This window comes from Sparus aurata, chromosome 15 (assembly GCF_900880675.1).
Source record: "Sparus aurata chromosome 15, fSpaAur1.1, whole genome shotgun sequence".
NCBI lineage: Eukaryota > Metazoa > Chordata > Actinopteri > Spariformes > Sparidae > Sparus > Sparus aurata.
The window spans coordinates 18566483-18710661 of record NC_044201.1 but is presented as its reverse complement, the minus strand read 5'-3'; the positions used below and the strand labels follow the sequence as shown (position 1 = coordinate 18710661).

The following is a 144179-nucleotide window of genomic DNA, read 5'->3' as shown; positions in this document are numbered from 1 at the left end:
CCTCTGTGCCTTGCCCTCCCTCCGCCTGCCTCCCCTCTACTCTCCTCCCCGGAATTCAATAATATATTATTTTACACAGTTTAAAGCCGGACAACAAATAGCTGCACAGCACAAGGTGAGGAATTACTGGCAAATTTTTCATGGCTATTTGCCTGTAGGAATTTGGCAAGGGTGTGTGAGGGGTGATTAAAATCAAGAACTTCAGTCAAGGCTTGATTATGAGTTGCCATTCAGCAGACGGCATGGCAAGGAAAGAATGAGAGGGGTAGAAAGAGGAAGAAAAAGGTTACTGGGAATAAAGGAGAAACCAGAGGCTATGTGTTCCTTCCTCTGCTCGGCATAAATCAGATAATGACCTTGAAGTCTTTGCAGGAGAGAGGCAGCGGTAACTACATCCAAGCTCTGTCCCCTGGTTTATTCACAAGGTCAGAGGAGGGAAACAATGGCCATTGATTTGGCCCTGAAGAGGCAGGGAGAAAAGGCGTGGGTGATTGTCACATTGCACTCTTAAAAAACAGACTTTACAACAAGTAAAACAACACTGCTTTCAAAACGGCTGTAGTTTGGAGGCTCTTTCCTTGGATACGTTGTCAATATACGTGATATTTCAATTATAGTCTTTGTTTGGAGCTAAAAACCAGAAAAAGTGGGATTAGAATGAACAGCGTTAGCCGTCTCTTATGCTAATCAGAATGCAGTTTAAATGATATTTCCAAACTATGTACCCAGGTCAGTACAGCATCTGTTATTTGATCACATCATTTTTTAAGAGTGTTAACACAATGGCTAGCAGCTTTGTTTAGGCGAGACGCGGCTGATGTGAAAATACAGATGATTGCTGGGGGGACACCAGCAGATTGATTGTCTCGTGGGATAACCATGTCAACACACCAGGCAGGTGAGAAGAGGTGACCTTTGGCTGTTCACCTTGACTCTAACTGGTTATCAGAGCCAGTTGCTCCAATGAATCTAGGGGCAAGGAGTCAATTTTGATAAGTAACTTTTTATGAATTCAGTGTAAAGATTCATTCCATATCTAATGGGCACACGTGTGGTGAATATTCCACACACAAAGTTCCCTTTATCGGCTGTTCCAGAGCTTTCAGCTGTATCCCTTGGCTTTCTTGGCCTTCTTCAATTGTAGCAAATGCAAACACAGATTTATACACTACATCTGCAAACTTCGCATGTATTCATAATGTGAGTGAGTGCTGAAAAACCCAAAAGGTATCATATAGAGAAAAAAAGATTGATGTAATGATTTCCTAAATTCACAATGTGTTTTTACCTAAAGAAATGTTCTTCTTCAGTTCATGTTGACTCAGTTTGAACTGTGTGTTCACAAACATCCCCTGCTTATCTTGGGAGGTGAGAGAGAGCCCAAACACATTATCATTACAGTGTATCTTTTTGTTCTTACTTAATGGGTAATGGCCATCCTAACAGGTCTCCTAGGCCCCACACTGTCACAGAGAGTAAGGGCAGTAAAAGGCTTCTGATGCAAGCCTTCAACACATTAAGGTGCAGGGGTGAAAGCAGATTTAAACTCTTGCTGGTTCATTGCTCAGTGCTGTGCTTCTCCCGCCCCTCAGCTTCATGCATGCCCGAACACAGTTATTTTTTTAGCGCATGTATGGTGTGGAAAGAAATAAGAAACACTTGACATCGTGTATAGCAAATTGTTTATTAAAATGGTGTAGCATCAGCGCCGCAGAATCATTTGTGAATGTCGACAAATCCTTCTAAAAGATCTCAAGAGGGAGAGCCGCCGCACAAACAAAAGATTGTGTTCTTGCCATATTTTTGATGTACTGTTCACAAAGAAGCTCCAACTAAACTGTACAATAAGTCGCTATGATGACGTATTTCTCTTATACTGGAGATAGTCTCTGATATTGGATGTTAGTGTCCTCTTTGATCTGCGCCAGCTGAGTCAGTGGACTTTGCATTTGAAGTATCAACCACAAATGTTCTGATTTGACTGGAAGCTGAAGTAAGGAGCTGCGATCATCAGCCGCGTTAAGCTGTTGCCAAGTAAAACTCAACACAACACTAAATTGTCGGATAAGTCACTCCATGTGTCAACCGTCTTATTTCTCCTTCGAGAGTTAAGTCATCACAGTGGTCTGAGAGGTCAGTAAACAAGCGTGGTACTTGTTCGGCTGGCACTGGTTGCTGAGCATATTCTGCGTTGGAGTGAGGTATTCCCCTTTGACTGCAGAGTCCCAACATATCTTGCATGTCTTGAGCTGACTGTATAATAACACTGCTGGAATGCGTCCACTCTCAGTTTGCTGGGGAGGTTCTGTGAGGGCGAGAGATGCTAACAAGCTGGACAGGCCAGCTCAGCGATTGGAGGGAGAGTTGGGCTGGTCTCTCTGGAGCCCAAGAGAATGCTGTCCAAGTTGGTTTGCATCCTGAACAATGTCTCATACCCTCTCCACAACATGCTGGTGGAGAAAAGGAGCATTTTTTAGCCAAAGACTTGTACCCCCAGATTGTTCCGCTGAGCTGAACAAGAGATGATTCCTGCCAATTGCCATCAGACTGTTTCCTGCTCTGTTGCAGTATGGACATCGTGGATTGAGAAACTGTGATGTCTACTGGACTTTGTTATCTGACTATGCACATCAGTAGAATACTTTAGGAGGAATAAAGAGATGAAAGAGTTCTAACCTTTTTTTGAATGCTTCCATCCATTCACCTCATAACTCCCATCTGCAACAAAAACTGCATTTGAAGCTGGCTCTTTCACAGTATAGCAATCCAATAATGCTCCCTGCATTTGAATTTGTCTTAGCAGAAAACATTTTATTAACACACAAAATCCCAGTTCTAGTTGTAAAAGTCTTTGTAGTATTTTCCTTCATATTCGTAGGAATGGTATTTAGGAATAGTAAGGATCAGGCGAGAGTTATCAGTTCACAAACGAGGAGCAGTTTGATGCCTAGTGCACACATTCATGGGTATTTTTGGGAAAAGGATTTAAGAAAAAAATATCTCTGTCCTGGCAACAGTTTTAGCACCGTTTAAGAAATATCTCTGTCCATGCAAAACACCTGAAAGCACATATCCTGTGGCCATCCTGTACACTGGGCATATGCATGCCATCATAAACAGGAAGCAGATTACATTTTACGTTTGCTAATGATGCCATCAACACTGTGTTTTGTTTAACCCTAACCCAACCTAATTTAGGTTGAATATTTTGTTTAAAATCTTCTTTTGCGTTTTCTTTTTTCGCGAAACACAATTTGAAGTTAACTGCATTTGAAAACACACAAGACATTAAGAGGAATCAATGACGGTTCAGCAGTGTTGGGAATAATGGCGTTACTAACGGCGTTACTTTTTTCAGTAACGGGTAATCTAACTAATTACTATTTCCATCGTTACAACGCTGTTACCGTTACCGACTATTAAATGTGGCGCGTTACAAACTGAAGCTGCTCATTGAAGCTGTTGTCATCCGACTTAGCTCTCAGCCGGAGCTGCAGAGCTGTTTTATTTTATTATTTTTTTTAGCTTGGCGAGGGGGGAGGGAGGGGCGGGACAACCGCATAAGTGATGGTGATTGGCTCTCTAAGGTAGAGTGAGAGTTCGTAAGCCAATCAGAGGCAGTGTTCAGTTTACACACAAACCACACACGCACACAGCAGCCTTGCACACACAAACTAGCAGAGGTGAGCTGCGGCAATGAAGAGTCCGGAGGGAAAGTTGGCGTTTTCAAAGTGGAATTACAGACACTACTTTAATCTCTTTTGTCTACGTCCATCATAAGCAACTCTAATCTAATGAATCATCTCTCAACAGCACACGCTTCAACAACACTAGTGGCCAAAAACACCGTTGTTGACAGTGTTGATGATGACAGCAGGCCAGGTGTGGCTAACGTGAGCTCCGCTAACAAAGAAGGACACGGAGCTGTCCAAGCAGCTACAGCTGGATTTCTCTGCTCCAGCTTCACAAAAACTTGACACAGAGCGAACTGAATGCAATGATAGGCAGTTATGTTGTTGAGAACATGCTCCTGTTATCAACAGCTGACTCAGACTCCTTCAGAGCACTCACTGGCAAAAATATTGGGGAGAGCAGAAGCCGGTCCACCATGCAGGAAGACATTTTCTAAATACATGTATGCTGAGTAGCTAAAATGAATGCCAAGCTCAAAAGGGGGAATAATTAAAAGTAACGCAATAGTTACTTTTCCTGGTAACTAGTTTCTTTAATAGTGGAGTAATTCCGTTACTAACTCAGTTACTTTTTGAAAGAAGTAACTAGTAACTATAACTAATTACTTTTTTAAAGTAACGTGCCCAACACTGCCGTTCAGTGACACTGACAACCATTACCATTAAATTTGATTTCCTTACATTTGAAGAGTCAGTTTTTCATTTCACACAAGCACACAGCAGCATCTGCTCCCATTGGTGCTACTTTGTTCCAGCATTCACACAAAGACAACTCATGGTGATTTGTTAGGGAGAATAAAAGTTTGACATAGAGAAGAGTGAATTCAATCCTGACCTTTATCAAGGTTTCCTTTTTTTTGTTATTGTGAAAAAAAAGAACCATGACTTCTCTCAGAAGATATTGAAGACAAGCAGCAAGTTTCCATAACATATATTTTCTTCAAACGGGGTCTCAGGAGACTTTTACCTCTCAGACAATGCATGCTGGGAAGTCTGCCAATATGCTGATCCTATTTCTTTAGAAACTTATTTCTATGAGTTGATTGAACGCTGTACATTACATTCATCCAACATTTTAATGTCAAAAGACTTCAAGTTCAAAGAACTCGTGTTTATAAATTCAGAGGTTGTCTGAAAATTAAAAAAACTATGAACTTTATGAAGTTTAATCTACTTGAAACAAACTTGTGCATGTATGTTGAACCGTTCTTCCTGTTCTTATACTTGCCTTTACCCAGAATGATTATGTATCAAAAATCTTGTCGTGTTAATATTTCGCTAGGGTACCAATAGTCACCCCTACAATATTGTCCTAATATGGATATCAAGGAATTTGGTCAAAAAGACTGTGAATTTGAATCAAGCTAGCATAACTTCAGCTGTCTGGCTTACACCTGAGCCGAATGGAGCACACTAGTTTTTTCTCCCCTTGCTAAGTTGTATTCAAGGTTCGTCCTATTTAATAGAGTAGTCACAGCCTACAGCGGCTCCTGGGTATCTACTCAGTGTCTGTAGAATATTTTTCTCCTGTGTCATATCTGTTGAAAGGTTGCAGCAAAGTGTGCCTGGCCAGCTTCATGTCAGCAAGCTTTTCAAAAAGTTACAACTGTCCTGTGGTCCATGCAGGTGTGCTTTGAGTACTTTGAGTTTTTTCACTAGAAGATTTAACTTGTATCAGATAAATTATTCTGTCATGGAGAAAGATATTATTGCCTCATTCTTGCAACATTCTGGGGTTTGTGTTGACTCTGGTGTCTAAACCAACCATGATCCTTTGATGCAGTGTTTTTTTGTTTTTACAATCATATTCTATCGATATTTGAAGACCACCTTGTTCTTGAGATGGCTCACTGCCTTGACCTCCTGGTCTTCTTTCTCTCTCATCTGCTGTTCTTAAGAGTTGATTCCCCTTATAAAAGTGGTGTTTATTTGTGAGGATTATCTCGCTGAACAAAACGTGCAAGTATCATGAACTTGGCCACAGAGCTTATTTTCTGCAATAATCTAAAATCCAATTAAAAAGTCCCGCAGGCCTTGATTCACTTTTTTTTTGTCAAGGGAATCAGGGCTCTCCCCGGCCAACCCGATGACAACGAAGGCTCACTTTCTGTTAGATTTATTTTTTGATTTATGTTATTTGGTAAACAAACTACTTTTTCTTAGCTGCCCACTTGTCTCGTCTCCCATTTTTGTCAAAGTCTTGTGACAAATGTGTCCATATCAGAACTCGGGGCTTAAACTGGAATTGTGCTGGACCAGTCGGAAAGCTGTTCATTACTCTCTGAAATTGATCTATGGTGATGCTAAAGTTGCAGTATTTATTATTTATTACACAACTTTTTACAGAACAGCCTCAAAATTGAGCTTTAGATCAATGTTTCTTTTTGTTGTTTTTTTCACAAGAGAAATATTTGGAGAACATGCCTTTCACAAACTTGACTGAATAAACGTCAGTATGAGGATTTTCCATCATCACAAGTTGGATATTGAAATGTTTTATTTTAATGACTACACTCACTCTTATAAAGAATCTGTACTTGGTACTCATTTTAGCAGAGTACTTGCACAAGTAAGTAATATGTTATTAATTATATTTTTGAAGTACTTTGCCCAACACTGATTATGACACAAATACAGCACAGGCCTTCTCTATTAGGATTACACAGAGCAGTTGAAGGAAAGCCTGATTAACGGTAGCAGAGAGAGTGAGAAATCAAAAAGAAAAGGGAGGGAGCATCAGCTCACCGGTAAAGCGCACTATCACCCTCACCTCACTTATCCTGTGTGAACATGATCTTCTTGTTCGTTTGCATGTCAGAGATGCTGATGGAGAAAGAGATGGCAGTTATGCTCAGTAAAATATTCATTCTGCTCGCAGGCCAGCCAAGTGAAACATCCAGCTACTTGGCAGATATGGAATCTGAAAAAAAAAAAGAAAGAAAGAAATAGGGTGCGGGTGCGAGGGTGCATCCATTATTGAAGTGCCAGGATGTTATCAATTCATACAAGGTCAATATGGAGGATTTCAATTTGTGCTTGTGTCAAGACAAAGATTTCCCCGTGTTTGGCTCGCGCTCTCCGTCTCTCTACCTCTCTACCTTTCTCGCACTGTCACAGGTATTAATGTGCTCGCAGCTCTGCGACACGCCGTGTGTTACATTGTCTTCGGTTTTGTTCTTAACTGCATGGCAATTCTTCTAAAGCTTGGGTGCATGATGCTACAAGATATGACTTTACCTCTGGCAACTTAAAATTCAGCCCACAAGTCTATTTCCCCTTGCAACACACACACAGAGAGAGAGAGAGAGAGAGAAGGACAGATTTGCACAGTGTTTGCCGTGGGAGAGCTCCTCATTTACATCAATTATGGATAGTCAACTTCCATCCTCGTGGCCCGGCGCTGCATATTTCATGGAGAGGGGGGTATTTTATGAGTTAATGTGTCCAGTTGACATGCCTCTGAAAGCAGTGGCCTGTCCCTTACACCGTGTGCAGGGCTGGCGAGAGCACGCAAACACAAATCATGTGTGTGTGTGCGTGTGTGTGCGTGCCCACTCAACCTCTTCCCTAGCCACATCATGCATCGAGCACAAATGTGTTTTGCAGCCTCGGTTTCTCCTACAGGGAAGGGAGCAACACTACGTCAGTCTCCACAGGCTTTTGGGAGCGACTCTCAAGTATTGCGAGCATTTGTAAGTTGATGAATTCACGAAGAGAGAAGTAGGTACGCGACCTTTTCTCAATGTGTGTGGGCGACTTAAATGTGGAATCAGAAGCCCAATGGCACAGACAAGTAACATCCAGAGCAACTTTTCAACCCCTTTTTTTCAGAGAGGCCTGTAAACAAAGCTGATAACAGCACTCATTATGCCTGCTCTCCCCTCCACCGCTTTTCACTCCTTCTCACTTTTTCATCACCCACCACCCCCACCCACCCTCCAACCCATCCAACCAACCATGATCTCCCCCACCACCCTCTCCACCACTATTTCTCTCCTCGCCCTCTTGCCAGCCTGTTGGGGAGGTGTTACCAGCAGCTGGTGCCTTTGCATAATGTGCGGGGTGTTTATGTGCGTTTTTCATCTCTCTCCGTGTCTGTGTGTGTGTGTGTGTGTGTCAGAGAGACACGGAGAGAGAATGTGGGAAAGAACGGAGGCTGTTCTCGGATGGTACAAATTGCTTTTTTGACCCGGTAATTAGTGGCAGAAGACACTCTGAAGGAGCCGGTGATGAAGCTCCCGTGGCCGGATTTCAACATGGACGCATAAATTATCATTTATGGAGCACTAATGGCCTGTTGAGTTGTCCTCTCAGACCTCGCTCGTCCACAGCCGGGCCCGGTCATCTTTTATGCGTTATCTCCATGGCATGAACGCTAACTATGACATGAAAGAATGCCATCGCTCCTCCCATCCCCTCTGTTCTCTCCTCTCCTCTCTTCTTCTGTCTTCTACTTTTTCCGACTACCTCACCCCATCATCCTTTCTTCTCTTCCCTACCATCTTCTCTTTTGCTCTCCTCTCTTCTCTGGCAAGGAATCCCTTAAGAAGCACCATAAAATGTATTGATGATTCATAAGCCTCAAACAGGGCACCAAAAATATGCATTGAATGCGTTGGTACAAAGTGTTGAGAGACTTTCCTCAGTCGCTTGCAAGCGATGGTCAATTTAAAAGATGTGGTATATTCACATTCCTCTAGTTGCCACTGCAAAGGAAGGTCTCGCCGTCCAATTGTTTGTCAGCAGAATTACCAAAAACTACTGAATGCAACTTCCCCAAAACTTGGATGGAGGACGGGTTTTAGCCTGGATTGACCCCATTAACTTTTGGATGGAATGCGGGTCGGAATTAAAATCTGGATCCATCCGATATAATTATGTTTTATTTGATATTGGATGAGGCTTGATTGGCTTAAAGATAACTGTTTGGTCTTGGCAGAGGTATGCGTTCTACCGAGTGCACTTCTTGTTTGCATTACCTCTGCCAAGGAAGTCGTGTTTTCACCCGCGTCTTTTTGTTGGTTGGTTGGTTGGTTTGACAGCCTGATTCCCGCAAAAACTAGTGAATGGATGGAACATTTTTATTTCCTTTCTCAGGGTGCATGGATCACAATGAAAACACACATCTGACATGTGTTGCTGTGACTTGTCGTGTAACTGCAATCAAACACACAGCTGATATATTTTCGAAATGTGTAACCTGTTGCTATAGTTTCTACTGATCAAAAAATCAGCATGTTTAATCAGAACTTCACACTTTTCATATCTTGTCACATCCCATATCAATAAATGACCATTATATTTTGCAATACAATCGCAGTTCTTTTGTTCCTTTGTTCCCCGTATATGGGTGCAGTGGTCCAGGGATCATCCTGAGTTAGAGATACGTGCCCTTACGAGTTGAAAAATGAGTAGAGGGCAGGGGGTTCAAACATAAGCAGTAAGGGAAACATTTATGTTCTCATGTTTTCTTTCCTGTCCCATTAAACATTATTCTACTCCCGATTTCTCTTTCCTTTTGCATCACTTTCGGCCCTTTGCGGCTCTTTCCTTTCTCATCCCAAATTCATTCCTCTCTTCCTGTCTTTACTGATTGTAGCAACACTTTCCCCTTTAGAAGCTGTTGTTTCAAATGCAGGGTTAAATTCTCACATGCTCCTGCGAGCTCAAGCTCTGCATAAACATATTCTTCTTTTTTTAGCTTTTTATAAAGCATATTTATTGCATTGCATGCATGCCTATGTGGGTTAACAGAGACAAATTGTGCGCGCGTGTCTTTTAATGTATTTATGTGTGTGTGTATGTTTCCTGTGTGCTTGTACAGTGTTTGACACTCACAGTGGCTGAGGTTTGCCCTTAAAACAGCTGTCATTACAGAACTGAGTGGAAGGGAATGCAATTAGACACGTCAGCTCTGCGATCCATCACTGGCTATTATGGCTTCCACAAGGTGAGGAAAGGAGAGAATGGCCCATAGATACTGCAAGGAACACACACACACACACACACACACATACATAAGTGGGCCTCTGTGTCCGACAGCTTTGTGACCAAAAATGAAAACACAGATGTGCTCATAAGGGGGAAAACAAGTAAGCAAGTCTGCTTATACTCACTGACAGCGTCCAACAATCCGACGCTGGGGAAACTATCTTCCATCTCTTTGGCTAGCGTGAAGTCTCGACCAGCTAATATGACGCCAACGGAGGAGGTAGACACTATTTATTTTGCTCAAGGACATTTGGAAATGTTGTATGGAAAAATGACACTTAAATCATACTATTAGGGAAGAATCATCAGTTCTTACAGATCTAATGGATAGTCAGATCTGGGAAAGTCTCCCACTAATTCTTTAGTTCTAAATAAGTGTGTCAGATCAGTGGTTTCCAACCTGAGGTTCAAAAGCAGGCTTCAGCCATCATGAAATCAATAGCATGATTATGTCATATCAAGACTTGTTTTTATTAATCTTTGCTTTTTGCTTGTAATAGCTGAATGATTGCTTTAGAAAGTACTCAAATAAAACAATCTAGGCAAGAAAATCTTCCTTGAATGAAATGGCCACAACCTATAGACACACAGGAGTGCCTATACTTTTTCCCATGGAGGGTTGAAACTGAAATTTATTAGAGGGGCACAAGAAAGCACCTTTTTTTGTATTGTTATTATTATTATTCTGCCCTTTTTCTTGACTTTGTTGAATAGAATGGCTGAAGAGTGACAAAAAACGGGGTGGGAGGGAGAGACAGGGGGAAATGACATGAAGCATAAGGCCACAGGTCGAGTTGAGGACACAGTTTCTGTACATGGGACGCGCTCCCTTAATTGACTGACTTCATTCTGGCCTCAGCATTCAGATCGTGAAAAATAATTAAGCGGTTGCAGTACGTGGCCAAGAGAGTCTTCCTGCTGCCTGCTGCATGACTGCTTGTCTCCCTGTGCAGACACCCTATGCAGCATTAGCCCATTACAAATTGCATAGCAAAAATATGTTTTGAAGGAAATGTAATGCTGACTGTATTACATTCTCGATGTAACATGCCTGAGAAATCACAAGAATGGTGACAACATATCTTGTTTCCTGTCAAAATATTTTCCAGTTCGTGGTTTCAGCATTATTCAAATGTTCTACTTATGTTTAGGCGCTGGCAGCACTTGGTTAATGTGAGGGAATGGACGGCAAACCCTATGCTCGTGTGTGACAGTCCTGCACTTTGTAAGCCTACAATCCACCTAACCACCTCCATGCAACTACATTTTAACAACTTAAAGAAACATTGTCCCGGAACTTAATCCTGGCAGCAGTTGCATTGTTCAGCACAAAGTCATAATGAAAACAATTGAGTAATACACAAAGCTAATTTCTAGAATACATCACTGGTGATATAAACACGCTGTCAACAGTTTTTTCACTGTATCTGCACCTTGCAACTAAATTTGGATAGGTACAATGTAGTAATCATTTTACCCTCTAATTCCCACTGTAACACAAATCACAATGATTAAATGGAATGGTAAATGGAGTTGCATTTCTATTGCACTTTTCCAGTCTACTGACCGCTCAAAGTGCTTTACAAAACTTGTCAGACACACATTCATACACTTACGGCGGAGGCTGCCAATCGAGGTGCCAACTGCTCATCAGGAACAATTTGGGGGTTCAGTATCTTGGACACTCAAGGACACTTTGAAATGCAGCTAGGGGGAGCCGGCGTTTGAACCAGCGACCTTGCTGTGAACTGTGACTCACTCTGACCATGAGTGTATCTTGCTTTTTCAGGATTTAGGATGTCAAAAGAAGGCCACAGAACAAGGTTTCCCCTCTAAATATCGGAAAGGCCAAACATGGACCCAATAACTAGGCCACGATTGGCCAACTAGCAAGTAAGGTATCAAATAAAGAGAGGGAAAACTGAGGAAAGCACAGGGATTCAGAGAGGCCTAATAGAAGTCTATAGCACTTCCTGGACTGTTAAACTGTCAGTTAGGGGAGCGCACCACTTCCTCAGACACGCTGCCTTAGCGTGATGAGTTCTCTGAAAAGGTCTGCGGCTACTCTGCCTTGAAAGCGCCCAGATTTTTGCCAGTGTGTGCACTTTTAATTGCGCTCCCATCGCTTGCCCCCCAGCCCCTGAAACCCTTTGCTCTCTCACACACAAACTGCCCCTCGCTCACCATTTCTCCGCGAGGCCCCCCACTGCTCACTCCTCCCCCTTGTCTTCTTCTCATTCTGTCGTTTTAGCCCTTTCTCTCTATCTGTCCATTCTTCAAAGGAGCACTTCATTCACTTTATTTTAATTTCATAGATGAACCCTGAGGGGAGGAATGAGAGATGGCAGTGTGAGAGGGAGGAGGAAATAAGAAACTCTGCTGTATTTTAGTGATGGCTCTGTGGTATTGGGGCAAAGCCTTTGATGGTTGGTTACTGGCCACCATGGGCACTGGCTAATAAATGAATAACCCCTAACAGAATGGTATTACTAGCTGATGTCTGTGCAGCCATGGAGTGGAAAGATAATTGTAGTTTATTAAAACCTAGGTCCTTTTTTTATTCTGTTGGCCTCGTTTCTGTTGGTTCTGATCACATCGTACTTATCAAAGCAATTGCTGAGACCTGGGAAAATGGTGACATTGCATTAATGAAGTAGGATGGAGCAAGGAAAGACCAGCCAGGCAATCAGAAGGGTGCTAAGCTGGCCAATAGTTTAGCAAAGTTATCTAGATGACTTTAAAAAAGTGAGCCACATAAAAAAGTGGATATTAATTCCACAGGACAGGAAAACCGTGTGTGCAAACAAGCATGGTTCCAAGAGGACTTTTATTTATGAGCTTTAACAAACAAAAAACGTGTCATACATTACTGCCGTCAGCTTTGTAACCAATGGAGGAAAAAGAAACTTCAGCAAAAGACAGATCAAGAACCTGTTTGAGTGCTGTGTGGTACATTAGGAATTACTTCCTCAAGCTCCAAGATCATACCGAAGTGGGTGAAGATGGTTTTAAGCAGTATGATGGAATTTCTTCTCTTGATGCTATGTTGAGTAAGATCGTCACATGATTGGAGGACCTAGTGAAGTTTCAGATGTTCATATTTAGGTATATCTCCACAGTGCTGGAGAAAGGTCCGGCTGCACCAGTTCTCATTCTGGTAGTTCTTTAAAATAATTACAATGGTCTTGGTAAGCCGGCAAATCCAGGGTGCTGCGACGATGCTCCTGCAAGATAGCGTCGGGGGGTAACTTGTTTGCACGTGGGCAGGTGAGCTCCGGGATTAAAAGTGATTAAATCCACACAAAAGAAAAGTTAAGGATTGCTAGGTTGCGTTCATCCAGTTAGATAGATAACTTGTCATTTTCAGAGCGTATGTTGCTTGCCTAAAATGCAGTTAGCTGAAAGGGAGGAGAATGCCACCAGAGAATTGGTGCCCAATGGCAGGTTTATGCCAACATCCAGGCTAAAGTTGAAATAACTTTATGTGCCATTTTCCGTCACAGGTACGGAGAACGGAAGTTGTTACACTGTTCTCTTCTCTCTTTAAAAAAGGCAAAACAAGAGAAGAACTTAAGAAAAAGATATCACATTTGGGCAGAAATCTGAATAAAAAAATAAATAAAAAGGTTAAAAGTATGTGTGGAGGTGTGCTCAAGTGAGCACTTGTGCAGGTTTCACCAGCAGGCCTGAACACTGGCGGCCATGGTCATGCTGGAAAGACATTTTTATTTCACCTTTATTTTACCAGAGAGGTTTATTGACATCAAAATCCCATTGACTCCTATTGAGATCAAAGTCTCCTTTAAGTCAATATAAAGGGCACGGATGCCTTAGGTTATTCAAAGCAATTCTCTCCAATGTGTTGCGTGAATTAGAGGGTCGAGTGAAGTACTTTGAGTGGGCTGTAGCCTTGGAAGGTTTTTCTCCAGCCTGAATACCCTCCTCGATTAGTCTAATTGGGAAGAAGTTTTGCTGAACCTGCACGCAGGTCAGATACCTGTGTGTGTCCCTTTAATCAACTAAACTCAAGTGAAACCTCATATCTCCAAAAAGTCAGCATTGATCTCATCCAGAGTAGTTTGAAAGCTTTTCGGAAGTTTGAACTTGTTCATGAGGTTTTTACACACGACAGCAGCTACTGTATGCACGTGCATGTGAGTAATGTAAATGCATGTCCCTGTGATGGCTTACAACCCTGTACGTGATGCATGTTTGTGTTTGTGTGTGTGAGTGTGTGTGTGTGTGTGTGTGTGTGTGTGTGCGCATGTGTGTCAGCATGCAGGTGTACAGTCTGTGTGAAAGATGAGACCTGACTACGGGCCGTCCACCTTGCCCTTTGGCTATTTCTGTACCGTGCCTTCCCCAGCGTCGGTTGCGTAATGATCTGGGAGATAGCGATCGCTCTTTGTTTGTTGTCTCTATCAGCCATAACTGGGCCTTGGTGCCAGAAGGTCAAGTGTACAGAATAAGAACAGGCTTACACAACGCGGAAAACACAGACACCCCTTTGATGTGAAACGAGGGATGTGTGTGTGTCTCTCTCAGATTGAGGGCGGTGATTGATTTCAGACAACAGAAATCTAGCTGTGCAGAAGTGGACCGGTAGTATGCCGTTTCAGTAGCAAGCAATGTGGGGATGTTGGACTGAGAGCTGGTGGCCGATCACGATTCAGAATTTCCATGTATTCATTCTGTTCTGAACAAGAGCTGCATGAAGGATCATTGATACACAGATATATTGAGAGACTCACGAAAAGAGAACAAGATGAAAACGCTCGTACAAAAATTCACAGCAAAATCAAGCACATTTTTTTTAAAATCCTAAAACGATTTTCTTGTCACTAAAAGTACTGAATCTGTGTAGAAGTATTGAGCTGAGGAAGGTTGCCATGCCAAAATGCACTCAATCACATCTCTCGGTCTTCTTCAGCAGATGGGGTTTTAACTGCTGAGAGCGTCAGTGGCTGAAGCAAACTTTCACGGAGATGTCAGTAATGTCATGGGACATTGCTGATTTGTTTTGTTTTGTCTTTCAAGTTAATTTTTCCAAGGTCAAAAATAACCTGTCACCCATAAGTGAAAGAAGCTGATTTGCAATAGAAAAAGATTGGCATACAATCCATGCATTGACATAATGATGACATGATCTGTTTTCTTTTTAGAAAAATAAAACTCACAGTTACAAACTCATAATTTCAGCCAGATGTTTCAGTGAAATCAAAAACAGTACATGTTGATGTACTGCCATCATAATAATCACTATTCGGATAGACATCAGTGCAAAAGTAAAGTACACAAGAAACAGTCCACATTAAACTATTTTTATGCATATGTTAACTCATTAGCAAAGTCAATGGACTCTTAGGCACTGTACAGCAAACTCAGCTTCTACTGATGGCTTTGGTTCATCGAGTCCCTGGAGACCCTCAAACAGTTCCACAAGTTAATGTTCCAAGTCAATGTTCCGAGTTCACTGGTTTGTTCGGGAGAGAAAACGTTTGGACACTGGACACTTCAGACTGGTAAAACCTGCAGAGGCCACGGCTATTTACATACAGGATTTTTGCACCGCCTCTAAATGGACAAACCATCTTTAAATGCTGTTTTAAACAGACTTTTTAGAGTACGCTTTTTGTCCTTGGCATAATTCATAGCTAGTGTTGGCATATCAGTATTCACACCTGTTAAAGGAGTTTGACAGAGGTACATTTTAACACTTAAAACAGTGGAAAAGAACAAACCTGTGTGGGATTTTGTGTAGAATGCTGCGGGGATCTAGGAGGACATAAATAAACATCAAACAAAAATGAGATTTACCTGTTTGATCATTAACTTTCTCCAAGTCCTTACCTTCCAACGAGGACCAGTGCTGGAGAGGAGGAAAAGAGGGAGAGAGATGGAGAGGGGAAAAAGAACATGAGGAAGGAGAGCTGAAGGCAGAATGTCCGCTAGGAATACAAGCAGTGCCTTGCCAAATACAAAAACAGGCCTCTCTCGTCTTTCTTTATCCTCCTATTTTATTCCCTTTGTTACAGGAACTCGTACAGGACTTCAGAGGAGGCTGCAATGAGCACATCAAAGCACTCCGACAGATTGTGGCCCAACGGACATACTCGAAGTGGGCATTAATTTCTTTGTTGAAAATGTAGAAAAGGCAACCGCAAAGTGGGGAAATGAAAGCAGTTTATTTTTTCTTTTGTTATTTTTTGCCTCCTTCCTCTTGTTTCGCTGGTGTTTCAGTATCTTTTTTTTTCCTCTCAAAGCCTTCACATGTCGAAGGAGGTGAGGGTCAGGCCGGCACCTTGTTTTTGTCAGATGCTCGTTTGGGGAGGTTTCCGTCCTCCTTTCTGTCTTTTCTTTCTTCCTTTCCTTCGCTCTTTCGCACTCCCCTCTCGCCGACTCTTCTGACAAGCTCTCCTCGAGTTCAGCCCACATGGCTCTGGGCGAAAATCAATGCCCATATGTGTCTTCAGCTGCTCTTCACTGTACTGATGAAGGTTAGGAGAGAGAAAGAAAGACAGATGAGTAAAATCCAGAGACTCGTCCGCTGATTACAGACAAAATATTCATCAAACCGTGCATCTGTTTACCAAAATAATGGATGAATAATTAAATGAGAAATGCTCTCTTGACTCTTTTTTCGTTTCTCATTGCTGTCTGCCCCAGGTGCCTTTTTTTGGCCGGTGATGGATGGGGCGAGGGGCAGACTAATTGTGGAAAGTGTTGGTGCAGGAATTAAAGATTATTACCAGAGGATTCAGCCAGGGATTCATTCAGACAAGCATTCAATGACCATTAGCCTACATAGTGTGCTGCTAAGTTCACTGACCTTGAATGGTGAATCGCAGACGCGCTATTGATTGCCATCGCAGTGCTTCATTGTTTCTGTGTCATGGCTAAGGCTACTCACTTGTTTAATTGTTTCTCGTTGAATTGTAAAGTAGTGAGTGGGAGGCAATTGAAAGAGGCTTTTTAACAGTTTGAGCTTTAACAAGATACTTTAGGCAAAGGCCAAGGCAAGTGAGAGGGACAGAGTCTTCGTCTTTATTTCACTTCATTGTTACACCTTGCATGAAAGCCGTGGCAGGTTTGAACAAATAATGAGGTCAAACTGCTTATAAACCTTCACCATGACTCAAACGTGGCTCCGAAATACAAATGAACCCATTTTGAAAGTTGCCTCGCAGTGTTGCTCGTGACGACCCGAGTTCAGGATTCAGGAATTCAACAGGCATCGGAAAACATTTCAAGCGTGATATCTTTCAGAGGATCCCCACCATCACAGGAACTGGGTGCCATTGGGCCTGGCATAGCCCCTCAGGGCGATGTTTCAGGCCGTTCTTCTTCTAAAGTAGCCGGCGTTTCATAGCAGCATACTCTTCCTGGTTTTGATGCCTTTTTTGCTCACTGCGCTGACCCTTTTAGAAATTCTGCAGAGACCACAGATACTTCCTTGGACTGTAGATGCTGCCCGGATCTTTCGCTTCACGTCGACCTCTTGGCCTCGTCTCTCTGGTTTTGATCTCCCTTCCCTAGCTCCTCGGCCCCTGGAGGGTGTCAGCACTGGCTGAAGGGGCTTCCAGGGGGCTTCAAGGGGCCTTTCAATCCTTCATCCAGGTCTTAGTGTTCAAAGACCTTGGCCAGTCATCCAGCTGCACACACACATGCTCTTACACACTCACGCACAAGCTCGCGCTCACACACATTAGTGTAGAAACTCACGCAAGCTGCAATGATGATATAAAGAATGAAAGGAAGACAGAAAAGGAGCCATAAGAGAGAGGAGGAAGTGGTAAAGAGAAAGACTAAGAGCTGCTTTGAATTTCAGAATAAGATCAAAAAGAACTCCTGTGAGATATGGCCTTAGCACCATCAAAATGAGATTAAAAATGTCAAGTGAGTCCAATCTACAGTGTGCGAGTGGAATATAGTCGATATTCTCCTTCTTACAAACAGAAATAGAGAGACCCACACATTCATTCACATTCTCTGCCCACCCCTCCTTCTCCCTTCCTCTGCAGGGTCTCAGGGTCACGTCAGAGCAAGATAATAGTCGGTTCATAACGTTATATAAAGCTGCAGTGTTCGCTAATTTAACACTGCCTTCTGGGACCCAAACGGCTGGAGTCTGGATGGAGAAAGCAGATGTGCCTTCCACCAGAGGAAATAGTCGGTGGCCGATCAAGCGTAAAACACCACAGCTTACCGACAAATTTCACGGCGAAGTGATGGGCACGGCGGGAGGAGTTGCAGCAGACGCTACTCCAAGATCTATCAGAAATGTGTATCTAGACCTGTGGACTGCTGGGAGGGCTATTTAGGAGGCAACAGATTGCTGAGTAGACTAAAAAACCTGAAGTGTGAATGCAAGTGCGTACACGGTGCGTTTGAGTGTGTCTTTGTTGTCTACGAAGCAGTGCGTGTGTTTGAGTTTTCCGTGCAAGCAGTCTGAAGTCTATGAAGCCCCATTTGTGAGTTTGTGTGTGTGTGTGTGTGTGTCCTTCAGTGGTTCAGTGGGATAACTGTGTGTGCACAAGGCTTGCGAGGGCCTTATCTAGATGTCCTAGTTATCGATTGGGCGACATGGCAGATAAGAAAGGATGAGTACCCCCTCCCACCCATCCACAACCCCCAACTTCCCCCTACCCCTCATCCACATACCTTCCCCCATCTCACTGCATCTGAATCACACCGAGCAGGGGTTGGCGCTGCTCTGTGTGACACAAATGGGGCGATCTGAAGTACTTTAACCTGTTTACATCGGTCCAATCTAAACTTCGATCAACGTCACATTTTACATTTGGTGCTCATATGGACCTGATATTGGTGAAGAATCTGGAGATTACTTTTTCTTTATTGTTCTTGCAACACATGAATGCTTCAAAAGTAAAGTTGTTTCCAATTACTACAACCTTCTGACATCAGTATTAATATAAAGCTATAATTTCCCCCTATACCACATTCACATATAACCAATTAAAGTCCATTGAACACTTCATTTGTACACTTGGTGTTATACATAACAAGCCAAAAGTCCCGAAATGAACGTGGTAGTTGTGTTTGGGGGTTTTAACAGGCATAAGATGTTGTTGTTATCCTATATTACATTGTTTATTAAAGTGGGATGGTGAAAGGTCCTGTAGGTAGGATTTAGTGGCATCCAGTGGCATAGTTGCATAGTTGATTTCTCGTCCCATCCTCACCTCTTTCGGCGACTGAAGTGCAAAAAGACTGAAAGGTCCTCTCTAGAGCCAGTTTCTGGTTGGTCCTGCTACTGTAGAAACATGGCCGAGATTCTGTGGGGGAGGACCCGCTCTCTCCAAGGTAACAAAAACAGAATAACTCTTATTTTATATTCAGAAATTAGAACATAAATATAAATATTAGAGTCAATTTCTGTCAAGGCGTTCTAACAAAATCCTAAACACCTGAGATGCAACTGCATAATGCAATGAGATGAAATAAAAGATAAACACAATAATGTGACGATTTGTGATTGTGATGGTCATCAGGCACCGAAACATTGCTGTTTTGATTCTCTCCCACTGCTTTCATCAACCTCATTCACAGACACAGGTGGCATCTGCCTTCAATAAAAAACTGCTCTGATAAACTCCAGAGCTCTACCTGCTCAGCTCACCAAACAGCTGCCAGAAAAAAAGGTAGCGTTTACCTGGTGAACATAGGGGAGCATTTAGCGGCTAAAGAGCCAGATGTAACCCCTCAAAAAACAGAATCAATAAAGGTTTACCATAAAGGTGTGAATAAACCACTCAGTCACCAGTTCTATGATTAGTCAGGTTGGAAACTGACACATTGTCACAGAACAGAGATGGACTTTACTAGTAGAACATGAAAGGTAATGATGTTAGTGACACCTGGAGTCCCCATCACACAGTACCAGTCAGAGTAATAGGTGTCACTTTTGACAAACTCCATTTTCTTTGAGAATGCTTTTACACACAGACCAGACTCTCTTACTCATCTGTTATGTTGTTAAGGATAGTTGGACATCCAGAAGTGTCTTTAGGTTTAGGTATGGTGGATTGTAAGTGTAGAGCTGTTAGTGAAGCCATAAGTTACAGGGTGAATACAGGCAGCAGGACTGTACAGAGAAAAGGCAGAGAGCAGGTTGGATTATTGCCAAAGCAACTTTGAGATTGACAGACTTCCCAGTCGCGGAGAAAATGTAGTTGTCAGGGCTAATTCCAAGTCCTGAATGGGAGGTTTAAAGAGCAAATCACTAAGAAAAGGAGCTATAGATTGGCAGCGGTGGCCTGTGGGAATGAATGTGAATTGTGAAAATGCATAGTATGGACAGTTTGGAAGAGATTTCGGGGACTGCTCACTCTGACGGTGTTAAGATACAGCTTTTGTCTTGTGAAAGATGTGCTGAGTGCAGAATCTGCATGTGTCTGTGTGCAAACACATTTGTGACCATCAGTCAAAGACAGGACCAGGCAGGACTTAATGAATGCTTTAACCATACTTATTTACTTTTTTACTATATGTAACTCTTAGGGTTGAGGGAATACATACCTGAAAAGAGTATATAGTGCAGAAAATATACTAATATGCAAGTATTATCTGAGTACATTGTGTTAATGTCCGTACCCGTGATGTAGCTGACTGAGGTTTATTCATTCAAGTTTATAAAAATGTGTAAATAGTTCTCTCACAGATTGCATACAGATGATTGTGTACTCAACTCAAGTACTGTGAAAGGTGTCACTCATAGTGATCAACCCACAAAATATACTTTCCATCTCTGTTGTCACCCTCATGTCCAGTCTATCTTGTCTAATTTTTTTTTTTCTGCTAAGACAGCAATTTTTGGCTAAAAACCTTCACTGAAGTCACTGTACACTACACGCTCAGCACCAAACAGCAGACAGATGAAGTTAGTGACTAGCCAGATGCTGTGGAGTAGCGTCAAAAGTATCTGTTTATTTAAAGCAACTTTAATACTAATTTTCAGCAGTATCAATACACAGGGACCAGCTGTGGCCTCTCATTATTTAGTTCTCTCTTCTCTCCGACACTCACCCCCTTCGCCACAGTTAGTCGTGCTGTTTGGAAACACTTCACATTTGAGGCAAATGAAAGGGGAAAAGGATATAAGCGTGTCCATGCGCAAGCGATGATACAAAGCAGTGCTAACGAAAGGTGCTACGGCACCCACATTTTGGCAGAGCACCTGAAGGACCAACAACCTCTTTTCCCTCTATTCAACCTCTATTTTTAAGGTTGGTAACAGCTCGTAGTTCAACATCACTAATTCACTAACCAAAACGGCCTTGTGATAATTGTGTTGTCCTGTTGTCAGCCAAACAGCCATTTGTCATTCTCTAAGCTAAGTGAATCCACTTGGAGCTATCAGGCCCAGTAAAATATTTTGACTATGGACATAAATCAGATGTTGTAGGGCTTAACACAATAAAAAAAATTAATTCAATTTTTAAATAAATCTTGATCTTAAGAAAAAAAAAAAATCTTTATTAAAAAAAGTGTGCAATTGAATGTTTCCCACAATCACTCTCTTCACCACTACTGCAGAGCATTTAGCTGGGTTTGCAGAAACGAAAACAGCACTCAAAGGAGAGTGGATATTTGACTTCAGGTGCTCAGAAGCAAATCTTCAGATCAATTATCAATAATTATAATAATAATAATATACAACGTTTTGTGTTTGCGTATTATTATGCTGCCCCCAACTGGCAAAGAAATCAGTGGCTGCGGCTCTACATTTGTCTATGTAATCAAAGTTCATTGCTCGTAATATGAAGGCACGTGTGGCTTCATGTGTATCTGGGTGTCCAACGTCTGTGATGTAAAGGACGGATTTGCTTTTCTCCTCCGGCAGCAGTTTCACTCTGGCAGTTCAAAAGGTCAAAAGATTAGTTTGATTAATTTATTCATCATACACATCCAGTACACACGAGGAGCCGTAATTTCCTTATTTTTTTTTCCCCTTCTTCACGCCTGCTCGGGCTCATAACAGGAAAACCTGTTTGTGTTTTGTAGCCTCACGCTCGATTTCATCGTCCTCCTCCTCCTCCTCCTCCTCCTCCTCCTCCTCCTCACTAACTGCTGTCTTGTTGCTTCTGCCCGAGTGGCTTCCTCTGAATAAGCCACTTGGTTGAACAATTAATTATTCTAATGATAGACCACTACTCAGTGGTGCTTTAAACAGGGACACAGAGAAAGAGAGGGAGAGAAAAAAAACGGTACATATACAGATCACTGCCGTAAACGTTGGACACCTCAGAAGTAGGTGAGCTGCTGTCCACGTCGGTGTGTTGCCACGTTTTGATTAGTGTCTGGATAGTGTTACGGGATGCTCGTTACAGTGCAGTGATGAGGGTTAGTTAGTCCAAATCCCCAAGCAGAATCGACTCTGCAGAAGCCTTGACCACTTGACCAGACATCAGCTCCTCGACACTGCCCCCAGGCCTCACACACACACACACACACACACACACAGCATCGAGGCATGCAGACGGGCGAACACACAAATTTGCACACTTCCACACAAATAAAACACACCTTTCCTTATCTGAGGAATGTGCGTTTTTAAAATGAACTGGGTCAAATACAACTCAGTCTTAAACACACACGCACACACACAGATATACACACTCCTTCAAAGCCCCTTCAGATGTCTTACTAGGGCGTTTGGTACTCCCAACCACACCCTCCAAACAACCACCGTCCAACCCATTTCCTTGTTCCATGCAAGCCCCCCCAGCCCCCCGCCTCCCCCCACCTCCCCATCTCACCAGCTCAGCTTGCCCTCCAGCTCCGTGCGAACAAAAAACGGTGTAACACTTCCACCACAACCACGTATCTCCGCAAGGGTCATTCTCCCGGCTGCAGCTCGTATCGCCGGCGCGAGCCCATCCCGCTCCCTCTCTCCTCTTTATCCTTTCCCATGCAGCTTTTATTGTTTACCACTTTGAGAACTCATGTAAGTCCCTATAAAAAATGGATGCCCGCTCCCCTATCCCTTCTCCATCTCCTCCTCCTCCTTTTCCCTGAATCTGCCCCTTCATTTTTATGAAAAGAGGGATATAATCTGCATTCCTTCTATTTGTCCCCTTTTTTCTTCTGCCCCTCTCCTTGCTGACTGTTGCTCTATGGGCGACAGCGAATCCCTCACAGACGAGAGGAAGGAACGTAAAGAGGAAGGAGGACGAGGAAGGGAAGGATGGAAACAGAGGACAAAGGAAGAAAGCGGAAAAAGGGAAGAGGCCAGAAATAGCGTGGAAAAAAGGTGTCGCCGCAAAGCGTGTTGTCATTGTTAAGGCAGTGCCAGTGTGCCAGGCAGTCCGTCAGTCAGTCCCCTTGACTTCAACAAGATAGATGCCCAGGGTTTGATTTGCATATGCTATTCAGGGCATGGTTGCACCATCTCTCTCTCTCTCTCTTTTTTTTATTGTTTTTAATCAGAGGCGAATGTCAACAGAATAAATGAAGTTGCGCGGCGAAGTGAAATTTTTATCACATCAGTGGTGGTTGGGTGGGTGTGGGTGTGGGTGTGGAGGGGGGGGGGGGGGGGGGTATGATGATGATGCCTCTACACATACCTCACACTCCACACCCCTTCACACACTCCACCACCACCTCCACCACCACCACCACACATATCCTCCACCTCGATTCATCACAGGCCATATTGAGGGAGTGAAATTCAGTGGCGGTGCCGGTAATCAATGGAAGGGCTCCATATGGCGGGGATCAAAGGTGTCACATAGTGTGTGGTTCTGCTTTATTGCCAGCCAGCACTGTTAATTGGACAACAAGATCAGAGGCAATATTAAAATCCAATTAAATTGATATGAACAGATTGCCAAGTGATGTACACTAATGTATAATTGAGTATCAAGCAAATGCGAGTGGCCCGTCTCGAGCGCCGAGCTGCTGAATAAATGATGGGCGAGCCGTAGAGGACGGAAACAAGTTTGCACATTAGCCCCCCCACCCCTCCCTCCTCCTCTCTCCTTCCCCTTCCCTCCCTCCGCCCTCTGGGCCCTCAGATGTAGAGGGACACAGGATTTTTTTTATTTTTTCTCTCCGTGCCTCCTCTTTTTTTTTTTTTTTTTGGAACTGGCTGACATTCTTCGAGGGACATTTTTGTCCTGCATAATAAGGGCGGAGAAGTGTAGGGGTTGTCCGCGTGTGCGTCTGATGAGGGCAAGAGGAGGAGGAGAAGGTGTGTATGTCTGTGTGTGTGTCTATCCAGAAGGGAGGGGCGGGGCCGACGTGTAACATTTTAAACGGCGTAATTCCATCACACGCACACGGCTTTAATTTGAGTTTAATAAAATCTAAATGATTTATTGCCTTTTTTTGCTGGAGCAAAAGCAAGTGCATGTTGTGGTACTTTGGCTAATCAGGCATAAACACGGACAGCCCCCCCCCCCGTCTCAGCGGAGAGGCTCCACGATATGGAGTGCTCTTTAAGAAAAAGAAATAAATAAGGAGATAAAGAAGGATGCTCCGACGCTATTTAACAGACCAACGAGGCCTAGTCCAAGGTGACATTCCCTGATAAGGTGCACTTGGACGGTAGCCCAAAATAATCAAAAGTTCATCACCACTCATTCATTTATTAATTGAATATTTTTAGCCTTGATTTAATGCGTTGAGCTGTAGTGCTAATTCGTGACATTGGGAGGCCGATAAGGAGATTTACATTTCAAATTTTAATGATATTTTGGCTCTAGCGATCACTCCCTTTTTTCGGGGGGCTAATTATTTATTTCTGTTGTTTTGGTTGCAGTCCAGCATATGCTGCGTTTTTTTTAATGTGCCCCCCGCCTCCCCTCTTTCTTGCATTAAGCTGGTTTCCTTAATTAAGCGGGCACGGGACTCATTAGCTGCCATGGCGATGGGGTGGCATGATGTGCCCGTCTCAGCTCCCGCCGGCGATGCCCGGACAAAGTGCCTGGGGAGCAGGTGCTGACAAGGTCGCGGTGGCAGCGTGCCATCTGGACCGAGGCTCGGGCCCCAACGCCGCCTGGCTCTTTGTGGCTGTAGCTGTGGCTAATGCCATCCACCAACAACCCTGACTCAAAGACATCAAAACAGCACCCCAGCTCTTAGGAGATCTGTGGACTTAACAACCGCTAAAACAAAGGCGCAATAATTGGTTTTGGCGCAATCTGTCCTTCGTTTGCCACTCAAGGAGCTTTTGTGGTTAACTGAGCCTGGAACAGAAGGCACATTGAAGGTTTTCTTCATTTAAGCGTGATGCACCTTCATTTGCATAACATAGATGTCCATGGCAAACATTGCGCGCATACATTTATGCATAGCATAAGGCAATACATAGCTCAGAAATAATACACATCTCTTAGGGGACTATGAAAAATAATAAGGGGCTGTCAGGATAATAATTTCTTTGGCCTACAGGCTGAAGTCTTGAGTTTTTTGGGGAGGGCAGAAAAAGACCTTTTTTCGTTTATGTTCATAATGTTAATGTGTCTGTTTCTTAAATCTGTGTCTTCATGTATTGTTTTTGTTTCTCTAAAAGTTTATTTTGTGTTTTTTTTTCTTTCCTCACCCTAGGTTTATATTTTATATTGAATACATTGTTATACATAAATATATATATACTGTATATGTATATATATATATATATATCGCAATTGTCAGTTTCCTTGCTGCATTATAATGATAAGCAGAATTAGTACATTACATTTATTGAGGACATAATGTAAAACAGTGCATGGTGCATTTAAATGTATCTTTAAATTACCCTATAATATAATCCAAGTTCAGCATGACTGCCAACTTGTTTTATGAATAGATGAAGTTTTAAATGTTGAGATGTTACAGTTCAAGTTTGGATTATTAGTTTGGAACTTTGTTGATATGATCATTTAATTTGTGCATTTTCTTCACAGGTTGCTGTAGAGGTAGCAGAACTTTTACCAGGACTTGTAAGCAGCACTACATCAGCTGTGTATAAAAACCACATATTACCAGCATGAGGGCAAGCACAGCCACATCCTGTCCCACAATAAGCAGTCGGCTTTAATAATTTTGTCCACTGGTAATTAACTTGTGTTTTGTCTTTCTGCATGTTTTCTTCTCGGGTGCCAGGAGGAAACCCTCCTACTCTCATGCTCCAGCTCCAAAGAACATCCTGTGATGTGATGCTAAAGCCCCTCAGCACCTGTAAAAGGTGGGGGCTCAAGCCGCCACTGTAATACACTTTCAAACAGCAGGGGGGGAAAAATGGGATAGATCCCACAAAATGTTTGCATTAAGTTGTGTATTTGCAATCTGAAATTCTTGGAGTTATATAAGTTGTTATTGCAGGGCAGGGCTGGAACATCATTCAGTCGGTGCTGAGTTTAAAAGAGAGACTTGCCAGATTGCTACTGAGCATGTGCAACTCTCAACAGAGATGAGAAAAAAGCGAGATCTCTCATTCCATAGCAACTTCCATCATCCTCCAGAAAAAGAACAATATGTCTAATTCAGAATGTTATCAAGACATTTTTCACTAGTTACTGCTTATTTTGTCAATGGGAAAGGAGCCAATCACTATTTTAACCCTTGTTTAAAAAAACTGAAATTGAATTAAATCTGGTGTGAAATGGTGTGAAATTATATTGAAAGAACGCCTAATCAAAAAGCAACCATGTCTTTTCCAGATGGTATCAACGCATTTTTAGTCTCTGTGAAACATCTTGTCCCCAGATGCCAGCAACATTATAGCCGTGTTGTCATGTCATGATATACATATCAACAACACTCATCTATGAACCCACAACGCTTTTTTTGTTTCCTGTCATATTCATTTGGAGGAAACCGGGTTATAAATGTCATGGAGCGCCACACAGGATTGTCTAAACTTCGACCGCGAGCACTAATCACAAATTACCAGACCCTGCTATTGGATGTCATTCAAAAACCTCTCCTAAAATTAAGTGAATGTCACAGAGCAAATGTTTACCGCAGAGGGTATGAAGAGCTTGCAATTTCGTCCTTTGCTTTAACCTGCTGTACAATTTGTCATGAGAACGTTGGTCGGGGTGGTTTAGATATACGGAGGAGGATCCCGGTTTCCTCCCTGACACCGGTGCGGTATCACCTCCCTTCCACTCCAAGCTGCAGATTGTCACACGGTTCTCAGGCTCTGACTTATGAAGCCGCTTGTTGCACTCTATTTGAGGCGACCATTCCACTCTGAGGCTCGCTGATCACAAGGCCTGCACACACATAAAGACATGTATAACCCAGAAGGAAACCCATACTTAAGCACTGGTCATTCCCCACTCCATCCTTCCCCACATTATTTTACAACCTCTGTGGCCTCTTTGCCAGAGGCCTTGGCTGTCATTATGCGGTCCAGTGTTTGGCTTTGCAAGCGCTCACCCTCTGATTTGGTGGACGGATGCTTTCTTTAAAAAACGAAAGGTATAAAACATGGCTTAATCCTCTTCACTTAAATATAAGATGTCAGGGTCATTAAGGGTCCCGGGTCCCTCAGTAAAACATGGGGCCGAGCGCCACATATGGATGCCGAGCCGTGCTCAAAGAGAGCGCAGATGTTTATTTTAGAGATTTCTTGGAGGCTGGTTTGTGGTCAGCCATGTGGTGCAAGGCCTCACATGAAAGGAAACGTTGGATTTGAATGCAGGAGTACTAACAGGCCTGTCGCACACAAGCTCTCCAGAAAAAATGCACGCACGCTGTGAAAAGGCTGAAACATGCAGGGGGTGAAGTGTAAATATGATGTGGATCATGGTGTTGTAATTTTGTGATCATTGCCCGGGGAACAATTGAATTTTTCTTCTTTTTGATGCATTTTTTTTTTTTTTATTCTAATGTGAACGTTACAAACTAACTGACTGCACTAGGAGAGTATTCGCCTGGAACCTTCTAAATGTCCACTAGACTTGTGCATGCTAGTTTAAGACTAAATAAATCAATAATCCTCCATGAATTCATTAATTTTCTGACAGTCTGCCAACTTGAACAAGTTAGAGGGATGAATACACTGTAACTAGAGCCCAGAGAGGATGCAATACTCACTATTTTTGCAATACTGTTGAAAAAGAAGAGCATGCCAGTGGTCCAGGAATCAAGAAAAACAGAATTTTCTCTTTCTCTCTTCTCTGTTTGCGGCATCGTTTGATCAAAATATCCTTTTTCCGGTAATTAAATGCGCTTAAGTACTTAATGTACTTTGGCCAGTGATACATTCGACAGTATTTATGGCGAAGTTAAACTGGTGTTTGCCTACACAGGGATAAACAGAGCACAGTCCGAGGGATTTTCTTGAAGTCTCCTAATTTAATCCTCCAGTCCCTAATCTGGTGTGAACCCCTAAACCCTTCCGCACACAAAAGCTGACCGACATAATCCTCGGTGTAGAGAGATGGCCACTCATTCCCTCGCTCTTAGGACGGAAAGCGGAGAAAATAACCGCTGCGTTCCTTTAGTGTGCGCATTTTTACATATTTATCATCAATGTCTCTTTTTACATTCTGTTGTCAGTCAGCCTCCCCGACTGCTGTCCATCGTCCCTTTGCTACAGATGTCTCCATTTGCGAGCAGGAGGAATAAAGGACTACAAGACTTGACTTACAGGCCAGATGTACAAAAACCAAACAAGTCTTGTGCAAAGGAGCAGAATGTGAAGAGAGACACTTGACCACAAATTATTGGCATTTCCTCTGCCTTGCTGCAGTCCCATCGAGACCGGTATTTTCCTGTCACATCACTTCACTGCAGTGCATACAGTAAGAATTAAAATGGCAGAAACGGACAGCCTTTGACGAGCTTGACTCCTACCGCCCTGTTACTAAAATAAACCATATTATTTGGAGAATTCCATGATTAGGGCCGAAGGAAAAAGAAGGCCCCTCAGTTAGGGGGCGAATGGGTGGAAGAATGAGCGGTGAGGGGAGGGAATGCTGATGGGTGGAGATGGACGGGCGGGGTGTGGGGGGGCACAGCAGGGGGCTAATTCTCCCCATGCCCTGCTGCAGCTGTGCCCCTGAAACTGACTGACAGATCTCTGTGCGTAGGGGGTTTCTGCATATGTCAGAACAGTGAGGGGCCTGCCAACTTCCTGTTACAGTTTTCACACTTTATATAGCAGTCCATCTTAAACTTTCTCTCTGGGGAGCGGCAGCATTGTCCCAAATGTTTGTTCCACAGGCCGACGGGTCATTTTTGGTGGAGGCTTTTTGTGAGCTGTTTATTAAGATTGTCTCAGGGGTGTACAGTTATGTATTTAAAGTTAAATTAACAATGTTAAAGTACCAACGCATTGTGTGTCAGGATATGTGAACAACAGCATTTCGAACTCAAGAATTAGAGTGGGTGTTTCCCAAGGTATTGGTTGAATTACAACCGGGAGCACTTCCTCGGAGACTATAGATTGAAACCCGATTAGACCGTATAAGCTATGAGCGTGTCTGCAAGCTGTTTTTGCCGCTTTTCAACACAACATTGCAATCACTTGGATCTCTTGGTGGCTTTGGGGGTAAGATGCTGATCCCAGACTGCAACTTCTTGGTTGAATCCATCAAGGAGCTCTGTTGTGTCTTTTCTTTTCATCTTCATCTTTTGTCTGTTTCTCTCTGTCATTGTCTGTCATCTCTGTACATTCAGAGAAAAGGCATAACATGTGCATCAAGACAAAAAAAAGCATCACCAATTAAGAAAGCTAAGCTACCCGTCCTTTAACAAGATTTGGGAGGGTCAAGCAACCTGGTAAGTGTCTATGCCATTTGGATAATGAAGCTACTTAGACTAGCTTGCTAACGGTAACCCTGATTCCCACAAGCCTCTATGTTACTTTTTCTCCATGTCACTTCTACAACTGCTACCCACTGGTGTGACCAAATCGCAGTCAAGTGTGCCTTGCTCAGTGTTTCGGGGGTGTATAAAAACATACTTTTGGCCAGGTTTCCTTGGCACACCCGTGGCACACTTGGGTGCAGGGTGGGACTAGAAAGCATACAGTATTGTACCTTATACATGTGTGTTAGAAGCTGTGACAGTCCTGAGTAATCGGAGTCACTAGAGGTGACATTGCCCAGAGTGGTAGATGATGATTCTTCAGCCAAATTCACTTTGCTGGACATTGTACCATCACAGTGATTTGGAAACTGTTATTTTCAAGTAAAAAAAAGTTACATAATGTTGCTTCAAGTGTACAAATATGTCATTTTGTGTTGTTTTCTTAAACATTATGTTACTCCAAACTTTAAGCTGAGGTTAAGACAGGCAGATAGTCAGGATATCAAAGTAGGAAACCATTTCAGTCTTTCAAATTATCATATTTAGATAGTTAAGCCCAAGTGGTGCTTTTTCATGAAACATCACACAGGCCTCTGTTGTTCTGAGCTGACATACTGGCCAAGGTAATCTATCTATCCCTATAATAATGTAACAATGTCATTCATTCATAATAGTTACAGACTCAACTCAAATACATGTTGCTAATTCTGAATTCTACTGTCTAATTTGTGCCACAGCGTATATCTGTCTCTGACTCACCTCACACCTTTGTTTTAGACTTTCCGAAACTGTAGCAGCTTTACATTAACTGTCTCATTACTAATGATGTGCTTAGTTTTCTTTTCTTCTTTCCGCTCTGACCTCCTCCTACAGTTTACAAACTCAAGCAATCTGCCAAAACTGCACACCATTAGCAGCAAGTCTCGGCGTAAACGACCCAAAAAAGCTTCCAATTATATCTAACATTAAGTAAAGGAAATGCTGACTCCAACTAAGAAAAAGATTACTCCCGCGACCTTGATTGGGACCTGCACATATGAGGACACCAAGGGGCCAAACTGGAGAGGGAGCCTTTATGGGCATTTTTAAATAGGAAGACATGAAACGCTGAGCCGTTAGAGCAGCCGACCCTCCTGTGGCGGGACTCTAAGCGCAGCAACCTTATATCAAAGCTTGGCATGTAGCAGAACATCCAGGGAGGAGCACATTAATTATTGAGGAGCATACGGTAACAAGCTGTGAGAGCCAGCAACGGCCTATTGTAAGGAAGAGTAGCACCCCATGTCCGATTATCTGTTGTTAACTTCATTTTTCCCTGTCTCAGTAAGCACGCCGGCTACGAGAGGGAGAGCGAGATACCCACCGTCATTCTCTTCCTCTTTTACACTCATACAAACACATGTTAGGGGGGTTTAATCAGGAGGGGGCTGTTTTTCTTTGGCTTTCTATTATGCTCACACAAACACAATGTACAACACGCTCTCTATTGCAAACACATGGCTCAAAGGGTGAGTTATTGTCTGAAACGGGAATAACGTGTCAGCCTCGGGGGATTTTGACGGAGATACCTGCCCGTGCAAAAGAGGCTGTTCGCAACCTTCGTTCCTGGTCTGTTCACTACATTTACTGAGACTCTGAAGGAGGGAAAAAAGCTGAGATTGTGGTCTGACACCCAGACCATAGATGGACAATGTATGACTAACAAAAACATGTCAATCATCAGTTAATACTTGGAAAAGAGTTACTTCATCGATCAGCTCTAGAGTTGTCATGCCCTGCTCGTTTTTTTCAATACATATTTGTTTAAAATAAGAGAGAAATGTACCTCACAGGCAGTATGATCAATAAAAGACACACGTAAGGAAAATATAATAAAAGAAATATACTGAAAAATATTCTCTTAAAGGGCAACTCCACCAATTTTACACATTAAAGGGTGTTTACAGGTCTTGGGGGTACCACTGCATAATGTATGTGAAAAGTACTTGTTTCAAGTATTTTGTGGCTTCCAGAGAAAGCTGCATGTAATTGGATACCTCCAGCAATGTCACACAGTTGCATTGTGGGTAATGTAGGCGCCAGGTTTTGGAATAAAAAAAGGTCATATCTCTGGTTCCGATGTTGATCAGTTGTTTTCAGATTGTCCATAAAGAGTCCAACAGTATTATAGGAGTGCAGTGCCAGAACAAAATAAACCTTTTGCCTAGATTACCCATAATGCAACCTTGTTACCTCACTGGATGAAAAGGAAGACAACACAAAAAGGAAGAAAAAGAAAGGATAGGTGTGAGAGGATGGGTTAGGATGTGCAGGCAGCGACGAAACATTTATCTGTAAATTGTGTGTGTAAAGTCACTTCAATGTGTCGGTAATTTAAAATAACTCCCTGCTTACCTCTGGTTTCACACTGAACATGAACAGATGTCTCCTGAATGAAAGTCCTGTGATTGTCAAACCCGTATACAAACTTTCTTCATATTATTATTACCTCTTACTTCCTCTTTTGCAGCCGTAACAATAACTACAGCCGCTAAATGTCACCACCTGACAACAAGTGTTAATATGGGTTGAAATAAGCTGCCTTCATCTCGACCTATTTGGTCATTTTTTCTAATGGGGACAGGATCTACTGATGACAGCAGAGGAGAGGAGGAGAGAGGGGAAAAAGGGAGAGGACCGTCTGCTCTAATTGGCTGTAGCTCGTTTCTGGCTCGCTGACCCGTCTGCAGTCTCAGGCAGATATTTAGCCTGCTAGATATCCAGATATACACGGGGCCATCAGGGAGCTGTCTGCAAGCTCTCGGATCACGTCTTCGAATGGTTCACACGCGGCGATCATCTCACACGGGAGCGAGTGCCGACTTGCTTCTTATCTGAGGGGGGTTTTTTTCCCTGCGGTCTCCAAACATGTCGGCCACTTGAAAATCAGAGCTGTAGCGTGAACTAAGCTTAAGGAGTCAAATTTTGTCTTTGTAAATGCACACAATGCTAATCTCTGTCAGAATTGTGTCCATTGAGCTCATTCTATGTATATATATATATATATATATATATATATATATATATATATATATATATATATATACAGGAGAGAAAGTGTAAAAGTGAAGAGAATGGCTCCAGTGATCATATAACTACAAGTACAATAACAATGTGATTTCTGATAGTTCTATCAAGGCTGAGAAGCGAGTCATTTGCTGAATTAGCTGCTTTGCTGGTCTCATTGAGAATTTGAAGCGTTCGCCCTCACCGCTCAGTGTTCACGATCAAACAGAATGAGGCCTTTGAATTGTGTCTTGGAGGCTCGGCAGCCACATCATCGAGATACAGCGAGAACAACAATGTGCGGGTCAAACAGAGAGAAATAGAAAGATACAACTTCAGTGGATAATCTTATTCTCTTGTATTAATATTTAACCGCGATTCGTTGTTGTTTTTTACAAGCCATAATTAACAACGATAAGTTATTGCCAGGAAGAGTTTGAACAGAGAGAGAAAGTTTAAATGAGTCAGAAAACTGTAAATTCGAGGGTTTGATTGCCAAGTTAAAGATTGTCTGGCTTAAAAATCTGTTTTTTAAAATGTGTTCTCTCAGCACACACACACGCACGCACACACACGCACGCACACACACACACACACACACACACAGTTGAATGTGTAAAGTGAATGAACTCAGCGGGGCTGACCAGTGTCGACCGCCCTTTGATCACAGAGTGGTTTGTTTCCTCAGGCCCATGACCTCTGACTCCTGCTGAAGAAAGGTCGAGTGCCTCTTCAGCTGAGTGCTAATGATCCATTTAACACCCTTCAGCTGTGTTAGTGTGTGGCATGCCCTCTGTGTGTGTGTGTGTGTGTGTGCGTGTGTGTGTGTGTGTGTGTGTGAGAGAGAGAGAGAGAGACAGACAGACAGTGTGCGCTGCCGTTAAGTACTTCAACCAACACTTTAACAACATGTAACCTTAGTCTTAGCGGCACAAAAATGACAGCTGACACGGGGCCCGGCTCTCACTTTTATGAATTTTTCAGAGTCAAATTTGACAGCCGCTGAACGCGAACATGACGACAAGTATCGAGGGGAGTCACACGCGTCTGATAATGTCATGTCGCACGGCAGCCACCATCTCGTACGTGGGAAAAGGAAAAAGAAAAAAAAGTCAGACAAACCACAACTTTTTCCAAGGCTTCCAACTTTTGCACGAAACCAATTTATATACCCTCCGCCAGGCCGCTTCCTTTTTTTATTTTTAATGCCACATTAAAGGGGGATTTTATTAATTAGATCGAGGAAGCCAGAGTGCCACACATTCAGCCCCGCGCTCGCATTTGATGTGAATTCTGCTTAAAAAGGAGCATTCCCACATGTCGCAAATCCCCGCTGCCGCTGCGCCAAAAAAACAACGGCGGAACAACAAAACAACAAAAACAGCGACTGAGTCTCAGTAGGGGCCGGGGCCAGAGTCCCCTTTCAAGTACAGTTGCAACAATTATCTTCAAAGCCAAGCGAGCGGGAACCTTTGTTTTCCTCCCAATCCGCATGGCTTGAACCTGACCCTGTTTCTTCAAGCCTGGTGGAGGATAACATGTTCCTACAGTTTGATAGCAAGAGTACGTTTTTCTTATAACTTATTCATCTTTTTTTTTCCCTCCCTCTCCCCTCTCCTTAATTTATAATTCATTTGATCTAAAATTTCATTAATTTTCTAAAATGTTCCAATTGGGGCCTTGCTGGGCCCGGGCGAAGGGTTTTTTTTTCTTTGTCCAACCCTCTTTTGTAGTCGGCTATTATTCTTTTATGTAGCAGCCTTGTAGAGGTTATCGTCTTCTGAGGGCAAACAGCGCTCTCTGGAAAAGTTTTAATCAGCTTTAATGAGTGGGGTCAGTGGTGGAAGCAGAGAGGGAGAGAGACACAGACAAGAAGCCGGGAGAGAAAGCAAGAGGGAAAGATAGCCGGCCTCGGAAACATATGGGCATTTTTATCTTTTTCACATTTTATATTTCTCTCGCTTTTTTTTTTTTTTGCCCGTCCTTCTTCTGACAGCCAGATTTAGCTCAAATTGCACTGGCATCTTATGCATGGGAACAGATTATAGATAATGAAGGGAGAAATTCATTTTTTGGGGCCCTTTATCTTCAAAGTATCATCCCAATCGGACACTAAAAGACCGCAATTACAAGGTGAAAGCACATTTTTTATACCTTTTTTTTTAAAGTCGTCCGTCAAGCCATCAAAATGTTTCCAACGCCGTCCGTGACGAGGAACAAATCGCGTGAGAGATTCCTCAACCTCATCAGCTTTTAAAAATTCCTCCACAATGATAAAGCTAGTTTAGTCTTCTTACCTCTACAGTCCCCGGCTTTTTATCGTTCCCTGAAATCCTCTGATATCCCTCTCTTACCCTCTCCTCTAAAGTTACCTTGCCTTTCTCCACTCTGTCTTTATCAAATGTTAGCGGCCTTTCTCCTGGCTTTAGCCTTGGGCTCTAATCTTCTTCCAGATGATAGTCTAAGCTATTCCATTATTAGCATTTTTACAACCAAGGCCGACTTGCTCATCGTGACACGGTCTGTGTCTTCTTTTAGGCGGCATGAAAGATATGTCAAACCTTATTTGCAGACAAGACATGACCTCCGAAAGGTTGGATTCTCATGGCAGTTCATCCGTCCTTAAAAAAAAAGAAGCCGCACTGTATCCATTTCTTTAACAAATAGTATTTTACATCAGTCTGCAGGCTAAAGGAAAGACAAACTTAGGAGTTGACATACAGAGATATTGCTATGTTAACAGTAACATGGTTGCTTATATGTACATGGATTTGTTATGTGACAAATAAAAGAAAAAAACCTGTATAGAATCTTTATCAGGCATTGTTCAACCACAAGGCTCCAGAAAAAAAGCTTCACTGCTCCCCGGCATTGTTTCTGGAACTCTACAGATGTGTGGTCATCTTCGCTTCATCTCTGTGCTTAAATGGTGACCTATCGAGGGATTTACGCTCCCCTCTGTGACCACTGACTTCAAAATACAGTAGACAAAGCCACCATGATTTCACTCACAGGCAGTTTGAAGCTGAAATTAGATGTCTTCCAGCCATCCAGTCATCTTGGCAGTTTTGACTCTACCTAACTCTGGAAATGGGCAAAGAGGTGGAGCTGAGCAGAGCCCAAAGAAGCCTGGTTAGAGAAATGTGCTGCACCAAGCTGGCCAGTGCTAAAATCTACCTGTGTTCAAACAGGAAGAGAGGAGAATTTCGCCTTGCATTAACCATTTGACTAAGATCACGTGTCAGTTTGCCCCAGACAGCCAAAATACCTTACTTTTATGTAAGCCATAGCTAGCAACAACAGCCATGGTTTGTGTTTTTGCGTGTTTTTGTTCGGTTTAGCCGCTGATTGAAGGGTTGCAGGTGCTGCACTTAATCATGGACATGGACCAATGTCTGTGCATCATTTCTTCCGATTATTCCGATGTCCTTATTGCTTTCTTTTTTGTTCCTCATTTACATTATATATATTCTCTGCAGAGCTATGTATGAGGACCTCGGGAACTACAATTCTGAATTGTATTTTGTATCTGTACTTCCAAAAAAAAAAGCACAAGGGGGCTCTACTTGATGTCATTCAGAGATTCAGTTAGCCTTGTGCGCCTGACACAATGCAAATGTTTTTTTTTATCTTTTCAAAAATAGTCAGAGCTGAGATCTTGACCATGGTTGTATTGTAATGCAACTATAAACTGATAAAAGAGCCAAGTGAACTAAAACTTTTCTTTGGTTGAACGAGGATACAGCAGGTTGAGGTTCACGGCCACAACAGGGAAATGTTTCTCTGTCTGTTGAATCCGAGGTGCAGAGTGAAGCAGTGGTCTATTCTTCACAATAGACGTTAGATCCCAATATGAAATTCCACCTTCCTCAGCTCACCTCTTTCACACCATGAGGCCACAAAGCCTCATTGATCTTCCTCTTGCAAGCATTTCTATGTTTTCCTCCCTTGTATGCCAAGGGAAAAGGTTAGAGTGTGTGTGTGTGTGTGTGTGTGTGTGTGTGTGTGTGTAGGTGTGCGTGCGTGTGTATGCGTGTGTGTGTGTGTGTGAGAGAGTGTATGCATATGCTTCTGCCCATATCTCCATCATCCCTATTATCTCTTTCCCCACACATCCAAATGTCACAACATCTTTCTTGCAAATGTCTTCCTGTGTGCGTGATTTGCAGACGCATGTGTGTCTTCTTTACATGCATATGTCTGGTCGCGCGCCTGCTTTTCATTATTTGGTTACACATGTATGTACTGAATTTATTACAGGTTTGGCGTGTGAGAATCGTACAATGGATCTGTGTGTGTGTGTGTGTGTGTGTGTGTGTGTGTGTGTGTGTGTGCGACCAGATCGTGATGCCGGCCGGCCTCGCCGCGTTCCCAGCGGTGCCGGAACTGGAGCTCAGAGGGCCGGCGCTTAGCCCTGGTGTCGATAAGCGGCCGGTCTTCAAAGAGCACTGAGGAAAAACGACTCTGCCCTGTCAAAGCCGGACAAATTCCCTGCTAACACCCTGAGCCTTGCTGCTCGAACAGTTCAAAGAGTGAGAGGGAGAAAAAGCCAGGAATTGAAGGGAGGGTTTTTCCGACGAGCATCTGAGATGCCAGTGTCAAATATATATGAAGTAGATATGCTGCACATGTATATTAAACATCAGTCGGCGTATCTGAGCGGACATGATTCACTGGGGCTGAGAAGAACAGTAGTAGTTGGGTCATTCTTAATAAGTAGTTTTCATGACTTCAAAAAGTTCCTTTTTTAGTTTCACATTCCAAGAAAACCAACGCTTTATCAAAGGAAATGATGTAGAGTAAAACCTACATCAGTAAATAGAATACATGGCATATAGCTGTAAACAAAGTCAGACAGATCTGCAGGAGTTTAAAGCCCAACCCCAGCTACACCCACCGTCACCTGTGACTACGACCAGTCTGCGTCAAAGTTTCAGACAGTGATCAAGTGCTGAGCATGTGGTCGTGTTGTACAGAAGAGATGGGCTCTGACTGGGCACTGTGTTGGGCAAAGTGGATTATTTTGGAATTTGCTACAGAGAGGATTTATTCCATTCATTAGCTTCTTTTAAATTGCTGTTGTAATGCTGTTCTGGATCCATTTACTAGAAATTTGGAGTACTACTCAGCCAGTAAAAAAAACTGTTGAAATAAGACGCAGGCTCCTACAAGGCAGGGAGAGTCTAATCAAAGGCTCTATCAAGTGGGATTGTGGGAAGTGTATCAAGTGTTTTTTTGGAGCTTGACTCCTGCTATAGTCGGAATATATCAGATTCTGCTTTTTAAATTTTTACTTTTTTTTCAAATCTGTATCTGCACGTCCTGTAATATCACGTTTTACACTGCACGGCCAAAAAACCCACTAACACCTGCTAACATCTGGCTTTTCATGTGCGATGTGAATGTGTACGATCTGGTTATAAGGGTGAACACACTAATCTAATGTACTTACTTTACTTTTCAGCCGTGACGCTATGACGTGTGTTGAGGTTAAGGCCGTTGGCTTGTTAATATCGCTCCATTCGTCTGTCACGCAGTGCTCGAACATCATTCAGTAGGTGCTGAGTTTGAAAGAGAGGCTGAAGTTAAAGATGTTAAAAAAGTAACAGCTGTCTGTGACTTCCATGTGGTCTGAGCTTATTCAGCTGCCTGACTGGTTCTGAGTGTGTGCAACACTCAGGGATTAGAAAAGAAGCAAAATGTTTCATGAGCTGTGGAAAAAAAAAATGCTTTTTTTAAAGTGATTATTCGTCTGGATGTATTCTGATGAGGTATCTGATCTGCTGCTTTCTACTGTTCCCCTATTTTCTGACGTATTTGTAATGACGAACATAAAGCCAAGAAATAGGCAAACACTTTGGGCTGAAAGGAAGAGTTCAGTAATTTATTGACAAAGAAGAGACAAATGAGCTCATTGACTCATATACCAGAGACAGGTCAAAACCATGAAGTCTGTTTAGAGCATGCAAAGTCATACAAGCCAGAGATTCATTAGTCTGCGGATTAGGCAGAAGTGAAGGTGGACAGAGGACTGACTGAAAAGACTAAAATGAAGATAGATATAACAAATAATTTAACATCGCCCCCACAATGATGTGCATAAAGTTATTTCAAGTGGCATGACTTATTACTGTGGAGCTACAGCATCGCAGAGGACAACAGACACTTCGATTCATAGAGAAGTCTCTGCATATGCTGTATGAATGTGTTTCCTTTAACCTAGACTCTACTCTGCACATGTTCTTCATATCTGGGCTCATTGCACTCAGAGGTACACATTTGATTCAATTATGCATACAAAGGTTTCGAGACACCACATGCTGTGTGACCCACTCTTCCCTCGTCCTCACTCTAGCGGCACAGTCAACCCAGCAGTTTATTGTGAACCTCAGAGATGAGCATCGCCAAAAACAGCAACCAAAGATTCATGAATAGCAAACGCTAAACTCAAAAAAACAGATCTCAGAATTCAGCCGAAACTCTTAAACTGAAGAAAAGGGCTGCTTACTCCTGCTGACCTCCTTCTGTCAGTGCTCAATATTTACAATCTTTTTTATATATAGATGTCAAATTGGTGGAGTTGTGCCTACAAAAAAGCATATTCAAATTTTGTTTTGTATTCAAAGTGATAAGGCTGCTTCTTTGTCAGTATAATACACACTGAATTTCATGCTGGCATCAGTTGTTAGAAGCGGCAAAGGGTGGAGGAGAGCAGGTTTGAGCGGAGCCTCCAATCCAGAGGCAGCAAATCCTGTCAAACAGACCAATCCTGAGACACCGCTTGTTGCTCATCACTGTTGCACTCAATATAAGTAAACGGGGAGGAGTGGGATCTATCACGCATAAAAAGAAACATGACCCAGGATCATAACAGGTACGGTAATGAAACATTGATATTTCATATATCTAATTATCTATTTAGATTAGATCGCCTCTGGTTGGCACCCACCACATCACCAGCAGCGGCACCATCCCAGCAGCTCCAGCCTCGGCTCGCTTCTCCAGCACTCTTCTCCGTCCTCCCAGTGGTGTGTAGTACAGTAGCTGCCAGTCCTCAGCCGCCCGCCTGTCTCCGGGAGACCATTCACTCCAGAAACGCACCAAAGTGACCAGCAAAGCTTCGCCCGTGGAACAAAGGAACGTGTGATGTGTTAAAGTCATACCGAGAGAAGAGGTGGGGTGGGGTGGGGTGGGGTGGGGTGGATGGGTGGGTGGGTTAAAAAAAAAAAAGCATGGCCTCAGCAACTCCACTTTTTTTTTTTATCGTTGGCATTAATTTGTTCTCGAGAACAACAAATGATTCTCAGACGCTCTTGTGAGGATTGTATTTTTTTTTTTCTTTTATCTGCCTCTCAGACATTAATTATATATTTATATATAGAATATGCAAAAAAGAGCTGAGGAATGTTGGGGAAGGCAAAGTGATTAAAAATTAAACAATGCAGAAAATCACTCTGTTACCTAAAGGGATGCTACAGTACATCTCTCTAGTTCTTTTTTTAATTTTTTTATCTTTATTTTTACTCCCTCTCTCCCTTGCCGCTTTCATTTGTTGTTTTTTTCTCTCCTCTTTTTGGTTGGAGATTTCTTTAAAGCTGTCTGCTCCGCAGGCACGCATGCTTCCCGGCCCACAGACAGCAGAGTGTGTGTTCTGCATATTCTTTCTGAGTGTGTGTGTGCGTGTGTGTGTTGCGCACGGCAGAAGCAGCATCCAGGCTATTTGTCATGGCGTAGGCTGTTTGCTGGGTCAGTCCAGATAAACTAATGTGTCAGTGCAATGGGGCTTCGCCACTGACCAGAGCGCCTGCAATATGCAAAGACTTTGAATTATTTCTCTGCCTCGTGGCTCCCCCACTGAACACCATGCAAAAAGTGGAGAGAGGGAGACGAAGAAGGGGGGGGGGGGGGGGGGGGTGTGACTGGGAATAAGGAGGGACAGAAAGAAAAAAGAGTGAGATATTGGAGGGCAGTGGAAAAAATAAAGGAAAGAGGATTTAGGAGTGGAGGAGAAGAGAAGGAGGGAGCAGCAACTAGCAGAGGAGGAGAGACATAAATATGGAGAAAGAGATAGAGTGAGGGAGAAGCAGACAAGAAAAATGGAGGTGGGGGCCAGTTTGTGCCAGCGTTCGCCCTTAGGGAAAGCATTAGCCAGCCTTTGAAGAAAGACACAGAGGCTTAAGTGGCAGAATCGAGACTAACACTCGCAAGGTCACAGGGCCGCTGGTCACACTGATGGCTTTGAACGTGTGTGTGTGTGTTTGTGCGTGTGTGTTTCATCGTTGTTAATGTGTCTACCTGTTGAGGATCTAACAAACTTCCCGTAAATTGTAATTCAAAGTCCAGAAGCAAAAAGTGCAGCCTCGCGATGCATTTAAGTCATTCTGATCATAAATGAGAACTAGTACATTACAAATAGCAGAACAGTGATGAGCACACTTTAATTAAAATGTTCAAGTGGAAGCACATATCAAGATATATCATGTGTATTTAGAATATATCCTAAATAGATCACTTACCAACTTTCCCAGTGTTGTTTACCACTTAACTGTTCAGTTATTCATGTGCACTCAACTCATAATTACGTTTCCAACTGCACTTGAAGGCAGCGTCTGTTTTGCCTAATGGGGTGTGGCTGTGAGCGCGGGGTGCATGTGTTGATGCATACTGTAACACATAGTGTACTCGTTTTTACAGCGCCTCACATGAAAGCATATTGTTTTCAACTCACGTGACACAGTTCTGTGACAAATCCAGCCAGTGACACAGGCCCTGATCTCGAACACCAAACACCAAAAAACAGAAAAAAGACAAAACAAAACCAGGAAGAAAAAACTTTGCTATTCTTAGAACCATACTCCTACCCCCCTGCTCTACAGTCTGATGAAACTTCACGCTGCTCAACACGACTTTGGAACAAAGATCCGACTGTTGCCGTTCGGTTCATCTTCCCACATTACATACACACGCCCCTACTGTTCAGCACCTTCTCCGTCTGCGTTTGCATCCATACCCTTTGGCAATCACCAGGTAGAAAACACGCACTGTTTCTCTACACGAGAATTCAAACTTACTATAGAGTGAAAAGTTTTGCATACATTTGCACGTCGAATGTGACCGTGCAACAGAAACAGATCTCTCTTCATCAGATTTGAAATATTATGAGCAGAAGACTGATGACGTACTGACACAGATGATATCCAGTAACAAGCATGAACCGTATATTAAAAGATGAGAGTTTAAGAATTGTACAAATCGGTGAAACCTCTGATTGTGTTCAAAATCTTTGAATATCCGCTCATTGCTCGACTGCAGTATGGGAAATAAAAAGGTGTGGATGAGAAAAGTGGTTATGACAAATAAATGGATTCATGATGAACAGTCAGGATGTGATATCACCTAACCGCTTCAGGGTTGCCCTGAATGAAACCTGTTTGCACTCTGACATATAGAACTGTGAATGCATTTAAAATGAGGTACGGCAACATGGGCACAGAAATGGTACTTGAGCATCACCTAAAATGGGCATCTAACAAGGTTGATGACTATTAAAAACATAAATAATTTAAATGTTATACCCCAGATGACTCCATGTTTTGATCGGTTGCTCATAGCTTGCCTGTATTGTTAAGTTGTATCAGATTTGGAAGCTTGGGGGTCCAAAGGCTACATGCTGAAGAGCTAAAGGGCTCTATTAAAGCCGGCGATGTTGGGCAAGTCTTGGACGCAGTGATTGACTGTTTATACAGGTAATAACAAAATCAGGTGAATTGTTCTGTGCATAATCGTCTATATAAGCCTATTCACAAATCAAGTCTTTAAAGTTTTATTTTTTCCCTGAAAGAAAGTGGTTCCAATGCATTCCACTGTTTTGGGATGAAGTCAATTTAAAGCCGAAACCCCTTGCATGGCTGGATGCCACCAGAGATAACCGAGAAGGCATATTGTTTTGTAATTTGGATAAAGTGACCCTTTAAAAGATTTCAATCATCAGTCTACATGCTGTTATTGAAGGCTTTCCCATGCTGAGGATAAAAAACACAGGAAGATACTGATTACTTGGATTTTGCCTAAAGAGAGGGAACATACTGTAACAGACCCAAATATCATCTCCAGACCCAAAATGCTGGTACTGGCCTTCAAAAACCCACATTAGTCAAAGAGAACTGGTAATTTTACCCCAAAGTTACTGTAGCTTTGTAATCAAAATGACCTTGAAGGCACATATTTGTGTGTACACGCCTTCACCCCCACCCCTCCATCAAAACACACACACACACCAATGCATAGCCGTACACATGCTAGCGATCATTATGGTCTTCTGTTTCGTCAAACCCCAGATTCGGCCTTTATGCCTCTAGCTGACAACTGTGTGAAGGGAGATATTTTTTGCTTCATTTTTGGCAAAGGATCAGACAACCTGCACAGTGGTGTATTAAAATGTCAGCTTAAAATGAAAATAAACAACTTAGGGGTGGAAAAAGGCGATACGGCTAATATCAACCCCACCCCCGGACAGACTTGGTTTGGCCCTGGGGCAGAATGGAGATTGACAGGTGGGGAGGCTGGATCTCACAGCCGCAGGGGGTTTCCCTGTTTGAACGGCAGGAGCTTTAGGTCTTAGTTTGTGAATCAAAGAATAAACAACGATAAGACTCAAACTTCATTCTGCTGCACACATACATATATATCTATATTCACAAATATATATATAGTATGTGTCATGGCATAAACGCAAACACGCCACAACAGCAGGGTATCACTGTATGGGGAAACACACCCGTCCTCTCAAAGAGTAGAAATGAAAAGGGTTCATACATCTGATCTCACACTTTACGTTTGCTTTTCTCTGTAAAGGTGTTGTACGCCCTCACACCTTATGATATCAGAACTGGGGAGGGGAGTTTGGCCTTTTTTACAAAAGGTTTAGACGTTTCTATGTTTATACGCGCTCACTCCCTAATGTATTACATACAGCAGCCTGGTCAGTGGCCCTACTCTTTGATTCTGTAGTTACCTCTCTGAGCGTAGTTGTTTTAACCCAAAGAATGATCTTTGTCCTGACTTTAACCAAGTATTTTTTGTCCCTTAACCAAACAAAACCACAACAGCTGCACAACGTGAATAACATCCCAAATGTTATTATATGTTGTACTATATGAACTCTCTGACAGCAAGCCTTGTTCTGAATGCCTGACTGGACATTGTATATTAAGTGTTATTGCAAACTTAAATGTGAAACATAAATGTACAACTAGAATGGTAGGTAGAGCATCTTACGGGCACTGACCAGGCTGCTGTATTTGATGAGATGGGTGTGAGAATGTGTTGGTCATCCCCCTTTCTTGTTCTTTTTGAGTGCCTTCCTGGCAATGATTCTACTGTAAGCTATGGATTTAGGACTAATATAAAGTTTATTGTAGGGTAGGCAATTTGCAAGTAAAATCTTTTTTTCACAGTTTAATGTTGGCAGGTATGTTAAAAGCTGAAATGTCTCAAAGTTTACTGCAAATATTTTGTAGTGTATCAGCACCAATGAAGTAATGTAGATGTGACAATGCATTGCATTGAAATTTTCAGATAACCATGTGAACAGCCTGTCACAGAGTAGGACAGTAAATAGGACAGTAAAGGTTTTGTAGAATAGTGGTTGGGGGTCAGAATGGTCAGAAGTAGCTTGCTTCATTTAAGGTCACAAGCCAAGAAGGAAGGGAACCGCTGCATTATAGATGTAAGCATTTTCCCTCCAAGGGAAAAAAGTTTGGGTACCCCCGGTCTGAAGCAAAAACATTTGTTCAACTTGTGTTTTCAGCAGACCAGGCTCGAACCCTCAGGTGAAGAGCTGGAGACAACTTTCCACCCCATCCATCCACATTTGACCCCATCCTCGGAAATGTTCTAAACAATCAAAGCTACGTTTACTTTTTACTGTTCAAATAAAGATCTCAGCTCCTGAATGTTAACTGTTCATGACATTTTATTCACTGACACACACTCATCTTCATTTTCCCAAAAACCCTCCTCTCTCAAGCACCCTCTCTCTCTTCATCTCCTAATCCCACATCCTTACCTAATAATGCATGTGGTGCCTGCACGCTCCACACCGCGTCTTCCCCTACCTCCTATTGCATAAATATACGATTAACTAAGAAAAGACATCATTTTTTTTGGCTTGGTGCGGTCCCCGAGCGTGTTGTTTTGGCCCCGTGTACAACACGGGGAGCGTTTTCTGCCGTTAACTAGCACACGTGTCGAAAATAAACACCTCGCTCGACAACGCCCCATTAATAACACGCCTTCGCTTTGTTGTCCGCTTGTTTCTGCTGCTGCTGCGTTTTGTTACTTTGCTGTCTTACTTTCCCTTGTCTTTTGTAGTGCTTGTTTACAGTATTGGATGTGTGTGTGTGTGTGCACACGATGCCTTTGTGTCTGTCTATGCTGTTAGTTGCTTGTAGTCTGAGTATAGAGATGTAACAGCAGATATGAAGACACAGACACGCACACGGTAATCAGAGGACGATGAGATTGTACACTTGAACTGTGGAAAAGAATGGAGTGATTGCGGCCTCTTGTCTGTTCTGAGCATCATACACCCCCATGCTTTCTGTATATACTACATATCAACGTATATGTGAGGGAAAAAAGGAAATGTTGACCATCACACCAACAAAGGGCACCCTGCACACCGCTTTCCTTTTGCAGTAATCCTGGCATCGTTGCACATGCATCCTCTGAGGTAAAATATGCATTGATATGGTGTGAGTGTGCGATTTTGCATGCAAGTGCGTTCATGTTAACCCCGAACTGGACTATTTTGGGCGGCCGGCATTCAGGAAAAAAACTCCCAGAATGTCACAAGAAACAAATAACTATCACAAACCCACCACACCCCCTGCAAACAACAGTGATTAAAAAAAAAAAAGACAAACTTTTCCTCTCATGAATATGCAAATACATCACAGAGGAGTCAGCGCTTGTTTGAAGAACTGCTGCTTTTGTTTCCAGCAATTAATAGTACAAACAACTGCTCTCTCTCTCTCTCTCTCTCTCTCTCTCTCTCTCTGTCTTTCTGTCTGTCTCTCTCTTCGTCTATCCGTCTGTCGCTCTCACTTGCTCTATGAATACGGTTAGCAGACTGGATCCGGCTCTTTCCTCACCCAGCTCCCCGGATGGATGGAGATTAGCAATGGAAATGAAAAAAATACATAATGCAATAATAATAATGCTAGTCAGATGGTTGGATTTGAAATAACCAACCAGTGAAAAATAGAAATAGGAAAAAAAAAAAGAAGGACATGGTCAGCTTCTGAATTGTTTATAACTCCCGTGCCTCCAAAGATTATCTCTTTCAAAGTTTTTGAAGTGATAGAAACTTCTTATTTCACAACTAAGTACATCTAAGTCAAAGCAGAGAGAGCAGAGCAGCCTTCACTCCTCCCAAATGGCTGGATTCTTCTTTCTCTGCCCAAACCACATTCTAGTGTCAGGTCAGAACTTCACATCTTGAGTGATATTAAAAAAGTGTATTTGCCTTTTTCATCTTCTTTTTTTTTTTAAATCCTTTAACAACTTTTTGACTAACGTCGCACACGCTGACTGTCCTGTGAACATAAGTGACCAGACATAGTATGGATATAGTTTGTTGTCAGTGTGCTACTGTACACCTGTCAATTTAACAGTGTCTACCAAAGTGATAACTGTATTTTTAGACTGTCTTTTATTGCAGTCCTCAACTTTTATAGGTAGCACTCAAACTTAAAAATGTTTTTCCCCCAAGACACCAAAGCCCCTGGTAATGTTTCTGACCTGTACTGTCAACATGGCATTAACACTGCAGATCTTAAAAATGCCCTAAAATTCAATCAGTTTGAATTTTGTTTCAAACTGTTTGTTTTTGTTTTGTTTTTTTCTTGTCTGTAACAAACACTCAGAAACTCTCTTAAATGGCTCTCTCAGTATTTGAGCCTTTGGTTCCATCAACCTAAAGGCTGTGGCAGTGGGGCAAAGTGGGCCTGAAATTTTAAATATTTCATTCTGGACCAAACTGGTAGGCCACCAAGCAAAATGACTCACCAGGGGGAGCAGCACATTGCAATTAACTTCTATAAAGTCATATAAAAATGCAGCAGCAAATAGTATTGGTATGGGCAGATCAGTGGAGTAATAGTGAGCAGTGTCAGGTTGTCAGGTTGTGACTTTTCAGCAACCTGTATTGATATGACTGTGTGTTGCTAGCGGCAAAGCTGTCAGGGATGCTGAAGATTATATGAAGCTGCAGATGGACCCTGCTAATGGCTACCGCTGTTTGAAAAATGAACTTGAGGTGCATTTTGGAGGCAGCTAAATACAAGAGGATGTGAACAAATGCAGAATTTACTCGAGGCTGTGTGCATTCAGTGCATTTTTTGTGAGTTGACAATGTTTAAAAACAAGTTTGTTCACAACATTATGATGGTGAGTAGCTACGGCTCACTTCTTTCTGCACAGTTGGAACAACAGAATGCTTGTGACAAACAAACCCGGACTACACAGTTGTAAGATGTGCATGAATATAAAAAGTGAGCCAAAGGGTCATTTTGTGTTCAATCTGAATGCATCTTAGCACCAATGGTTGGTCATAATTCAAAGTTAAGCACTAAAGTGTTGTCATGTGTGATCTTGGCTGTATTCGTCAAAACAAAATCCAATCAAACCTCATTTCCCCCCAGTTTAGACACCTCGACCCAGAGTCCTCATATTTTGATAAACAGCAGAGGGGAAGCGAGGATGTGCCCTGTCACATTTCATGAGTAGCTGAGTGCTGAGAGAAGAGGGCATCTGTCCGCCCTGCACAGGCTACTCCTCAAATATTAATAATGATAATGAGCAAAGGGCTGACCAGGGCCTGGGGCCCACAACTAGCATCCCCTTATTAGAATAACCCCTGCAACGCACTGTGTCACACACACACACACACACACACATACACACACACACACACACAGAATATGGACATGAACTTGTGTGCATGACAATATGACAGGCAATATGCACATATATGCTCACGCAAATGCATGCAAGCCAACAGACATATTATTCAGAAGTTGGATAATGTGATAGTATGCAAACACACACATACACAGTTGAGACAGACATGCAAATGGAAACCCATTGGGACTAAGATGAGGATCCCCCCTCTGGCCAGAGAGCCCATACTCTCCATCACCCCATACCCTCCTGACCCATGTCACACACAATCAGCCTCCCAGTCCAGTCTGATACACACACAAACACACACACACACACACACACACACACACACAAACACACACACACACACTTAGACTGTCCCTGTCTGTTTCTAACACACCACATCACCCCCCTACCCACAATGTCTGTCTCTCCCACGCATCCGCACACACTCACACTGAGACATGGCGGGTGCCCTGCCTCACCCCTGGACCCCGTCGGTCATTAGTATGGAGGCCTGTCTGTGTTTGTTTGGCTTCTAATGGACCATTTAAATGCAGAATATTCACAGCAGACAGGGCCATCCTCGGGGACTCGCACACAGAGGCTTGAATATGCTTCGGCTCCATTATCCTGGAGGAAGTTATCCTTATTATCATCACACAATGCCACACTGACTGGCAATGAGTTAGTGTGCTCTGGCCCTCCACTGGCTCTCTCTGCTCTTCATGTACTGCACTGAACAGAGCCACGTGGACTTCTTTTCTTCTCATTGTTATCTAATGATGTTATACATGTATTAACATCATCCACACTTGATGCTTGATGCATATACAGTCCTCTTTGAGTCAGTACATTTTACTTTTGTGTCCGTGGACATCAGTGCTTTACGCATCAGTGTATGCATCTTAGGTTTGACCATCATTCATAACATTTTACTCACTGAAGACATGGTAATATTGCCAAAAGCCCGAGCTTTGACACACTGGTTTGGAGGAGAAGTGGAAAGCAAACATTAAAATCATTACCCACTCTGTCCACTGCAGAGGGCATGACATCAGGCTTACCACACTTTCCTGTCTGAAATGGAAGATGTAAGAAATCCACAGAGATTTGGACAATCATTACAATTTTATTAACAAAAATTCCCTAAGTCTCACTCTTGTTGGCTCCGGAGATATTCAACGTATATACAACGTCGTCAACTAGTATGTCTAGTATATGTGATGTATATAACATCACATTAGACATCACATTTATTTTTCACTTGCCCGATCGGACAACTGCTTCAGTTTACTTGAACTGATCTAGCCTCAGTGTCAACCCCTGCTGTACAAATATCTATTTCTTTAGGCCGACTCATGATCAAAAATATGGAAAGCGATATTATAATTGATCCGTATTAAACATGTGTATATTCATGCAAATCATTTGGTAGCCATGGTAACATGTTTTCACTTCAGCATGGGTATTTTTTTCCAGATGAATAGGTCAAATGCTTTTAAGAAATAGCTGTCTACTGAACTTTGAACTCTCAATCTTCATGGTGAGCTCTTTGTGAAGAACTTACATGGGAAGCATTGAAATGCTGCATCAGTTAGTGGAATGTTAGCATTAGCATAAAGTGTCTGACTTTCAAAATCACCACAAATGACTGCTAAAAATATGATTTGAAATGATCATGTTTAAAATGAAAGGAAATAAAACAATATCGCCCATCAGAAAAACAAACAGTGCTCTCCAGTGTTCAGTGGTTTGTTAACTCCGACCACTTCCCTACACAGAATTTGTTTCCCTGACTTCCTCCTTAGCTGTCATTATAATACCTACTATCTGCTGGAGCATTTTGACACTTCAATCAGTGCGTTTATATGACACTCAAGAAAACCGAATTACTGTGTTAGTCTGACTATGATGGGATTTCTAAGATGCATGTATACACCTTAGTCTGACTAAAATCGGACCAGATCGGATTTCTCATAGTCGAATTAAAGCACCCAGATTATTCGATTGATAGTCGAGATTTTTCCCCGGGGCCGTGAGCCAGAAGTAGACGGGCGGTGGCGGCGTCTTTCCTCCAAAATCACCGCAAGAAAGAGCGCCATTGTGCCCCTAGTTTGTGTAATTATCATGTACACCATATACGAAGTGTACAAAGATGTAGCTTCGTCTCGCTCTTCGTACGCCATCTTTCTTGAATGCCAAGGCAGCTGGTGACGTAAAGAGGTCAGCCCGAGATGGCCCTGTTACCACTAGTTGAAATGGGTACAGCGCCACCTAGCGTACCGAGGTATGACATGCTCCGGCCAATAATCCGATTTTCTCACCGGCATGTATACTCGGATAATTGCAGTTGTCCGATTGAGTAGCATAGTCGAACTATGGCTGTAATCTGACTAAACTGTGCATGTAAACGCACTGAGTGTCAACATTGAACAACAAGGGATGTGTTTGTTTGTTTTTTTCTCTCAATAAACTTTCACAGTGATAGACCTGTTAGCAGTAGTTCACAACAAGCTCATTGGTTTTTTCAGAGGCAGACAGGTGACTGTCTGCCTCTGTAGTCTGTAAAAATAGTCTCCAAGCGAAGACAGCATGTTTCTCGCTGTCAATTACTCCCATGGATCTAAAATCTATTTATATATTAATCACTTTCATTTTGCAAAAAATACACTTTGATTACATACGAGTACGGACAGACATGAATGTAAACTTCAACTTCACTAGTTGGCAAAGGCATACAACCGTGAGGTGGTAATTCTAGTCTAAAGCTGATTTCGCTGTTAGTATACAATAATTCAATGCACTTCGCCATTTTAAACTAGCAGGATATTACAAAAGCATTGTCAAACTGCCACTGGCAACTCAACTTGACAATGAAAAAACAACCACCATGCACAATTTGTTAAAATTTTCAAACTATAATTTACCCCTCCATTGGCTGTAGTGTACGTCAGCACTTTCAGAAAGCAAGCACTTTTCCAATGTGAACAGGAAACCATTTTTCGAAAGGATAGAGCAGGTTATATTTAAACACGTATAAAATATCGTCATTGAATTCAGGCTTTCGGCAGGTTCACTCCAAATATATTCGTCAATACAGATATTAACCTTCAGGAGTGATTTGAGAACCCAAACGTGGGGGATTACGAGTGAAGGTTTACACAATAAAAGGATTCACAGAAACTCTTTTTTGAGCGACTGGGAAAGGTAGAAAAGAGGAAAATAAATTAAGCACCAAATCAGAAGGAGATCACAATGAAGCAGAGTGTAGAAGGATCATCCTTGTGGGTATTAAATGACTGCGCTGGTACATTTCTCTTATGGCCTTCAGAGATTCAGATCAGTCAAACTCGAACAGTGCTAAATGCTGCTTTTTATTATTCTCTGCTACAGGCAGACATGTCTACTGAAGTAGGACATAAAGTCTGGCACAGTTGTTTAACTCTACCATCTGCTGGTGTTGTCATGTGTATTTATATTAGTGGGTGTTTCAAAATATCATAGATCATCAGAGGGAGTAGGTGTTGCTGTCCAGTCAACTTCTCTGATAGCAGAATCTGTCTCCCTTTCTCTCTCCGTCCTCGTGGTTAATCTTATAAAAATGAAAGGGACTTTGGCATGAGGCCGAGCAGAGTGCCATCCTCTGCCGCCGGCTGTAGATTAGCATAATGTTTGAGTTTAATGTGTGTGTCTGTAAATTGTGTGTGCGAGTGGGCGTTTGGGTGTGTGTATGTGTCCGTGTGTGATGCATGGGTGCCTTTGTGTGTGTGTGTGTGTGTGTGTGTGTCCGGTGTGTGTGTGTGTGTGTGTGTGTGTGTGTGTGTGTGTGCATATTGTGATGTTACATGTAGGTATCCATGTCCGTGCATCTCTGTGCAGGCATGTGTTGTACGTTGGTGTGTGCGTGTGTGTGAGGTGTTGAAATGGGCATATATGTATATGCTTGTATATTTTCCTGTGTGTGTGTGTGTGTGTGTGTGTGCAGTATGTGTGCTCAGTGCTCTCCAGGGAACGGCAGTGGTGGTGGAGGAGGAGGGCTGGAGGGAGGCTGCAGGCCCAGCGGGAGTCTCCAGATGTGGGGCTACTGAGCTGACAGGCCTGGGCCCCTCTTGGCGTATGTGTGCCAACCACAACCTCTCTCGCTCTGCAGCAGCCCCTTCTGTGGTCTGGTTGTGGTGTATGGACAGAGGGGACAGAGGGGGACACTTTGGGTTATGAAAAATGAGAGAGAAAAAAACAAACAAAAAAAGGAAGGTAGCAAGTAAGCGACCAGACAGAAAGACAGAAAGTGGTTTTCTACAGTTTACACAGACCTTTTCCAACATCAAACTGATATCTTTTCCTTTAGGACAATGCAATGCAAACATTAGAGAATCCGGTTTCTGTTTGTAAAGTTAAAAACCTTTGAAATCATTTTTTCACCTTGAGTTGATACAGGCAGCCAATTTCTATCAAACGCTGGAACTATTTCTTGGCAAAAAAACAAGCCACAAGCAAACTTCCGATTGTCATCTTGTCAGTACGTGGCTTGCCAGGTAACCCGTATACAGCCTGACTCTCTTAGTATGGTTACCACCTAAGATACATGTAAATTAGGTGCTGCTGGTGGGCAGATTTTTTAACTTTGTAGATAGCCAGGCTGACTGTCGACCCACCGCCTCCAGCCTTCATGCTAAGCTATGATACGGTACCTATAAAAAAGTATACACCCCACTGGATGTTTTCCCCTGTTAGTGTTTTCATAATGTAATCATGATCAATTAAATCTGGCTTTTTTGACAAGAATTTCCCCCAAAAAAACCTCTTTAATGGCAAAGTGTGAAAAGATTTTTATAAAAGCAATGTCAGTGAATTAAAAATACATAACATAAAATAAGTGATTGCATAAGTATTCGCCCCCATCAAGTCAGTACTTAGTAGATGCACCTTGTGCCACAATTGCAGGACTAAGTTTGTGTGAATAGGTCTCAGTCAGGCTTGCCCACCTGGATACTGCAATCTGACTGCATTGTTCTTTGCAAAACTGCTCAAGCTCTGTCAGATAGCATTGGGATCGGGGCGTAAACAGCCCTTTTCAAGTCCAGCCACAAATTCTCCATTGGATTGTGGTCTGGGCTTTGATTCTGCCACTCCAGAACATTCACCTTGTTGTCTTTAAACCACTTCTGTGTAGCTTTCGCCATATGCTTCAGGTCATTCTCGTGCTGGAAAATAAATCTTTTCCCAAATCATACTTCTCTTGCAGACTGAATCAGTTTGTCCTCGGATTTCCCTATATTTTGCAGCATTCATTGTACCCTCTTTCTTTACAAGCTTTACAGGGCCTGCTGCGGAGAAGCATCCTCACAGCATGATGCTGCCACCACCATGCTTCAAGGTGGGGATGATGTCTTTGTGGTGATGTACAGTGTTTGGTGTCCAGCAAAGACAGTGTCTAGTCTGATGGCCAAAAATGAAGTCTCCCACATGCCTTTGGGTGAGCTCTATTTGAAATTAAACTAAAGGAGAACTTCGGTCGATTTAAACATGCAGCTTCATTGCTCAAGCTACCCTTGACTTGCCAGTACCGAAGACGCGAACAAATTTGGTCCAACCATTACAGAGCTCCGTGAACAGAGACTTAGCATTGAACGCTAACATGGGGTCAGAACTTTGCACTGTGTTTTAAGCGTCTTAATATGCTCCACATCTCACACCAAAAGTTATGCAACATCAGCAGACACCTTACAACACAGCACTGTAGCGTGTATGACTCAAAATGAATAAAAAAGTAGTTAAAATAGTGTGTTTGTGCAAGCAGCCACTTACCTGTTTGTTGACATCCGTGTGTTCCGGTAGCTAAGGTTAAGGTTGAGGTTTTAGTTTGTCCTTGATTACAATAATTGCTTTGTTCTAAATCAGCAAAGTGTTGATGCTGCTCTTGAACATTTTTTATTGGCTGAGAGACAGTTCCTTGGCTGTTCAAATGCAAAGAATGGGCTCAAGAATAGGCACTAATTCCTAAACGGCCACTTGAACTGCCTTGGTGAAAAAGGGGTATCAGAGAATTTGAGTAAAAAAAAAAAGGGATAAAAATACTGCATTCCTTACCCTTAAGCAAAGTACTGAACCCCTGGTCCCTCCAAAAGAGCTGCTCAGTCATCATGAGTCAATGCTGTGCCTTTACCGGGCAGCTTTAAACTTTGTTGAAGAATGTGAAAATGTAGCGTTGCGCTACACAGGGCTCATTTGAATTTCCCCGGAAAAAGGGTTAAAAAACAAAAGATTTACACACATTAACAAAGCGATTCATGGACTCAAGCCTTCACAACAGCTGCAGTGGGCTGCCTTATTGAATCAGTAGCACAGTGTAGCAGAGTGATCTGCAAACACAAAGGATTTCTTTAAAAGTTTTTTTTTTACTGTAATAACCCCTCATAATCTTCTGTAGGGAGGCACGCTCACAAGTCCATGTGTAAAAGATTGCTCCCAGACACACAGATGTACACAGTTTATAGGCCTACAGTATATATCTACACACACACACACACACACACACACAAATACAACTGTTATAAAACACATACACTCACTCACACACACACACACACACACACACACACACACACACAGACAGTATTGTGCGTTGTGTACAGTGCTGTGTCGAGCCTGCAGCAGTTCTTCCAGTGAATGTTATCTGCTCTTATCTCTATGTGTGACTGGCCTGGTAACACTGGGCCTGCTCCATACGCCTTATCACTAGGACAGGCAGCAACCCCCCAGACACACACACAAATGCACACATACAGGGACATATATGCACACATACCATACCCGCGCAAAGTCACTGGTAGCAAACCAGAAAAACGATCAAGGAAATGGCCATCTGGAGTTCACACAATGAGAAAGGTAAAGCGCTGAAGATGGTGTTTCGCCTGAAAAGGTTGGCTGTGCTTCACCTCTGCCAGAGTCAAGTGGGTTTACATCTCACATATTGTTGGCAGCGATCATGTTAGAGCAAAGAAGTGAATGGTTTCCCTGCAACACCATCAGTTACGTTTTCAGGTTCAGTGCTTAAAAATGTTTTCTCTATTGACAACACAGAGTAAACAATGGAGAAGGCTCATCTCGCAATGAAATAAAGGAAAAAAACGTGATCCGTCTTTATCTGTGGACTTGGATCAAACTCCACCAAACTCTCGAAAACAAATTGAAAAATATATATTTTCATACTTGGCTCAGTTATGTCTTGTCATATAGATAGTTTTGTTCTTACACTACAAATATCTTCCTCTGACAATTCTCTCAAAACCCTAATACAATGAAATTTGATCTATGCTAGGCTATGCTAAGTCCTTTTGGATGATAATACAGCACATGAAACCTCTTTCCCTACACCTTAGTAAGCACGATTGGTAGTTCTCTCCTGCTCTCTATTTTTTATATGAACAACTGAATGCAACACCATGAATACCTTCCAAGAATACTTCCCAAATTATGCACCATTATCCCCACAATTAGATAATTAGTGTGTGTTGCGCCTTTCTATGACAGCAAGTGTTTGCCCACCTCTGACTTGCGACCATTCTTACCAACTGTAAACACTTTTCGCCTTCTGTTTTTTAAGTGCGCACACCCACCTTAATTCTTAGTAAAACCCTTCACAATGGGATTGGATGATTATTCACAGTATTTTAGGACCCTGTTTCGAGAAAGTCACATTGCTAATAAACATAAAAAAAATGTTTTTATGCTTCTCATATCAAAAACTGCTTTTGATCTGAGTACCTCAGGCAAAATTCCATTCCCCTCTATTGCATTGGGCTGGAGGCAGACATCTAAATATGGATATCTATGAACATCCGCATACAAAACCAGAGATGTCTACAGGGGCAAACCTCGCTCATGCCAACCAGTCCAAACACTGTTGTTGTTATTTTGATCAGCTGACAAAGATATCCTGATAAACTTATGGGTCGAAACATTACCTCCTTCACGGAGCAATTTAACGTTGCCCAATTTAACAAACTACTTTAATCACCTCCCTCAGTGATTTAAGGTTCATACCTACTTGGAAAGGTGAACAACCTGAATTTGAATTGTGTACAATCAACTGCAGGAAATAAACGGAAAAAAGACCACAAAGGTAAAAAACTTGTGAAGCCCCATCTTGATTAGCGGGCCTTGGGAAAGTTTGTTAGTGTTTGGTCAGCCCACCATCACTTTAAACACACAAAACGTCGACCGTCACACATCCTCTCTCTCTCACACACACAAACACACACACACGTATAGAGCGCACTTGGTTGCCCCTGGTGTGCAGGAGGCAGGCGGGGTGGGGGTGGGGGGCAGTGCCTGGGGCCATATGGCAGAGACACAGACATTTACATAATGTCATATTTTATTTAATTAGCCATTCTAAATGCAATCAAAAGCTGATGAGGGCTCTGAGCTGCCTTGCTGATTGGCAACATGATAGCGCTCTGACCCCAAACACAGCCGCGCTGCATCCCAATGATGCAATATTGAAACCATCCCTGTGCTCCTACACAAACCCAATTCACAACTCGGAGTGTGTGTGTCTGAGAAAGAGGGCGAGAGACAGAGAGAGAGACAGAGGGAGAGTTGGGGTGTGTGTGTGTGTTCATTGTTTTGTTATTGTGAGAGCATGAGAGAAGGTAACTTCATCATTTGGTAATTGAGAAGGGCTGAGGAAAAAAAATCACTTCTCATAAACTGACAAAGAAAGAAAACAGAAGAAGAAGAGAAGAGGGAAGAAAGAGATAGAGTGAGTGAGCGAGCAAAGAAGGACAGGTGTGAAAGAAAGAGTGGGTCAGCCAGTGTGTATCACATGATGGAGGTTATATTTGGGTTGCTTGGCCAGTGTGATGGTGCAGGTGTGCATGTGTTTCTGAGAATCAGGAACTAGACCGATAGACTAGTCCTTTAGGACCACCCTGCTCAGCCAAGTGTCAAGCACACACACACACACACACAGAAGCACACACACACAAAAACACCGAAACGGCCATCCCAGAGGAGGAAAGCGTTGGTGGGTAAAGAGACCAGGTCCCCTTGAACAGGAAGGAAGGAAGCAAGGCCTAACGCCATTGTGAATACACACACACACACACACACACCTTAGAGTGACTGCAAGCTTGAATGCACACGTACTGTATACGCTTATCGAAGCACTCACGCACACAAATACAAGTCGTTGTCAGCGTTAACATCCACACATGTATACCCTCTCACTCACACACACACACACACACACACCACAGACAGCGGCGCTCTCAGCAGCAAGTCAAATAAACAGTTTGAGCAGGGCGGTCAGGTACTGCATGGTTTAACAGGGCCAAAGTGTTTTAAAGAGGCTGCTGAAAGGTGCTCAATATGGAACAGGCTTTTTTTTCTCTTAGAATAAAATCGCTCTTTGTCGTCCGCAGCTCACAAAACCAGAAGCAAAGTTACTCCGATATATACAATGGAAAAATTTAACCTGATGCACTTACTGCTGCATCATCCATGCATTTGATTATCTGATATTAGTTTAACTGATTTTATTTGGTTTTACCTCAATGCATTTGTGACTCAGCTGATCACAATCAGTATGGATTGGGATCAAGACACAGCGGGCATAACGGAAGCCACACTGCGACAGTGTCAAATGTTCTACACCATTATGTAATATAACGCAATAACACTTTCCCATTCATCTCTGTTCAAGCAGTGCCTGAGTTTGAAAGTGAGACTGAAGTTAAAGATATTAAAGAGATGAGAAAGAGGGATGTCTCACTCCTCACCACTTCCGTCATCAGCCCCCAAAAAAAGGAAGTGACTTATTTATGAATGTCATTAAGGCTGTGTAAAACAAGCTTCATATCTAGTGGATGTAGTCTTGATGAGGTATATGGCCTGCTGCTTTTTAATTCTCCCTGATTTTCGGTCGGGTTTGTGACGTCAAACACACAAAAGGCGAACTCATCCAACGGCAATGGGAGAGGAGTTAATAGCCGATTTTAATAACCTGCATATACACACCATCCATCCACCCATCCATCCATCCATTATCTGTAAAAGCTTATCCTGTGCAGAATTGCAGGGGCCTGAAACAAATAACACACACACACACACACACACACACAGCTTTCTTAGGTTCTGGTGATCCCTCTTATTTTCAGAACCAGCAGGGCTCTGGTCATTGTGTTTGGGGAATCAGTGGTGTGTGCGTGTGGTGGTGGTGGTGGGGGGGGGGGGGGGGGGGGGGGTGGGGGGGTCTGTCTGGTTAGGAATTGATCCAGTCTGGGACTGAGACAGGGGTGGAAGGTCGTAGCCTTGACAGTGACCCTCCAGCCAAGACAGTGAATCTTTGTGTGAAATTTATGTTTTGACTTTAAAGATAAATAGTTTCTGTTTGCTGGTACACAAATAAATGGTGTTTGTCTTATTTTGCATTCATGCTTATGTGTTTTTTTGTTTTAATTTTCTTTTTGTGTATCGTTTTGTTTGTGTCTACCTGTCTGTGTGTGTGTGTGTGTGTGTGTGTGTGTGTGTGTGTGTGTGTGTGTGTGTGTTGGACCCATGATGAGGAGTGTCTCATTAGACCCAGGCGGAGGCGCAGGAGGAGGTGCAGGGTCATTCCAAAGGGAGAGAGGAGATCGATCAGGAAGGATACCCCCCACTGCCATGCCCGTCACCTGCTACACACACACACACACACACACATACACTCCAGCAGCCCCAAAAAATAGACATAAAACATCTGCACGCATACTTTTTAGCGTAGTTGATCGCGAAGAAAACAATCCCACGAACACACACACACACACACACACATCCATCCGCTCCGTTCGCTGCACTATTTCTGGCGGTACCTCAGGTTCCTCCGCATTGACACGTGATAGACAGGCGCATTAACAAGTAAATGAATACAAAAGAGATGTAGGCACACAGTGAAGGACAAACACAGTGCGAGATGACCTCAGCGTACACACATATGCGCTCGCACACAAACACAAAACACACTCCAATCTAAATTACGGGTGCAAATTGGGTGGAGGGGGGAGACGCAGGAGGGGGCTGGTGGCGACTGAAATGGAAGAGCCGGACTGATCAATACTGCTGGAGATTTTCCTCCCTCCACTCTCCTCTCAATTGTCATGCTCCCTCCAAGCAATTAAAGGCTCTCTGTCTCTCCTCCTCTGCCCCCATTCTCTTTCTTTCTTTCACCTCTTTCTTTCACACACACCCCCCCCCACCCCCCGCATGTGGCTCTGTGTCCAGGTTTTTTTCAATACTGTCTCTCGCTGCTAATTCTGTCTTTCCCATTTTCTTCAGTTTCAGCAAGCTCAGGAGTTCAGCTCGTAAAATAAACGTGGCAAAAACTTCTGTGACAGTTTTAAGCACGCGCCTTAATGATTTTATTAACTGTATTTGTCAAGGCACGGCATATTGTCATGTGCCGCAACGTCGCATGTACCTCGCACCCAATTAGGTTTAAACAAGCCTTAAAAAAGAGTTCCTGGCCGAGCCCTGTGTGCTACTTTTTTTTACCCAACACCTGAGCTTTAAGGTACCTATAGGTATAAACACAGCAAGCAGCTCATGAGAAATGATTCCTATGAGGAGCAGTCTAAAGGACGCACAGGTTTACAGTTGGACTACTGCAGCTTTTTAGTAAACAACAATCAGTTTGGTTTGTGGGGCTTAACCATGGCCAGTTACATGCTCACGATGAGATGTGTTTTTACAGTTATTGTGAAAATGTAAAAATATGAAAAGTATAGCTTGATTACAATACTGACTTACATGTTGCAGAGTCCTCCACATTCCAAATTGATGCTAGAGGGGTAAGTTGAGCGACATAGCGTCGCTGACCGAGCTGCCAACCACTATATTTTTTCTAGAGCTAATCATAATGTCTGCCATCGCTGTTGCAGAAGAACTCGCGTGAACCATGGATTTACTCTATGTCCACCAAGACCTTCCGTCGTCGGTGTTACAACACCCATTTATGAGCGCCACACACCAAGCCGTACTTGGGCTCTTATCAGCTGCTTCACCAGTTACCCACGTATCCATTTGTGTCCGGCTAAACTGCTCCTTGAATTCCAGTTCACTCCTGCTCAAGACTGACTGTGTTTATGCGTTTTTGAGTCCGTGCTATAGTAAAATAATAATCCGTCCGAAGTGTGTTTGTGTTTATGTGTGTGTTTACATGTTTTTGTGTGTCTGTTCCAACTGACCTTGCTGACAAACGGGAGACACTGACCATCAGCTGTGTGCTTGAGACACACGAACGTTTCCACACGAACAACCACCCTCCCGCCCTCACCCACGCACAAACACACATGCACACACAGCGGGTGGCCACAAACAGACACATACAGATGCCAGGTCAGGCTGTACACAGCAGGTCAGCGGTGGCTTTGTGTAACTCAGCGTGGTGCCAACATAGATTAGCACCAGTGTGTTGAGGTAACACTTTGTTAAAGAGCTGCTACACGGTCATTGTAATCACTCATTGACCCCGACACCCACAGACAGCAAAGCCAAAGAGCTCTAGCTAGATTTAAGTTAATGTGGCTAAAATTAATTCATTAATTCATCTGAATCCACACTTTATTTTTGAAGTGGCAGCTTTGGCAGTTACTATACAGTAGTAAACAGAATGGCACACATGTTCATTGCTAAGAGAATCCATATTATGACACATGATAATATGTTTTTTTACACAAGTTCTTGTTGCTTGTCTGCATGAACTGCCATCTTTTGGTAAATGCCAAATATATGTCAGGATCAAATTACATTTTTACTCAATGAATGTTTTGTAGCAAAAGACAAATCGAGATGGTTTTTATTATTTGTTTTATTTCCCGCAAGTCGCAACCTATAAAAGTTTTATATTAGTAGTGAATGTGAGCCCCTGCAAGTAAGCTCTGACCCCTGAGTACGCACATTTTGGAGGCAAGGGGAATCGGCGACAAAATGGTGAGGCAGTGAATTGAAATAGATTGTAGAAATTAAATGTGACAGGCATTATTTTGTGCATTGATAATACCACCAGGTGCACAGTGATTGCTGCAACCATTCTGGTAAGTGAAGTCTGTCTGATTGCTGTAAACATATGAATATGGAAGTGCCAGTTGTGCGTAAAGTAGTAAAATACTGGTCATATCTTACATATTGCACCTCTGAAGTGAAGAAGAAGACTTTTTAAGAAGAGTTGGACTGACACTGGTTATTATTAGCAGTAACAGCATTGCAGTGGTAGTGATTATAGTAACAACATTCAAATTCTGAGGTCTAAGAACTCAATGTTGTTGTTGTTATTGGTGGATAGAAATACTGTCTTCCCATTTTTCACCCCAGAATAAGAGTCTCTACTCAAGCTCCCTTATAGGTGTTCAGGGGTGGGGGCGCGGTGTCACGAAGAGAGAAAGAATTGCATTGTGGTACTCTGAGTGTGACGCTTTGCCTTCACAGACAAATCGATTAGAGACAGTTCAGCACCGTGGATGCTTGAGGCGTTTCACATAGAAAAAAGAAAGAGAGAAGAGGAGACAGAGGGAGGGGAGCGGGGAGGGAGGGAGGTAAGCTGGCCATCCCCCAGCTCATTTTAAGGGAAGAGGGCCCTGCCAAATGCATGCGGACTTGCAGACTGAATGCACAGACAGCAATGCATTGTGTACTGTTTCGGATCCAAATTAATACTACATTTGATGTGGTATGACATAGTGACATCAGTCAAAAAGCAATGCACTGCTCGCAAAAAAGTGATCTGGCTACAAGTTCCGTTCAGTAGGTGTTCTGAAGCTTTCCATTGTGATGCGCAGTCTCACAGCTGAGACAAATCTCAAAATCTGCATATCCACGACAACTGGGATAGAAAAAAAAAAAAGATCCTGGAACATGACTGAAAACTGCGGAACAGCCACTCAATGGAAAGTGAGATTGCTTTCTCTGCTACTGTTTACTTGGTAAATAATGAACTTAAAGTCTCAACTTTTAACCAAACATGGAAGAAGAAGTGAATCATAAGTTCACGACCCATGGTGGAAGGAGATGAGTTATACAGCTGTCATTCGCCTGCACATGTAGTTCAACTCTTGATTATGCAGAAAGTTGGACGTTAATGACTTCTGCGGTATTACTGTTTCGGGTAATTGAAAATTGCAAGTCAGCGCCGTCTGAAACATCGCTTCAGCGAACACGTCAACAGTGGCGACGGCTGCCATTCAGGACTGCGGATTTAAATTCATCCAACACCAACCTTATTCACCTGATTGGGAACCCTTGGACTACTCACTTCCCCAAGATGAAAAAGGAACTAATTTATCGCCCATTTTGACCGCAATAGTGACGTTACTGCTGCTGTGGACCACTTTTTGGAGGTCCAAGGAGTGATTCATATTCTCCACGACTGAAGAACTGTGTGAAGGTAGAAGGGGAGTAAGTTGGAAAATAAATGCGCCACTTTCTGGAGAATGTGTTCCACTCAAACGCAGTGGATCATATGTTGTATTCTGCACATTCGGGAACACAAGGACAGTTTGCAAACCCAAAGACGCGCGGACGTCCCTGCAGATCCTTGGTGCGAACCCCCTGATGCAAAGTTTTTGTCACAATAGAGGTGGATGCAGAATGTACAATCATGGCTTAACATTGCAAATCTTTCATCTGCATTGCATTCTGGTTTACTGAGGCTATGTGTATTATCATATTGAGCTTCACATTTGCTCAAATTTGATTGTGGTTGGTCGGTAGTACCTCCCAAAAAAGAATTTGTTTTCTATGTTCTGTAATGTTATTGATTCATTGCTAACACATTCAGACACATCCTCTGTCCTCTCCATCTTGCCCACGATCACACACACACACACACACACACACACACACCTCCCCTTTGCCCCATCTGGGCTGAAAGGTCAGTGTATGTCTGGGACAGCCGTAGTGGGATCCCCTTAATTCATTAAAGGGTTGCATGTATTCAGACGCTACCATGCACACATTCAAACATGGCAGAATCAGGCCCGGCTTGTGAAATGATGAATGGCCTTGCAGTCCCATGTGTAAATTAAAGGACAACACGCTTTCAAATGAACCTGTCAACACGCTCTATAATAAGCCTGAAGTCAGACAATCACGGCGAAGGATATAAGTACACAATGTTGGTGTTGTTGCCATATACAATGAGCATTTTTTTCAAGTGCTGATGAATGGCATTTAGGTTGTTGCTAAGGTTACCTTGTCCCTAAACGAAGTCAGCTCATCTCAAATCAGCATTATTGATATGGCAGGTGAGAATCTTCTGTTGCCAAGGTAATATATAGTACGTAAAGTATCAACTGAGGCATAGCAGCAGTGACAGTGGCAGATGGCTTAGTAATTAAGCTGAAAAATCAAACATTAGCATTAACAACAGTAATATGATAAACAACTCTTCCTCTCAATTAATCATAATTTCTTGCTTTTTTAATATAAATGAGAAGAGGTGGAGGGAGACGCTGCTCCATGTATCACACTACATGTTATGGTAACGTGAAGTGGTTAAAACATTTTAAATATGTAGTTATGGACATGAAGTGCAGTCCTGAGTTGTAGTGTGTGTGTGTGTGTGTGGGGGGGGGTGTGTGGGTGTGTGTGTGTGTGTGTGTGTGTGTGTGTGCCACAGTCATCTTGCTTCTTTAAAGATTCTTTGATTTAGCCGATTACTGACCAGAGGCCAGAGATGTGCTAGTTGATTTTTGATAATAGAGGACTTTGTGAACAAGAGGCCAGATCTGAAGTCAGAGGAGGGAGGTGGGTTCTTGTCAAGACTTTTCTCTTTGTCTAATCGTCGTCTGCTCTTACTTTGTCTGCAGAAGGCACAGAAACAGGACCACTATTGAAGTCAAATGTGTATAGTTATTGATTGTCCTTACCAGACATATTGAGTGATCAACATTCTACAAATGCTAACAAAGTAATTGATATTATTATACAAAAAAGGGTTCAGTAACGAAATTATAGTCTGTCGTTTCTTGATGATACAAAAACAAGTGTGCACTTGGGAAATAATGCGCTTGTGCAATTTTTAAATTTGCGCCTCGGTGATTGTAAAAAAACTGCAACAACACAGTGAAGTTGGTTTTCATCCTCACATTAAAAGTCTGGCATCAAGTGCTCGATGTCAGATCATATACACACACTCTGTCCATCTACATCCGTCCGCATCAGTGACATAAACAGTCTGCCTCTCCTGGTCCTCCTATAGTCCTGTGCTCTGTCGGCTAAGAACGTAGACCACCCTCAAGGCTTGATCTGGGATGCTGTGATGGATACCAGTTCTCTGCAAAGATGTGGGAGCTACAGTCTCTGATTTCCTATCGCTTGGTCGGCCTGAGTCCCATTTCATCTGTGTCATTTCCCTGCGACCGGACATGAGCCAGGTTTGTAAATGAGCCTGGAGTCTGGTTGGATGGTCGAAAGATGCCGTGGGCCACGATCGTCACGATCGTAGTCTGCTGCTCTTAATCCAAAAATCTGCGATTCCCTCTCCAGTGCTAATTAATGTTTGTTTTTTTTCTAGTAACACAACATAAATGTGGCAAGGTGTGATGGATGCATGCCATTGCCATTCAAATATTGCTGCTTTTTGTTTGATGATGTTTAAGTGTTTATTAAGGGTCGTGGAACTTTTGTGCGCTCTCGTAAACGCGTGAATGGATGTGCGTAAGAGTAGAGAGCGTTTGAGCCGACACAATATGATTAGGTCAATATCGTCATTATCACTCTCCAAGTACTTGTATAAGCAGCATATTACCAGTAACCTGCGAGTGTCCTTGAAAATAGCTATTTGAAAAGAAGCCCAACAAAGAACAGCAATTCATCTGCTCTGCTAGCTGTCTTTAAACAGTTTCCTTTAGTTCTAGTGATTTTTAATAGATTCAGATCAAATATTAATGATACAAGCATCTGTAAACATAGTTTGTGGTTTTTTTTTTTACTTTACTTGAGTGATGTATCCATTCCATATGCTAGAAAATGTTTCATGATGATCTGTTAGTCCACATTTCAGAGTGCAGACAATGCTACCCTGCTGGGATGCATGCAGATGATTCCTATAAACTTCTTCTTCTAGCAGCTAACATCCCAAAGCAGAGAAGCAGTGGCCTGTCTGATAACCCATCTTTATTTTATATTTTATTTCACCCTTAAATCACTGTCACACACACAAACAGTACACGAGTACTCACACAGACCATCACACTCCACTGTCTGGGGATTATTCACATAATTATGAATAATACATGAATGTCTCCCCTCCCCCTGGCTCCTACTGCCGCCTCTTATTGGCTTTGGCACGCCGCCACTCATTCACGCTGTCCGCCGGTCGGTCTGTCTGTCTATCTAGCTGTGGGACCTCGACACACAAGACGCGCCTCCAACAATCAGACCTCATTTTCCCTCGTAAAAAGGAGATCAGTGCAGGCCCATGACCACAGCAATCACATTAGCAAAGCCCTTTCTTATGGAAACAGGCCATGTTTAGGGAGAGAGGGTGGAGGATTTGGGGGGTTGTTCAACCACCTAAACAGAAATACATTGTTCCTACATATGAGCTTTTTCAAATCTAGAAACCTTAGTAACAGTTTTAGATTTATACTGTTGTTGGCAAGACTTTGTGTGAATATTCTCTGTAAAAGAGTAAGCTTTAATCCAGGGCAGGATGAAAGAAAGAGTATATTGGTGCTAATTCTTTACGTAATGTTACTTAAATGTATCTTTATGAACATTACATCTGATTGGCTTGCTTACACCGCTGTGGACTTTGACCACGTTCACCACCATTTCTAAGGTACTTGATGATGTCACTAGTCTGGTGATGAAATTGCTTGAAGGGGCCAAACTTAAAAGACAATTTCTGGGTAAAAGGACGTGCTTGGGGTGTAGCAATGCTGATTAAATAATCAGTGATCACAGTGGGAAAAACATTAGACAAATAAAACACAAGTTTAAGTCAAAGCAACAACAACATTAGCAGTTAATCTTTTGTGTGATTTGGTGCCCCCCACTGTTTTTGAGTAAACCACACCTGTCGTAAATACAGAATCCCAGGTTTCTTAACAATTTGACAGATGCAACGTTACATGCAACCAACAGACAAAACATGGGACGTCATTACATTATTGTTTCTTGAGGTAAACAGGCATGCTCTGGTATTTATGCAGTTTTCACAAGCGTCACAAGTGTTTTCACAACAGCTCAGAACAGCACAGCAAGTTAACATAGCCGGAACCAGAGACAATAACTAACACCTTGCTATACATGCTACCAGCTAAACCTCTGTGGAAATGGGCTGACTTGGCTTATGATTAAACACGAGCGAGTCAACAACTTTGCTAACAAAGCGAAACATCAGGCAAGTGCCTGACATATAACATACAACTTGGAAAGCCAGGTAAAATTACCTACTATTCCACAGCAAAAAGTCCAGCTCGGCATCCATTGTGCAGCCATTTTTTAACAAGGCTGTTACTGACAAAAAGCTGGTCCTGCGCACCAATCTTGAGTTTGGTGCCCATTCCAAAGCTGCTGTGGTAGCGGCGTAAACACCAACAGTCCCCAGCGGTGCTGAGAGCATGGTCGGTTGGCAGTGTTAACTCACAGTTACACGTCTTAGCAGTAACAGGCCACTTTCAGGCAACTCTGTAAATCACGTAGAGCTGAGGCAGAGCACCCGGAGGACATCAGGGGGAAAACCAGAAAAGATTATCTCCCTAAAATTTACAAGCGTGAAGCATTACGCACATTACGCATGGGGGGGGGCAAAGTGGCTGAGACAGAGACACCATTCAATCTATTCCAAGTCACTGTAAAATTAAACTAACTTTGATGCTTTTATTTTGATGTAAAATAGTTACACAATGTTGATTATTGCCTTTATGGTTAAAACATCAGGCCTAGTTTTATGGGATACAAGCTCTGGCCTTCTGCATGAAAGTCTGCTGCACTACATGCCCGTCCACCACCCTAACCCTTAATTTTCATTAACTCATTTGTTTCTTTCATGATCAAACCAGACAAACACTTCCCAGTTGTGGATTATTTTTATAAAACTAACTCTGGAGGACATGAGAAAAAGATCTCACATTCGGATTCTATCGAAATCAAAGGCCGCCTAGAATATTTTTGGACAGTTATGCACGATGGCCAAGGCTAACAGCTTCACTAGAGCAGCCTGAGGTAAAAAGTGTGAATGTTACCTCGAGCCCGAGTACGTGTTGCCTGTTTCCAACCCTCTACATACACTACGAGAGAGTTGAGTGCTACTGTGACTTAACATGTAGAAAAGCAGTTTGAGAAGAAGATGGATGAGGTAAACATCAAGCTAGCCAGGGCAGGCAGGCTAACGATAGCGCTGTCAAGCGACTGCTGGACGGCTCTCACAAGCGAGGGATAGCTTCATAACGATCTGTAACTTCATCACAGTCCAGTGTGCTCCTTTTTCCATCACTGGTGCGGTGTCAAAATGAAGTGTGGAAATGAGTTCAGCTCCTCGCTCAGAGCCCCTCTGTCCGGCACTTGTCAAACAGCCTTGGAGACTGACGCGTCGCTACAGAGCTCATTGAGTCAATTGAGTACTAGATTAAATGGAAAGCACTCTTTGTGTTTTATTTACCTTATTTTGCATTTCTTTTTCTTCTTTTCATTATGTTTCACCCCTTAATAATTAATGGTTAGTTATCGGTCAGTGGATGCCTGGCTACTGACCAAAACTGACATCCCTAATTACAACATCTACTTTTTAGGAATTGTTGTTTTTATTTTTTTCACTCACAAAGATTGTTTTATGGAAACTCCACTGTTGTTTTGCAGTCTGTTCTTTGTCAATTGATATTTACACGCAAAAAACAGAAGGCGCAAATCTTTGAAGTTGTAGTAAACAGGTATTTGCCATGCAAATGTCATTACGCACAACAACCCATCATTATTTATTGCAGGAGTTCTTCGTTCAAATGCAACTGAGGCGTGTGTAAAGCTTTTGGATTTTTAATAACAGGGAAAAAAGCATCACAATTTGCCATTTCCTTTTAACATTTGTCAAATGTAGTGTCCGACGTGCTTGTAAGAATCCCAACTGCATGACATTACGAAAAGAGGAACACTTTTAATGTGTGGTGGTGAAATATTTATTTTCTTCCTACAAAAAGTGAGCGTGTGATAATGTGTGATCGCCTGCCCATGTTGCAAACAAGCAGGAGGGGAGGAGGAGAGGTTGGAGGGGAAATCAATAGCTCCTCTGAGCACATCGCCTGACATAACCTTGTCAGACCTGGGCAAGGGTACATTAGGAAGCTAAGGGGAGGAAGGAAGAGAGTTCATTTTGAAATGTAAATAAAAATACAATGTATGCTTTTGACAGTAACTGAACGGGTAAAAGTCGCACCTGTAAAGACTGTAAAACTCTGAAGCCTGCGGGTTCATGTTGCAAGTAGGATTTACGCTTCCTTGGAAAAAATAGTCTCTTTGTCTTAGACCATCTGCCGCTACCCGAGATGCTCAAAGCTTCAGCTGGGTGCATGTCGAACACAAACTTCTTCCCAAAAGGGCTGCAAAACATTTCCCTAATTCATCTCGACTATGCGAAATGTAAAATGTGATGAAGGTATCGCGTGATGACTTGGTTTGCATCTGAAACCAGTTCAGTCACAGGAACCAATAAGCGCTTAACCCTGAGGCCTACTAACCGATTATCGCCTTGACGTCACTGTATTACCTCCCGCTTCCCCGTCACACACACACACACACACACATAAGTACACACACATGCATTGTGGTCAGCCGACACGGTACATTGTAATATCGGCCAAGGATCTGGATCACACACATCCCAGGCTTAGATAGCACCACATGGGGGGGCGTGTTGTGGCAAAATCTCCACTGAGGTGAAAGGTGAGTTGGGGTTACCCTACTGTGAGTTTGTGTCTCATGTGCTAGTGTGTATGTAGGTGTGTTGGGGACAGTGCAGGAGCTTGTACACCAGCGAGTGCTCCCTCAGATGGTCAACTGGAGGCTTTAGAAGGCAAATCAGGTCAGCTGTGTGATCAGAGGACAGGGAGCAGTCTGTTGTCTGCGAGGGACACGCCATCTTCTCTCTCTCTTTCCCGTTCTTTCTTTCTTCACACCTACCGTACCTTGTAGGAGGACATCATTACGCCGCAGGATCCATCTTCCGCGTTGACAGGACCATGTAAAATACATGGCGCTTGTCTTGGCTTAATGTATCGCTATGGAAGCAGAGGAGACCATCTTAATGACCACACGGCTTCATTATTTCAAATATTAATGTAATTTCCCTCCTTTGTGCCTTCTGCACATTATAGAGCACGACCACCGTCAGCGGCTGCCCTGATGGAGCAAGAGTCGGACCATTCGCTGTATGTAAATTGACCATAATTCAGCTAAGTTTTTCAACAGAGTCATTCCGTATGATTTATGATGCGTTGATGTCATCCGTCACAGCCACAAATTCCTGCCAGAAACCAAACTACAATAAATGTCTGAGTTGGTCTCTAATTATTCCAGGAATCTACCAATGAGATTTTTAGGAAATTGTGGTGGTGCAAGAAGGAAAGCTCCTATCCCAACATGGTGGTTAAAAAATCCTGTTTCAAAGCCTCCTCCAAGCTGCTAGGATCAAAGTCCTGTGTCCTAACCACATTTATGGCTTCGTTTTGTTGGCCTAAAGAAAAATGTTAAAATGACACATCTGAGAATACTGGTTTATAAATCCTCCAGGTTACAAACACCCCTCAGAAGAAATAGCCCACTGAGGACATGACTTCATTGTCCTCAGTGGTATTTCTTATTCAATGAAGGGCTTCTGGATGATATAGCACACAATATAGCGGACATACTGGAGGTTACTGGCTCACAGTAACCGTGACATTACTGGTGTCATTCAGCAAGGCTGACCTGAAAACATGCTGCGTGGCACTGATTATCCAGTAAGGTGAGTGGTTTACAGATCCACTCTTAAGCCTCCTGAACCGCCCCTACATGTTATATATTAAAATCTGTACTTTCTGTGCAGCTGATGTGTTCTCAACAATAAACATTCTAGCCTTTGAGGCTAACGTCAGCTCAAATACTACTGTTAACAGAAACTGAAGAGTCTCACCTCCAGTTCTATGGTTGTGAATGGAGGGAGACACAATTATATATATGTTTTAATCCAGTCTTAATTGTGCCATGAAGTACACATATTCTACTTGTCAATTTAAAAGAAATTTTCGAGAAAAAAAAATTGCGTTTCGATATCTGTAATTTTTGCCATTTTTATACTGAGCGGCATGCCGCCAATTTGAAAGAAGGAATATTACATCTCCCTTTTAGACTGACAATGCGGCACATTGCAGCCTTTACCTTGCTGCATGTGTGCCACCTTTTCCATGTAAAAGGGGCTTTTGTTAGCCAGTGTAGTCATGTGTTCAGCTAGCAACTAGCCTTGCACATGTGAAAGTAAACTTACTTTAAAACTAGTTTTACTGATTACACTTACAGGTTGTATGATAACAAACCGCAGTTATTTTTGCTGTATAGCTTTGCTCTTTGGTTAGTTAGCAAGCTTGCTAGCTTAAAGGACCACTCGTTTTCCTGAGGTAATCCTCAACTGCTTCCTCTTGTCCCTCCTCCACTTCCTCCATCTCCTTGTGCCTCCGGTTTCATCTTATTTCCACTTCAACTTCCGCTGTTCATTAAGTTTCTCAGTATCTCCCACGTTGCCTTCCCATTCCTCTTCTTTTTTCTCTTTAGTAACTGCTTTTCTGCCTCATTCCTCTGTTGGCTCCTTCTACTCTTCTTTCCTAGTTCCTCCCCCTTCTTGCTCTCCTCTCCCTCCTCCTTCCACTCTCTGACTACCTTCCCTTCTTTCCTCCTGCTCTCCTCACACCCCGCGACCTTCTACCATTTTTCTTTTTCTCCTCATTTCCTCTACTTCGCCAGAGAATCAATTTCTGCCTCAGGCCTGGCCGACGCCCCCTTCGTTGCCCCACACACACACACACACACACCTTTTCACACTCAAAGGCAAATATGAATATGAAACACACAAACACACATTGTGATATGCACTCATGTGCACACATTCTCTTGCAAACACAAGCACACACACACACACACACACACACTCACATGCCCTCCCCTCGGTGTGGTCAGGCGACTGGGGCTGACCTTTTCACCGATTCCCGTTATTAGAGAAACTGACATTCAAACCTCCCCAGCCCCCAGGACACTGAGGCCACTCCTGAACCACACACACACACACACACACACACACACACAGATATCTCTGCACTTTGTCTGGTCTCATCATCTTACCATTTTATCCCATTCATCCAGGAGACTTTTAAAAACCCCTTTTGTGGCTTCCAGGTTGAAGCAAAAAAAACAAAAACATATGCAAGTCCAGGACAGGAATTCAGGTAACTTGATACTTCTGTGGTACTTTATTGAGTGGGTATGGTTCGCAAGGTACGTCCTTGTGGATTGATACAGTATGTAAGCACAGCGGAAGATACTTATAGATACTAGCATTATAAAATTAGTATGACTGATGAGCATTTTTGAGGGTTGATCAACATTTAGGTTGGAAAAAAAAACTTTTCAAGGTGTGAATATCCACCTGCCAAAGGTCGCTCCAGACAAATAGGGGGAAGCATGTCACGGAGTTACTGCCAACAGTACTCACTATACTATTTGCTATTACTATTTAGCTTTCCATGCTGTGACAACAACCTGCAGTTCACTAGTCAACTCAGTTAGCCATGCAGGTATAGTGGCCTTATAGGTAATTGTCTCAGAACAACATGGGAGTACGTTGTTTACGCTGCCTGCAGAGGTCCTGGGTTCAGCAGCCTCCTGGTGACCAAGACCGGATCAGGACCGAACACAGCCTCAAAGACAGACCGATACCAGTTTGATGATGATTCTAACCAGGACTCTGACTTTGGGGACAAGAAAACATGGCAGGTGATGGCAGAAGATGATCAGGAGGTCAGGTATCACAAGATAAATATCAACCACTGATACATAAATAAACACCACATGATTTGTGATCTTGTATTGTCTAGAGCATCTCTTTTAATAAGGGAAACAGCCCAACACTTGAAACATATTACTGCTACTGAAAATGTTAACAGTGGGTTCTGTGTGCTTGTCTTGTAGGCTGATTACAGCTGTGTTTGGTCTTCAGAAGAAATCCTCGCCATGTTGCAGAATATCCAGTATTGATATTAACAACACAGGGCAAGGCAAGAGCAATACTTTAAATTGAAGTTCGATTATAATAACATGGTATATTAGTGAACAGTTGTGTAACTGTTCGGAAGGGGAACTCCACCAATTTTACACAAGAAAGGTCAATTTTGTAGTTATGGGAGATATTACTTTGCCTTGTTCTGTGGCTCCAGGAACCTTGGCAAAAAAATAACCCTGATGATGTCATCAATAGTTTGGGCCTGCAGACTACAACTGTACAACAAGAGTCAACAGAATAAACAGTAAATGTAGAGTTTGGACGGTCAGGGAATTTACCAGCCTGGGAGTACCTAACAAAAATATTCTGTTGGATTATGGGAATTGTTTTGGATCTTGACTAAATGCCTGTGGAACACCGCTAATGTTAATGGCCTTTTATCAAAACTGGGAATGACAGTGAATTATAACAGTGGTTAATTCTTAAAGGGAACAATATAAAAAAGAAAGAGAGAAATTAAGATAATTTAATAAATGAAGACAGGGAAGGAAGAGATTACAGAGCCATAAGTGATGTCATATACTATATAGAGTCTGACTTGTAATTAGTCACTCGTGCAACACATCGGGGGAACCCAGAGCAACTATAAGGGTAGTGAGTTGTGCAGGATGATCCCGAAAGGAAGCAAACTGCTTGATCTGTTGTTTCCGATGGTATGGTTGTGTTTGCTTATAGAATTAAACTATATGAAACATTTCTGCATTAAAAGAATAGATCTTAGTTTGTTGAGTTGTGTACTTATATTATCCCAAATGTTTCCAAACAATTTTCAAACCCAAAGAGATGAAGAACAAATCTGCTTGAGGCAGATCAATAGATTTTCACCAGCAATGGCAGGGGTTTTTTTAACCATAAAGACAACTCCCATGTTATGGTTCTACTATAACCCGATCACCAAAATAAATGTTAGCCAAGTACGTTTCTGCATAATCAACAGAAACTGAATGTTTCACTGTAAAAAAAATTCTGTAGAATTTACGGTAAAATGCTGGCAGCTGTGGTTGCCAGAATTTTACCGTAGAAAATACGGTCACAATGTAACTGTAAATTTCACATTAGAGAACTGTTATTTGTTTACGGTAATTTGCTGTAAAAATAACAGTTATCATATAAACCTGTTTACGGTAAATTCTTTTAAAAATAACATATATACTGTAAACCTAATTACAGTCCATCAGTGAAAAAACACGGTAAAACTGTAAGATATATTACGGTATTTTATTGCAAAGTTCAACTACGGTAAAATACTGGCAGCTGTGGTTGCCAGAATTTCACCGTAAAAAATATGGTACAACACACATGGAATTACAGTTTGTTGGCGTAGATTTTACAGTCAGCAAATGCAAATGGTAAATTATAAAGGAAATAACCAATTAAGCCCATTGTAAACCAAAGTACAGACTATAATTGATAAACTTTAAGAACATCTCTTTGCATATACACATTCTCTTTGAAAAACAGAACTTGTCTAGTATACTCACAAGGCAGTGTTGACATCTTCAAAAGACAGTGTGTGTCCATACATATGAAGGATAGTCCATGGTAGAAGAAATAAACGTCATGAAAAAAGGAGCCACTTGCCCTGTGTTGATCAACACTAATGAGTCACTGAGTCCAGACTTGGCTGAAGAGGGCTCTTAACATGGAGATGGTGTTCAAGAAACTGGAACTTAAAGCATTCAGCAGTCACCAGTTCTGCTTGAAGACTCATGTGTTGTCCATCTGGTGTCCACTGTAGACTGGCATGATCCTCTCTGCAGCCAGAAAAAAGAAACAAAGCAAAGGTTAGATTGATGCAGTGCCTGAGCATGATGCCTACAGAGATAAATTCAGCCTTCTGCTGTTAAACTGAGCTCCAATGAGCTATACATAGAATGAAACCAGCACTCTGGAATATAGTTTTGCAGGTCATCAGGAGTATTTCATTAATTTTATTGTATTAGTGTGAAAAGTAGAAACAGCCACTTTTCAGGACTAAGTGATCATCACTATTTGTTTCACCCTTGTCGAATTGCAGCCTAAATCCTGAATCCTGTCCATAATACTGATTTTTTTTTTCTACTGTATGTTTGTATGAAGCTGTTGGCACCGTTCACTTGAGGGAGATCGATTGAGTGTAGTTTGAGTGCTTGCATCTACTCATTTGCTACACTGACATAAACCATAGCTTACCTCTAATTAGCCTTGACAAGACTGGTGTTTGAGTCATTGGGTCCAGACTTGACTGAAGACAGGTGGGACAGAGTCTCATACAGACATGTTACAATGTGAAGGAAACTGGAACTTTGGGCAGGTGTTGTCATCATTCCTGCTTGGAAATTCACGAGCAGTCTTCAATCACGTGTTTACTTTGGACTGGCATGAATCTCTCTGCAACCAGACAAAGAAAGACAACAAAGAAAACATTGTTAATGATAATAATGATAATTATTATTATATAGCACTTACACTGTTGCAAAGTGCTTCCCGCAACAACAACAACAACAACAAAAAACAAAACATTAATTAAAGAAGTTGGAACAGAAAAAAAATTAAATGGTGAATGAAGAGTAGGTTTAAAAAATCTCATAAAAAGGCCATCCTATAAATATGATTTCAGGAGGCGCTTAAAACAGTTAACAGATTTAGCAGATCTAATAGATTGAGAGAGACTGAGGGAGAAACTGCGGAGACTACAGCTGAAAACACACAACCCTTTGGATTTGACATCGAATCAGTGATTTTGATTTTTTTAAGGATAGTTCCGAGGATTTACCCTTAAGGAACTCCAGATAACAGGGTAGTAGACATATATGGGAGACATAATTATTGATGTGGCCATGTAAGTATTTGACAGGTATGAAGAAACAAAAACATTTAATGGCAGCACCAGTTCAGAAGCCAATCTATTTAAATGTACTCACTGAAGATGAGTGCTGATAACGATGACGACGAATCAGAGTACTGGCCATACCGCATTCCTGCAAAGTTGATTGCCTTGCATTATCCAGCTGCACCGTGCTGTGGAGAAGGTGAAATTATTTGTTAAAAAATTGTATGGCTAAGGTGTTAAAGGGATCATTCTCACTTGTTATGTTATCTTTGAATTCGCCTAGATCAAGTGTCAATAAATGTTTCCTTCGTAATACATCCAAGTTTCCTTGTATCATCTTTTATTAAGAGTAAACCAGTTTCTCCATTATCAAAGTCTTAACCGACTTGCTACAGAAGTTACAGCTAAACATTTTTCTAGCATTAGCAACGTTAGCTGTAGCTAGCGACTTCTCAGAGCCCTTAAGTGACTCTTTTATTCGGCAAAAAGCAGATAGTGACATGTCCAGCAACTTTTAAGATATAGCTACCTGAACTCCTCTGCTTGAAAGTCAACGAATAAGAGCTAACGTGGCTCTGCGGCTAGCTAACGTTAATCAGACAGTATCAATGAGCTGTGAATGTGCTTACCTGAAGAAGAGACTCTGCTCCTGTGGGCGCGAAGCAATGGCGGTGACCTGAAATTTCAAGCTTCCGTTAACTCGCGGTCCTCTCTCTCTCTCTCTCTCTCTCTCTCTCTCTCTCTCTCTCTCTCTTCTCTGTCTGTCTGTCTGTCCGTCTGTCTTGTCTGTCTTGTCTGTCTGTATCTATCTATCTATCTATCTATCTATCTAGCTGTGTGTCTGTATGTCTGTCTCTCTGTCACAACAACAAACACTGCTCCTGTGGGCGCGAAGAAATGGCGGTGAACTGAAATTCAAAATTTCTAGCTTCCGTTAACTCAGCCGTCATCTCTCTCTCTCTCTCTCTCTCTCTCTTTCTCTCTCTCTCTCTCTGTCGTTCTCTCTGTCTCTCTCCTCAATTCAATAAAGCTTTATTGACACGAAGAACTACAAACACAACAACGTTTTCATTGTCATGTTTTACAAATAATAAAAAAAGGACATGTACAAGAATAAAATAAAAATAGAAATTGTGTTTTCACTATACAAAAGAAAGATATAAAATAAAATATACTATTATTTTATGGAAGCCCATTTCCGCCACTTGACAAAAATTATGAGATACTTTGACTTAGTATCTCATAATTATGACTTAGCTATCTCATAATTTTGACTTAGTATCTCATAATTTTTTTTCATCAAGTGGCGGAAATGGACTTCCATATTATTCAAAAAGGATGTGTTAACAATGTTGCAATAAAACTCTATATGATAAACTCTAACGATTGTTGTAGGCCTATGTTTTCCTGTGGGACAATAAAGTTAATCTTATCTTAATTCACTGTGTTTTGACAATAATACAACATTTATAGTTTTCTATTGCATTAAGTGCTTTGTGTCGGCCCGAACAATGCCCCTTAATTGTGATATAATAAGCACATAACACGGCCTGTCATGATGTATTGCTTAAATATACCATACTTTTTAACATTCTACTTTCTATACAAATGATGGTATGATTTAATGGTTTTGTACCGTAAATTTAAACGTAAACATCAGCAAAATCTGTAATTCAGACAGAATGATACCGTCAATTTTAGGGTAATTACACGCTTGTGACATTACGGTATTTTACCGTGAATTTAGCAAACTTTTTATAACATTCACAGTAAATTCCATATTTTCTACTTAGTAAGGCCGTAAAATTTAAGTTATTTACTGTTTCTTGATTTACGGTAATTCTTTGTGTAAATACATTTCTTTAATGTATTTACTACAGTGATATACAATTTTTTATTTTACGGTATTTTACTGTTGCTATTGACAGTTTTTTACCGTAATTTCTACAGACATTTTTTACAGTGTTGTTTATGTTGCAACTCTACATCTGTTTCGGTTGAATCTTTCTATTTCTCTCGTCACAACTCTGGGCTTATGCCCTGCTTAGGTTTAGGCACAAAAACCACTTGGCTAGGGTCAGAAAAACAACATGGTTTGGCTTAAAATAGCTGTTTTGGTCGCCACAATCACAGATGGAGACGTTCCAACTTTCCCTGGAAAATGGCTGGTTATGGTTGCCACAGAAATGGCTGGAAATTTCTGCAGGTCTCATTAAAAACACCCCCCACTTTCGACATGGATGGAAATTACTCCAGGTGTCCTTCGACTCAAACTGCGGTTGGCTGTTTGGAATCCATTGTTGGCTTTAATAATGCACAACCACCTTTTAATGTCAAATTCACCTAATAAGCATATAATGTAAACGTGATATGCCACGTTTGCTACACATGTCAACCTTGGACATATCTGTGGTTTGCGGAAATGTTAACAAATAAGGACTAAATAGGAACATTCTCAACCCAAATGCAGGGCCAGAATCATGAAAGACAGGTTCATCATGTGTTCACATTCCCTGCAGAAGCCTAATGTTACACTGAATAATAGGCATCAAGATTATGTTGCTATCATGGGGGAAGTGTAATATATTGTTGTTTCTTTCGGTGGTTGTTTTCCTTGCGGTGAGTCAACACTGTTGGTCATAGTGTATGCACCTTGATTATTTACAATTGAATTGATGGTGTCTATTGTTCTTTTTGCTTTTAGTGATGAAAAAAAGCAGATTAGGTCTGCCATAACCCTTAAATTTGTGTAACTGGGCAAGCAAAAAGCACAAATACAGTGATGGAATTAAACCCTATACATGTGTATGTATTTATTTGTGCATGACCCAACCACAAATAGTAATTGAGCATAACAATACACTCACTTAGGTCTTATTTAAAAATGGGCCAAACTGATTACTGTTATTACAGTGAAATGGTGCCTAGTTTACTGGAGCTGGCCTCAACTCATTTGAAGTAGGCACACCCGCGCACACACAGACAGATGAAAATAAACACAATCAGCCCGGGCCGCCATCAATCTATCATTACTTTGTCATTGTGTTTTAATAAGGCGAATGGGTGGATGAATGGAAAGAAGAGATGAAAGCAGGGAAAAGTGCATTTACATGAAGAGGAGAAAATGAGGAAGAGGAAATGTCTGTGCGTGTGTGTGTGTCAGTGTTGGTCTGGGTGTGTGGGTGTGTAGTCTATAGTTTTATAATCCTAACGTAACAAGCTCCAGCATGTGGGCCTTTAACTGCAATAATGGACCTAAAGCCGTCCGTCATCTTAAAACCTGATGACGACTACAATAACCTTTATGACTCAAATGCTCATCTTGGAATGACAATAATGCACAAGTGCACTGACTGACCCTCTGTAGATGATGTGTACTGCAAGATAAACATGAGTGCATCTGTGTGTGTGTGAGTGTGTGTGTGTGTGTGTGTGTGCGCGCATGTGTGCCTGTGTGCCTATTTAACCAAGAAAAAGCCTCCCTCCTCTAATGTCACTCAACACTGCTTACCTGTGGGTGTGGTTATTTAACAGGTGTGTGTGTGTGTGTGTGTGTGTGTGTGTGTGTGTGTGTGTGTGCGCGTGTGTGTGTGTGTGTGTGTGCGCGCGATACATGTATGATCTTGCGGGTGTACAAAGGTGTGGATGGGCCAGTAGAACAGGTCAATCATATGACCAGCGCTCAGGGGCACTGTGTGTTTATGTGTGCAAATGTCTGTGACAGATTCCAGGAATACAAAGAGGCAAATGGAACACAGCCAGGTGTGTGTGTGTGTGTGTGTGTGTGTGTGTGTGTGTGTGTGTGTGTGGGTGTGTGTGTGTGTGTGTGTGCAGCCAGAGGGGATGGGACAGGTAGCATATCGTACATGCACACCTCTTTTCTCTCTCACTATCACTTTCTGTCTTGCACTGCAAAAAGTTGCCATCTTGAAGGGAAACATGTGATTCTTAATGTTGTCAGGATGTAAGCAGCAATACATCAGTACATATAGTTTTTCGGATAATAGTCTGATAGCTGATTTATGTCCCAGTTGTGATAAACACACATCTTAAGGGTGGAACAGTTGGCTGATTTTGTACGTCTGCTCTGCTTAGTGAAGCTGATGTCAGACACAGTGCATCTCGTCAAGACTCATTTACTACACCTTATATAACTGATCCTTTTAATGTATAATTATTCTAGATGTTGGACACCAATGAATCATCATTTTATGACATCAATGACCACATTAGCGCTGGAAATTTGTCACGGACAGTGGTGACTTTCAATTTACAATATATCAAATATATGTGTATATATATATACATATATATAACCCATCTCCTATGTTAGGCCATGAACTTAATCATAACCCTGTCATAGTGCACGGAATAATCTCGAACACGGCGCTTTTCAATGCTTATTCTACGGTTGGCCATGGAACACCTACAGGCAAACACTAGTTACATTCTGTGTGTTACGTAAAGCCATTAATTATTAGTATTCATCTGTCAAATAGGAGCTTAATGTGAAGGCGCCACAATCAGCCAGCAGGAATTGCCCGGCCAACAAAAACAAACACAAGAACGCTCACCAGCTTCCAGCAAACAGGATCATCTGTTTTGTAATTGTTTTTGTTCTGGGCATTCGACGGAGATAGAGGTGCCTTAACCAGCTTTACTTTTACCAACATTTGCATCAATATTACTTATCAGGTTTAAAACCTATATGAATATGGCAGTGTTCAAAACCAATCATCAAGACACAGGGATTCTCTCAGAAATTAACCAAAATGCCAAGTGTGAGTAATCGTTCCTAGATCCATCCTTTTATCCAGCTCCACCCTAAAAGTTATTGGGGTCTGTTCTGGGCCAAGACCCATCCTCCATCCGAATGTTCATGGAAGATCATTGAATATTTGTTGTGTCATCCTGCTGTCAAACCAACCAACCAAGCATTAGAACAAGCGGAAAACATAATCTCCTTGGTGAAGGTAATCAAATAGTTTGTAAAAGGAAAATGTTTTATCGTCAATTAATATATTGCAAGTAAATGCTACAGAAAAAACATTGTTCAGAGCAGTTCTGACAGCTTTAATGAATACAGAAGAGGCCCACAGCTGTATTATCTACAAGGGTATAGACTGGAGGAAACAGGACCAGTTGTCCATAAGGGGGCAGGGCTTGTCTCAATGAAGTGTTGATTAAATAAAAACAATGCTACCAATTTATCAATATCCCACAGCCTGTGTTGTTTGTTGTCAATGTCAAAGCTTTGCGTGTTAGGACGCATGTCTCGGAATGTCTAAATTAATTAATGAGATTGACCTTTTTTACAGTGTGCATCTCCTTCTCTCTCTCTCTCTCTCTCTCTCTCTCTCTCTCTCTCTCTCTCTCTCTCTCTCTCTCTCTGTCTCGCTCCTCTCTTTCTCTTTGTTTCTCCTCCCTGACCCAGAAAGAGAAAAAAAAGCCACCTCATCAGGTTCACCCTCCACCTGTAAGTCAAAAATAGAGCTTGTTGAAAAGACAAATACTCATGCTGTTTAGGGGGGGGGGGGAAGAAAAGTAAGGATAGACTACTTTAAAAGCATTCTAGCCAAGACCTGCAGCTAACTTTAGTCAACCTGGCATTGGGGTCAGTGGATTTAGAGTTTCACAAGCCAGTTCAACCTCATTTCGTTGCAGCACTGAAGGATATAAAATACTGATGATGACAACTATACAGTCTAACTAGCCTGTTATAGCTACTGGAGCAGAAATTGAGTTTGCTAGCTAGCATCAACCCTGCCATACCTCAGCTATTCTGTCATAGCCACAGGGGCTATGATAGATGGACTTATCAGAAGAGAAAATGTATTTGTGGTAAACATAAAAAACATAAAGCCAAATCACAAAACTTTGAATTTCTTTTGTTTTTTTAATTACTGAAACTCTACTTTTACTACTGATGTAAACAAGCCTTAAGAAAAAAATGTAGTTAGAACCTGTATCAGCTAATAGATCAATCAATCAATCAATCAATCAATCAATCAATCAATCAATCACAAACAGTATCATCCTTTTAATCGTATGATGACCCCTCCGTAGAGGTTTCCCCAGGTTTGGAACAAATATCATACAGTTAATGAGCTTTAAAAACCAAAAAATCTAATAATGAATAGCTGAATTTGGGGTTTAAATAATATTAATAGTTAATATAAATACCTTTGTATAAAAATGTGGCCATTGTTATGCCACGATATGGCACAGATATACTGATTCCCATTGAATTTATGTTAAACAACACTCCTAAACAGCATTTGGACAGTCACGGGACGCTTGGGAAAGCGGACTAATTAAATTCTTTCAAGTGACGCAGTAGCTCCTGAAGGCAGGGTGAGGCCGGTTTCACTCCACTTTTCACCAACTGACTCCCCCTGCAGCTGCTGTGAGAAAACTCAAAATCCATTGTGTGTGACAGTTTTCTGTATGATCAAATGGCATTCGGGGGACATCAAAACCTGGGCCATGGCGTTGCTTGTGTACGGTGAAGTGGGGATGTGTTTGGTGTGTCTAGTTCAGGGGGACACAAACACACACACACACACACACACACACATAAGAACACACCAATGTTTAGTCTTTCCCTGAGGCGAGCAACAAAGGTGTTCAGTCATGTGAAACCCAAGCCTCAAACCCGCAGGTTGACCCTTGACCTTTCACACACATACATATGAACACAGAGAAGAAAAAGGAGAGGGCCAGGTTAAGAGAGAACACGCAGTAGACACGCAGGAGTGTCACAGAAGCACATACACATCAGTTCCAGACATAATAACTTAACACACAATGTCCCCTTATCCACTTTTGTGTGTCTTTTTCTCTTTCCTGACACACATTAAAACATCTTGAGTTTGAGCAGTGTATCTCTCTCACACACACACACTCTCTCTCACACACACGTACACACACACACACACACACCTTTCCAACAAAGGTGACCAAACCCCCTCATCTGTGTGGCTGCAATTAACCTCCATAACCCCTGGACATACGAGTGTGTGTTGGAGAGTGTGTGTCCTGAACTTGGTTACCCAAGACAGTCATGAGTCTCGTGGGCATGTCGTCACACGCTCATTCACACACACACACACACACACACACACACACACACACACGCACACACACACACACACACGCATGCATACACACACGCACACATACCCTCACACACCCGCACACAAGCACACTGGTAATCCATGACTTTCCTGGACATCCTTTTATCCAGCTCAGGCCTGAGGGATTTTCCATTGGCCCGGCCAGGCTGAGAGGCCTCTTTCTGGGGTCAGAGATCAAAGAGATGCCCTTCATGACCCTGGTACGATCCAACAGCCGGCTGCCGCTGCTGCGTGCGCTATGAGGTCAGAGGGTTAGAATCCATTTGAGGATGATGATCATGTAACACAGAACATCAGAAGCGTCCTTCTGGATAGTTGATGAGTGGGATTTCTTTTTTTGTTGTTGTTATCATTCTGTTACAGGGTACAAACACTTGGCTTAATGGCCTTTTTGTTTTACCATGTTAGAACAGTGAAAACAGAATGACCAGTAGATAACACTGTCCTTGAAGTGCAACTCATGAGACATCATAAACTGTTTATAAGCTGGCCTGGTAATTGTTAGAATTGGAGAAGGAGGTCATAAACACAATGTGCAAATTGATTTGGGGTGTTAGATCATGTATCCTTTTAAAGTTAATGACACAGCGCTGAAGTAATTCTTATTTTCTGACATTTATCTGATGATTCCATTGCAAGACTTTTAATCTCGGCTTCAACTGGGTGCATCTAAGACCTGGGTGACGCACATTAGCTTAACATTAAGGACCCTACTTTGAGATTGTCCAGTAATATTGCACGTTAAGTTCAAAGATTTAAATAACACTGTGAAAAATGCTAATCTATTAACCACCACACAGACACGGTGTCAAATGAGCATGCCCCCTCCCCCCATTCATTCATTCTTTCATTCATTCAGATTCACTTTGACAATGAATTTGAACTTCAGACTGAGTTCACGGCTGAAGGAATGAAAAGAGAAGAAAAGGGAGGGAGGACGCTTTCTTTTCTTGCTCTGAGCCTACCCTCTGACCTTACGACCCTGCAGAGGGGCAGACTCCCCTTTCCCTCCCCTCCCCCCCCCTCTTCCTCAACCCCCTGACATTCCCAGCAACAAAACCCTCAACATGTTTAGTTTTTTAAGAAATGTCACAACATGAGTATGGCAGAGCTGGAAAAGGGGAGACAAGACAAACATGTGTCACGCAGACGCGTTGACGCAAAATCGCCACGCCCGCCGTCGCTGTTTGATTTGCCTTTTCTACATCTTGCATTCCAGCACTGATGGTCTATCAATAGACTTTGACCTCTTCTGCCTCAGCTTAACTTTGTGAGCCTGTGTGTGCATGTGGGGTGGGGGGTGTGTGACTGCTATTCTTGATTCTGATTTAACCAGCACTGGTTCCTTGATTACGTGTTTTTTTCTGAAAGAAGTGAGAAATGTAACTTTTTTGAAACCTTTTCATTTTAAGAAACAACCACAACAGAGAGACAGTCAAAGCACTGGCAGGAGGAAAATTAATTTAAGGCTCAACACGAGATGAAATAACTTCTTGACACAGTTTTTTTTTTTTTTTTTTTTTTTTCGCTCTGTGTTCTTGCAGTAGTCTAAACAGTTTAGTTGGCAACACCATAATGTAACATCAGCAAGGTCAGATATTAGATGGAGAAATTTCCAGACGAACTCTGACCTGTTACCTCCAGACATACTGGCCACAACTTCCAACTGTAACGTGCACCCACAGAAAATGCTAAATACACTGCAAACAGTTTTAAAGCTAACCAACCTCTCCCATTAAAATCATACTTATATCAGAACAAAGCCCAGAGTCATAGCTCGACTTGCTGAACTCCCTGTCTCCAGTGTTTTAACAGTGGAGCTTTTCCTGCTATAGGTTTGTGACAGAGGCACATGTAAGATTAAGATGTCTGTCACACCTATGGCCTGGTTTTGTTTGTCCACCGCTTCGTGACAGCATTGGAATCTGGTAGTTTAACGGTAATGAAGACACGTGACTCAGTTTATTTGGTCCAAGTCTCAAGCAAGTCTCAGGTTAGGTCCTTAGTTAAGGCCCCTCAATTCCCAAGTCTAATCATTAAATGAAACAACGTGGTTTTTGTAAATGAATGCTAAGTTAGCAAGATTTTTTCGGAAGGGAAAACAAAGGCAAATGGTAATGTTGTTACCGAATCCATCACAGTTTATATGTTCAACTTTGATCTACCATAGTTTTCTGCAGATATAGTTTGGTTTTACCTCAAAATAAAGTTTTCAGTCAGCTTTACATAAACTTGTTTGGGATTTGTCTCATAATTGTATTGTATAGCGGTGGTGTCAGCTGTAGTTCTCAGCTATTACTGTGGTTACTGTTGGCATCTCCAAGAAAAATCATGGCCAAGAGCAGGAGTTGCATTTTGGGTAATGTAGGTATTAGATTTTGATAAGGTGGAAGAATGTGTAGAACTAAAATTGTCTACAATGACTCCTCTTTGTTAGAGGAGTACATGGCTAGACTGTTTTTTCAAAACCTGTTGCCCACACTACCCACAATGCAACTTACCCACTCAATTCCTCCAGTGACATCACTGGAGGGAATTTCTCAGATTACAAGCAGTTTCCTCTGGAGCCACAAAAGGCTTTATACTATTTTTTTTTTTTTTTTCAAACTTTAAGAAAGCTTTTTCAAATGTTATGGCAGGCAAACTTGGCCCGCAGGACTCCCTTTGGAGTATAAAGAATGACTTAAGCTAACAAGAAGCATCACTGCAGGAGCTCTGCAGATTTATTTTTTGTTATTCATGTGTTTCTTACATGTTTTTTCAACTAATCATATTTTTGCCAGTATTGTAGCCCTTCTTAGTATAATGAACATCAAGCTTATTCAAGCTGAATGGCCTTGCCACCATGAATTAATACCAGGTCAGATATAAACTTTTCTTTCACCTCGAGTGATTGCACAGAGTTTCAGCCTGTGGTTCTTAAGTCAGCGTCTTACACTGCAACTCCCACGCAGGGGGCATTAAGTGTGTTGCGGTCAAAGGCAGTCAACGTCCATGCATTATTCCTTCACTAGCTTTGACTGATTTTTTTTTTTACATCCTTGACTGGCCTTGTGGCCATTATAACGTGCTAAGTAACGTTCAATGATTGTCCATTATAAGAAGAGGCATTTACTTTGCAGCCCGTTCCTATAGATCGCCATGGTCAGCGCATATCAAACCACTCAATATATATAGAGGCAGCTACTCCTCTGTATGGTGGACGGAGGCTGGCCAAGACAGAATGCACTTCTCTGGCATTGCACAGTATGTACACAGATACCAAAGTACACTAAGAAGGAAGAAAGGCAGACAAAACACACAGGCTCGCACACACATACATTCCTTTCCTTTATCTAGATTCCATTGGAACAGTGTTGCGTCAAGGCCATACGGTGACAAAAGCGGTGTGAAAACACACTTTTCTTCTGGAGAATCTTTTATTGTTAAAACCCTGCAGGCCAAAGACAAATCTATGGGAGTTTATGGCGGACTCCAGGTCATGGTTGTATAGATTTTATAACGGTGACAAATGCATTATGCTTTTCACATAAACCAGCACAGGAGAGCCACAGTAAAGCAGAGAAGGGCCTGAATGCTTCAGGAGTTTATAACACAATGAATTTATCACAGAAAGAGAGAGAGAGGGAGGAGGCAAGAAAGAGAGAGTGAGAGGAGAGGAAGTGAAAAAAATATGGTGCTGATTTGTTTTATTTGCCCGGGCGGTGCTGCTGGTGGCTGGTCACATTGTTTAACAGGGAGTAAAGAGGAAACTGCTGCCACTTGTGGGTCCTGGGGTGGGAAATAAAGTCCCGCGGTCCTCCCATGTCAAACACACTTGAACCTCTCGCAACACTGAAGCTCCTCAAAGTCAGCAGCTCTTGGGGCATCAAGGTAGCTTGGCAGTCGCTTGAAACAAAGAGTCATTGCTTTGAATTCGGATTATACATGTTCTTTGTGATCTTTTTGTAGCCTTTATTTCTTCCAGGGAGATGTGAGTTCTGTGCTCTTTTTAAATTTTAGCTTTAAATTCAAACGTGCATCAAATTCACGTCTGGCAGTCGCCCATTGGCCTCTCCACAGGGATACAAACCTGCTCCTCGGTAGTAGCGCATCGAAAGTTGTGTAATGTGCTGTTTCATGCACCTGCATGAGAATGTGCATTCATAGCAAAACAAAGCTTTGAAGGTTTGTAAAATGTTCTCGTGCACTTCTTGTTATTGGCCGCTTGCCACAAGCTAACAAAGAGTGGCTCTATTTTTGAAGGTATTGTTGAAGGTTGAAGCACATATAGCTTATGTTTTTGTCCCCACATGGATGGATTATTACCAAAGAGAGCTACCAGACGCAGGCCCAGTGGCTTAAAGGTCCTATAATATGCTCATTTCCAGGTACTTTTGTTTGTGGTGTCTACCTGAACATATTTACATGCTTTAATGTTAAAAAAAAACACATAATGTACACCTGCACCTTTATACATTGTCTGTCTGAACGCTTCATTTTAGTGCCTGTCTAAACAGTTTCTGAATTCAGGCTGTGTGAGTTTCTCTGTGGATTGAGCATTTTATTGCTTCCACAGCTGTTATGTAGCACCCAGACCTACTTTATGATCGAAAAAGACATGGATATTTCATTTTTCTACAATTCGGGACCTTTAAGTTGTTGGGAGAGGGTAACTAGAGCGCACATTTAACCTTTCTTTTTAGCCTTTTTCTTTGAAAAGTCAAGTTCACTTCTGAGCTCCTGACAAAGAGTCCGAATCTGACATTCATTGTATTATATTTCTGTTGCTACATAATACTGCTGCACTGTGCCTCCTTACACAAAGCCCAAATTCAAATTGGTAAGGTAATTTCAATATGTTTTACAGCAAAATAGCTCTGCTTTCTGAAAACTCAGCACACTCGTTTCTTTTGTTGTATTGCTATAATATGGTGTATATGCTATAATATTTCACTTCAGTTTGCATCAGTTTGGATCAGCTGTGACTGGAAACGAGTCCAGCATGAACAAAATACTCAAGGTGAGGTGCAGGGGGTTTATTTTTCGTTTTTTTGGGGGGGGGCATGACAGTTAAAAATACCATGTCAAAACGGTGAAAAACAACCATGCATCATTTTCATTTGGGAATCTGAGATAACATATTTGATTTTTAGATCTTTGTGTACTGTTTTTCTAATCTCAATCCAAGTGTTGTTACTTCACATTCTTTATGTCCTCAATTACATCTACATACTGTCTTATAATTTGGCCCCATGGCAGGTGTACTGATGCTTTCTGAAAGGACTTAAGAGTGCGTGAGAGAGCTGAACAGAAGGGCGCAGTGGCTGGAAGACGTGGTGCTGATTGATCTTGACAGCTTTATGAGGCTTTGTGACTACCGAGCAAACAGAGGGACATAATGATATTTACTTAAGTACATTCTGTGAGAGAAGCAGCATATATGTCCATATACTCTGTGGTGTGTGTGTGTGTGTGTGTGTGTGTGTGTGTGTGTGTGTGTGTGTGTGTGTGTGTGAGAGAGTGTGTGTGTGTGTCTGTGTCTGTGTGTCTGTGTCTGTGTGTGAGACTGAAAGGCACATAGGGAACTTTTCAGGGCTATTATCAGCAACAGATACTGTACTGTACTTTGAGGAGTGACATGCCTAGTGCACATATGTGCCCTGAGATAGCATGTAAACTAAGTACAAAATGGTGTGATGCACGCACACACGCCTACACACACACACACACACACACAAACAGGCATACACTGAAACCAGCTGAGATGTCTGGATCAACAGGTAGGATGATACTGCAGACACACAGGTGTCAGGGTGTTTAAGACGTTTGCATGGACTTGAGCCCTCCCGCTCCTCATGGGCAAGACAATAAGAGCTCATACACACACACACACGCATATGTACAGGTCATAATGTACATATAGTACAGGGCCAAAGGCTAGGGTGGGGTTGGGGGTGGAGGTCTGAGTTCATTGGGTTCAAGCAACAGTGCGAGACACTGAGGCCTCGTTAGAGAAAGCACTTAGGGGGGGAAATATGCTCTCTGAACTACATGTATGCACATGCTGATTTGTGAGAACTCTTCCATTTGAAGTGGTTTATGAGAGATATACATATTTTCATAGACAATATATTTAGATAAAAGAAAGAAGAAGTAATGATAATTATAAAAAGGTGACATCGACAGCTGTGCAGGTTAAAGACACCAATGGGCTCCAGGATGGGAGTTAACTACACATACACACATCCATGCACACACACACTCTTGAGTCAACTTGACACACACAGAGTGGAGATAAGCGACAAGTGCCATTATACTTTCATTTTTTTTATTAATTGTTTTTCGATAAAGGGACAAAATGGGTGTGTGAACAGGATTATGCAGACATCTGCCAGAAAACACAGACAGTGGTTTTCCCAATACAACTGAACAGAGACCCCAAACAAGTACAACAGAAATTAAAGAGCTCGGTTTGTCCAATGACCATCGGCCACCATTACAAAAGAAAAAACAAAAATCAAAAATTATATTATAACCAAAAATAAAAAACAAAATAAAAAGAAACCAAAAATAAGAATCCATTCCATGTCTCTGTTTTGAACAGAGCATATAGGTAATAATAAATAGTAACTCCCATAGTAAAAGATAAAGTTCAAGTTCAAGTTACAACAAACAGCTCTCAGAATAGGAATAGAAAAGGCTGATAACAAAATATTCCGCATTGCCATTTACAAAAAAGTCTCAACTCAAGCAGGCTTCTCCACATCCCCCGGGTCATTTTTAAATATGCTTTGCATATGAAAGTATACCCAATCTAAATATAAAGCACCATTTAGTATTTGGCAATGAAAAAAAACTGCAAAACATTTAATTTCTTTTTTAAATGTATTTATTTTGACGCTTTTTTTTTCGTAATCCATGTACTGCATATGAAGTTTTTTTTTTTTCTTTTTTTTCCTCTCTTCTTGATGTTGGAATGTAGTCAGGTGGGAGGGGTGAGAGAGACAGAAGCACACAACAGAACAGGCCGACGTCAGCTTGCATTACTGCATACAAGAATGGCAGCAGGGGGGAAGGAGGTCCGAACCAAAAAAACAAAGAAGATATGTACAACCATCTCTGTGGACAGGAAACAGAGCGGCGGCCATCCGATGGCCTGTGACGCCTCCCAATGCCACATACTTTAGCTGCTTTTTTATGGGGTTTTTCCTTTTATTTCTTTAAACATACAAATAATTCGCACTATATTATCCTGCCAAATTAAAAAAATATACCGTGGCAGCTTGGGATTTTTTTCCACTACCAAAAAAAGGTATGGTAAATACCTTTAGAGAGAACAAGCAACAGTTAAAAATACGAGCCTCAATATAAATACTATAGTGCCTACTCTAAGTGAACATTGAATTCAAATACAATTCTAGAAATACAGAAAAAGTAGACCATAAATGTGTTTAAGCATAGGAATCGACATGAGTGTGCATTTTCCTATATTTTAAGTTCTTTATTATATATTCATATATAATCTTAATCCTTTCCCCAATGCAAATTGTATTTCAACCTGAAGAGCTGTGAAGAGCCAAGGCAAAAAAAAAGAAAGAAATACAAAACCATCACAGAAATTTTTTTTGTTTGTTTTTTTTTTCGTCTTTTTTTTATCATTTCATATATACTGTGATCGGAGTCTTGAACACCACCAAGACGCTGAGGAAAAGAGAAACAACAATAAAACTTAAATACAGTTTCCCCTTCGAGATAGTGGAGTGTTATTTGCAAAAAAAAACAAAACAAAACAAAAAAGTTTATTTTCATATCTATAATGAAAGGAAGATTTATACAAAAACTGGTTCTTGCAGTGTGAGCAACAAGATTTGAGTGTCGGTTGTCGAGGCAGCAAGGTCTATAGATTATTCAGGCATCAATGACAATAATGTTACAGCATAGCTCCTTGTAAATGTGGATGTTTGGTGCTGCAGTGGTCAATGGAAGCTGCAATCCATTTTGTGACCATTCAGGAGCTGTGTTTACTTATGTAACTCACATCAAACCTTTTAATTTACAGACCTTGCCGACAGGATGAATTTCTCACCCAGGCAAAGCGCTGGGGGTTTCTCGGGGTAACAAATTGACAAATGGTCAAAGGTGGGACGGCAAGGGTACAAAGGTCAAGGTTCATGAGGCTGGAGTTGCTGGCAACAGATTATGTGTCTCATCTTTAACTGCTTTTAACAATGGGACCCTCGTCATCTGACAGCATTTCAACAATGTTTTCCCTTCAGCGTAAATTTGTAAACTGGGAAAATTGAACAGTACACTTCATGTCCTTTATACAACAATCTAGCTGTTAGACTCAACACATGTACCAACATTGCATCAGTGTGGGAAAATGCAAGCAAAACGTCGGTACTTACTCTCAGCGACAAGTGCTATACTATGAACAGCTTGAATTAAAAAAAACAAACTCTATTGGGTTAAAAAGCAACAGAAAACAAAACAAAAAAAGTGCCCTGCATTAGCCTATGCATACTGATTCAAATTAATGCATTTCACTCTTTTTAAGAGCCTTGGAGTACAGGTATTTTTTGCAATTCTTTCTTCCTTTTCCCTCTGCAATTCATATTTAATGACCCTGTTTTTGATATTAGAACTGTAAAATGAAAGAGATTGCCTCTGATCCCCGCATTACATACGTAGCTTTGAGTTCTGTGTAGCTTTCTGTCTGTCTAGCTTGTAGTTATTTCAATGCTCTCAAATAAAGTAAGCCTTACTTGGAGCTCATATATTACTTTATGCATTGTTCCACACACTGACATATCGAAGCAGCGTTGTAGTTTTGTGCTAACGCAGATGCATGACACTTCTCAGCCATGCGCTGTATCCCTCAAGTTCAGGATTGTACATTACAGATTACCTTTATCTCAAAAGTACCTCCTTACCAGAAAAAAACTACAAATAATTCAGATATACACAATACTGCTTGTACCATGCTTGCCATGAAATCCACATATTAAAGAGAAGAGCCTATTGAACATGTAATAGGTAGCTAAATGATGATTAACAAGAACTCTCTGATCTTTCATCACGAGTTGTCACAGTCTATTTTGAGCAGTCAGGTGCTTGATGCAAGGACCTTTCCTGGGTGGCTTAAACCTTCTAGCTTTATCTAATGTGACCCCAAACTTATACCAGATAAGATTATGGCCAATGCAGTCTTGAGATATCAAAGGCACTCTTTCTTATTCTACCAAATGATAGTACAAATTCAATTCTAGCACACCCTTGTCTTTTTGAAAGAAATTTGAAGGCCATCGTTACTTTAAGTTTAGTCATCAAGCCAATGCAATTTTTTTCTTCTTTTTTTTTTAACCCTGTGTGAACATGGCATCTTTTAGAAAGATCAAGATAAGTGCATTTCCAGGGTTGTAAGAATTGGGTCAAATCAAAGACTGTTCACGTTCCATGTTACAAAACAAAACTGTACATGATATGTGTTACAGAATGTATGCAGCATGGTATATCTTTCTTGTCTTTTCTCTTTTTGAAGAATAAAAAGAAAAAACAGAACAAGAGAAAAACAGCAACACATTTACTCAACAACTAACCAACCAGGGACAAGTTCTTTTCTTTTTTTGATTAGCAAAAACATACTATGCATGCTGACTAATTCTTAAAAATGGAAAAGGAAAACTCAAAAAAGAAAATAGTACACAACATGTAAATTATTGCACAAGAGAAAGGCTCGAAGTTTTGCGTCAATGCAAGAGTATTGCCCCGATACAGATCATGCATTCAATGGGTAATGGAAACGGGGTGTGCTGGTGCAGAGCACATGGTCTTAAGCCTTCGCCAGACTGGCGAAAGTTGAGTGTTAGGATTGGGGCAAATCTACAGGGGGCTGGGAATAAACAGGGGACTAATGGCGGACATAGCTGCGGGGAAAAGGTCCCATAGTTCGGCCTTCTACTCTGACTTTATTTCGGCACTCAAAGGACGGTCACTGTGCCATTTTTTCATGTGTTTCTCCAAGGTGCTGTAGACACTGAAGGGCATCTGACAAATTTCACACTTGTACACGTCTTTGCCGACCTGACCGTGGGTCTTCATGTGGCGAGTAAGTTTGGAGCTCTGGGCACAAGCATAATTGCACAGCTCACACTTGTATGGTCTCTCCCCTGTGTGGCTGCGCCGGTGCACTGTCAGGTTACTGCAGTTCTTGAAAACTTTGCCGCAAAACTCACAAGTATCACTCCTGCGGCTTTCCTTGGAGCCGGGCCGCCCCGGACCACCGAGGTGTGGTGTGCTGCCTCCACTGCCTGTGCCACTACGGCCTGACATCCCACCATCCAGTTCCCCCGGAGGGGTTGAGAAACGCAGACTACCATTCTCTGAAGAATGCTCGGACGAGGAGGCGAAGGGCGATTGTCTGGAATCCCCAAAGTTCAGAAAAGGGTCCTTGAGTTGTCGGGAGGCGGCATAGCCAGCCAGCCATTGGGAGTAGACGTTTTCCGTGTTAGGGATTGTTGGAGTGGGCAGGTCAAACTCCTTTTCCAGCTTGATGCGTTTGGAGAAAGGACTGAGTGGACTAGGGCTACCCAGAAGCAGTTTCTTAGAGAGGCCAACAGAGGCAGATTCGTTAGGGGAGGCTCCTCGCCCATTGACTGTCGAGACAGAGCACTCCTCCCCACGTTCTGTTTCCAACACTGAGTTTCCATCACACATCTCACGATTGTGGTGATGGTCTCGGTTGAGGTGGTGGTGCAGGTGGTTCTCCTGGGCCATGGCATTCCGTTTGTGTGCGCTGAGGGCTTCACTGAAGTGCTGCATGCTGGCAGCCAGACCCATCCCCTGCATCACCTCAGGGAGAGAGCGGGGGATGGACCCCTCATCAGCTACTGCTCCTAGTCGGCTTCCTATACCACCATTGTTTTCATGCTGACGTGCCGCTTCAAGGTTCAAACCAAAATGATAGCTATTGTTTCTTCTGGCTGTCCTCTCTCCATTCTGCTCTTCTTCCTCCTCTACTTCCTCTTCCTCCTCCTCCTCCTCTTCTTCCTCCTCCTCTTCCTCCTCCTCTTCCTCTTCTTCCTCTTCCTCCTCCTCCCCATTCTCACGTAGCATACGGTCATTCTCACTTTTCAGCTTGGCCACAACTGACTTAAGGGCGTTGCTTGCACTGGTCATGTGCTCACTGGTGCCAGGCTCAGGGGAGGAGGCTGTTGAAAGCCCATCTTCTGACTTGCCAGTGTTTGGCGAGGAGGATTTGTGCATGTGTGTCTTCATGTGGCGTTTCAGTTTGCTAGCCTGTGTACAAGCATGGTCACACAGGTTACATTTGTACGGCTTCTCTCCTGTGTGGCTGCGCCGGTGTACTATTAGATTACTCTGAAACTTGAAGGCCTTGCCACAAAACTCACAACACTTTGATTTCAAGGGGGTGGTGGAGGAGGGGGTGGCCCCCGCTGAGGGGAGAGGGGTAGTAGGAGTGGTCTGAGAACCTACAGGTGACTGCATGGAGCCTGGAAGAGGTGGTGGGGTGGCAAGATATGGAGGTTTGCTGCCCCCTGCACCTCCTGCACTTCCACTTCCTCCTCCTGTCTGGAATGGCTGGAGCAAGCGCTGCATGGGGCTTGGCCGGCTGGGGGATAGTGGGGGAGTGGACCCTGAGGTGTTGCCCGCCAGCTCCCGTAGCCGCCGTGAGAAGTCCATTGTCGGAGGGGGGTCCAGGGGCAGAGGAGGATTGAGGCGCAGCACCCTGTCAAAGGCACTCGGATGGTGGGCTGCCAGCGCCAGCTCTTCTGGGCTCAGGTGGTGGGGATCCAGGTGGTTCCTTGGTGGGGGGCTGAAGAGGGGTGGCGTGGGAGGGAAACGCTGATGATGGCCCCCAGCGACACCACCACCGGGACCAATTCCTCCCACTATTCCAACACTGTCCCTTCCACCTGAGCCTGAGCCAGGGATGCGGAGGAGGTTGAAGGGGCTTGCATCAGGAGGCAGATGGAGGCCGTGGAGAGGCGGCTGAGAAGGGCAGTCTGCACCCCCACCAAGGGAGGAAGGCCCACCCATTCGTGGGGTGAGAGGGCTGCCATGTTCACTTTCCAGGTAGATACGGAAGCCATGGGTATTCTGGGCATGCTGCAGCAGGAACCAGGCGCTGCCGTATGACTGTTTACATGTAGTGCAGGTATAGGTGGTTGGCTCCTCCTTACCTGTTGTGACAGAGAAGAAAGTATTGGGTTAGGGTTAGAAGAATTCTTACTGAAAAATTTATTGAACACCATTAACAATATCCAGACTAAATCTTAGGCATTGATGTCTGAATCCGTCAGACAATATAGGGGTCTGATTAGCATTCACTGTTACTTGGGAAACATTTAAACAGCTGTACATAAACAATTCTGTGTCCAGAATGAAATCCATGAAGGACAACTGTTTTAACTTGGCTGAACCATCTTTTTATTTGAACCCTAGGCCTAACTCTTATAGCTTTTAAAAGTGGTCGGCACATGGTGTTGAGAGCTTTGCAAATACAACAGTAGCTCTTATTGAGGTCATGCCCCACATGAGTAGCATGTGAGAAGTAGTGTGTGTGTGTGTGTGTGTGTGTGTGTGTGTGTGTATTTGTTCTTCTCCCAGACTGCTCTGGGACATAATTTCTCCCTTTAGACTGACTGTGAGTCCTCCATTGTCAGCAGCAGAACAAAGAAACAGGGCTATCCCGGCGGACTACCACTTCCCACTGATCTACCAAAACAGAGGCCCGCTGACAAACACACATACACACACACACAGGAGAGGCAACACAGAAGAATCCTTTAGACTTGTAAGTTACTGCTTCCTCGGTACAACAGCATAAATACATTAATAAATCAGGCAAATCACAAATGTTTTTGAAAACACAACTGAGAGAAGGTTAAGACTGATGAGTTACTTTCTTTAAGGTATACTCTTATCATTGAGTACTATAAAAATCAAATTTGTGCAAGTTTATTGGTCTACACTGTATTTTATATGCATATATATTTTATATCCATATTCTCTTTCGTACTGTTCATACTCTGAACACACCACACTCAAATGCACATACACACTTCCCATTTACACAGACAGAGCACCCCAGCCGCCTGAGGAAAGTAAAACAGTAGGAGTGTAAAAACATTTAGGCTCAAACTGAACAAAGAAAAAACTCTTTCAGTCTGCCTCAAAGCCTCTTCCATCAGTAAAGTGTGCAGAGTCACTTTGAGATGGCAATGAGAGGAACATTTAAAACAATAATTGCCTTTGAATGGCCTCGGCGATGATGACCCGTGGTGGGACCCGCAGTGTATGTGTAATCTCATTAGGGAACCGAACGGACAGCCATCAGCTCGTTTACAAGATTAGATGACAGACGAACCCCCATTGCTGCCATTCAGAGCCCTCCACTACCAAGCACAGTGCAAAGTGGATGCATTTGACGAAGCAGAGATTCATACGCAAATGGATACACACATAATCGAACACGAAGTTTAGACATTTATATCACACTCCAGGCATTTAGACGACACTCTTGACTATTGCCATCAACAATGCAAATGAACTACGGATAAAGGTTACCATACATAGGCAAAACTCTGGAATTTGAATAGACACTTGTTGTTATACCCCAGACTTCCAAAAATTGGTTTCAAAAATATCCAAATGAATCAAGTTTGTAGCAAACTATAGTTAGATTTATTTTACTACCACATTTCAAATTCTAGTTAAAGCTGACACAGTTTGTGACAATGCAAGGTTACGTTTTTAGGTGTGGGCAGAAATACACTTATTTGTGGGATAGCAACCACAACTGTTATAAACAACATCCAAAAATGTCAAAAGGTGCCACGCATAATAAACTGAAACATGCTGTAATATTGTTGCAAAACCAGAATAAATAAACAGGTGTCACTCTGGGGGTCGTAACACTGATGCTAATTATCTCCAATGACTTTTTGGTAAAAAGCTATTTTGCCATAACGTGTCCGGACAATAAATCCCAAAACATCCCATTAACATGTAAACAGGTAAAGTGGTTTGTAAAAATAGACACAGATTGGGATGTATAACCTGCTAATTACCGGCAGAATGAATATGACAAATTAGTAGTGAAGCTAAAAGGATGTCATGGTTTACAGGGAAGCTTTTATACATCCACACGTTGCAATTTGGTTCTAATAGCCAGAAAGAGCGAGTCAAAGAGGTTGCAGTGAAAAAAAACATATTCAACACATATCTGTGAGGGGAACATTTTGTGTACGGGTGCTCGTGGGAGTGTGTGTATTTTAAAAGAGATGTCATTTTCCACACACTACAAGGCTAACTTCACAACATACATAACCACACATTTATAACGCTGAAATGTGAAAGACTAGAGTGTTGTGCCTGTGTGCGGACAGGGTCCAGTGTCAGTGTGTGGAGGAACATTCTTCCCCTTCTTTTTATGTCCTTCCTCCGCTTATTGACCATCCCTCTTCCTCCCCATCTCTTCTTCTGTACACACACACACTCATCCCACATGACCAACAGTTTGGGAAGGCAGCTAAATTATGGATCATTAAAATCGGCACAAATTACCACTAATTGTAGCCACCTGCATAGGATCTAACCTGTGAATATCATTTGCATTATCAGGACTGGGGAGGCTTTATTTATTTATTCATCTTTTTTCCCCTCTCTAATCCTGGACACAGTGCCCACAATAACACTGCACTTTCTCCCCCCTTGGTCGATCTGGCAGCCAGTTTATCCTGACCAGTGCTGCGAGTTCTACCTCTGTATTTTTGATTATGAAAAATGTCTCTCTCACTAAGGTGACAGTCTGATAATGACAGTCTTATACACACAATTTAGACGGGTCAATGTGAAGATGGAAAAATAGCACATGTTAATTTAGATTTTCATAAAAGATTTTCGTGTATGTGTGTGTGTTGCAAAATAATCAGCATCTCTTCAAAAAGTCAAAATGATGATCTGGAAATTGTGGCAGCCACCAAATGTAAGTTGGTTTTGTAAGCACCCTAAAAGATTCCCCTTAGTAGGAATTAATCTGGGGTTAATAGTTAACTAACAGCAGAAGAAGCCCAGATTAATTATATTAATATTGTTGTTTACTAAATAACATTTTTCTCTAAAAATTAAAAATATTGGAGCCTTTCAGGAGCCCTGTCTCCCTTGAATGGTGCACATGGTTTTATTAAATAGTTCCCAAATTGGGGCCAGGACCTCTACAAGGGGTCACAAAGAAAATCTGATGAACACAAGGTTATCAACAACATAGGGAAGCAGATAAATAACATATTTCTGGTACACATCATATATATATATATTTTTAATATTCAACTCTGATATTACTTGGTAATTTTATGCTTTTTTGAAAAAAATCCTAAATGTCAAAGGGATTCGATCATTAATCATGAATTTAAAAAGTATGTATTATAAAAGGAAGAAGACTGCCCGGATATGTGTGCTTCAAATTCACCTGCATCTGCTTTAACTGAAAAAGAAAAAGAAAAAAACAGCTGTGGAACAGCATGATGATAAAACAAGTAAAAATGATTTGCGCTTCCAGACAAAGATGTGAGCAAAATATTGAGGAAAACAAGTGCGAGGCACAATAGTGTAACTCTAAAGCTAACACGCTCCTCTTTGACTCGTAGCTCAGACTTGTCTGCGCGCTGATTGAAACTGTAAGGTTAATGGATTTTAGAGTAGGCGACCGCTCCACTCTGTCTCTCTGTAATATACTCCCATCAGCCACTTCATTAGGCAAACTCTCCACCACTGGGAGGTAGAAAAATGAAGAGAGAAAGCAGAATGGAGACCAGGAGATGAAGATAGATAGAGTCAGAGAGGGGGAAAGAAAGGGATGAGATGGGAGAATAAAGCCTCTGGTTTAAGTTTAGAGAGAGGTGACAAATACCTGCCTCAACTTTTAAGTCCGAAGCAGGAATGTTGAAGGAGAGAAGGGGGAGGAGGGAGGGGGTAAATAATAGCATCCGGTTCTTTACCTGGGGTAAATGTCAAAGCCATACAGCCACTAGTGAGACTCCAGAGAACACACACGCACATTTCAGAAATGTCCTAACACTCAATACCAGCCATGCTACAGTGACAAGCACAGGCATTAAGCCCTATTAAGCCAAGGGCATTGCCTGGACACTTATGTGGTGCTAGATGGGAGAGGGAGGCAGTGAGGCAGCTTGGCTCATGTTTCACGACTCCTTTGTGTGTGTGTGTGTGTGTGTGTGTGTGTGTGTGTGTGTGTGTGTGTGTGCACTTGTGTAACTCTGTGTGTGTGTATGCGCGTGTGCATGCAGCAGCTTCCCCTAGCTCTATCTATCCCTCTCAAAGGGAAGTGTAGCACTCTGATCCAATGGCTGTCAAAGGAGCTGAATAAAACCAGTGCACCAAACTGACGAGACATACCGCACATCCAGAAAAGGGGATTTGTTCGGGGCCAAAAAAGCGGAAATATAGAGCCGCAATTCTGAAAACATTATATCAATATCCAAATGCGCACTGAGGTTTCTATCTGAGTCTTTCTTGCCATTACCCAAAACTGAACTTTTTTTTTTTTTTTTTTGCTAAACAATTTCACCTTGAAATTATTAAATTATTTAAAAAGTTGTAAAGCTTGTGTGGACTGTGTTGTACAAAGTTCACGTCACAGTGAAACATATTGTGAAAAAGTGACAGAAAGTTTCAACAATCCCCACTTCTTTGCATAGGCTGAAAGAGTTTTCTTCTACGATGGAAGCACTGGAGGCTGACTGTCCACAAGGGTCCACAAATGTCTGCTTGTGTCAATAAGCATCAGCACATTGCATCTGAGAATGCTGCACGTAAAAAAAAGGCACATTCGAAAAAAGCCGTCATTTTGATCTCTAGTGTGTACGTTCAGAACAGAGACAGTTAATGTGGTATACACAGCACTGCGTGTGCATCTGCTGTGTATCAGGCCTGTTTATAGTACTGTATGGGACACTTAAGAGTGCACACTCAAGTTGGCAGTGACACATTTACATTATAGAAATTCTCTGTGACGAGTTCACCTCAGAACGTCAGCCTGTGTGACTGTCTGTTCTTCAGCCAGTCATTCTGTCCTGTAAATTAGCTGGACTGCCACCATTACATCCCTCTCTGACCAGCTGGGAAACAAAAATGGATGCCAGGTCTTGGCTACCAGCTAGAACAGACCGACCACTATCTTACTGGCCTTATATGAATTTTAATCCATCTCTGCATTCTCAATTTGTTCTCCTTTTATTGTTGATCCCTTTTGATAATTTCTCTCTACAGCTTTATCCCCCTCAATCTCTCCATCCCCTCTCTCTCTCTTCCTCTTTCTCATGTCTCCTCTTCCATGCTTTTTTCTTTGTACAATACAGTACTGTCTCCTTTACACCCCTCCCTCCCTACCTCTCCTCCATCCTCTCCCCCTCTCTTTCCACCCATCGTTGGCTCTCCGGTGGTGTCCTTGGCTGGGTCCACCTCTGGGTGAGACGATAGTAATTGAGGTAATGGAACATCGCTGAAACAGGATTAGGTACGCATACTGGGAGTGAGGGACAATGTCCCTTAATACAATTTGGGATTTCTATCCGAGCCTCAGGCTTTCAGGATCTGCTGCTTATATTTACATCTGGGCATCGCCGCTCACCCTTGATCACCTCCTGCTTTTTTACCTGAAAGGTGTACCTGGACATTTCACTAGAATTTTAGCTTTCTGTTAAAATGTCAGAAGGCATTTTGTTTCATTTTTGTCACATTAATCAAATAAGTGTATGTTACAAAAATCTTACACGTTTAGGAAACATAATCTTGGCCAACTTTGGGGTCAACATTCTTATTCGTATCATAATAAAGTTTCTATAATCTGTGCCATTTCATATTTACTTTAAATGGATTTGAACTGACATACATGACACGACATGGATGAGATGGCTGCCAAGCCAGAGACCACTGTTCAGGATGGCATTTCAACATTTGAAGCGTGAAACCACGGGATATCAACAAGATATTCAACAAGACGTCGGGACAATTTCCAAATGTGTTTGTGGCGACAGAACCAGGTAAGCGAAAACAAACCAGACCACAAGCACAGTATTGCCACGAAATCAAACTGAAATTCAGCCAAAAGAAAGTTAAAGTATCCTTAAATGCAGAACCATATATTTGGCAACATTTAGTCTCACAGATGGTTTTAAATATCCCTTAAGAATAAGACAATTTAACAGGAATCAGACTATATGGACTACAATATCATAATCACATTTGAACTGGCAGTGTTAATTTTACTGTGTTATACAAAGCGCTTAAGGCAGTTAAATTGCATGTTTTTTCTTTACTCGCCTGGTCAAAATTGAAATTAAATCTCACTTAAATGGTCGTAATGTCCCTTTTAATTGAAGGCAAATTAACCGGACTTCACAGCGTGTCATGTGGGCACATTTGACAGTAATTATGCTCGGAAAAATAGGTGAAGCTATATAATGAATGTGATCATGGTGTGAAAATGAATTCAGTTCACTCTGTTTCACTCTCCCCGTTCTCTCTTTTTTATCATCCATATGTACTTTCAGTGACAAGGAATCAACACTCAGATACCCATATCTCATGACTCTGATCATACATTTGTGCTGTAACTGATACACTGCCCTTCTTAAATATAAAAAAAACCCTCTGTCATGCCTCTGGGAACAAACCATACCAGTGAAAATGATTTTCCAAAGGGTTCTGCAGGACATTATCGACTCCACTGTCATAACCAAGCCTTTCTCCCTGCCATCCTCCCTCCATCGTCACCCACTCAAGTGCATCAGTTGTGGCTTTCTGCTTTGATCCCGACAGTCAGCTTTACTGCCCGAAAGCACTAAACCATATCATTGTTGTCATGTGAAAATCTCGGCGCCCTAATTATGGCTCTTTAATTTCAGAACTGCATGTTCTTGTTTGAGCTGGGGGAAATTCAATGACCCTTGGGCATATACTGTACATGAAACCGTTTTTTAAAACCCTGTTGGTTAAACTCAAAAATGCATGGTGGTCACGTTCAAAAACAAGACTGTTATGAAATACAGGGATACCAACACAACTAAGAACAGTGTTGCGTACTTTAGTGGCATCCTATTAAATTGTCACAAAATTCCTGTAAGTGCTATTTTGGCATCAAAAGCTGGCACACCAGTGTACTGGGATAAATTCTCCAACTACTTCCAGTGTGGTCCAGAAAAGAAGCTGCACTTCTCTGCTCTCCCCCAATTATTCTCCCCTCTATGCTCAAGCTTTCTTGCTAACTGGACAGCAAACAATTGGAATGCAAACAGCGGCAGCTGGTGTCCTGTCCACTCGCTGAAGGGAGCGACACAGTCACATAACAACATGACTGCAATTGCTCAAAAAAGGCAGAGCTCTGCTTGGAAGGAAATCAGCCTCTATTACTGGCTGCAAGTCATCGGCAAGATCAAAGCAACTTCGTCAGATATTGCAGTTACAAAAAGAGTACGCCGATGCAAAGAATGGTTGTATGATAGCAAAAGGGTGGACAAACTGCAGACATAACATTGCAACGGATGAATAAGGAGTAGGGGATCTGAATTCCTGCCGATAGGAAGAGGTTGCATTTCTGCATCCCACTAATTCCAGTGTTTCGTCCGTTGGTCCTAGTTGTTCCAGGAATCAGTTGGCGATGTTATTAGATGGTATTATAAGGGGAACAGTGTTTGGACATCCTTTTCAGTAAAGGCGTTGGGAGCTGCTTTTGACAATCTACAGTCTGACTTTTCACATCCATAACCAAATGTAACTCGAAGAATGCTTTCAAGGAGGGACTGTCTTGAAAGTGTGCACCCATATCCCAAATTATGAGAATCACTGCTTCAAGGCTACAAAGATGCTCAAAAACAGAGAGATCAGGAAGGTAATGTACAAAACGCAGCAAGTCTGTGACAGAGGGCTTTTCACCCGGACTCCTCTCACCATCTATAGTTCTTTCTCAAGAGTACTGATCCCTTAAGGTTCAGCGCTGTCTTTAAGATGTGCTTAAAGATGATGGTTACATGGGTCACAGAGGATTCCCGTGTTTTTATCTCCCTGCAAGCTTGTAATAATACAGGTTTGTTATTATACACAGCCCAGCCAACTCTTTGTCACTGTTTCATGTTTGCTCATATCCCTGTTATCTTGTTTTTGGAATATCCTGCTTAACTTCTTAACGTCGTTTGACGTGGCTCCATTTACCACCGTGTCAGATTTGACGTCTTCATCTTATCACTCATCTTGATGAAAGATAATGAAAGATGAAAAAAATGAAAAAAGGAATGACAGATAATGACAGAATTCATCATCTAAATCACTTTAGCATGTGGATTATATATATAAATATATATATGGTTTATTATCATCATCAACTTTGTTCCTGCATTAATAAAGTGTTCCTTTTACATGCCAGATTATGCATCAAATAATCCATCAGGGATGTTTGGAACGATCAAAAGCAGGGTAATGACTTATCTAAGTTTCTACAACTAGACAAAGATTAAATGAATAAACAGGTTGTTCAAAATTCTTGATCCTCACCGGAATACGACCACACATGCGAGCGTACTCACTACTGACTGAAGGTGTTAGTTATTCTTTGCAGCAAAATAAAGTTCTTCAAAGCAAAGAGTCAAACTTTGGGAGAATGAAAAACACCTTTTCATCTTAAAAAGGAAGCAGTTTACTGTGATCAACTTTAAAGTTGTCAGTTTTACAGATATTGACCATCAAGGTGAAAAGCAAAAGAAAAAAATGCCGCCACTGGTAAAACTCATTTCAGCTCAACTCAGAATAGCTCTAAACAACTTTTTTGCAAAGATTAAACCTCCAGGCCTGACAATAATGATCTGGTGTTTTAATGGAAGAAAGAACTATGAACAAATTTGAATTACCAAAAACAACAATGGATTATTGAGCCTGTCTGATTGCATGCTGTGTGCATGTATGTGCATTAGAATGTGTGTATCTGTGTGGTCCCTCCAAACAGCAACACACACTCTCGGCTGATGAGCAAAAAATATCAATACCGTCTGTCCCTGACTGTGTGTGTGTGTGTGTGTGTGTGTGTGTGTGTGTGTGTGTGTGTGTGTGTGTGTGTGTGTAGGATATATCAATACCTTCTGTCTCTGTGTTTGGAACCCCTGCTGGGCTACAGACTGTGCTATCTGCAACTCTCTCACCAGTAATCTACTCGTGTGTGTGTGTGTGTGTGTGTGTGTGTGTGTGTGTGTGTGTGTGTGTGTGTTTTTGTATGTGTGTGTCAATGCCTGTGTCCATCCAACCACCCATTATAGCTGCCATGTGACAAAGTTTCCTTTTCTTTCTCTTTGTCACACACTCCCTCTCTCACACTCACACACACACACACACACACACTCCCTCTCTCACACTCACACACACACACAGTAATGTATCTCGTAAAGTCTGCTCTAATGACACAGCCAGGGCCCTTAAACTGTGTTTATAAATGTAATTAAATGGACCGGGCTTTGTAGAAGCATCCAAGCGCACTGTAGCAATGATCAAGTGTGTGTGCATGCGCGTGTGTGTGTGTGTATAGGCGAGTGTGTGTGTGTCCGTTTGGAAGACCGGTACTCATGATGGCAGGAACAGCCTCCACTTAACCCTAAACCACCATAGTGAAATTACAGAGCATCCAAATTACAACACTTATGTGAGCAGAGAGAGAGACAGACAGGCAGAGAGAGAGAGAGAGAGAGAGAATGGGGTCTCAAAGAGGAAACTTGGTCCTGACACACAGACACACACACGCACACACACACACACACACACACACACACAAACACACAATACTGAATGACTCAGCTTGTGGACTTCTACTTGAAACCCCAGTATGCAGAAACATTCTTTCAACTCCTAATCTGTTGCAGATTGGTGACCCTTAACCACATTTTATGCTGTCATTTAAGGTTGTTTTTGACGTCACCTTAATTGCAGGCCTCATGCATCAGTTTGATTGATTACATCCTTTTGAGAGTAATAGTTTACTTGGTACCATGCTCCATCCTTTGCTTTAGGTTCATAAAAAACAATTGTCCAGGTGTTCCCCGTGATGACAAACTCGGAATTTAATACAAAGAATACATGCGGAGGCAGTCAAACGTCACTGGTCAGCAGATGTGCAGAAGTTAAACATATCATAAAGCTTCAATCATCAGACAACAATGCTACCCCTTCATTCATTTCAAGAGATGTGGCATGGAAACACAAAGTTGTCTGGAAAAAGTTTGGTCCTGGATCAACTTCTGCTGAGGAACTGAGTAAAGTCATGTGGTAACGCGCTGGCAGGCACTGATGCTGTGTAGACTACTATGTGACGTGGATGTTTTGTTGTCAGATAAGCCTGCAGACTTGTGGATCCATCACTCAAACTGACATCTCCGGATCATCTCTCAGTAACCAAAGCGACACACACCCTCCAAAGTCATGTTGTATTATTAGCTTCACCAAGGAGGTTATGTTTTTGGTTGGTTGGTCGGTTTGTCAGCAAGATCACACAAAAACTAAAGATCAGATTACTACAAAACTTGGAGGATGGATCCCAGCCCTGAAAAGACCACATTAACCTTTGGTGCAGAACTGGGCGGATCCAGGAATTTTATCTTGCTTTCTTTAACATTGGAAGATAGGATAGGGTGTTAAAAGACTGAACCCACATGCACTATCATGACAGTGTTTCAGACTGGAAGTATTCGATCGAACTGTTCGAACCAACCGTAAAAATGAACTGAAGCAATTCTGAAGAAGCTTCGTTACATCCCAGCGCTGTGACCAGTCACGTCGAAGACGATCAGTCAGTTGAGTTTGAGAGTTCATTCTTGATCACTTAGTCTTCATGCAATGAAAACCTGAGTGCCTGAAAGCAACAGGAAAGTGGATGCTGAGTTCAGACTTTTCTTTGAAACTAAATATAGTCAGTGACGACAAAACACTGTGCTGAAATCAGAAAATGAAGTGAATCAGCAAAGTGCTCAATACATGTCATCTGAAATGAAACGACTTCATTTGAACCGTTTGAGTGATTCGGTTAAATCAGAGCTTAGTGTCCAGTTGTCAAAGTTCAAAAGACTTTAGAACAAAGTGAAATTATTTAGAATTATTATAAATGTGTAATGATGAGGATGATTCTGGCACACAATTGAATAGCTGAGAAAACAATAATGATATTCCCAGTCAGCTGCTGGCAGCTTCAGTCCAAAAATATGGGTATGAGTCAAAAGTGTGAGTTACAAAAGATGACAATTTAGAAGAAATGTCTAGTTCTCATTATTACTTAAAACACATCATTTTTCTTGGACACACACACACACACACGTGCTTGTGTCCCAAATCCCCGATGAGACAAGAGCACACACTGAGAGGAAGCAGATTTTCTTTAGTGCCACAAGCAAGAGGTTGGTGGTCACTGACACACACAAACACACACACACACAGAGACACACATTTATACACAAAGCCAGCCTGGTATTGAGTGATCTGCAGGGACCTGCAACAGCTGCCAAGCAGGACAATTCAGTCATCACTCCGTGTGTGTGTGTGTGTGTGTGCATGTGTGTGTGTGTCTTGCCGTGACCACAGTGGGAGATCACTCTGAGCCAAGCAAACACCTCAGCTGGCCGGAGGCCCACACACACACACACACACACACACACACACACACACACACACACAGCTCTTTGCTTCCTCTCTTCATCTAATCCCTCCTCCGCCCAGTTGGTTTCATCCCTCCATCTGTCCATCAACATTGCATACAGGTGGCTGTCCTCTCTCTCTCTCTGTCTCCTTTCTGTTGCTCAATCCCTCTTTTCTTTCCCACATTCCATCTTTCCCTCTATCTTCTTCTCTTTCACTGCCTCTTTTCTTCCCCAGTGTTTTTTCGACGATGAGACAGAAAGGTGAAGGAGACGAGAGGGGGGGAATCGAGGAGGGGGAAGAGGGAAAAGACGAAGAGCACAATGAGAGAAGATGAATCACTAAAATACAAACAGCCACACACACCCTAACCGCCTACACACACACACACACACACACACACACACACACACACATTTATGGAAACATGTGGACAAGCTGCGACTCGACCGGAGGAGCCACACTGCTGCCAAAAACCCTTTTGCCCGTCTATTCTTTCTCTCCATCCCTCCCTCCCACTTTCCCTCCTTGTTTTCCTCCCACTGATCTTCCATCCATCCCTCCCCTCTTTTAATCCCTCCATCTTCCCCTCCCAGGTGGGAAGCACTCAGTGCCGTCTCTTTAATTGTATTCATCCGACAAGGCCAATCGATAGAGGACATATTTAATACAAATTTATGACTATTAGCCATCAGCGATAAAAAGCCTTTTTTTTCCTGGATAGCTCTCGCTTGTGGTGAAGGAGGGAAGGAGGAGGAGGAGGTGGAGGAGGAGGAGGAGGAGGAGGAGGACTAGGAGGAAGGAGAGGAAATACAAGCCATCCTGCTTTTAACACAAACAGCCTCCCACAGTCTCACTGTCCGACCTTGGAGAGATACGGTTTAAGCTGCAACAAAAAACACGAGAATTCAAGATTTATTTTTTTTTCCCTTTTTTCTTTTTAGAGGAGGCTTCAACTTCAAGCGGGTCTCGGGTGTATTTGGGAGGTTTTTCAGGCATTTGATTTTTAGTGCACAGTTCACAAGAGGATTTCAGTATGGACTCCGGCGCAGCGGCAAATTTTGGCAGGCATAATAAATTATTATATAGACCAGTTATTTTTTCACATGTGAAATGAAACGCTGCTTCTCGGCCTGTAAAAAAAAACACAAAAAAAAAACACAAAAGCTGAGGCCACTAAGACAGCAACATGATATACTCAACATAATGTATGTGATCAGGTTTGAATAACACGCATTTTAAATGGCAAACAGACACTATTTGTTGTTGTTTTTTTCTATGAATCATCTATCCTGCTAAAAGGCAAAAGAGGGTGAAATCTTACGAATGCGAGAGGCTTAATATTAAATTCCTATCAAAGTCCCAGATTTTGCCCGTCGCTCTCTTCAGATACAGGAACAAACAGCAAACGAGATAAAGCACAAACTCCCCTCCAGCACTCCTTCACAACCTTGTCTACTTAACAAACACATAGGCTTGATTCATTAGAGCTGCAGTCACTACAGCCCGAGAGCCCTATCGATCCCCCAGACGTTTCCTACAGACGGGGGGTGGGGGGGACTGAGAGCAGCTCGTGAAAGAGAAAAAAAAGGGATAGATGGAGAAATAGAAAAAAAGGAGGAAAGAGAGAAGAGAAAAAAGCCAGAGAGACAGGCTGAATATATGGCTCTGTTAATACGAAGCGAGCAGCAGTTTACCTGTCTCTTTAAATTCATTCTAGTGTGCAAGGCGACTGTGACGGCTTCCCGGAGAGAAAAGCCCCCCCGACTCATCGCCAAAGGAAATCTTTCGCCCTCCAAGAGAAACAAGGTGAGCGCAAGCCGGAGCCAAGAGTCAGATGATGGAGAGACTTTTTTTGGGTTTGCGTGAAGCCACCAGTCGAATATATCGGAAAGACGGGGAGGTTTAGGTCATTCCTCGACGTGAGAGATTTCATCAAGTTAACCCAGCGAAAAACTCACTTTTAATGAGTTTTTTTTTTTGTTTGCGCGTTTTTACCGCGTTTATATAAAATGTCATAATCAATAACGACAAAAAGGAAAATCTGTGGCAGCTCTGATGTCAAACACAATAACCCTCCACCACACGATTTATGTTTTTTTAGGAGGGAATATTCTGCTCTATTTTTTGGTCTGATGATATAACAGTCATCCATCCAGATCCTCTTTTGGGGCCTCGAGGCAACAATGTACCATATGGGAATAAAAAACATCAAGTTGCATTCTAACATTGTGTGTATCTACATCAGTGTGTGTGTGTATGAGAGAGAGAATATGTCAGTGCCAAAAAAGAGGTTCATTGTCCGGTGTGTTTGTGATGATGTGACCTGATGGAAATTGGCTTCATATGTGTTTAATCGAGCCCTTGATGACTGACTTGGGGCACCTGTAGATTACATAGGATGAACCAGCATGCAATGCATCAGTCTGCACTGAGGAAAGTCCACATTTGCACTTCAAACTGCCTATACAGTCCTGTACACTATGAAGCAGAGGCACTGAATCTTTTTCACTGCTGCACAAGAAAATCAAGAAATGTTTTAATTCCATGGAACCATTTTTAAGGTATAAACAAGTAAAATGTGCATCGGAAAAGATTTATTAGAATTTAAAGGGACGTTTTCCCCTCACTTAGCATTTATAAGCAGTAATAAATAGTTGTTAACTCTCTATAATGGAGTATGTAGCAATGATGGTTCATGACATTAAGTAGACAGATAAGTGTTTGTTAACGTCTTTGTCAACAATTATAATTCCTCCATAAACAGATAATCCCTTCAGTCGATCATTTCCAGTGAGAATTAGTAGAAAGAAAGGGGAAAAAATGACCAGGCAAATCACTTTACAACGTTGAAGCAGCATACGATAAAATGTGTCTTTAACACATGTATTGCTTGTACCAGGGCTATGAAGAAATACATCATATTGAGATTATTTTGATATGATTGCATTATGATTCACAAGTAGCGGGGATGATAATTTTCCTTTTCACTGAAAATACTTTTTTTTTTTTTTTTAAATCATGATGTGATATTTGTTGGGGTCTCTGCCAAACAAACATGTTTTCTTGCATCCAGAGAACAAGATTTGAAGGCCGTGATATCCCTGATGTACTACACTGCTTCATTACAGTGCTGTTTATTCACACATTTGACCTTTTTTCAAAAAAACGGCTTCTGTGATTTCGATAATTACTATGATTACTTGTGCACCGCTGGCTTGTACTTGTAGATTTTAACAACAAGTTCTCTTGTTTATTTAAGGGCGGTAAATAGTCTTCTAAATAACTGGATGGTGTGAAAGTCAAAATACTATCTTTTGCTCTTAGGTCAGTGATTTGCAGTAGAGGGTCATATACTTAAAAAATATTTTAAAAAATTAAAAAATCATCAAAATATTATCCAACAAATACTTTAAAAGTGTAAAAATGGAGCCACCTCCTCGGTGTGTTCCCCCTGTGGTCGTGACAAACGGTTTCCAGTGAGCCTGTGACTGGTCAGCTCCCGGACGAGCATATGGTACAGACAAACGTCTCTGAATGATAAAAGAACTTGTGACGGATGTGAAAGCCCTCCTCTGTTTGTGTGCAAAGCGGTATTCATTTCTGCATACACAAAAAAAACACACACACAAACACACACTGACATATGCCTGGGGCCTGGCCACCAGCAGACGACAAAAAGGCCAGTAAATAATTGAGAAGTGTGAAAAGCAGCGGAGGGGGGGAAACAGAGAGGTGGGAGGTGGGCGGTGCCACTATGCATGTAGGGCTTTTTTTCTTTCTTTTGGAGCATTTCTGAACCTGTACACACCTCTAGCATTTACAGAAATGAGTTTAGCATGGGGTATATAATCATTCAGATGTTTGAGCATCTACATACATGATGTGTGAGTATCTGTGTGTGTGTGTGTGTTTGTGTGTGTGTCTGAGCCCAAAGATGCTCCATTAGTGATTTGGAAAGTGGTGTGGGGGCCTGGCATTCCCATCAGGCCCAGGATGGGCTAAGTGCTGCACCACACACACTCCCAAACCCTAACCAACCCCACCCTCACGGGCACAGCCTGGATGCCGCCCCCTCCTTCCCTCCCTCCCTCCCTCCAACCCTTTACCCCACCTAGGACAACCTCGCAGCGCCTCTCAGCCTGGGTCCAAATCACCACACACACATAAGGGCGCGCACACACTCATGGTCCGCTAATGACCAAACCCAAACAGCTCCCAAACAACTCTGAAAAGCTATTAGGAGAGGGCATTTTGATGGGGAAGTGATTTTTTTATATGCCATTAAAAGCCATGGATAAAATGGGCGTTCGCGTAAATACAGCCACAGGTCGGAAGGGGATAGCCAAACGAGGATAATTGAGAAACCATACTTCCCCCCTGGGATAAAGGTAGAGGAGTGTCCACATGTTGTTCTCTGTCAAAGTGAAGTTGTACGTCCAGTAAAGTGTTGTCATTTTAAAACGGCACTTTTTAAAGACTCTCTGGGACATTTTCTGTATCAAAAGTTTGTGAAATGCATTTTTCATTACTTTATTCTTCATTTGGATCTTTGGATTTGCTTTATAGTTGTAGTTTCTTGGTATAGAATTAGAATTACTGGGGAGCTTGGACAACATCCCCCCTGTCCCCAGGATAAAATGTTGTCAGCTAACATTTCACAAACCATGAATGGGTTCACACAGATAACATACCATAATTACAGATCCATAAAATGTGTCATAACACATCCACTTCACATGCTTATGATTTGACATTCACATCAGTTGGTGGAAGTGGAGTTACGGGCCTGAAGGGATGGCAAGCCAGTGACTGCAGTTCAAGACAATGTTTTGACATTTGGAAGGGTGAAACCACTGGATCATTAGACGCAAACATTTGCAATTTCTAAAGATATTTCTTTAAAAAAGACCTCGGGACCATTAACCTTAACCTGACCAGACCAGAAGACCAGCCAACAAGACAAGACAACACATGTACATTTTCATGTGTCATAGATGGATAGATAGATAGATAGATAGATAGATAGATAGATAGATAGATAGATAGATAGATAGATATACTTTATTGATCCCAAACTGGGAAATTACAGTGTAGGGACATCATGGTTTGCAAACATGTACATTGCCATTGCTTATTTTGGCAATTGGGTGTTGCCCCAGTTGGACTTTGGCTGTGGACTTGTGTGTTGTGTATCGCTCTCCCCATTTCCTGTCAGCTCTCAAGTATCCAATAAAGACAGGAAAATGCTCAGGACATTACAGGAGCAGGTGGGTAATAATCTTTTGCCCTGTGGGCACAGAAAAACTCTGCAAGAGCAGGGATAATTCTCTCTTATCTTTTAATTGTAACACAAAACTAAAACTGTTAACCGAACCAACAAAAACCCAATAACCCGATGCAAAACTCGCAGGGACACGAGGTGTCTCTCTGGACTGGACTTAAATTACTGTTCGTGAGGAGGAACAAGTGCACAAAAACAATACATGTATAATGGCAGGGGCTGTAATTATTGCAGGGGTTGAGTTTGAAAAATCAAATGCGTCTCTTTTGGATGGGATTAAAGTCACTCACCAGCGAGAACATATTAAACTCAATCCTCCCCCCCTTGGATTAAGTCCCATCCAAATGGGGGCTTACGTCCACACACACCTGCGCTGGACAGCATGCAAGTCATTTCTGAGCATTTCTCAGACCAAACTTTTGTCATTTTCACACGTTTTTTTTGGACGTGCTTTTCAAATTCCTTTCTTTCATTTCTCCTCTCAAACTGTGATTCAGATTGTCGGCCACAGTCGCTTAATATGTTTGGTTCAAACTGTAATTTTCAACACTCTCCTGAGTACCTTTTTAAGCACTGATATTTGAATGCAGGCAGTGAGACTATAGAGGCTCCTGTCAGGGAGAAAATAGTGGCTGTTCCAGAGTAAATAGGGTCCATTCCTTGCAAGTGGAGAGCGCTGGGAATCACGTCAGGTCAGGTTCAGACACGATTTAGAACCGAACGCGCACTGACGCAACTTTTTCCTAGAAGGAGATGGTAGGCTTGGCATTCCTGTTTATTCCCACCTCTTCCCTCTCCTCTTTATTTATCTACTTTTTTTGAATATTTTTTTTATTTCTTCTTGGGAACAGAAGACGGTGAGGGAGACAACACATAAACATTGCTCAATACCGAGCGAATACACCTACACCTACGCACACACACACACACAAACACTCCCTGACTCAACCTTATTCAGCATCAACGGCAAATCATTCAGCACTTCAGCAGAACTGAGGTGCCTTCATGATGAAAACGGGTGAAATAAAATGCGTAACAAAGGGGAAACAGTGAGGCGCCCTCAGGGCCCTGACACAAACACACACTCCTCACATTTAAGGTAAGGTATCCTCCTCCTCATTAGCTCTAAACAGCACAGAAGGCCATCACCATATTGATAACAGCTGTTAGGCGATCTTTTAAAAAATGTTTCCTAATGAGAAGGTCACCCAGCCTATTAGAAAACCTGTCCGCGTTCGCTGGTCTTAATCCTGCAGAACCTGGGAGCGGCCACACAGGGTAACAAATATTTTATCGCCACAAGTTGCTGCATGAAAAGGCATGAGTCACCACAGCGTTGATGCTCAGTGTTTTCCTAATTGACTTGTTTGTTCCTTCATTTTAAAATAATTTCAGGAATTATGTGACATGACTTGAAGAGGAAGAGTTACAAAGGATGGCTGACAAATGATGTAGGTCGTTATCTTCTGCACCATTTCCAGTCTTGATGCCGGCCAAAGTCACACATCAGCTTTATATATATGAATATATATATAAAGCAACATATTTAATAACAATCAGGATGTGCTAGCTAAGGTTGGAAGTTGCGGATAGTAATTAAACAGGGGTCGGCCAATCATTTAACTGCAGACAGCGAAGGTCCTGGAAGCTCGTATAAGACAACCGATAGAGGCCTTCGATGAGCCCTGACTTCATTTCCCTCAGCAGTGTCAGTGCAGTTGTATTAAGGAAGCCACCATTTTGTTGTGTTATTGTCGTGTTTTGTTCCAGCAGCAAAGTAGTCTTGTGCTATGGCAGAAAGTGTGGTGGTGGGTGCTAAGTATATATTGGTTTATCTGACATCGCTGTGTTGTTCTGAGAATATCCTCATCGATGTTGCTCCAGAAACTTTATTCATTTCAGTTTGGTGAAAAGCAACAACATTTGAGGTTGTGGCTGAATGGGTCGAGTACAGGTCTCTTAACCAGGAGACTTGACTTTGTTATCTATTCAGAGCATAGTTTTACTATTATTATGTGAGGTTTAGGTAGAGAAAATACTTGTCCACTTTCGTTACGTAACCCACATGCCTGTCTTGTATATGGAGGTCGTATATAACGTGTCAGCTACACAAATTAATATTTCCTCACCACAAACTGCTCTTTTCCCCACAGGGCAGCTGCTCCTGGACCCTGTAAAACCCTGCACCACTTGTGTTTAAAACTGTTATACAACAGCTATACGTCTTCCTTTCCCAGACCTGCTACCTGTAAGCTAAACTCCCCCATCTCCCTCTCTCTCTCTCTCTTCCTCTCTCTCTCGCTCTCTCTCTGTCTGTCTGTGCCCCCCCCCCCCCCCCCCCCCCGCCCCGCCCCGCCCCGCCCCTCTCTCTTTCTCCCTTTGCCTGCAGCTGAGCCCTGTAAATCAAGTTGAAACATAGCTCTGCATAAGTGTGTGCGTGTGTGTGTGTGCATGTGCGTGCGTGCGTATATACTGTACGTTGCCTACTAACCACTGCCAAAAAATGTGTTCCAACTGCCCCCGCCCCCCCTTACCTCCCTATACGTCTACCTATAGGAGGAGGAAGAGCCCGAGGGGACTAAGGCGTGCATGTACGTGTGAGTGTGTGTGTGGGATTAAGGTTGGTCCTGTCTGTCAGGGTCATACGGGTTGAAGGAACACATCCTGGACGCTTATCTCGAGAGGTGCAGAGAGACAGAGACTAACCACACTCTCGTGGGGGAGAGAGGTGGGGGGAGAAAGAAAGAAAGAAAGAAAGAAAGAAAGAAAGAAAGAAAAGCAAACCTGCTGCCTGCTATGCAATGGCAAAGCGTTTTTTATTGCATTACTTGTGACAATTAAACAATGTTATCCCAATATTTTCCCCTTGTCAGAACTTATTCACAGTCAATAACACTCGCCATGTATTTTAGAATATATCCAATAATACATTCTCTATATACTGACAAATAAACTGAAATATATATTCTCAAAATCTATTATCAAGTAATATGCAAAACATATCTGAAGTAAAACTTTTTTTTTAATATCTGTGAGCCGATGGATCGTCAAATATGCTGGACATTTCTATTAAAATGTGTTTGAATGTTAATGAAATTCTAATCATTTTTAGGTTTTTCCTCTGGTCAGTGGTGCATAACATCACATAACATTGAGGGTTTATGTGTTATGTGTATATAACATGCAATTACAATTAATAATCAGTGATTTGCAAATGTGATTCCCTTTTTCATTTCAAATTTGTCTGTTCATCGCGCACTTTGGTTTTCTCTCTTGTACTGTTAAAGTTAAGTACACTGTTCAAACTGTGTGAGTATATATACACACATATATATATATATATATATATATATATATATATATATACATACATACATATATACTCACACAGTGAGTGTTTCTACACATTGAAATTATCAACACCCATCGTTAGTCAAATGCTTTTGTAATACAGTTACTCTGTCACTGTTTTTTACTCATACAGTCAGTAGTGTCAGTATGTCACAGCTACTGTAACTCACAACAAATGTTCTCCTGTACTCTGACGTGATATCAGCCTGCCGCTCTCGCGTTAAAATATGTTAAAACAGCAAATACCAGAGACTAATCGTAACCTGCGACTTGTGTTACTGACTCCATGTAGCTGAGTAAGTTTCTTTTTTACAGAAACAGTGTGTGAGAGAGGGAGTGTGTGTGTGTGTGTGTGTGTGTGTGTGGTGTGTGTGTGTGTGTGTGTGTGTGTGTGTGTGTGTGTGTGTGTGTTTGTGAGGGGAGAAAGTGTCAAAATCATGCCTTATTTAGGCCAGACTGGCACACAGCGAAGACACGGGCTAACTGTTGCTTTTCACACGTCGCACCGTCTCTTTTTACCATCTGCCCTCCCTCTTTGTCTCTGTGTGTGTCTGTGTATCGCTCTCTCTTCTCTCCGCCACTCCTTCCTAAACTGTCGCTCTCTACCCCGGCTGATACAGGCTTATGTATAACCTCCCACCACCTTCTTTCTTCCTCTTCTCTCCGTTAAAAGTGCCTCAAGGTCTCGAACAAGGCGGCAGCAGCATATCTTGCATAGCTCACCGAAAAACCCCTGACGGCCATCACGGCTCTGTAAATGCAGTTTCTGGCCTTAAAATGGCTCCTATTTAAATCCTTTTCGGCTCACAAATGGTGTAATATCAGGAGTGAAAGGCAGCGACAAAGTGGCAATATGTGTCAGAGGGCTGGTGGCCACAGAAAAAAAAAACAGAGAATCTTTCTCATGGTCCACTGGTATATTTAGACGAGACAACCAGAGAGCACAACACAAACCACCATGACTCACATGCACAGACACACTCATTCATACACAAATCAGACTAAAATCAATCCCATCACAGGCAGACACGTTTCGCCTCAACAGCCATTCACATTTCTCACTACCTGTTTTTGACAGGCCTGCGGCCAGATGTGTGCATGAGCGTCAGGGATGTGCGAAAGAGGAATTGCTGGTGGACACAGGTGTCTGCAGTCAGCCCTATCGCTGGCATTAGCTCGGTAAGTTGAGGTGACACAATGAAAATGGAAAGTGAAGCTTTTATGTGAGAGTGAAAAGGTCCTAGATTTCGTCAAATTCAGTTTTCTGGCATGTTATCAAAAGAGGGACTGGCGTGGACTGCTGTGAGGACGAATGCTGCTGAGTGTTGAGAGGCGGCTGGTTTACTACTATATATAGTACATAGTGTCCTCTTAACACACACCGCCCTGTGTACAATGCCAACACGACTCTCAGCTGGGTGTGCTCTTCTTGTTGCCTCAGAAACAAAATGACTTTATTCCCTGGATCAGAATTTGAGTCAAATACACCGACTGATATGAAAACACAACATTTTAGATAGAATGACAGTCAGCAGAGCAAATTCCCCTCGTCAATGCCCCTTTAAAACATTGAAGCCTAATCCAGTATTAAACTCCATAGCCCTGCATCACTCTAGATTTTAAACCGCCCTAACTGAACCATATTTTAAGTTCACCAGGTCCAGGATCAAACTGTACTCCCTCGTAGACATGTCATGTGAAAGGAGAGTTTGTCAGTTCAGTAAGTAATATTCTGCTCTACAATGTTAAAGTGACAGGTTTGGGTGAGAGTTCAATGAAACAATGTCACTAGTGCGACTGTTGGCTGTGTAGTCTATATAATTCTGTATTTTCACGTCATATATTTCATTAGTTTTATGACAAACTGCGCCTTTCGCGAGTTGAACATGTATCTTTAAAGTTGACAAACATCCTGGGTATAGGAAATGGCACCATTCGAACGGGATCAAGAAAATGGTTTGTCTTTCTCGGTTCACCATAGATACTGTATTTCTACCAACAACAAAAGTTTCCATGGTGGTCCGGGGGGGGGCGTGACTTCATCTCTCCATACTTAGTCTGTTAAATCCCCTTGTCTTTTAAGATCCACGCTCACTGTCCAATGTCTCGAGCCTAACTCAAGATGACCCCGATGACATCACTGGGGTTACATCCGAAGTCTTAACAGAGCTCCTCCACAGCCACAGATGAAAGCTGATTTCTGGAGCAACAGTCACCACAATAAGTGAACCCTATAATATAGAGGTGTGAAATAAGAAGAGTGCAACTTGGAACAGTAAACTGCACGAGTAATTAATTTAAGTTTTAGGAAAACAACAAGACAAAATAAAACCCAAAGATATACAGTTTGACAACAAATATTAGATGCAGCTTAAAGCGCCACAAAAAGCAAAAGAGCTTTGACGACACAAGAACTAAAATATACTAGGAAATGTTTATTGAACTTTTGAAGGTATAATGAATTACCAAGGCTGTATGAATATTTAATGATTGACTCTTCACATTTGTGTACAGCTGATGTTTGTTCCTCATATGCTAAACGTACACTGATTGCCATCTATCTGTGAGCGGCTAACATCTGTCTTTATACTGGCCTCTAACTGTACTCATATTACTGCAGCTTTGAAACCTGAAAGTGTATATGTAGCTCATTAGCACTAGCAGGCTCCAGTTTGACCCCGGTGGCTAAAAACATTAGCATTCCACTCGCAAACAGCTAGCGCTCCTGTAGCCCGGCCTGAGACCGACGCCCCTCTGCTGTAGCCAGGGTTGGGGGCCGTGTTGGGCTAATTAACCCTGTTAATCTTAGTGGGCGCTGGGTCAGTTTTTGTGTGTGTGCGTGTGTGTGGTGTGTGTGTGGCTTTAGCTGGCTAACCCCAGCAGATGAGCCTTCACCCCAATCACAGCCCCCTTTTTTGCTGGCAGCCTGCCGTCCGACTTGGCAGACACACACTCGCGAGGGGTCTGGCGTGCACGTGCGCGTCTGCGGCTGTGTGTGCACGCACGCATGTGCGCTTGAGCCTGTGTGTGATTGCACAAGGGAGGGAGGATTATAGATGTTGAACATACACACGCAAATGAGCACAGGGCCCGACTGGTCTGCATGGTGTGTGTGTGTGTGTGAGTGTGTGTGTGTCTGTGTGTCTGTGTTGTAATAAAGCCAGCAATGTTTTACTGGCCCGCTGACACAGTGCATAAAAAGATCAGTGGGCCAAACCCATTAGTGGTATAATTGCATTACATGGTAAATAGTCCTAAAAGGTCAATATCTCCATTTGAAACATCACCGTCATCAGAGAGCGCTGCGATAGGAACAGGAATTCTGGGATTTTATTGAAACCAGAGGTACAAAAGACCGTTCCTAGGTGTCTATTGTAGCAAAGATTTGGCCAGCAGGACGGATTTTCCACCCAGGAATGAGTCAGCGGCAGCTTGCGGTGCTCCAACGCCGCAAGCTGCACAAGCCGATTCTGAGTTTACCTTTGATGCCCTGAAACACTAACTTTCTGTCCGGTCCTGTTTTGTTCTTTTCCAACTTAAAATGCAGCCACTTGTCTTGCTGAATACAAATCGTCAAAGTAAACCAGGGGGAACAAGGAGGAATCATTCATGTTTAAAATGACGCCTGGCACCACCGCTGGCTTATTATATCAACGAGGTGTTTGACAATGAGGAAAACGCGCGTGTGGGCAAGCGTGAGGCGGCGAGCGTGCGAGGAGAACTGAAAATGAAACTAACTTTATTTGGTACTAATATGTAAAGCAATTCTGTGTAAATCTATTGTGCAGCACCGGAGCATATCGAACAGACTTAACTCTGTGTGTACAGTGATGGCACAGGATTAAAAAAAAAAAAAAAAGGGCTTAAACGTGGGTCGGGTGTGCAATCACATTGACCTGAATCGTGATCGTGTATCCCTGAATGACAGACTGAGGAGGAAATGTTATACTAACGCCACAACGCTCCAGATTTATCAGAGAGTTTGGCACCTTCACGCCGTTGGAAGCTAACACTGTGTGCAATTTATTTATCTATGGACTTTTCACACTGGAATAGTCTAAATTGAGCTTCGTCCAAAAAACGGAAAACATTTATTTGTTAATTTTACAAATATTAATCAGCAGCAGTGGCCTAAAGTTACAGGATTTGCGAAAATATCATATCCTGTTCATGGGGGAAAAAAAACAATAAGTACGTTTATTTGATAAATGATATAATTAGGAGTTTGTGTGCAGTCATAAGTGAGACACAGCAAGTATTTATAGGGCGCTAAAACTCTCTATGCTAATAAAACCATTCTGTTAAGTGGTTTCACAGCTCCTAAAGGTTCAGTTCACCCCAAAAACAGACATTTACGTCTCTATCCATCCAGGCAAATACTGTAGTTTTGGTTTTACTGTTTGTGTAAAAGGTTTTGTGATAGCCATTTCTTAGATTTCTTGTCTCCACTCCAAGGGACACACAGGGGGAAGAAAAGCAAATTCATTTTGTTGTTCTTACGGTGTAAAAGAAAGCACATTTGAGAAATATTATGCAGGAAAATGTATTTCGAAAGAAGTCGTCCCTGCGAAAAAACTGTCGACAGTGTGTTCTTTGTGTGTAAAACACGCATAGCTGCTGAAGTTTTCTAAATATCATATATCAGCGCCGTGAATGACCACAAATTAAATTTTATTCAGCCCCATTGTATCGAGGTGAAGGCAGATATCTCAGAGAGATAACCCAGACAATTGAAACCAAAACTATGCGCACGGTTCGATATCACTGGAGGGAAGTAAGAAAATATGTTTCTTTTCTTGTAATTGAGGTGAACTGACCCGTTAAGGCAGGGCGCGCTAGCTTTTTTATACACTGATTTGAGCAAGACAAAGACTGACTGAGCAGCTGACACCGTCTGTATAATGAAAAGACCAATTAAAAAGTAGATAAGTGGCACAGTTGTGTTACCAAACCAAAGAAAAAAGATGGAGGCTCGGAGTGTGGAGGCAGACTGAAGGAAACCAAAAAAAAAAAAAAAACGGGAACACACAAACACACAGAGGCAGCAAAGAAGACAACACTTTTTTTGTACAGGACGTACACACACACACAGCCTCCAGGCTATTGTCCTCCACATTTAGGTCAGGCCGAAACTAACAGCTTCACACACACACACACACACACACACACACACTCCCCAGGAGGCTCTCCTCACCTGCAAAGAGGCCAGTTTGGACACAGTGTCAAAGATTAAACCTGTGTTTTATCTCAGAGAAGGGGGCTGCTTGGGGGAGCGTGTGTGAGTGTGTGTGTGTGTGTGTGTGTGTGTGTGTGTGTTCAGTCAGTCCTTTAAACCAGGGGGCAGAGGGTCACTTGAGAATACACTGCTTCACTCACACATGCACACACGCAGCTGCCCTTCTCCGTGTGCGCGGTCAAGTAGAAAGGTGGATCTGTGTCAGGTAGCAAGGGTATTTACTGTTACTGAGACAAGCAGGCCGAGAAAACACAAACACACACACAGCGGAGGGAGAGGGAGAGGGGCACAGAGAGAGGAGAGAGGGGCGAGAGACACAGAGGGAGAATAGAAAGGAAAAAAAAGAGGAGGAGGAATTGAGACAGAAACCAAAAGGTGGAGGAGGAGGAGAAGGACGAGTGTTGTACTTCGAAGGCCTCTGTGGTCAACAGAACGCACCCATGTGCGATGTCAGACATACAAACACACAATCACACACACACTCTAACACACACACACATATTGAGAAGGAGAACTGAGCATGTGTTAAAAGGGCAGAAACAGAGCTGGCAAGTTTGTTTCACAGAAACACAACTCACACATCAGGCCCGTGTACACTGCAGAGACCTCATTAGAAGAGAAAAAAACACGAGTTTAAGCCTCTTCATATTTAAAAAACACAAACGCACACATTCATGGGCGTCAACGTAAAAATAGATCGGAGTCGATGATGAAGAGTATGAAAAGAGGACGATGGACGCAGAAGCTCAAAGGTGTGAGTGCAAGAGTGCGAGGGGTATTTTTGGAGCGTGGATGACGAAGCAGGGCTCCACCAGAAATTAATTGGTGCGACCCAAAAAGACACAAAAGTCATGATCCGGTCACACTCATCCGGCCTACATATCAAATTAAACCGCATATTTATGATGTTACGCAGAAAGCATTTCCACCTCGAACACACACTCCTCCTCCTGCTTTCAATACTCAACACTCTTGAATGAGATTCTCGCGAATTAAAAACTCTTTGTTCCCCTAACAGCGATTACGTTATCTCGATCCGCGTCTATAATGTCCGTTTTACCCGGTCGGACAATAACCTGCTGGTTCAGAGTAGGAGGAAGCTGAAATCTCTCCTATCTGCCGTTAAAGAACTTCATAAGCAGGAAGATAACGGCGGTTAGAAGATAAACTGATGACAAAGTGTCCAAGTAGCTTTCCTTTGTGATTAGAGTGGTAGACTGATAGAGGGCGAGCGAGGTAGACAGAGAGAAGAGGGAGAGAGAGAGAGAGAGGGGCACCACGTCTGACAGCTTTGGTGGAAAGTTCATTTGCAATAATTTTGATTATCAATTGATTGGGTCGTTATTCTGGTTCAAGCTTCTCAAATTGGATCAATTGATCGTTAAGTTAATATCTGTGTGGCAACTAACGATTGTTTTTCATTGTCTCGGTTAATTGATTCGTTGTTTGGTCTGCAAAATGTGAGAAAACGGTGAAAAATGTGAATCAGTGTTGCCTGAAGCCCAAGATGACGTCACAGATATTCAGTTCACAGTAATAGAGGAGCAATGAAGCCAGAACATGTTCACATTTAAGAAGCCTAAATCCTTAAATATAACTCAAACTGATTCGATTATCAAAATAGCCGGTGGTTGGTTAATTTCTGACAACCAGAGAATTGATCTACTAATCATTGCAGCATTTTTTACAATCTGTGCTTCATAAACCAGAGAATGAATCTGCGAATACAGAAAATGATCGGCAAATGCATCCGTGAAGTGGTTACCGCTTTGACGGACTCCAGACTTTTTTTGTTGTCAGGGTGGAAGAGCTTCTCAGCCGAGATTCATTTGAGATACGTTGAGCCAGAATGTCAGAAGTCACATTCCTCAAAATGGACTAAAAGTAACGGCGACGTGTCTTTTAAATCTCCTCCATAAATCTTGCCTCCTGAACAAACCCTGTAGGAAAAAAAAAACTCCCATCCTTACGAGGCCTGTTTTGTTTATCTCTCACTTTGCTTATGCATTTATTTATTTATCATTCCTTGCTCTCCTGCCACACGGCCGGGGGGAGGCGAGGGGACCACAGGTGCTCGGGTGAATCCGATGGACATCCGCAATTTATCATTCATACGCCGGTGACGGCAGGCCAGGCCGAAATATGGCACGGTAAACACAAACCATAGATCATTCACGGACACAGATACACACAGACAGCCGCGGACGCAGATAAACACAGCTCGCACACACACACACATACATAAAATATGTCTTTGAAGACAGATGCTTTTACGCGTACATGGCGCTGGACATGGGTCACGTCACGGCGCGCTGCAGATATCTTTTTCTGTCCGTCTCTTTATTCCACTTTATCTTTGTCTCTCTTTTGGGACGCTTGTTTCCCTCCTTCCTCTGTCTCTTCTACTTGCAGATCTCTGGCAGGAGTAGACACTTCAAAGAGAGAAGTGCTGCCATCCTCCCATTAATGAAAAAAAATAGATGTTGGCTGTCTTATTTTTACTATAACCCCTCTGTGCAGATATTTGTATCTCCTGAACAATTACAGCTTTCTCTTCCAAAGTCCGACCACTTTCACGCAAACCACCCAAGACTGCAACCAACTGGAGACCTTAGCCTCCCTCTTTCTTTCCTTTTTTCTCAGGTATAAATACACTGAAGAAATGACAGCTCCCCCCCCCCCTCCCTCCCTCCCTAGTCCTACATACACTCCCCTCCCCTAAATGCCCCGTGCCTCGAAAACTTTTAATCTGGGCTTTAGAGGGATGTATCACAGTGGGACATCACTGCTGGCCTGCATCTGCCAGAGAGAGCTGGGAGCTGATTTCTATGTTTACATAAGATTAGAGCGCGGGGAGAAAAAGAAGGTAGCCGATATGGTAGCTCCGAGCCAAGCGCCTCTCATTTTTAATGCAGGAAATGCTGCCACAAACAGCCTGCAGGAGAGAGGGGCTGAGGAGAGATATAGCCAAAGGTAGCAGCAGTAAGTTACACCACTTTACGGGCCTCGGGGGTGTGCAATGCGTGCGTGTGTGTGTGGTATAATATGGGTGCAGCAGCGGTCAGGGATCTTAAACCACTGACACACACACACACACTGCGCTCATTTTTTTTTTTTTCTAATTTGGCCGATACCTTGATGCAAATACCCACACGAGAAGCCTGCAGCATGAAAAAATATGTCAACCGATCGGGCGAGGATTATGGTTCCAATTCCTCGCCGGAGTGCGCTGAGATGTTTCAACCCCGGCAGAGAGTTTTATTGAGATTTTTAACGTCTTTCATTGAGGGCAGAAGCGGGGCGCTGTGACTGCCCCCAAGTGGCCAAACTATCGATTAATGCTCCCTTAAAATTAGCTTAAAAGCACAGCGCGCACGAACCCAGCAACCAATGTGCAAATCAACCGTTAGTGATGAGATGACAGGACTGCGTCTGTTTGATTGGACCTCCAACAGGAGGGCCCGTTACATAAGCTGACCGTGCCATAATCACTGCATGTGTTCCAGGCCTGTACTTATAGGTGCGGGTCACGGTGTCCAGTTCACAGTTCATGTCGCCTACACTGCAAACATAAAGTCCACATACCACCTGCCCTATCATATGGCGCACACACACACACACACACACACACACACAGCACATGCAGAGTACACCCGCTGACCCTTGGTAAATGACATAACCATGTGACATCTGTGTGCCGTAAAACAGCCGAGCAAAACGACTGCATGTCCACACTCACACGTACACAGCTTACAAAGATGCTGTAAAGACACAAATACATGTACAAATTGTATGTGCAGGGCCTCTTTTAAACTTTCTACACAACGACAGTATGTTGGGTACGCATGGCGGTTCATGTTTCCTCGCACATTTGTACTGTGACCCACATTATCGCTCTTATGTGTCGAGTTGAACCACACAAAGATGAGTTAATGAAGAATTCTTGTATTTGTCAATGTCATGACTTTTTTAAAATAATATTTTCTTTTCCAAAAAGCAAATAATGCAGTTATCTAGGTATGTAAATGACTTGTATACAGAAAAACAAAACTTTGAGGTGACCCAAACCATCTTGCATGCTTTGCATCTGCGAGAGATCAGCAAAAGACATTAAATGCTTGTCTTTCGAGATGTAAATAAAACATTCCTGCATGCAATTTCACAATATCCCACATTGACACACTAGCTTGCAGCCATTTTGGTTGATAAAACTTAACAGGAACCTTCAGTATTGAAGAAATGACTTGATGCTTTTCAGTCTTCTTCTTATTTTTGCTGCCAATGTGTCATGGTTCCAAATATCGGTTATCGGTCTCCTCGACCTCTAATAGCCGAGTCACATCAGTCGATCCCTAGCATACACAGCATTGTGAGTGTGTGCGTGTGTGTGTGAGCCCCAGACTGGTAACTGCGGACTTTATGGCTTATTTCCTTTATGCTTAAAGTCATGTTTTAGTCATGCAGCTCTCCACTCACCACCTTTGATCTTTATTACAAGTGTAAAAGACAGTGCGTCTTGTACAACACGATAGAGATGAAGAACACGTTTTATCGTACAGCCAGACGGAATCAAGGTAAAGTCCAGTGTGTTCGGGCCCATGACACGGTCTGGAAAAGGAGGGAAAATATGTGCAGCTGCAAACACGGTCTACAAACTACATCACAGCAGACAAAAATGAATGCTGCAACAGTAAAACAGGAGCAGAAACGTAGGACGGAACTAAAATAAGTGCTCCTGTCAGAACACCTATGAGAATGCCCTGACAGTGAGGACTACACAGCTGAAACTCAACTCGTCGTAGCCACTTTTCTGCAACCAGAAAGTCGACCGACATGTAAGTGCCCTTACGCAAGGCATCAAACTCACTGAACCTGCTCAGCAGCCAACAGTAGCTGTAGCAGCAGCAACGGCGGATCGGCAGTGTAAATTTACAGAAAGTGTGTAACCCTCCCTCCTTTTCTGCTGCACCTCCTGACCCTGGCTGTTGGTGTAAATATAAATGTGCTCCTGCACTGTCAACTCGCACTCGGTTACACAAGCAGCAGTTCCACAAAGGTTAAAAATATGTATATTTTACTTCCTCCTGCTTTTTCTCTCTGCTTTTGTCTATCTAACTTTCCCTATGTGCGAGTTTTTCTGCCTCTTGAAGTGGAGGGCTCGGCGGGTCAGGGGCATTAGTGGAAATCTGCCGTTTTTTTTTTTAGTTTCTTTCTTTCCCTATGTGTGTGTTTGAACTTTTTTGTTGTCTTTGCCTTCTTTAACCCTCCGTGGCACGGTTTCCATGCCAGCGAACTAGTCTAGAAATGGTCCTGTTGAACTGCATGCGTGTGTGAGAGAAAGAAAGAGAGAGGGGTGTGTGTGTGTGTGTGTGTGTGTGTGTGTGTGCAGGTAGATAAAAACGGGAACGAGAGCTTCACTCCGAACGCTAACAGTGGGTTAATATGCAGAGCCGTAGCGAGGAGAGATTGTGTGTGTAATTGTATGTGAGTGTGTGTCTCCCCCACACCCACCCATCCACACGCACACACACAAACACACACACACACACACACACAGCCAGCCCTGTGACACCCGTCTCATCAAACAGTTGGACGTCTGCCAAGTTCATCTGTTAATGGACAGCCATCGCCAGGACCCAGCCTTTCCTACCTCGCTCTACCCTCTCTCTCTCACACATCCCCTATCCCCCTAGGGCGCTCTACCCCTATGCCCTCTTCTCCTCATCTCCCTCATCTCTCTCTCTCTGTCTCTCTCTCTCTCTATTTCTGTTCCCCCCCCATCCCACCTCTCCCAGTGCTGTAGACTGGGGCCTGTATTTTTCTCTCGTTACAGCAAAGATAAACAGTGTGTGCATGTGTGTGTCCCTTTGTCTGTGTGTCTGTCTGTCTGTCTGTCTGTCAGCAGACGGTGCTCGGCGCACACTCGCGCATTATTCGTGAGAGAATACCTTTGAACAGATGCTTTTCAGCCAGCTAGAAACCAAAAAAAAAGTCTAAAATCAAACAAAGGGGCCAGGTTAGGTTAGGGTTAGGTTCCATTAAATTAAGGGAGATAAAAAAAAAAGTGTGTGTGGGTGTGTGTGTGTGTTTGTGTTTGTGTGTGTGTGTGTGTAATTGTGTGAGGGAGAGATCAGCAGTGTTAACTACAGTCCAGAGCGTGTTGAAACACATCTGTCTTCCAACGGAAAACTGCAGCACAGGAGGAGGGAGGTGAGGGGGGAGTGAGAGAGAGAGAGAGAGAGAGAGAGAGAGAGAGAGAGAGAGAGAGACTGACAAAGAAAGAGTGAGAAAAATGAAGGGAGATTCATAAAGAGCAGGTGAAGGTGCTGGGTTTTTTTTTCTTTTTTTTTTTTTTTTTTCTTCCTTCGCTTAAAAAACACACACACTTGCACAAAAGAGTGGCTTTGCTCCCGGATTATTTGTGGCGGGGCAAGAGTTCAAGGAATTACAGTCTCTTTCACACTCCAATATGTATTTAACAAGACATCTTGATTTTTTAAATACGTGTTTTTTTTTCTTATTCTCTTCCTCGGGGTTGTGTTTTGGGGGTGGGGGGGCTGGTTGAGTCGAACATTCGAGGGGAGGTTAGACGGAGCAAATGTAAAATATTGCCGTCGCCGGGGTAATTTCGAGGGCAATTTTGTCATTTTGGCTGCGATTTAAAATCACTGTGGCGCTCGGTTAGGGGTTGGGGAGGGCAGGGGAATTGCACGTTTTTTATAGAATATTAAAATAACACTGTTCATTTGCTCGCGTGCCACCGATGTGTCGAAATTAACAATAATCTTCAAAACAGCTGAAAACAAAGGATTGATTAGTTGCTGTTACCGGACAGCATTGTTTTTTTTTTTTTTTTTTATGTGTTTACTTCCTTCTCATTGCAATGGAAATCACATATTTAATAGAGCTACATTAAATGATTCATGTCAGCGTCAAAAACTGGCACTTTCGGTGAGTTTACCCTAAAAAGAAACGTCTATTTCTTAATTTTTTACCCCTCTGCAAAAATATCAATTACCTTTTTTTTTCTAGACTGACCACACACGGTTCAAGTATTGTGTACTCTAGCGTACGACTAAACGCACATGCACCGCAGACAAAAAGAGCCATGAAAGTACATTTTAGCGGTACTTTATCCGTTTTGGTGGGGGAATGAATTATCCATTAGATTTCATCATATCTTACCGGGGCAATTACATCAAGAAAATGATAGTGGGCACGGGATCAATTATGCATGCCCTTGGCCAAAGACCAAGCATCGGGCAGAAGGAGAGGGCATGTATACACAAGCAAACACACACACATACACACGCATACACACACACGTGAAGAAGAAGAGGATCTCATAGATGTGGCCCATCAGTTCATCTTACTGCCTAAAAAGTTCATACGCTTAATAATTTAGCTGTGCTCTGGATACAGTTTCCCAGCTGAATATTAACAACTTTGAAGTGAGTAACAGCAGCCAGAGGTATATAGGGTGTGTGTGCGTGTGTGTGTGTGTGTGTGTATTTGTAGGGGGGCTAAAAGAGACCTCAGGAAACAGGCCTTGTGAGTCCCACCGGAGCCAACCCCTCGAAACACACACACACACTCACACAGACACACACACACACCATCCTTCCCCTCGGCTGCGTCCATTACACCGCCGTTTGTAACATTGCTCATTTCTGGGCAATTAAGAATTCCTTTTCATCGCTATGTAGGTTCACATATCTCCCTCACAGCACTTGTACACAAACTGAGAGGATGTGAGGTGTGTGTGCGAGTGTGTGTGTGTGTGTGTGTGTGCATCAGTGTGTATGTGTGTGTTGGGGGGGGGGTAGTAGGGGAGGGTGGAAAGATGGGGAGAACAGCAACAAAGGGAAGCGGAGAAGAAAACATAAAGATTAGCGCCTGTGCACCAGTTGTTCTGTTTGTTGTTGCCGCGTTTTTTTTTCCGTCTTTGTTCTCATTTTCTTAATCGTCCTCCCTCATTATTAGATGAAAATTGACTTATTTTATTGATTTCTTTTCTTCTTTTGTCTCCCACTAACAAAAAAACAAAAACAAAAAAACACTCGCAGAACAGGGGCCTTCTTTTTTTGAGTACAAAGGAAGCGTAAGGTGTGTGTCCAAAAAAAGTGAGTGCACACGCAGAGAGTGAGAGAGAGAGAGAGAGAGAGAGAGAGTCGCATTTCTTTGCCGAGGACAGAACAATGGAATTGTTATTCTTTTTTTTTTCCACGAGTTTTCATCCGTGTTTACAGAGAAACTCACTTAGGAAGACGAATCACTGTCTCCAAAATGGCAGCCTCAGATCGAGCCGGGGAGGGACGAGCAGAGAGAAAAGAGAAGTATCTGACATCTGTTTGTTCAAGGAGAAACAGAAAGGGGGGGTGACACTAAAAATGAATAGGCTGACAGAGAGAGAGAGAGAGAGAGAAAGATGGGCATTGAGAAATCATTTTACCATGTCAAGACAGACACATACAGGAGAGAGCCAGATGGTTTGCATTGGGTATATTTTAGTTTGTGTGTGTGTGTGTGTGTTTGTGTGTGTGTCTTTGCTTGAGACAAGCAGTGTAATGAGGGAACAGACGAGACATCATGTAAATTAAATATGTCCAATCTCTGGCTCGCCTCTCAATCTTCACACAATTAAAAAAAATGCAACTTTCATTTATATTAGCCTAAAAAACACACCCCGTTCGCACACACACACACACACACACACACACACACACAGATCTCTCACCCAAGGCACAAATGAGAAAATACACACACACACACACACATACACACACACACAAACACCCCTTGACATGCCGGCTCTGACAAGCGTAGCTGATGTGCGCCGCGAATGCGCATGGTAATAGGCCAATCAAAAATGCAAAACAATTGGCAATTACTGTGAGGACCTAATGGTCATTAGAATTTACAACTAGGTAATGAACTAAAGTCTGCCCACTGCATGCATATTCATAAAGCTATTTGAGCTTTGAAGATTAAAGTAGCGCTTAAAATTCAAATGAGCCTCCGCAAATTATCGGGAAAAGTCAGTGCTGCTGCTGCTGCTGCTGCTGGTGGCGATGGGGGAGTTCCTTATATGTTGTGTGTGTGTGTGTATGTGTGTGTGCTTATGCGTGTGATTTTTTTTTTAAGCATTATTAAATGGCGTATTCCTCGACATCTGAGGGCTGAGCGGGTGTAATCACGGGGCGTGGAGTCTGACGCGACAATTGTTAATATCTGTGACATCATAAGATACGGCTGAGTTCTCTATCTCTTTCTTGTGAGCCGAAGTTCCGTATGTGTATTTTTAAGTATTGTGGGAAATGCTTCCTCTGGCGGTGGGCTCTTATCGGGCTGGAAAACACGTGAAAGCCGAATGATGATGACGATAAAGATGCAATGGTATATTGAACTCAGGTTAAAGGCGTTCTGTACAGTCAGCCGGTCTACAGCAAGTCTATTAATTGTGGTGGTCTGGTTATGACCAAGAAGTGACATGTGTCCCTTATTCTATTAGTAGTAAAACAGTTCAGCAATTGACGGGAAAAAAGCAAAGATTTGGGGAAAAAATCAACTGAATATGGTGTAGCAGAAATATGTCCTTTCTGTCTTTACATCCTGTCTGGTGTGCTGGTTCACACTACCTGTGTGTATCTAGATGTGTGTGTGGATGAACCTGTAGATGTGCAGAGGATTCATGCGCCCGTGTATTACATCTAATATCACTTCTTGCCGTTCTAGTCAGGATGGCGAGGTAGGTGGGAGGGTGAGAGGGTGGGAGGGTGTGAGGATCCGGCGGGCGGGGGGGGTAAGACAAACGATTCCTATTTTTGCATCCAGTGTGATGTAACATGATGTCTCGACACATATTCATGCAATACATCCAGTTAGCTGCGCATCTATCTGTGAATACAGTAGTGGCCATTAGGCTGTGACTTGTACATACATACAAACTTAGACAGAGAGAGAGAGAGAAAGAAAGATGGATGTACACAGCTTTTCAGAGACTGGACTCTGATGTCCATGTGTCATCAGCTCGGCGTCACCGTTTTACATTTTGTGGTGATGCATTTTTTGAAACGTCCCTAATGGTTTGATATTGTTTTGGTTTTTTTTTGCCTGAGAAGAAGATGAAGACGAAGCAGCATTTCAGATTCTTTTTGATAAAATCAGTAACTAGTTTTGTCTGTTACAGGCATGAAAATGGTTTGTTCTGTCCGGCCAACTGTCCGAAACCCAGTAATAATCCATTTACAACGATGAAGAATCAGCAGATCCTCATATTAGAGAAGCTGGAACCAGTGATTTTGAGCCAATTTTGTTTGGAAAAGAAAGAAAAGTATGTGAATGATTAAGGGATTGTCATCATGGTCAATCAACAAATCGTCTAATCTTTTTCCCTGAAAGGAAAAATGACCAACTTCCTGCACGCTCTCTACTTACTCTTTACTGCCCACGATGCTCAGATTATGAAAAATAATCAGTATGCAACCTGACAGCATAAACATTATTATATATTTTATTAATTGATTTGTTATTTGCTCAAAGCATCTGGTGGGTTAAACTGAACCTTATAATGGGTCAATTCTGTCCCCTGGTCCAAACTTTGTGCAGCTCTGCTCTACAGTACTTAATCCTTTTTTTTTTTCAGATTTTTTTTTTTACCAGATTTGAACATACTCGGTTTCTTCTCGATGTGACTCACTGTAGCGCTGGCTTTGATATCTATGACATCATCAGTATAAATGATTGAGCTTGTTTTTTTTGTATCCTCTGCTGATCTGAAGCAGGGAGGAAAATGTTTTTTTCTAAGAGAAGCTAATTGTTAAACGCCATCAGGGCCTCGGTTGTCTTGTCTCACACGTTTGCAGCTAGTTGTTCATGTAAAAAAAAAAAAAGGAATATCGAGTGAGCTGCCTGTGATCACAAGAATTACATATGTTATCCTGCTTCGAGGATCACTTCCCTTCGACACTAAACACGCTTTTGATTTGCCGAGAAGGAGGAAGTGAAGTGGAAAAGGTGGTGGGAGTGAGAGAAAAAGAAAAAAGGACTTGCGGTGCCAAAATCAAAGATTAGACCCACTCGTATGGAGCCGTGCAAAAGCTGTACTGTATGTGCTCTGCTTATCAACACACACGCAGTTACAGTGTGGCGGTGTGTGTGTGTGTGTGTGTGTGTGTGAGTGAGTGTGAGTGTGTGTGTGTGTGTGCTGCTCTTCTGCAGTTGTAGTAGTAGTTCAGCCAAATGGGGAACATGAAACCAGAGCAAGGAGCCAGGCCCTTCCACACACATGCACACACAGACACACGCACACACACACACACACACACTGGCCACACACACACTGCCAGCTCAGCCCTGGCACACTTCACCAGGGGATGTCCTGCATTCACACTGCCAGCTCTCTCTCTCTCTCAGACACACACACACACACACTCTTTCATGTTTATGCGCGACACACACACCAACATAGGCATGAAGTATTAACAGGTACGTACAAAGAGAGGCCCTTACAAATGAACACATATATATCCAGTGTGATGCGAATATGCTGTGTGTGTGTGTGTGTGTGTGTGTGTGTGTGTGTGTGTGTGTGTAGAGCCAGTCTGTAATCCAGTGGCCTATATAAATAAGCTTTGTAGTGTATAAACAGTTTTATGAACAGGCCTTCAACTGCCTTCAACATAATAAGAGAGCCGAGATACATGTGCGCACACCCTGAGCAGGCCGAGCGCGTGTGTCTCCGTGCGAGTGAGCTCACAGGAATAAACACACACACACCAAACACACACACAGAGCGAGCAGCAAGGGAGCCAAAAACAGCAGCTTTCCCCTCTCTCGCCGCGAAGGAGTAGACGTAGCGTGGATGTCGAATCACTCGCATAAACACACGACGAGCCAGATCAATAAACAATCCTTCATCAAGGGGAGCGTACAGTAGTCCGCTTGACGTCACACCGACACACTGTCACTGCTGCGAAAGCGGGGGAAATAACACTGGTCCTTTTAATGTCTTATTGTTCTCTGTGATTGTCATTGTCTCTGAGTGGTTTACCAACCGCGGTAATCTGGGAGATCTTTTGTCTTCTACAGATCTGCCTCCATCTTTGGTCACCATCGCTGCGGTGTGTCTGCTGCTGCCTTTTCCCAGGGATCAGCTGTCAATCACGGTGTGTGGGCAACATGACGTCTTTCTCTTGGATTTTTTCTTCCACTTTTTTTACCCTTTGATGTTGATGTTGTTGTTGTCTGCTTGGCTGCGGTGGCGGTGATCGTGCCCTGCTCTTTTTATATCTATTCCAAACCCACCGCACATGTGAAATGCTTCACTTCCTGTGCAACCAGGCGATTTGTCGGAGGAAAAAAGGCAGCGGCTACCGCTGTAAAGTCTCTCACTGTTAAAGTTTGCGTGTTGTTGCTACGATGATGAATCTAATTTGCGCTGTCAGTAAAAAAAAACTGGTGTTTGACACAACTTACTGGAGTTGTGCTGTGGCCTGTTCAGCATCCATCTTCAGACAACTCATAAAATAACGCGAGGCAAACTCTTTTCTCAAGATAACCATTCAGCGCAGAAGTAGGAGAACACTGTCTTGCTCAGAGGCATTTCAACAACTTAAGTTAACACAGTATTTAATGAGGCCATATGTAAGAAAAACTATTTTTAATTAATTAAGAAAATTAACAAGATGTGGCGCAGAATGTGAACGAACAACTGTTTTGACATTGTGGCGTCTACGTATGGTGTCGTAGAGATATCTGCTGAAGTTAGCATGTTAGCTCTGGCACGTCCCGCTCCAAGACTTTGCTATCAGTGTGCTACTTGTTCCAAGTTAGCGGTTGCTGCTTAATATGCTATTTGCTATGCTCCTATTTGCTTTGAGTACGAATATGAGAGGGACCAATTCTTACGTATTGCATCTTTAACAGTGAATGCCACAGATTTTACAAAGGAAGCTCGGTTTACGGTAACACTAACCATCATTAATAAGAGGTAAATATATAGTTAATTAAACTTTATTTAATAGTTATGTCGCTGTTAACAAATGATGAGATATTCTATAAACCATTTGTTAAGCATTTGTTTCTCATGATGTTGCTACTGATGTTTATAACGCTTTGTAGGTGGTCAATGAATGTTTTTTTTATAGTGTTTCATTGTTCAACAGTGAAATAACCTTTAATTCAAGTTTAATTGACTATAAATGTACAATTTAATAGTGATGGTTATTGTGTCACCCAGTTTGCTTGTTTACTTAGTCTCGGTCAGGACTCCTCAGCCTCAGAGAACAGCTGCATAACGTCTGAGAAAATAAAACCTGGTGATGTCATCATGATGTCATCAGGGTTGTCTCAGCGTGGGCATGGAGACCACAAATTTATAACAGTAAAGCCTGCGGTAAAAGGCGGAGCTATAGAGTTCGAAGGACGTAGGTGTTTACAAGGAAGAGAAGGATTTAAAAATGAGCATAACATTGCATTATGGGAAATGTAGGACCCGGCATTTTTTTGGAGCTTGACCCATACTCGCCACTAGAAAGTCAGGATATCTCAGCCTCAAACGCTTAAAAATGACCATCTTTTTTTTTTTTTTTTATCTCTCTTATCTTGTTATCAGTAAGTGCAATATTAAATTGCTGGAATGCCCCTTTAAATAAAGAGCCAGGACTAAAGCAGACTTTACTGCACTAATACTATCTTATGTAACAAAATATGTGTGTGTGTGTGTGCGTGTGTGTGTGTGTGTGTGAATGCGTGTACCAGACAGGATGAATGACAAATCGACAGTTCTCACCGGCGTGTGGACTTTCCCAGCACAGGCCCCGGAGAAAAAGCAACTTTTTTAAATTCCGTTGAAGCGCTCGGTTATATTCTATTTTAAGCATCACACAGAACTTCTTTCCGTTGCATTTTTTTTTTTTTTTCATCACTGCATCCAAAATGTGTCAGCAGTGAATTCCAAGTTTTTTGGTTCCGTCTGGATCGCAGACACACTTTGCAAACACACACCCACACGTTCAGAGCAAGACAATAATCAACAGTTCAGTCAATATGCAGTTTAGAGAGCAGGGTTTTCTTTTTCTTTTTTTTCTGTTTGTGCGCTGAATATAAAACACAATACAGCCTGTTGGCCTTGGGTCGCAGATAAGTAGTGTTCCTAGTAAGGCTGGGCAATATAAGGATATTACATAGTTACGGTGACATGTGACTATATATATTGTCCTGGATGGTTATTTGACATAAGAATTGTCTTTTCCTGGTTTTACGATATCATATTTTGTCCCCGAGCCCGAGAATTTGAAGGTGATTTTCAAATATCAAGATACTGTGTTGTGATAGAGTCTAAACATATATCAGTACTACTCTAAGGCCACATTGTCCGGCCCGAGTTTTGAAGCTTTTCCAGTGGCCCTGAAGTGTACATCAGCCTCGTGAACGACGTCTCATGCACACCCCGGCGTGTTTACATTCAGTAAGCTCATTCAAAACGGCGAAACAGTGATATTCCCGCCGCACTGGGAGAGAGAAAAAAACAAAGAACGCTCGAGTTCAAACGGCGCACTTGAGTCCACTAAATAAAATCTTATGTTGAGAAAAGAAAGAGGGAACAACAATAGATTAGTGATGGCAGCCAGCGTGTGAAATCTCTTTGTGGGCTCGCCGGGGCTGAGCTACAGCATGACACACACTCACACACACACCAAACCTACTGTAATTGATTCAGTATCAATTGGCTGTCCCGGATTTGCATTGACTGCTAATGTTGGAGGGAGAGAGACGGACACATGAGCCAAAAGAGAAAATGAAGGGAAAAAAAAGAGAAGAAGAGGAGGCAGAGAATAGACATGAGATAGAGAGAGATCTGACACAGAGCCAGACAATGAATGGGTGTTAAAAATGCACTAATGTGTATTGAGGTGGGTAGCATTAACCAGTGATGATAAGCTAATTGCTAATCACTAGATCATAGACTAACAATACTCATGTTATGAGGCTTGGAGCCAGGATGACTCTTCAGTGGGCTCGGCAATAAGGACGACAGGAAACCGGGCGAAGAAATATTAGCGTGTCTGATAAATTAGTGTCTAGGAATTTTTTGGGATTCATCATCATGTACGACTATTGATGCACATCTCCGTTAATGAGCTAATATTAGCGAGCTAACACGGCTTATCAGCCAATATTGCTCAACAAAATCAGTGGTCAATAAGGAGGAATAATTATTTTTTCACTGGCCACGTATCAATTTCAGCTCATTAACACACATATTAGGAGTGATTTCCCATAGAGGAAGAGGATTAAATTCTTGATGCTAATTATGAGAAATCACTTGGCAAACCGGACAGCAGAAATTGTATTTACTGTCGAAATAATCCACAAAGAATTCATTCTAAATTTCAATTTTCAGGCCAGGATTTTTCTTTTTTCTTTTTTTTTTCAATCATAACCACTTTTGGGTACAAAAGGGAAAAAAACAGAGAGAGAGAGAGGGATGTCCATTCACACACATCAACGTACACACACACACACACACACACACACACACACACATGCAAGCCCCTCTCTTTTGAGACATTAGCAATGCTGTTTCTGAATGAGGGGCACCTCAGGGATTATAATCAGAATTTTCATCTCAGTCAGGGATTAATAGAATAAATGGGCAAGAGAGAGAGAGAGCCCTAACCATGTGCGTGTGTGTGGGTCTGTGTGTGTGGTGCGGGTGGGCGGGTGTGCTGCCTTTTTGCATCGCTGATCGGCATTTTTCCTGTACAGTGCTCTCTCTCTCGCTAACACACACACACACACACACACATACAGGTAATGCCTCGATCGGAGCTGTTTGATATGTAAATAGCAGCGTTCCGGCACAAGTCCGACGCTTTGTGTTCCTCTGAGCCTCGCAGCAGCCAGAGGAGCTCTGTAGCACTCTGACCATGGACATAGATGCACATTTCACAACGAGCAGCCATATAGCCTTCACATTGTATAGACAGATGCATGCAGGAGAAAGAAACCAAACATATGCGGAGATTAAAAGAGAGGGCGCCTGAAAAAATGTTGCCTGGATTTCTCAAGAAAGCCATAATAAGATGTGACTCCAATTCTCATTAGAGCGGTAAAAAAAAACCGAAAGACAACATGACAAATTGGAAATGAAAAATCCCAGTAGATTGTAGTCGAAGTCTATGAGGTGAAAAAGCAAAAATAAAGCTTTTCACCAAATACATAATTAATCTTTAGTCATTTTGATGCCTTATTGGCTGAGCAGAGGCCTCGTGTACTGTAAGGGAAAAACCTCTGAGACACACAGGAACACCCAGCCAGCATTTTCACAAATAAGAAACACACACGCATTCCTCCCCTCGCCTCCTTTTTTTGTCATTAGGAATGCTTCTGGACGGCTATCATTGCGGTTGAAGATTCCAGCAGATTTTTCTCTCTCTTTTTTTTTTCTTTTTTTATATCCTGCCTTTCACATATTTACATCGCCGTGACAGTTTGGGGTCAATTAGGATGAAAGCTGGGGGGTCGGGGAGGGAAAAAAAAAGCTGGATTTAATTATCGGCTATCAGAATGGACGTGTTGCCTCGGTTCGGCCCCTGCGAGGTGGTGTTTGTGCTGGTGTGTGTGTCCAGGAGCTCAAAAAAAAAAAAAAAGGAAAAAAAGCATCCATTGAAAATAAAAACACACGTAAAATAAACTGATGAAATTCCTTGTTGCGGATTTTTCAAGAGCCGGGTTTTTTGTTCTTTTTTTTGCCTCCTCGATTTAAAGCATTTAATAACGCTCGCCTGGTCTGTCTGCTGCTCAGCTTGACGTCAACATCAGACAAGATATATAACGCTGCTGTCCTGTTTTCTCCTCCTGTCTGAGTGTACAGCTGTTCCTACCAAGACGTTCCCACACACAACGCTATTGAAGCAACCAGACGCCTGTATTATGATGTAAATCGCTCTAATAACCCAGTTTAGCTGGTGAGTGTCTGCTAGAGTGTGTGTGTGTGTGTGTGTGTGTGTGTGGTGGTGGGGGTAGGGGGGGAGTGGGTGTTGAAATGTATAGTCTCTGAGGAGACGCAAAGCAGCTTTAGCAAAAAAAGAAACTCCTTCCAGTTGACATACAGTAGATGGATTTGTCTCGGGCCATCAAAGGTCAAAGGTCAAATGCATCTTTGACAACAATTTTTTACTCATTTCCGCTTCCTTGCGACTGTAAAAAAAAACTTGCGGGATTGATAACACCAAACCGCCAAGCGGCGCCTTTTTTTTAACGGCTTCTTGCACTCGTTTCCTTAAAAACACAACCCAAAAATAGGAAAAAAAAAAAAAAAAAACTGCAACATTTAGGATTCCTGAGCTGCGTTCAACCAGCAAAGTGATAAAGTGTGTATTTTGCTAGCGCGTTTCCACTGCTCTATTTCATCTTCACCCCCTTTTTTTTTCTTTTCTCCTTCCCTCCCTCTCTCTCTTTCCCTCTCTGTCTCTCTGCAACAGCTAATTTAGTACAGGCAGCCCGCCACTAAAAACTACTGCTAATTAAAATGCACGGGGAAGATAAAAAATGGCGCTGCAACAAATAATTAGTGGTGTTAAGACGCTTTAAATAAACGACTTTCCCTCTAAGAGCAAAAAAAAAAAAAATTAATCCGGCTTCTCCCTTCTCTCCGCTCGCCTTCTCATTTGATTCTCGTACTGGGAGAGAAGATGGAAAGGGGAGAAGAAAAAGGAAAAAAAACAGAGATATAAAACTGGAGGAAAATTGAGTGTTTTACCTATGAAGTTTGGTATGGAGGTGAACTCAAGAGAGGATAGAGAGTGAAAAAAAGAGCTGGGCTGCATTTAGTCGGGTAAGATGTGGCAGTGGAAGGGGGGAAACCACACCGAGAGCAGGACACATCTGCTAGGGCCACATGAGAGTGAGGCGCGCGCACACACACACACACGGTGAAAGAACACACATTCCGCGCACCCAATCCCAGAAAGAGGCTGCAGTTACTCCCCAGACTGAAAGTCACACACAAACACACACAAATGCACACACAGTTTTCCCGGCATCCAGTTCAGCCACTGATCCTCCTCACACACACACACACACACACACACACGCGCGCGCGGGCGCGCGTTGTCTCGCAAGTGTGATCGCACACTGACCAGTGGTAACACAAAGTCAAGGTCACACATGTCTCTCTGCCACCGGCCTGTGGGATTTGGTCACCATGGCCGAAAAGTGGGTACACTGGGAAAACACACACACACACACTCACACACATTTTCTGCATTGAATTCAGCGGATCAGTGGAAGGACAATTGGTCAGACCTGGCTTGACGATTAGATCCGTTCCATTGTCTTACACACACACACATGAACATGCACACTGCCCTTTACACTAGTGAGTAAGGACAGAAGACTACTCTCTCACACACACACACACACACACACAGAAGGAGAAAGCCATCCTAAATCAAACCAGTGTGTGTGCCTTTGTGCCAGCCGCAGAAGACAACAGAGGCGTATTCTCCCGGGTTTCCTCCCCACCTGTGACGTCCCTCTGTTGTTGTTTGTCTGACAACAGCCAAGCCACCCCCCCAAAACAAGTCTCAACCAATCGGATTCCTTGCTTTCAGAAGGATTGGCATTGTTTGTGCGTGTGTGTCCCCTAAAAATTCTGGTGCTCAGACTACTATAGCCCCCACAAGGTTTGGATGGAGATCATCGGCAACATGTAGGCTAGACTCTAGACGACGCTGATTTGTCGTAGTAGAACACACACACACACACACACACACTGTGTTGACGGGATTGAAACAAGATCTGCCGCAGCAGAAAACACCCACAAAACAACCCCATCTAGGGCAACACATACACACACACACACACAGACAATGTGCCAATAAGTAAAGCAGAATCTGGAAAGCTACTTGCACACTGGAGGGGGTTGACTGGATGTTTTATCCGTCTACGAATAATGTTTCAGAAATTGTTTAGAGGAAGGAGAGTGTACTATTTTTAATATTCTGTAAGATGTGACCTCCTTATTCACACTAAAGCTGATATATAGGAATAATCACATCCTCTACATAGACGATCTGGCAGCCACGGCCTCAGCAAGCTGCTGCCTCTCTCTTAACTTGAGACTGGGACTTGAGACTTGCGACTGTGGTCAAATCCAGACAAAGGTGGTGTGTGTTGTTTGGTGTGGAGGCAGGTCTGGTTACCTGGGAGGGGCTCCTGTTTGGGGCAAATCCCCCGGGGCGACGAGAACCTGTCGTCGTCGTCATCTGCCAGCGTGGCCTGGACGCCCACTTCCACGGGCCTCCGGCTTCGCAGGGAGCCCAGTGCAGGCGACGGGGTGAGGGCCAGGCCAGGGGAGGGCGAGGGGGGCTTGTCCAGCCCGCGGCCCACGGCCAGGCAGGGCGGCCCATGGCATCGCTTTCTCTTGTGCTCGATGAAGAGCAGGATGTCCGCCAGGGGGAAGGTGGCCTGGCACTGGCCGCAGGTCAGCAGGTCCTGCTCCAGAGAGGGGTGAGCGTCATGACCCAGCCGGGCCAGCCGGCCCACGGTCGAGCCCGGGTGGTGCCCGTTGAGGCTGCCGCTCTCCTCCGAGTGCTCCGAGCAGCGCTCCGACAGCTCCTCCGACGAGACGATGGCCGTGGAGAGGGGCTCGGCTGCTGGCAGAGGCAGGGGGGGAACAAGCACAGAGGAAGAAGAAGAAGAGGGGGGGTGGGAGGAAAGTGAGCAAAAAAAAAAAGAGGAAATTAGAAGGTGGCAAAATAAAAGCAACAACCATATGTTTATGTTTCTCTTTTTTTCCCCTGTAATTGAAACCTATTGATACAACTGTTTGTGGGAAGAGATGACAAGAGCAGAGTGCACTCATTCTGTCACATGGAGGATCAGAGTTAAAGAGTCAGAGCTAAACACAAGCCTGGCATGTGGTGCGCACAATAAGGGGGGTGAGAGAATGTGCCTTGTAATGATAGAAATGCATGTAATGCAGGAAAAATGATTACAATGCAAGCTGATGTGGATCACACATCATAGGAGTAAATGGTGGGAAAGAATATCCCGAATAGCTGCAGAGCTCAAATCAGATTCCTCAAGGATAACAATTTCATATCCAATGACAGGGGAAGCCTGGAAAATGATGGTTAAACACAGCACTCACCAAAAAACTAAATATGTGGATGATTTTGACTTGCCTAACCTTGTTTGTACAGCTTTTGATCATGTAATCAGCCGAAGGGAAAACTGTGACAGACATGTCCAGCACATGTGCCAGGGGAAGGAAGGGGAAGGCAGGCGGCACAGGGAGTGTGTGTCAGGGAGAGGAAAACTCTTCCCTCGGCCTCGATTACATGTGCCGGACTTATAGTTCTTAGATACCAGCCGCTCTGTACAGCAGGAAATCACCCCAAAATGAGCCGTTCAGCCCGATTCCTCACCCCTCCGAGGCCGGATTAACTCCTGACTACTTTTTTAAGAAGCCTTTTGTGAAGCTCAGACCGTCCTGCAGTGCAGGGAGGACGAGTGTGAAGAGAGCGGCCCGCCGAATTAGAGGAGCGAAACGGGAGAACATAATTCACTGTCCCTCTTTTAAAGGAAATCTTCCAGTCCAAGGTGAAGAGTCTGACTCTGTGCTAGCCGCCTAATGCATGTTGACCTTCTTTACTCAGCCGCCAATTTCACATTTTAATGAACTTAAAACCACTGAGAGTCAAAAAATAGATTTTAATTTTCACTGTCTGGGTGATTGGTACAGATTTTGTCTGATAAAAAGGATAGGGTTCCTGTGCATGCATGTGTAAGAGATGTGCGCGTGGGAATGCACAAGCGCGCAAATGTGTGTGTGTGTGTGTGTGTGTGTGAAGGAGGGAGAGAGAGATAGGGTCTGAATGTGGACTACATGCCCTCAAGGAAATATCATTTGAACGCCACGATCCTAAGCGACATCTGTGTGCAAACTGGGACATGGAGATAACATGATAAATTCCCCATTTGCACCAACAGCACCACCGCTACCCCCCCCCCCCCTTACCCTATCAACCCCCCCCCCCCCCAATCCTCCTCCTCCTCCTTCCCCTCCTTCTCCTCCCTCTCCTCTTCCTCCCTCCCCACCCTTTTCTCTGCTCTTTGATTTAACTTCAGGTCAACACAACGCCACGCAAGTTACACAACAGCTCCCGGGGGGGGCATTAAATTCACGGGATAAAACAACAACAACAACGACGCGCACACACGGAAAAAAAGAAAAAAAATCTAATGAAAGCTGCATAAGCCCCTCACCTCTTAAGTTGAACTCAAGAGTGGATATCCGGGGGTTTGAAAAAACATTTTGTCGGATTTAATGGAGCATGAGGAGGGAGGGTACGAGACCTGAAATAGTTTTTTCTTTCTTTTTTTTTTTTTTTTAACACAAAGCAGGTCTGTGCAGTTCTATTTCAACAAAATACAACAAATCAATTATTTGTGCCTATTTTCAAGGCAGTGGAAGTGCAGCAAGAGGAGCAGAGAGGAGGACAGTGTGTCTCTAACACCACATTAATACATCAGAAACAACAGAATCACTTCTCCAAAAAGGAGGAAAATTTCACCCCAATAGAATGAAAGTTGATTACACCCTCGGCTAGAAATCTTTTAACCAAGCTGCAAAGTTCCACCTGTGTGATAAATCTATAAAACAGAAACGAGCTGAAAACTTCACGGTGGTGAGACTGTGCCCCCCCCTCCCCAAAAAAATAATTTGGATTGCATTTAAATGTTGGGAGAAATATGGAAATGAATGATGGTGTAATTCAATCTGAAGGAGGAAACATGGAGTTGTAACACCGTGAAAACACACACACACACACACAGTGAACAGTGTTTGTTCGAATGTGCTACTTATATTCACCCTGGTCACGCCGTCGCACGCGCAAACGCTGCAAATGGAGCATGTGCGTAACAATCCAACAAAATATAGAAATGTAATATAGAGAGAACAATCAGAAAACGAGCGATAAAACAGGGAACGATCGGGGATGGGTGGGACGGTTTGGTGACAAATGTGAAAACTGAATAAAATGTGTGTATGAGGTGTGTGTGCGTGTGTGTGTGTTTGTGTGTGTCGAGAGGTTTTAAGGGGGTAAGAGGCGAGGTCTGCAGGCATATCACAGTGTAGCTGCATATGCAGTATGTATGCATGTAAAAATGTGAAAAACGAGACACGAGGAGAAAAGGTGGGTTTGAAGTGATGAAGAGGAGCAGTGCATTTGGTTGTGTGTGTGTGTGTGTATGTGTGTGGTGGGGGGGGGGTCCTCTGTGCCCCCCTCCCTCCCTCCCTCAACATGTCTTGTATACCTTCCCTTTATTCTAAAGAGATCGCCAAATAGTAGCCTGTGTAGATAGGGGTGGCGGTGAAACTGATCAGGTTTTAAGTTTAGCGCTGGATTTTCTGATCGCGCTCTGCCTCCTAGCGACGGCACATGGCCATGGTGACTGCGCTGTCACCCAGCCGGGGCCACACACACACACACGCGCACACACACACACACACATACAAACACACTCCAAACCAAACACGAGAGACAGCCAGTCAACATACCGAAACATAATCAAGCACTTGTGCGTAAAGATGCCCAAATATCTTCTTGTTTTGGTTGTGGCCGGTCACTTTGAGAGCAATAAAGAGGGGGGGGTGCAGCGAGACGGTACACACAGTGTGGCACATGGTGCGGTAATAAAACGCCACTTTACTAATCGCCCCGCAGTTTCCCAAACACACCTATCTCCTCGCTCGTCACATACCGGACTCGTGCATCTGATAAAGTAAAAAGAAATAAAGCGTTGGTAGTCAATAAACGCCGTGCGTAATTCTGCCGACTCAACTAAAAAAAAAAAAAATGTTGGAATCTTGTCGCTTTTCCCTCACACGCTGCTGCTGCAGCACCAGCGAGCCGATTTTTACGCCTTACCTTACCTGTACGAGAAGCTCTAGAGTCTTGAATTGCATCATTTTTTATATTTATCTTATTTGTTTTTTTTGTGTGTCGGTCCGAAATCGAGAGGAAAGAAATAAAGAACAGCGGACGGGGAGCAGGGACGCTGCTGTCCTGTTGCTGTGTTTCTCGCCTGGAACTCTGAGCTGCAGCGGCTCTGCTGGGGTGTTTTAGGAAGGAAAAGCTTCTCATCTAAACTCAACATCAATAAACAGCCTTTACATAAGAGGCATTAGGCTTTTTTTTTTTTTTTCTTTTTTTTTGAAGGTGGGTAAAAATACATCGATTTGCGTTGTCTCCGCTGCCGAGCTGCTGACGGAGGGGAGGCAGTTGTAAACAGTCGGACACGAGTTTTTTTTTTCCCCCCCTCGATCCAAAAATCCACCTCCAAGTTTTTTTGTTTTTTGTTTTTTTGTTTTTGTTTTTTTTTTACCTGAAAATAATCCAAAAATAGAACGGGAGAGGAGCAGATGAGAAACCTGCCCCGCAGAGTTTATCAACACAGCGATATTCCGGCGGGTTGATTTCTCCACGGAGCTCCGCGGAGAGGACGCGCTCTGCTACCGGGGAGCCCTGCGCGTTTTCCACTGACCGGAGCGACCGTGAGGGCACCGGAGCCACAGCGAGTGCATCTACCAGCCTATGAATGCACGTTCTCGCCGTGTAAAAGAGAAGCAGTGACGGCTGTAAATCGACACACAAAACTTTTTGCTCTCTGTCGGGCTTTTGAGGATCTCCGAGCGGCTTTTTACGCACGGAGGTGTCGCACTTTTTCTCCACGCTGTTAAGTCCAGTTGACCGCGGGTCCGAGCGGTGCGTCTGGTTGTCCACAGGCTCCTGCTCTGCTGCCTTCCCCCCCCCAAAAAAACCTTTGCTGATCGCTTTCAAAGGGGAGCCAGAAGTGACATTTTTTCTTTCTTTTTGCATCTTTACTTACGCGAAAAATCCCGTTTGCTTAAGTGCTGGGGTTTGCCTTGCTTGCGGCGAGACATGGTGGCTGGAGGCGGCGGCGTTCAGCGCGGATCACATCGGGGAGAGCCGGGGTTAGAGAGGAGACTCCGGTGGGGCAAAAAATATCTTCATCCAACGCCTTTGACATCCACAAGAGAAAAAAAAAATAAAATAAATTAGAAATAATACAAAGATGGCGCGGAGGCGAAGATGGATCGCGGGATCGCCGTCATGGCTTTTTTGAGAAAGGAGAGCAGAGAAAAAAGAGAGAGAGAGTGAGAGAGAGGTAGATGGAGAGAGAGAGAAGGGGAGAGAGATGGAAAAAATGGCAAAAGCCCCCCCTCCCCCCCACCACCCCTCCCCTCACCCCCCCCCCCCCCCCCCCCCCCCCCCCTGAGCTGTGCAAGTTCAAGTGCACGGACGTGACGTTCCCGGCGAACTTGAACGTCAGGCGATGGACGGACACCCGACATACAAAAACATGGGCAGGGCCGAGGCACCCGAGTGGGAGTGGGAGTGGGAGGAGGGACGGACGGGACGCGCAATAACAACACCAATGGACGGTCATTAGAGGGAGGGGGGGGGGGGGGGGGGGGGGGGGGGGGGGCGGAGAAGGGGAGAGGAGAGGAGAGGAGCAGAGGGAGGGAGGAGGGAGGGGGGGCTGGACATGAGAAATAGACCCAGTGGAAGCCAATGGACACAGAGATCAGGGGGGCCGGACTAGAGGCACTTGGAGGGAGGGGAGGGAGGAGTGTGTGTGTGCTTGTGTGCGTGTGTGTGCGCGCGCGCGCGCGTGCGGGTGAGAGAGAGAGGCAGAGATGTCTAATGAAAGCAATATGCAGAGAGAGAGAGAGAAAGAGAGAGAGAGAGAGAGGTGGACGCAAAACAGGGCAAGGGAAGCCGCGGACAGGAGCTCACTGGAGGGGGCGGATATAATACTGCTGCATATACTACTGAGCGGAGGAGTGTGTGAGCGTGTGTGTGTGAGAGAGAGAAAGAGAGAAAGAGAGAGCGTGTGTGTGTG

The 144179-nt window shown here is 42.8% G+C and overlaps 1 protein-coding gene across 3 annotated transcripts; it reads right to left on the bottom strand.

Annotated features, from left to right (window-relative positions):
- Nucleotides 1–87963: 87963 nt before the first annotated feature.
- Nucleotides 87964–143495, bottom strand: bcl11aa (BCL11 transcription factor A a). 3 transcript variants are annotated; one of them, XM_030441828.1, is made up of 3 exons: nt 143142–143495; nt 138446–138898; nt 87964–93860 (listed from the first exon to the last, which is right to left on the bottom strand). In XM_030441828.1, exons 1-3 carry the CDS (start codon nt 143194–143196, stop codon nt 91615–91617), a joined length of 2754 nt encoding a protein of 917 aa, XP_030297688.1. In that variant the 5' UTR covers nt 143197–143495; the 3' UTR covers nt 87964–91614. The 3 variants fall into 3 exon arrangements, with proteins under 3 accessions (XP_030297688.1, XP_030297689.1, XP_030297687.1); XM_030441829.1 differs by having other exon boundaries at nt 138446–138895; XM_030441827.1 differs by lacking the exon at nt 143142–143495 and adding an exon at nt 142186–142411 and having other exon boundaries at nt 138446–138895.
- Between the last annotated feature and the right edge of the window lie 684 nt (nt 143496–144179).

What these genes read in the sequence shown, in the direction of transcription:
- bcl11aa (XM_030441827.1), bottom strand. Translation starts at nt 142,396, where the DNA reads ATGAGAAGCTTTTCCTTCCTAAAACACCCCAGCAGAGCCGCTGCAGCT. An exon ending in CTCTAGAGCTTCTCGTACAG is followed by an intron (nt 138,896 to 142,185) that starts GTAAGGTAAGGC and finishes CTCTGCCAGCAG; the next exon opens with CCGAGCCCCTCTCCACGGCC. An exon ending in CAAACAGGAGCCCCTCCCAG is followed by an intron (nt 93,861 to 138,445) that starts GTAACCAGACCT and finishes CTGTCACAACAG; the next exon opens with GTAAGGAGGAGCCAACCACC.